This window comes from the organism of the source record quoted next, unplaced genomic scaffold (assembly GCF_019419815.1).
Source record: "Pyrus x bretschneideri cultivar Hongxiangsu unplaced genomic scaffold, Pyrus_bretschneideri_v1 Contig12, whole genome shotgun sequence".
Classification (NCBI taxonomy): Eukaryota; Viridiplantae; Streptophyta; class Magnoliopsida; order Rosales; family Rosaceae; genus Pyrus; species Pyrus x bretschneideri.
In genome coordinates, this window is record NW_025999413.1 from 1,682,833 (window position 1) to 1,804,453 (window position 121,621).

The 121,621-nt window shown below is 36.7% G+C and overlaps 15 protein-coding genes and 3 pseudogenes across 20 annotated transcripts; 9 read left to right on the plus strand and 9 right to left on the minus strand.

Moving 5' to 3' along the window:
* Positions 1 to 5,256: 5,256 nt before the first annotated feature.
* LOC103926930 (probable phospholipid-transporting ATPase 8) lies at positions 5,257 to 11,204 on the plus strand. Its single transcript, XM_009335808.3, is given in 12 exon segments — positions 5,257 to 6,116; positions 6,443 to 7,797; positions 7,918 to 8,028; positions 8,125 to 8,401; positions 8,636 to 8,724; positions 8,835 to 8,943; positions 9,038 to 9,256; positions 9,368 to 9,493; positions 9,781 to 9,879; positions 9,982 to 10,173; positions 10,412 to 10,772; positions 10,775 to 11,204. Coding segments are annotated over 12 exon segments (3,567 nt in total). The 5' UTR covers positions 5,257 to 5,717; the 3' UTR covers positions 11,005 to 11,204.
* A 6,673-nt stretch (positions 11,205 to 17,877) lies between these two features.
* On the plus strand, positions 17,878 to 18,741 carry LOC125474197. The gene has a single exon (XM_048577633.1). The coding sequence runs from the start codon at positions 17,878 to 17,880 to the stop codon at positions 18,739 to 18,741; it is 864 nt and encodes a 287-aa protein (XP_048433590.1).
* A 3,437-nt stretch (positions 18,742 to 22,178) lies between these two features.
* LOC103926927 (phosphoglucan phosphatase LSF1, chloroplastic) lies at positions 22,179 to 26,310 on the plus strand. Of its 3 annotated transcripts, none has more exons than XR_007255881.1 (11): positions 22,179 to 22,636; positions 22,756 to 22,862; positions 23,288 to 23,747; positions 23,874 to 23,945; positions 24,029 to 24,150; positions 24,343 to 24,558; positions 24,740 to 24,845; positions 25,094 to 25,206; positions 25,426 to 25,570; positions 25,752 to 26,001; positions 26,068 to 26,310. XR_007255881.1 is itself a non-coding variant. In XM_048577859.1 (11 exons), exons 1-11 carry the CDS (start codon positions 22,325 to 22,327, stop codon positions 26,120 to 26,122), a joined length of 1,824 nt encoding a protein of 607 aa, XP_048433816.1. In that variant the 5' UTR covers positions 22,179 to 22,324; the 3' UTR covers positions 26,123 to 26,309. The 3 variants fall into 3 exon arrangements, 2 of the variants coding, with proteins under 2 accessions (XP_048433816.1, XP_009334080.2); XM_048577859.1 differs by having other exon boundaries at positions 25,752 to 25,867; positions 26,068 to 26,309; XM_009335805.3 differs by lacking the exon at positions 26,068 to 26,310 and having other exon boundaries at positions 25,752 to 26,061.
* A 668-nt stretch (positions 26,311 to 26,978) lies between these two features.
* Positions 26,979 to 32,126, plus strand: LOC103926929 (carbonic anhydrase 2). 2 transcript variants are annotated; one of them, XM_009335807.2, is made up of 10 exons: positions 26,979 to 27,006; positions 28,394 to 28,440; positions 28,841 to 29,083; positions 29,772 to 29,983; positions 30,123 to 30,288; positions 30,411 to 30,464; positions 30,583 to 30,671; positions 31,193 to 31,301; positions 31,379 to 31,545; positions 31,950 to 32,126. In XM_009335807.2, the coding sequence occupies exons 1-9, from the start codon at positions 26,994 to 26,996 to the stop codon at positions 31,541 to 31,543; spliced, it is 1,098 nt and encodes a 365-aa protein (XP_009334082.2). In that variant the 5' UTR covers positions 26,979 to 26,993; the 3' UTR covers positions 31,544 to 31,545; positions 31,950 to 32,126. The 2 variants fall into 2 exon arrangements, with proteins under 2 accessions (XP_009334082.2, XP_009334081.2); XM_009335806.3 differs by having other exon boundaries at positions 31,379 to 31,537.
* Positions 32,127 to 32,437: 311 nt separating this feature from the next.
* Positions 32,438 to 35,752, minus strand: LOC103926926 (protease Do-like 1, chloroplastic). The gene is given in 8 exon segments (NM_001302307.1): positions 32,438 to 32,725; positions 32,866 to 33,000; positions 33,112 to 33,264; positions 33,366 to 33,564; positions 33,679 to 33,716; positions 34,071 to 34,242; positions 34,847 to 34,969; positions 35,215 to 35,752. Coding segments are annotated over 8 exon segments (1,350 nt in total). The 5' UTR covers positions 35,667 to 35,752; the 3' UTR covers positions 32,438 to 32,647.
* A 1,293-nt stretch (positions 35,753 to 37,045) lies between these two features.
* Positions 37,046 to 41,991, minus strand: LOC103926925. The gene is made up of 14 exons (XM_048577537.1): positions 41,185 to 41,991; positions 40,784 to 40,928; positions 40,627 to 40,694; positions 40,453 to 40,506; positions 40,248 to 40,331; positions 40,069 to 40,154; positions 39,650 to 39,730; positions 39,258 to 39,388; positions 39,008 to 39,049; positions 38,819 to 38,895; positions 38,595 to 38,748; positions 38,433 to 38,514; positions 37,596 to 37,668; positions 37,046 to 37,443 (listed from the first exon to the last, which is right to left on the minus strand). The coding sequence occupies exons 1-14, from the start codon at positions 41,271 to 41,273 to the stop codon at positions 37,275 to 37,277; spliced, it is 1,335 nt and encodes a 444-aa protein (XP_048433494.1). The 5' UTR covers positions 41,274 to 41,991; the 3' UTR covers positions 37,046 to 37,274.
* A 762-nt stretch (positions 41,992 to 42,753) lies between these two features.
* LOC103926924 (L-aspartate oxidase, chloroplastic-like) lies at positions 42,754 to 46,995 on the plus strand. 2 transcript variants are annotated; one of them, XM_048577860.1, is made up of 8 exons: positions 42,754 to 43,108; positions 43,634 to 43,777; positions 43,920 to 44,274; positions 44,379 to 44,621; positions 44,745 to 44,801; positions 44,955 to 45,035; positions 45,213 to 45,274; positions 45,647 to 46,995. In XM_048577860.1, the coding sequence occupies exons 2-8, from the start codon at positions 43,644 to 43,646 to the stop codon at positions 46,653 to 46,655; spliced, it is 1,941 nt and encodes a 646-aa protein (XP_048433817.1). In that variant the 5' UTR covers positions 42,754 to 43,108; positions 43,634 to 43,643; the 3' UTR covers positions 46,656 to 46,995. The 2 variants fall into 2 exon arrangements, with proteins under 2 accessions (XP_048433817.1, XP_009334076.2); XM_009335801.3 differs by having other exon boundaries at positions 42,757 to 43,108; positions 43,623 to 43,777.
* A 3,828-nt stretch (positions 46,996 to 50,823) lies between these two features.
* Positions 50,824 to 53,684, plus strand: LOC103926923 (probable aldo-keto reductase 2). Its single transcript, XM_009335799.3, has 5 exons — positions 50,824 to 51,100; positions 51,945 to 52,184; positions 52,466 to 52,638; positions 52,723 to 52,825; positions 53,032 to 53,684. The coding sequence occupies exons 1-5, from the start codon at positions 50,876 to 50,878 to the stop codon at positions 53,365 to 53,367; spliced, it is 1,077 nt and encodes a 358-aa protein (XP_009334074.1). The 5' UTR covers positions 50,824 to 50,875; the 3' UTR covers positions 53,368 to 53,684.
* A 2,492-nt stretch (positions 53,685 to 56,176) lies between these two features.
* On the plus strand, positions 56,177 to 58,196 carry LOC103926922 (GDSL esterase/lipase At3g27950). Its single transcript, XM_009335798.3, has 5 exons — positions 56,177 to 56,630; positions 56,727 to 56,927; positions 57,223 to 57,374; positions 57,455 to 57,725; positions 57,807 to 58,196. The coding sequence occupies exons 1-5, from the start codon at positions 56,369 to 56,371 to the stop codon at positions 58,073 to 58,075; spliced, it is 1,155 nt and encodes a 384-aa protein (XP_009334073.2). The 5' UTR covers positions 56,177 to 56,368; the 3' UTR covers positions 58,076 to 58,196.
* A 260-nt stretch (positions 58,197 to 58,456) lies between these two features.
* LOC103926921 (protein KINESIN LIGHT CHAIN-RELATED 2-like) lies at positions 58,457 to 61,850 on the minus strand. Its single transcript, XM_009335796.3, has 3 exons — positions 61,622 to 61,850; positions 59,068 to 61,030; positions 58,457 to 58,873 (listed from the first exon to the last, which is right to left on the minus strand). Exons 2-3 carry the CDS (start codon positions 61,005 to 61,007, stop codon positions 58,654 to 58,656), a joined length of 2,160 nt encoding a protein of 719 aa, XP_009334071.2. The 5' UTR covers positions 61,008 to 61,030; positions 61,622 to 61,850; the 3' UTR covers positions 58,457 to 58,653.
* A 7,420-nt stretch (positions 61,851 to 69,270) lies between these two features.
* LOC103926920 (RNA exonuclease 4) lies at positions 69,271 to 71,751 on the plus strand. Its single transcript, XM_009335795.2, has 7 exons — positions 69,271 to 69,424; positions 69,576 to 69,727; positions 69,939 to 70,063; positions 70,159 to 70,373; positions 70,602 to 70,808; positions 71,125 to 71,205; positions 71,305 to 71,751. Exons 1-7 carry the CDS (start codon positions 69,390 to 69,392, stop codon positions 71,537 to 71,539), a joined length of 1,050 nt encoding a protein of 349 aa, XP_009334070.2. The 5' UTR covers positions 69,271 to 69,389; the 3' UTR covers positions 71,540 to 71,751.
* Positions 71,752 to 84,945: 13,194 nt separating this feature from the next.
* On the minus strand, positions 84,946 to 86,952 carry LOC103926919 (2-methylene-furan-3-one reductase). The gene is given in 5 exon segments (XM_009335794.3): positions 84,946 to 85,278; positions 85,280 to 85,476; positions 85,571 to 85,730; positions 85,836 to 86,159; positions 86,636 to 86,952. Coding segments are annotated over 5 exon segments (981 nt in total). The 5' UTR covers positions 86,867 to 86,952; the 3' UTR covers positions 84,946 to 85,209.
* Positions 86,953 to 88,555: 1,603 nt separating this feature from the next.
* Positions 88,556 to 90,420, minus strand: LOC103926981 (annotated as a pseudogene).
* Positions 90,421 to 94,499: 4,079 nt separating this feature from the next.
* LOC103926980 lies at positions 94,500 to 96,943 on the minus strand (annotated as a pseudogene).
* Positions 96,944 to 99,987: 3,044 nt separating this feature from the next.
* Positions 99,988 to 102,362, minus strand: LOC125474102 (2-methylene-furan-3-one reductase-like). The gene is made up of 4 exons (XM_048577538.1): positions 102,117 to 102,362; positions 100,922 to 101,245; positions 100,657 to 100,816; positions 99,988 to 100,562 (listed from the first exon to the last, which is right to left on the minus strand). The coding sequence occupies exons 1-4, from the start codon at positions 102,345 to 102,347 to the stop codon at positions 100,297 to 100,299; spliced, it is 981 nt and encodes a 326-aa protein (XP_048433495.1). The 5' UTR covers positions 102,348 to 102,362; the 3' UTR covers positions 99,988 to 100,296.
* A 3,344-nt stretch (positions 102,363 to 105,706) lies between these two features.
* Positions 105,707 to 121,205, minus strand: LOC103926917 (CASP-like protein 4A1). 2 transcript variants are annotated; one of them, XM_048577861.1, is made up of 4 exons: positions 121,196 to 121,205; positions 107,490 to 108,007; positions 106,840 to 106,975; positions 105,707 to 105,994 (listed from the first exon to the last, which is right to left on the minus strand). In XM_048577861.1, exons 2-4 carry the CDS (start codon positions 107,972 to 107,974, stop codon positions 105,800 to 105,802), a joined length of 816 nt encoding a protein of 271 aa, XP_048433818.1. In that variant the 5' UTR covers positions 107,975 to 108,007; positions 121,196 to 121,205; the 3' UTR covers positions 105,707 to 105,799. The 2 variants fall into 2 exon arrangements, with proteins under 2 accessions (XP_048433818.1, XP_009334068.2); XM_009335793.3 differs by lacking the exon at positions 121,196 to 121,205 and having other exon boundaries at positions 107,490 to 108,254.
* Positions 109,004 to 112,487, minus strand: LOC103926916 (annotated as a pseudogene).
* LOC103926915 (formate dehydrogenase 1, mitochondrial) lies at positions 117,964 to 120,731 on the plus strand. The gene is made up of 6 exons (XM_009335792.3): positions 117,964 to 118,241; positions 118,526 to 118,697; positions 119,225 to 119,765; positions 119,945 to 120,069; positions 120,154 to 120,266; positions 120,359 to 120,731. The coding sequence occupies exons 1-6, from the start codon at positions 118,149 to 118,151 to the stop codon at positions 120,470 to 120,472; spliced, it is 1,158 nt and encodes a 385-aa protein (XP_009334067.1). The 5' UTR covers positions 117,964 to 118,148; the 3' UTR covers positions 120,473 to 120,731.
* Positions 121,206 to 121,621: the final 416 nt, after the last annotated feature.

The following is a 121,621-nucleotide window of genomic DNA, read 5'->3' on the forward strand; positions in this document are numbered from 1 at the left end:
CTAATAAACAGTATAATCACGTCCAAAGATCTTGTAATATTTTCCTTAACTCCAAGACAAAATATTTGCTAAAGCAAAAAATTTCAATTTTTTCCTTAACCGTTTTCCAATCGATTTTGAGAACTTTTACAATATTTGTTGTAAGCCAAAGTTAGAGTTATCTACTCGCACCAAATATTTCCTAAAATTAATTTAGGACATTCCCAAGATTTTAGACACCTACAAATCTCTTTTGGGGCCCCGCTATTAGGTTTCATTATTTCTTTTCTATTTTTGAACTTTAAAATTTAATAAAAAATAATTTCGGGACCTAATAAAGGATAAAATCACATCCAAATGTCTTGCAACATTTTTATTAATTCCATTACAAACTATTTCCTAAAACTAAAAATTTCATTATTTTGACCAAAACTATGAGTAACCCACGTTTTCAATTGATTTTGATAAATTTTACAAAATTAATTGTAAGCCAAAATTTGAGTCATTCTAAGTTTTGAATAGAAACAGAGCGTGAAGCGTGCAAAAAATTTCAGTATATTCATTCAGTCATTTGTCAAACACTTAGTGGGCTTGTTATCGTAAGTTGAACCAAGTTGTGCATCTAACAAACAGATATCAACATATGGCAAAACAATTTGATGAATGTTATCGAGAGAATTTGTTAAGTATTCTCAACATAACATACTGAATGCTGGCAAGATATGCCTAGAAGACATTACCTGAAACATTTGGTGGGCACAAAAAAAATTCATATCAAACATTCAAAGAGTTTTCGGAAGACATTCACATATATATTATTTGGCTTCCGGATGGTCTGGGAATTACTTAATCCTAATGTGCATTTGTCACGGCCAAGGATTTGTTGTCCTGTCGAAGCGACTGAGACTGTCTATTTCCCTAACGACTTCATCTTCATTCCTTTCCCCACCCCCCCCCCCCGCCCCAAAAAAAAATAGTTGCCATAATTCTCATTGATGGTGTCCACTCTAAAACTGATCATGTTCCAGAAAAAACTGGAAACGATGTTCCATGAAAAATATATTAATACAGATTGGAATTGAATTGAATCAGAATTGTCCTTTGGAATCTAATTGAATTGGAGCGCGCAATTTGATTTAAGTCGAACTAGAGCCGGTGATTTAAATTAAATTAAACTGGATCCGTCGATTTGATTTGAATCGAACTAAATCGGAGCCGGCAGTTTAAATTGAATTTCTGATGAATTGGGAGATAACGATATCGTGGTGATTAGTTAGACTCTGAAGCGGGAGTTTAGAGGGAGAGGGAGGAGGGAGAGATACAAATCGAGGTTGAGGGTGTTGTCGTCAGTAAGGTGGGGTGGTTGAGGTGGTTGGCTGACGACACCAGTTGCTTGGGAATCTGATACTCCTCATTTTTATTGTGACAGAAACACGAGTAGTACACCACGTGTTTTTATGTAAGTGGTGGAAAATTTTATTTTTTAAGTTATTAACTTTTTGACACACATATCCCACCAATTATACAAATGTACAACCTCATATGCCGATCACACTAAAAAATCTCTCGTAGTTTGGGGAATTTCTTTCCGTCCGAACACACAATAATCTTTATTAATTAATGAAACATTCTTTGTCAACCAAAAGAGGGTGAAAATATTACTTAGTCTTCTATCACACAAAAAAAAATGATGGGCAATAATGTAATTTCACATGTCCAAATTTTACTATTTTTTATTAAAGCCTCATCTACAGGTGATGTTATGGGCAATAATGTAATTTCACAAGTCCAAATTTTACTGTTTTTTATTGAAGCCTCACCTACATGTGATATTAAAATACCTCCAATATTTAAAAAAAAAAAAAACAACAAAAACCTCAAACTCCCCCATGTTCTTTCTCTCTCCCTCTCTCTTTCTCATTTTCTAAAAAAATGTGTTCATACACACAAGATGTGTAGGCAAATGCTAGTACAACTTAACATAACTTATGTTAAAGTGGATGACATGTGTCAAATAAATAGAAAGGAGACATAGAATGGGACACCATTTTAGGGATAGCAGATCCTTGGCCATTTGTCACTCGCCATATCAAAATATCAGCATACACGTGTCATGAAATTTGTTTTTTTATAAATTAGGGAACCTAACAGTATTTTGACACCTGTACAAGCTTGCGTATTTGGCAATGATGAAAGATGTACAATAATTTAGGGTTGTTGATGAGTATGGCCCAACATAAAAATTAGACATACGATGTGAATTGAATTTTGCACAATTAAGGCGTGACAAGTGGCAATGGCGACGGCCGCATGATGTGTAGCAATTGTGCATGCCTCATGATTTATTATCATCAACAATTCCACCAAGAGGTGGATAAATTTTTTATTGTGTTCGAAATAGAAATACGGCTAGTACATCACGTGTTTTTGTATAAGCAAAGAGAAGTTTTAATTTTAAGTTGTTAATCTTGAAGTATCTCACTATTTATAGAGTGAGTACCATCCCATGTTCTAAATACACTGAAAAATCTCACTAAGAGGTGGAACGTGAGCCCAACATTGACATGGAATTGAGGGAAGAGGATCTTCTCCGGATCCTCTTTATGGAGATCTTATGAATTCTCACATTCTAACTGTTCATCGTACATCGTGCAGCCAGTTTTCATCAGGCACTATTTGTATTTAATTTTAAATTAAAAAAAATTCAAATGATTTCTGACTGCATGATATACAATAAATGATTAAGATGTGAGAATCCCTAAAATCCCTAATAGTTGAATCTGGATGAGATCCAGATCCGGAATGAGACCTATTGTAATTGCACATGGCACAATTTGTGTGTTCCATTTTTACCTTCAGAATTTGTGCGTCCTAACACCTAAGCATGTGACTCTTTTTGCCGGCTGGACGATGACTCACTAGGCTCGACTGTACCAAGGTGACTCCTGAACCGCCATTATTGCTTCAAGAAACTTGAAATTTAAGTTTAGAATTTATTTATTACATATGTAACGTTAGTGAGTTAGATAAATAGTTGAATTTTAATTAACCATCAAATGCGTTTTACATTTCATCGTTATAAGAAGACAAGAGTTTACAGCTCGTCGCATACTCAAACTGACCAAATTTTTAACTCGTAATTTTGTAGCATTGTTATAACACTTGTATCTGGATTGAGTATGTTATGGAACATTGCCAATTAGTTTTTAGGGTACACCCGGTATAGTTGCTCACATTCTAACGTCAAAGAGTAGTGTTATCAAAACCGCTAATAACAATGTTGGCAAAAATATAAAAGCATCTCCAATGGGAACCCTAAATGGAGTTCCTACAACAGTATAGTCCTTACATTTAGAGACAAAAGGCTACCAATGGGTCAAAATAGAAGTCTTCAAAATATCTCAATATATGAACTCGACGGATACCTTAAAGAAATCCTCAAATGCGAGGACTGTATGTATAGACTCAAAGAGTAGGCCCACTGTTGATTTCAAGTGGGAAACAACCCCACCCACATGAGAATGCCTTATCTTTTCGGAATTTTTCTTTTTTGAGAATGCTATACAATAGCTTCTTTATTTATTTATTTATTTTTTTGGTAGTTTTTCTCTACCAAACATAGAAATAACTTTTTGGTTTTTATCAACGACCATAATACTCCAATGAAATATTTTCTCGAAGTTATCCAAAAGCTAGAAGACAAAGGTGATGACTATGCCCGGTTCTAACTTTCTAACTTTTGCTTGATCAAAGGAAGAAGGGACACAAGAAAGTAGAATCACAGTCGGCCACGTGTGCGGGCAAAGATTGTGACCAATCTTCATGTAACCTTACGTTGCCTTCATTCCTTACATGCTCAAACCACATCGAAAACAAACGCCAAAGGGAGTCCCGATAATGACATCAATTTATATCGTATTGGTACACCATTATTCTAGTTTATCCGAATTGAAAGGGATCATTTCTTGATCCCTTCCACCAAATCCACAAAGACCACAAATCCGGGTTTTTGAACTTTGATTCAATCGCCAGGGACGAAGCTAGAGATTTTTATGAGCGGGGGCATCCTCAAAAACAACAAAGTCACAATTAAAAATATCAAGAATTTATTGAACAAAACACTAATATATTAATCCATAAAGTTTTTCATACAATATATTACATTATTCCTCAAATCGTTTTCATGTTTTAAAAGCGTTGCATAACAATATCATCACCAATACCATTAAATATCTCTTTATATAAAAATAATCATGTTATTATTCATCCATTGATCTCTAAATTAGAAAACTAAATTCTAAATTGAAATGCCAAAAACAAATTAATAAAGTAAAGTCGTATAAAATACCTTGTGGAGTAAAATTCTTGTGTTGAATTTTGATAATTGATTACTTGAACTCCAATTGTCTATAACACTCCAAATTCAATTGAGTTTTGGTTAAATGAAACGGGAGGAAAAATCTAGAGAAGTTGAGGATTGGAATTGCTTTGCCGTACGTGGTGGGATGAGTTTTGTATGGATTAACGACCTAGGGTTAGGAAAACGAGGAGGCACAATTAAATTAATTGTTAATTAAATTGTCATCAAGTAGGCATTTGGGATCCAAAACGGTAGACTAGTTTAGCTGCCTACCAATATTTTTAATTGTAGTTTAATTAGGGCTGGTTATTGAGAATTGGAACGCAACCATACATTTTTTTTAAAATGAGTGGGAGCATCCGCCCCCTAGGCCTACACTAGCTCCGTCTTTGCCAACTGCTACAAACATGGGTTCACTTTAAAAGTTATAATAACTTTAGTCGTTGGATCAAATTTCAAAGACCCGGATTTGTGGCCTTAGTGGATTTGGTAGAAGGGATATGGATAGGATCCCTTTCCTACAAAGTTAACTTATTATTTTTGTTATCTCACACTCTCTCTCTCCACTCTCTTTCTCTCTCTAGATTTTGAGCTGCAAAACCAAACAAGCAGCCACAAGCATGAGATCTCCGCAGAGGCTGCAATGGAAGTAAGAAATTCTCTGAAACACAACTTCTAGGGTTTTCTGAAATTCCACACACCTAGTTTTCTAGCTGTATACAAAGTTTGCCGTTTTTGCTCCAATTTATATCAACCTTTTTCTTGTTTTATTTTCATTTTTATTATATATATATATATATAAAGGTAAAATTCAATATATATTTTAATAAAAAAGCAATAATATTTGAAATAAATAAACTTTTAAAAAACAAAAAATAACAGTAAAACAGTGAAAAGAGCCAAATGCCACACGGAAGAGGCTTGCTTTATGAAACAAATAATCAGTGGGATAAATCTGGAGTTTAAATATGCAAACTTTTGCACCCACTTTGTTGCTCTGGGTAAGCAAGGCACTCAATCAATGTTCCTATGTGTGGCTCAAGTTTCGATCTTTTAGCTCCTCCTCCAATGGGGTTTTGTCAATTTCGGGTAGATTTCTGTCAATTGTCTGACACTCCGTTGGCGTAGAAATTGATGCAAAATTTCACTTTCATAGGTGATATCGCCTGCTTAGTTTTGGGAAGTTGGTGCGACTTGTTTGGTTGTTTTGTTAGTGATTTTCCCGGGAATTGAAGGGGAAATGTGGGTGGAAATTTGAGTGAGGAGTGAGGAAGGAAAAATAGTCACTCACCTGTGAAGTAAGGGTAAGACGTACGATAGACGACATCTCCGATCCTCGCAAAGCAGGAGCCTTGTTGGCTTGAGGTCACCTGAGAAAATGCCGGAAGGGCGAAGGAGGAGGGGAGGGATCCAGTTTAGCAAGCTGTACTCGTTTTCGTGTTTTCGCTCTCCTCTCCCTGAAAGTCATCCCCAAATCGGGGAAAGAGGGTACTCGAGGGTGGTGCATTGCAATGATCCGGATCATCCGGAGGCACTTGAGTTGAGATACAGGGGAAATTATGTTTCGACTACCAAGTACACGGCGGCGAACTTCATTCCAAAGTCTTTGTTTGAGCAGTTTAGGAGGGTTGCAAATATATATTTTCTTGTTGTAGCTTGTGTTTCGTTCAGTCCGTTGGCGCCCTTTAGAGCTGTTAGTGTAGCTGTGCCGTTGATAGTGGTGATCGGAGCTACTATGGCTAAGGAAGCCGTTGAAGATTGGCGGCGAAGAAAGCAGGTGAGCATTTTTGCGGTATTGGTATTACTAGTTATTTGAAGTTGTATAGTCAATGTTTGAATTAGGGCTTGATTAGGAACTGCTTTTAAATGACTGAAAGCGCTTTTACAGATTATCTGTAAAGAATATAGAGTGTAGTTGCATTTGAATTGTGCTATAGCTTAAGCTTATTCGTTAACGATATGCAGGGAAGGTTTAGAATATGTAGTCATTTTGGTTGTTGTAGGAGCAATGCTATTAGGAAGTAGCTCGAAATTAATATTTTGGTTGGCTTTTTTTATTTGCTTCTCCTAATTGAATTGGCTATAAATTCGAAACTGTTTCAGGATATTGAGGCAAACAGTCGAAAGGTTAGAGTTTATGGTAGGAATTGTACATTCTACAAGACCAGATGGAAGAAACTCCGGGTTGGTGATGTTGTGAAGGTGCACAAGGATGAGTACTTTCCTGCGGATCTGCTTTTGCTTTCGTCAAGCTATGAGGATGGGATTTGCTATGTTGATACTATGAACCTTGATGGAGAAACTAATTTAAAATTGAAGCATGCATTGGAGGTGACATCCCATCTTCAAGATGAAGATTCCTTGGAAAAATTTAAAGCGGTGATCAAGTGTGAGGACCCAAATGAAAATCTGTATTCATTTGTTGGGACATTGTTCTACGATGGAAAGACTTACTCGCTTTCCTTACAACAGATGCTCTTAAGAGATTCTAAGCTGAAAAACACTGAATATGTCTATGGTGTTGTTGTCTTTACTGGTCACGAAACAAAAGTGATGCAGAATGCAACAGATCCTCCTTCAAAGAGAAGTAAAATTGAGAGGAAAATGGATAAGATAATCTACATTCTTTTCAGTTCTCTGGTCGTGATAGCCTTTACTGGCTCTCTCTTTTTTGGAATCAACACTAGACGGGATATAAGTGGTGGAAATATAAGAAGGTGGTATCTTCGTCCAGATCATTCAACCGTGTTTTATGACCCCAAAAGACCAGCACTTGCGGCTTTTTTCCATTTCTTGACAGCGCTTATGTTGTATGGATATTTAATACCAATATCTTTATATGTATCCATTGAGATTGTGAAGGTATTACAGAGTATTTTCATTAACCAAGATCGGGATATGTATTATGAGGAAATGGATAGGGCGGCTCATGCACGCACATCTAACCTGAATGAGGAACTTGGACAGGTTGATATGATACTTTCTGACAAAACAGGTACACTGACATGTAATTCCATGGAGTTCATTAAATGTTCGATAGCAGGCACTGCTTATGGCCATGGTGTGACAGAAGTGGAGAGGGCGTTGGCAAAGAGAAAGGACGGAGTCAATGGACTGCCTGAAACTGGTGATATATTAGATCATGCTAGTTATAATGTTGACTCTGGAAAGTCAATAAAGGGTTTCAACTTTAGAGACATACGCATCATGAATGGGCAGTGGGTCAATGAACCTCATTCGGATATCATACAGAAATTCCTTCGGGTTTTAGCAATCTGTCATACAGCCATTCCAGTTGTGGATAAAGCATCAGGAGAAATAACCTATGAAGCTGAGTCACCGGATGAAGCAGCTTTTGTCATAGCTGCCAGGGAGCTTGGGTTTGAGTTTTTTGAAAGGACACAAATAAGCATATCATTGCATGAGTTGGATTCTGAAAGTGGGAGAAAGGTTGATAGGTGAGTTCCATTCGTACTTTGACCTGTTTATTTTTACATTCAGTCTCCTTATATTGCTTACGTGGCTGGGAAGCCATAACGGTTACTGCTGATAGTTTCTGACACATATATTTATCCCAGGGAATACGAGCTTCTTCACGTCTTGGAGTTCAGCAGTTCTCGCAAAAGAATGTCAGTAATTGTAAGGAGCCCGGAAAATAAATTACTGCTCCTTTGCAAGGGTGCAGACAGGTTAGACTCTTGAGTGGGCATGCTTAAGGTCCATGTTTGAAGGTGCAAGTTGGGTTTTTGTAATTCCATGATTTTCATTTATCTGTACATATTCAGTGCAATTTTGGAAAGGCTTGCAAAAGATGGGTGGCAGTTTGAGGATCAGACCAAGGAGCACATTCATAGATATGCTGAAGCAGGTTTACGAACCTTGGTGATTGCATGCCGTGAGCTTGGTGTAGAAGAATTTGAAATGTGGGAAAAGGAGTTTGTGAAGGCCAAAGCTTCTGTCACCGAAAGTCGAGATGTACTGGTGGACGGAGTTGCTGACAAGATTGAAAGGGACTTATTTCTACTTGGTGTGACAGCTGTTGAAGACAAACTGCAAAAGGGGGTGAGTATTAAATTTTGATGGTTTTTTGTTACAAGTCCTTTCACTTGAATTAGGTTATTGGGGATTACTGTTATTTCGTCCTCCCTTGAATTTGGAGACTTGTACAATTTGATAATTATGTGAAATGGAAGTTCATATCAAGAAACAAAAAACTAGAGCACAATTTTTATTGAGAAGGGTTTGTTTGTGTTCATGGAAAATTAATTCTGTACAGATATTGTTCTCGGGATGCAGGTTCCTGAATGTATTAGGAAGCTTGCCCAAGCTGGGATTAAGATATGGGTATTGACGGGGGATAAAATGGAAACTGCAGTTAACATTGGGTATGCTAGCAGTTTTTTTGCCTTGATTATATTTTTCTAGTACTTCAATTTTTACGCTTGGATTATATTTTTCTGCAAGTTACAGATTACAAGTATTGTAAATTTTACAGGTATGCTTGCAGTCTACTTAGACAAGATATGAAACAGATTGTCATCAGTCTCGATTCGCCTGACATAAATGCTTTGGAGAAACAAGGGGATAAAGAGGCAGTTGAAAAGGTACAGAATCCTAAAGCAAAAAACCAAGACATTGTTTTTTCCTTGCTTTTTTCTTTTTCTGTGATGTAGTTTCTGAAACCTTGATTTTTTTAAGGCTTCTCTTGCAAGCATAAGGAAGCAAATTGGAGAAGGTATTTCGCAAATTAATGAAGCTAAAGAAAGTTCAAACCAAGCTAAATCGTTTGGCTTGATAATTGATGGGAAGTCCTTGGAATTTTGTCTCAAGAAGGATGTCGAAAAATCGTTCTTGGAGCTTGCAATTACTTGTGCTTCTGTTATATGCTGCCGCTCTACGCCCAAACAGAAAGCTCTTGTAAGTATCTCGATCATGCTCATGAGCATATCCATTCAAATTATCTAAAGGTTTTTCATAAGGCCAGTTGCCGACATCAAGTAATCTGATAGACCTACGAAATATGTGCAGGTTACGAGATTGGTAAAACTCGGAACAGGTAAAATAACACTTTCTGTTGGTGACGGTGCAAATGACGTTGGCATGCTTCAAGAAGCTGATATTGGAGTTGGCATTAGTGGTGTTGAAGGGATGCAGGTAACTTTATTTTCTCTTTGTGATGATCTGATTATTACGGGGTTTTTACGAATTTCAAGATACAAACTCGGAATATTGGCACTCCTGAAAGTGAGATAGTGAACGTGTTTGTCTATAACAGTATTTACCAAATCAGTGTACTTTTGAAAGTGAGAATAGAGCATGCATTTGTCTACAACACTATTTACCAGCAATTGTTTGTTTTCGGTGACCAATTGCTCTCAGACATATAACTTGCATATTTTATACTTAAGACCCTTGTGATTCCGTTTAATTTGTGAATGCAGGCGGTGATGGCAAGTGATTTTGCAATAGCTCAATTTCGTTTTCTGGAGCGTCTCTTGCTTGTTCATGGGCACTGGTGTTATAGGCGCATATCAATGATGGTAAAATATGTCTCTTATAATTGTCACAAAAAAGAAAAAAAAATATTTGAAAAGGAAAGCAAGCAAGAGATTTCATACCCAGTTGACATTTGGTTGATGCAGATATGTTACTTCTTCTACAAGAACATTACATTTGGGTTTACTCTGTTTTGGTTTGAGGCCCATGCTTCTTTCTCTGGTCAACCTGCTTACAACGATTGGTACATGTCATTCTACAATGTCTTCTTCACATCGCTTCCCGTAATTGCTCTTGGCATTTTTGATCAGGATGTTTCAGCACGGCTATGCCTCAAGGTATACAATATTTCTCTTTTGTAGAGCTTATATAGGATGTGAGGCCTCGGCTTTGGTATGTCGTCATTCCATCTTAAATGATGTTCAATTGGTAAACTTCAACTCTAGTAGCATGTGCTTTAATCGATCAGTAAGAACCAAAAGGCATATACTTATCTTTTTGGCTCGTCACAATTCTTGTTTATTTCCGTCTTTTTGGAATGGATTCTTACCGTTCATGCTCTTGTTCTGTTGACAGTATCCCTCTTTATATCTAGAGGGAGTGGAGAATATCCTCTTCAGTTGGACCCGGATACTTGGTTGGATGCTTAACGGTGTTTTGAGCTCCATAATTATCTACTTCTTCACCACCAATTCCATGATTGGCCAAGCACTCCGAAGAGATGGTAAAGTAGTAGACTATGAAGTCCTCGGGGTCACAATGTACTCGTGCGTAGTTTGGGTTGTTAATTGCCAAATGGCACTCTCCATCAACTACTTCACTTGGATCCAACACTTCTTCATCTGGGGCAGTATCGCCTTCTGGTATGTATTCTTAGTGATCTACGGCTCTGTCTCACCGAGTGTATCCACAACCGCACACAAAGTTCTCGTTGAAGCCTGTGCCCCAGTCCTCTGTATTGGATGGTCACCCTTCTCGTTACCATGTGCACTTTGATGCCATATTTCTCGTACAGGGCTTTCCAGACACGGTTCAAACCAATGCGTCACGATGTAATACAACAGAAACGATTAAATGGCTCAGACAAGGAGACTTCCGGCGAATTGCCTCTGAGAGTCAGTAGCAAACTGCAGCACCTGAAGCAGAGATTGAGGGAAAGAGAGCTGTGAAGCGCGGTCCCGGGATCGGACTTGTGTACGTGTAATCAGGGGATGGTTTGGTTTTGTGAATATGTTGTAGATTCAGGACTTTGTAGGTTTTAGCCATGTAAAGCTGATACGTATATCATCAAATTATCAAACAAAAAGGAAAATCCCAGTGTGGCAAAAGCTTAAAGTGAATGGAATGAAAATTATGAGTTGAATTTCAATTATGGAGTATATTAAAGTAACGGGCGACGTAAAATAAGAAATTAAATTTATGACTTCCTACTTACTGGAGAAACAAACCTTCAACTTATAACGCGTTTTAATAATCAAATTGGTTTTCATTATGATTCAGGTGAATTAGTAACTGTAGACATCGAAATTTCAGTGAAATAAATGTTAACCAATGTATTAAAATTACAACATTTATTTATTTCACCTACATCACACACTCATTTCACCTACAACTTCCATTTACTTCACCAACCTCACACACTTACTTCACCCTACCAACTCCATTTACTTCACCCTACCAACTCCATTTACTTCACCTACAACATCCACTTACTTCACCCACCAACTCCATTTACTTCACCCACCAACTCCATTTACTTCACCCTACCAACTCCATTTACTTCACCTTACCAACTCCATTTACTTCACCCTACCAACTCCATTTACTTCACCAACCTCACACACTTACTTCACCCTACCAACTCCATTTACTTCACCAACCTCACACACTTACTTCACCCTACAACATCCATTTACTTCACCCTACCAACTCCATTTACTTCACCTACAACATCCACTCACTTCACCAAAAAAATGGATGGTGGTGATTCACTCTCAAAGCCTATAAATAGGCTTATCCATCAAGAGGAAAGGACACCAATTCACAAATACATTTCTCTACTCCCAAATTGGAAGAGAACACACCAAAACCTTGAAGCCTTAAAGTTCTAAAGCTCTCAAGCTCTCAAGAAAATCCCGAATGATCAAGAAAGCACTCTTGGTTCTTCGTCAAATCCTCCTTCAAGATCAAGCCCCAATGGCCCTTGAAAAATTTCAACCAACTCAAGATCAAGCCTCGACGGGCCTTGAAGAAAGTGTTCATCATTCATCATCCGTTCATCCTAAGATCAAGCCCCAACGGCCCTTTGGATCAACAACCTCAACAAACCCACAGACACACAAAAGACCAATTCACAAAGACACCAATTCACAAATACATTTCTCTACTCCCAAAATGGAAGAGAATACTTCCCACACATCCAAAATCCTTGAAGCTTTGAAACTCTAAAGCTCTTAAGCATCCAACCCCCAAATTCCCAAGAATCCCGAAGAATGGAGAAAGCACTCTTCATTCTTCATCAAATCCTTGAGGCAATCGTTCATCCAAGATCAAGCCCCAATGGCCCTTGAAGAACTTCAACCATTACTCAAGATCAAGCCCCGATGGCCCTTGAAGAAAGTGTTCATCGTTCATCATCCGTTCATCCTAAGATCAAGCCCCAACGGCCCTTTGGATCAACAACCTCAACAAATCCACACATCCAATCGTTCTTCAAGATTAAGCCCTTGAAGATCCGCTCATCCATCAACCTTCAAGATCAAGCCCAAAAGCCCTTGAAGAAGTCCACACAACCATTATTCAAGATCAAGCCCCGACGGCCCTTGAAGAAAGTGTTCATCGTTCATCAACTGTTCATCCTAAGATCAAGCCCCAACGGCCCTTTGGATCAACAACATCAACAAATACACACACCAAAACCTTGAAGCCTTAAAGTTCTAAAGCTCTCAAGAAAATCCCGAAGGATCAAGAAAGCACTCTTCGTTCTTCGTCAAATCCTCCTTCAAGATCAAGCCCAACGACCCTTGAAAAACTCCCACCAATTCAAGATCAAGCCCCGACGGCCCCTTGAAGAAAGTGTTCATCGTTCATCATCCGTTCATCCTAAGATCAAGCCCTAACGGCCCTTTGGATTAACAACCTCAACAAACCCATACACTCATTCTTCAAGATCAAGCCCAAAAGCCCCCTTGAAGATCCGTTCATCCAAGATCAAGCCCCGACGGCCCTTGGATCAACAAACAAATCCACACATCTATTCTTCAAGATCAAGCTCAAAAGCCCTTGAAGAAAACCAACTGTTCATTCAAGATCAAGCCTCGACGGCCCTTGAAGAAAACCAACCGTTCTTCAAGATCAAGCCCAAAAGCCCTTGAAGATCCCCTTATCCATCAACATTCAAGATCAAGCCCTGAAGGCCCTTGAAGAAACTTCCATCAACCTTCAAGATCAAAGCCACGAAGGCCCTTGAAGAAACAAACAACTGTTCATCCAAGATCAAGCCTCGACGGCCCTTGGATCAACAAATCTACATCTTACGGAGATCGAATCAGAGGACCAAATTTGAGAGATCGTAACCCCAAAAATCATAAACACAAAAATATTATTTTGTGCACGTATTCTTGTTTCTTGTTTCAGAAATTTTTCGTGTTCACAGTAACAACTTATGAACTACTGTCATTTATATTTCGATTTTCATTACGATTCAGATTCCAACTCCTCGCCAATTTAATTTCTTCAATTTTGGTTGTGAATTAGTAAACATGTCAAAGATGTCTTTTTAGACTTTTTAGCAACAACATTTTGCACGGCGAACATGAGGAGCTTTATCATCATGCTACAACGAGTGAAAGCGGAGGAATTTTTCGATATTAAGATATAAGGGAACGTTCTTCGTTTCAGGCATCAATCAATCACGTGCCACTCTGTCATTGTCTGATTTTTTTGTTAGAACTTTGAACATCGTCACCGGCGCCAATAGTTGCAGCCATTAAAAGTAGATTAAAGCCAGCAATCGCAGCCCATGGAGTGGAATATTGCAATATGAATTAATAAATAATAATACCATAACTAAAATGACAGCCGTTATGCATATATAAATATTTGATTAAAATGCATGGTGATTACTGCAAATCTTATCCCACTAATTTAACCACCCACTAGTTTGTTTTGTAGATCAGCATCAACAGTAAGAAGAGAAGAGATTCTCCGGATCTCTTTCATCAAGGTCACCGGATCAAGTGATTTGGGTTTTTGAAATTTTATCCAACGGTCCACCTGTTTTGACCTCTTAAAAGCTATAATAATTTTTGACCGTTTGATGAAATTTCAAAAACCCGGATCACTTGATCTAGTGACCTTGGTGAAAGAGATCCAAAGAATATCTATTCTCCATTAAGAAATAAAGATATTGATTAAGCAGAGGTAAAAGTTTAATCCACGTGGATAAATTACATTATATATTAGTTTAAGGATTAACACTAATCCCTGCTTAAGCGCAACTCATTAAGACGTATGGCAAATTGGCATGCTTCTAATCTGCCTGGCTGGGATGGCTTTGCATTGTTTATTGAGATGCCCCAAAGTGCTAGTCTGGCAAAGGAGAAGTCAATGTGCTTTTGCTGTTGCCATGTACTTTTTAAATAAGCACTTTTCACGAACTGAACACAATCTCTTTTTTCTATACATATTTGGCAAATGGGTTGTTGCGGCCGCACTCGGAGGATCTTTCTAGAACGTTATTTTAACCGATTTTATGATTATTTTTGGGATCTCGTGGGAAGCTGCATTTTTTCTTTAAAAGACTGAGGAGACTTTGACATTCAAACGTTTTTTATGCGTGCCTGGAAGCAAATACAATATTTATATGTCATTTAGTATTACGGTTTAGTACTACTCATTTTCACTTGTAAGTGATAATCACAACATATACATCAATTTTGTTTTTGTGCAAGTAATCATAGTTGACGTATAGTATGTAAGTTTGTCATTTATAGGTAAGGATAAATGGATTCTTAATTATAGAGTAGAGCTTTGTAAGTGCAAAAACATGTTCGTTGTATGTGGAGCTCGCTTTTTGGGATAAGGGGATGAGGAGCTAGGACCCTAAAACCCGGGAAGAGATCCTCTCCGGATCTTTCCCACCAAACCCATAAAGTCCACTCACCTGGGAAGAGATCCTTTGTTACGACTTCTTTTTTTTCAAATTTTCAAAATAATAAGATTTAGTGGATTTCTCGCCACGTAATCTTTCATTTGTATAATACTTGCTCGAACTGGATGATGATGTCATATAATAGCAAAGGATCTTTGTGATCGGTGTGTATAGGCCGTTCACACACCAGAGACGTATGCACAAACGTATATATACATGATATATAGTGTGCTGGCGTATGTATGTACGTATGTTTGGGATGCTTAATTCATTGAATTGATAGAAAAATTACTTAATTAAACAAATAATTTATATATAAACCCTCAAAAGTACAACTACTGGTTGGCATTTTCGTCCTACACACACACACACATATATATATATACACACTGATATATAGTGTGCTGGCGTATGTATATACGTATGTTTGGGATGCTTAATTAATTGAATTGATAGAAAAATTACTTAATTAAACAAATAATTTATATATAAACCCTCAGAAGTACAACTACTGGTTGGCATTTTCGTCTTATACATACACACACACACACACACACATATATATATATATAAATCACGTAACTCGCACTTGGCATGGTTTTGTGGCTTCTTGTGCTCCATGGGAAAGGAGGATATTTATTTTCCTGGATTTAGGCCAAATTGCATAACAATAATAATAATTGAATATTGCTTCTAGAACAAGCTTAACTATCCCATTACTTAATTGGCATCTCTGTCAATTATCTACGGCCACGCTGTTTTTCCTTCTAGAAGTCCACGTGCCCCCAAGAGGGTGGCATCTGAGATTCGTATTTGAGTAATGTTATTCATACCATGTTTTTATATCATATTTCTATACCACCTTAGATGATATCTGATGTGGACAGTCGCATTATTTGAAAAATTTACAAAACCCAAGAAAAAAAAGGAGAAAATTTTTTCGTATACCACAATCATCATTTAATTAACTAGTTTTTCTTAATCATTAGTTTATTAAATAATGAACTAAATTTAAAAATCTGATTAATTTAAATGATGTGGCTATCCACATCAAATGCCACCTAAGGTGGTATGAAAATATGGTACAAAAACATAGTATGAATAACATTACTCTTCGTATTTTATATTCTAAAGCACCAAAATAAGACATCAAACTCAAGTGTATAAAAAGAAGAGAAATGTTAAAGAGACAACTTTCTCAATACACTCTCTGCAACCTTTTTGGCATATGTTTTATAATGTCATCACAAAAATTCGTATTAAATCATGAATAGTAGAGAATTCATGTCGAGCCTTAATTTGAGAGAATTTCCTTTAAATAATTCTACATTTCTATTCAAAGTAAAAAAATTGTCAAAATAAAATCTCAAGTTAAATGAAAATTTTACAAACATCTCATGAAAATTTATTTGATTAAAATTTTTTTTTGTGCGATTAAAAGTAAAATTAAAATCTCACGGAAAATATCAAGTTTGTAATAAGTTTACTATTTCTTTTTAGGAAAACTAATGAAAAGAGTTTGAAAAATTTAAATTTTAACGATAAGGACAAAATAAATGAAGAAGTGAATAGTATTAGGATTGACTTTTTAGTATAAAAATATGATTTTTCATGAAAGTGAACAGTACTGGAAGCTTTTCGTTAAAGTTTCTTTTTTTTTTTTGTTCGGTTAAGCATTCCGAATCACCAACCTAATTGTGGTGATTTCTTTCCATTTGTTTTTTTTTTTGTGTTCGGATGCTGTGGAGAAATTTTTTAGTGTGACCATTACTCGGGATGGTACACGACGTGTTATTATACAAATGGTGGGATATATGTGTTAAAAAGTTAATAACTTAAAAAATAAAAATTTTCACCACTTATATAAAAACACGTTGTGTACCCTCCGTGTTCCGGTTATAATGAAAAATTTATGGACCCGACTTCTCTGCCCTCACAGTTCTCATACACTTTCATCCCCTCCTATTTTGTGTAGTCACGATTAAGTCACATCATTATTTTATATTGATTTTTTTATAGAGATAATAAGATAAAAAGTAATAATAATATAAAATGTTGACATAACTTAACCGTGATCCAAGAAATAGGAGAGGATGAGAGTGTAGGAGAACTGAGAGGAAGGAAAAGCCAGGTCCAAAATTTATCGATGCTGTGCCTTTTGCTGCTCCATCTTGCCACCGCGTTCAGACACGCGTACACGTGCAGGAAGCTCACATGCTGACGTGGGTGTAATTAAGAATGTGAACAAGGAAAGTTAACAAAAGTATCTCCTGCCTTTTAACTCAACACGCTCTCAACTCAAATTACCGTTACACACTTAGGTGATAAATTATTTTACGTGTTGTAATACAAATAAATAATTAATAAGTATATTTAACGTTTAAACTTTCAATACATAAAATAGGCCTAAACATATTAGGTTGGGAGTATGCTATTTACATATCTCATTTTACTTCTCACACACTCTTGATCATTTCTATTCGTTGATCTTCTTCAATTCATCCGATTCGACGGTCGAAAATTAAAAAAATATGTGTGAGAAGTAAAATGAGGTGTGTGGATATCACACCCCATTAGGTTTACCAAAAGCAAAACTATTTTTATTAGCAGAATCGCTAGTAGACGTAGATTTTATTATTACGAATAGAATAGATGGAACATGACAGGTTGATGACATTCACGCTGGAAAACTTTCCTTCTAAGCTTCCACCAATAATATCACACCTTCATTAATTAATAATTAAGTATGGCAAACTTGCTTTTTATATCTTTCAACTTAACACGGTCCTATATAAAAGCTTAGTGCCATAGAGGGAAACCCAATCGCCACAACCGCTAATCCTCAAACGCACCAAAAACGTCCAGAAACAAAATCCTACGACGAGAAGATATGCAAAACGAAGACGATTTCGAACAGGAATTCGTCTCTCCCAGCTTCAACAGCTACTCCACCGACAAACTAGCGGATGTCGCCGCCAAGGTCTGTCGGGAATTCGACCACCTGAATTTGCTCGAAGAATCGAAGTCCGATCAATTAGGGGACCATAAAAACGACAATGAATCCGCCGCCGACGAGGAGGAGGAGGAGGAGTTCGAATTCGTGTCGTTTCAGAAATCAGCCGACCAGGTTTTCTTCGACGAACACCAGATCGGCCCCGTTTTCCCCGTATTTAACCGCGACCTCCTGTCGGATAAAGGTCAACGCGATCCCCTCGCCGGCGGTCGGGATAATAAAAAGGTGGAGGAGGACGATGATGGTCTGCCGTCGTCGTCCTCATCCGACGTGGACGAGCTGGAGGAGGTCCCACCGGGGAATTACTGCGTGTGGATGCCGAAAGCCGCGTCGGGAGAAGCGCGTGGGAAGTGCAAGAAGAGCAAATCCACCGGGACTTCGTCATCAAGGCGGTGGAGCCTCCGGGATTTGCTGCGGCGGAGCAACAGCGAAGGCGGCAAGGAGTTGGTTTTCTTGACGCCTTTGTCGTCCAGCTCCAAAAAAGTAGAATACAACAAGGAAACCAAAAAGAGCTCCGGGTCCGGAACCGGGGCGGCGTCCGCGTCTGATGTGCCCAGGAAAAAGCCCAGTAAAGGTCCAAACGCGGTGTCGATGGCTCACGAGGCGTTCTATGTGAGGAACAAGACAGTGGCGAAGGACGGGTATAATAAGCGGCGGTCTTATCTTCCGTACAGGCAGGACCTGGTGGGGTTCTTTGCTAGTGTGAACGCCATGGGCAGAAGCTTTCCCCCTGCTCTCTGAAAATCTAATAGGAATTTAACTATTATTTAACTAAATTTTGTTTTTGTTCAAGCAAATCCTAGTTAGTTTGAGGGTTATGCCTAATTATTTACACAATTTTTCGTTTTAATTTTGTATACAGGTTGATTAGTGCACTGAAAAAGTGTGTGTGAGTTTCAGATTAAAAAACCTATGATGTATGATTTGAGCGATTATTAACTGTTGATGTATATATATTCACATTTGTTCTTTTATTTTCTCGTATAAGACGTCATCTTTTTAGTGTGCCTAGTTTAGAAGTCAATTTAATCAGGTTTCATATCATTTTCTACCCAATAATGTTGATGTCTGGATCAATTTAATTAGGTTTCATGTCATTTTCTTTCAAAATACTTTCAAACAAGTGTTAAATTACCCAAAAATATATGATTCCTCAGAGAATAATTTACATTGTATGAGTCCCGTCAGTACGCCTTATGTTATTTTTGGAAGTATTTTTGCTCATCACCATTTAGTGAATAAGATGGTAAATATACACCACTTTAAATGATGATGAGCAAAAATGCACTCGTTTTTTTTTTTTGTAAACCAATACGAGTCCTTTTCGTCCAGTTCATGGTTAAAAATCAGAAGGTGAAGGATCTTTTCGGTTTTTTAATTTGAAAAAAGAAAAAGAAAAAAAGAGCACATTTGTCCAACTATGCTGCTGTTATTTTCCAATGGAAAAGCATTGTCTCCGAATCTTCTTTGTGGGAATTAAGAGATCAATTAATTATATTCATTCATTATATATTGTGTGATATGTTTTCGTTAGATATTATTTATATTCAATTTAAAATTAAAATAATTTTTAATTGTACAATTTACGATGAATACACATAATTTATTGATTCCCGAATTTTCATAAAAAGGAGCCGAAAAAAATCCTTATCCTTTTCCTGTTGCACCACTTTCTTGCCCAAAATTTGGAAAAATACGAGAAAGTAAAAGTAGGAATCGTTCAGACTCAAATCCTGGAAATTTTGTGGCAGTGGGAACAGATGGAAGTTGACACATTCTGATCAGTCCAAATCTGCCAGGTGCTGAGCTCAAGCCTCAAACTGAAAGCCGCCTTATGCCTGCCTCACTTAAAGAAAATTTTCAGTGTGTATTCGAAAACACAATTCGATACAAATATCATAATATCATTGATTGAAAATTTTATTTTGTAAGTTTTTAATTAATTGTACTACATTAGGTATGATGAATCGTGTTGTTACCATATTGAAAAATCTCTTTTGAATCATCATCAATAATTGTTGAGATCATCATAATTATAATCATGCTGAAAAATCTCTCTTGAATCATCATCAATAATTATTGAGATCATCATAATTACCAAGATTAAATGGTTGGTAGTGTTTGGCTTCATAACAAAGTGGGTGTCTCCATCGGGCGTTGAGTGAGGGAAAAGTGAAGCGACTGTCTCACAAAGCTTTTAGCCCTTTGATTATCTATTTTTTTGATAAAATTTTCGGTAGATCTGCTTTATTAAGACACCTTTACTAAAACACAAGCACATACTTACTTTTTACTTTTATGTATTATACAAATGATGTGATGGAAATTTTCATATTCAAGTTCTTCTCCTTCGTGAATTACTGGTTGCCAATCTTCTTGAAATTCAATCATTTTTTTAAATGATTGAAAGTTTTTTTAGGTAAATTGTTTTTGAGTTTTAAAAGCACTCGAAGTGCTTCTTGTAATAAGCACTAATTCTATGTTTTTTTGTATGAAGTACTTCAAGTGTTTTTTTTTTTAAGGTTTCACGCTTTTTTTACTAAAATTTGATCATAAAAATAATTTCACCGGCCATACTTTTAATCATTTTAAAATACCTTTCAAACGAATCGATGGTTTCAAAATATCCTTCAATAAATCAAAACATGGACTCCTTTCGATGTGAGTTGCTAGATGGATAGATAGATGTGAACTTGATGACATAAAGAAGAAATAACAAATGTGAGTACAAAATTAGTTGGGAGTGTGGGTCAAGCTGACTTTATTTCAGAAACTTCCGAGTACCAAATAATAAAAAGTGTTATTTTTGTGATCAATCCGAGGAAAGAAATCAGGATCATGCTTCGATAGAGGAGTTTGAACGAAAAGACTATGATACTGTTCACTTTAATGAAAAATCATATTTTTACACTAAAAAGTCAATCATGTTACTATTCACTTTACCCTTTATTTTGTCCTTATCATTAAAACTTCAAGTTTTCAAGGCATTTTCATTAGTTTTCCTTTAATTTATATGCTCTGAAACCCTTTGATTTAATGTTGATCAATTCTAACATACATACACATAAATTTGTTCCACTCATTATTTGGTGGGAGATATTTTTCAGCGTGTCCTGAACACGAGACAGAATATTACATTTTATTAACAATTAGAAGAATATTTTTTTTAAGTGTTCTTCAATTGTATAATAACATGGGATGTTCGGCTCTTTTATTACAGTTACAGTAAAAAATTTCTCATTTGGTGGTGGTGGTGATGTCATGAATTGTTTCTTTATTAAATAAGTTCTTCATCAACTATCTTCTAAACCAAGTAGACGTATACGGAAAGAGATCCTCTCTAATCTCTTTCCCCAAAGTCATCAAATCAAGTGATCCGGACTTTTAAATTTTGATCCAACAATAAAAAATTATTATAGTTTTTAAAAGTTTTTACTAACTTATCTGTTTTTAGCCTTTGGATCAAATTTCAAAGCCCATATTACTTGATTTAGTGACTTTAGAGGAAGAATACCTTTATGTGTTGAGTGTAAAAAACCTTCTTATGACATTCTGAAGGGGTGTTAGCATCTGTTGTGCGTGTTACGATAACTTGTTCATCTCAATTGATTTTAAAATAAAACTTTAACTTTTTTTAACGAAAATAGCGCTCATGTCAAAGAAAAAATAATCTCATATTCTCAAGAATCCGTGTTTTTAAACTCTCAACCCTATTCTCCTAGATCTCAAGATCTAAAAAATTATAATTATTTCCTGTTCAATCTTACTTCAACGATAAATGATCATTTAATTCTTTTTCTTACTTTCTTTTTACCATTAAATAAATATGAAACGGTGAAAACCACGATACTCAGAGATCCCGGAGTTTAGGGCACGAGACCATATAAACCCTAAGCTTAATTTGACGCCGCCGATATTCGTGGCTATTATCGCGGGAACAGAAAAAAATAAAAAACGAATAAAAATCTCGCGGGAGCACGTACCCTGCTTCTCCTAACTACTTCATACTAAAATTACAGAACTACCCTTCCAGCGGTCAACGTCATACCTTTCACGGGCACCGATGGGTCCAAACTTTCTTCACACTCATCCACGTGGCACTCCAGATTGTATGATGAGCTGGCACGCTCGTGACTGCCCACGCTTCAGAGAGTTCACTGGAACTGGATAGAGAGAGAGAGAGAGAGAGAGAGAGAGAGAGAGAGAGAGAGAGAGAGAGAGAGAGAGAGAAGCTTCTCGCTCCAGCACAATCTCGGCAACAAATTCTAACGGTTTGAATTTCCTCAACGGGAATAACCGTCACCGATTCCTCGGGAAGAAGAAGATGGCGACTCTGCAACTTCCGGGTTGCAGAGCTATCGATCGCTCTTCGCCTCCGCCGTTGATCAACGACTCTTGCTCTTCCTCCGCGTTTTGGGGACGACACGTGGCTTTCATCACCGCCCGTCGTTCCTCGACAGAGAAGCTCCGGTCCTACGGCGGAGCGTTTAGGATCGTGGCGAAGTCGAGCGGTTCGACTGCGTCGTCGTTCAAGATGAACTTGAACGAGTACATGGTCACTCTCGACAAACCGCTCGGGATTCGGTTCGCGCTCTCCGTCGACGGCAGAATCTTCGTCCACGCCATCAAGAAAGGGGTATTTCCGTCATTTCGTCTTCATCCCTCTCTCCATTTCTCTCTCTTGAACAAAAGTTCAGAGCTTTTCATTGATTGATCGATCGATCGATTTAATTTTTATTGAATTTGATATTGCAGGGGAATGCGGAGAAGTCCAGGATAGTAATGGTGGGCGACACATTGAAAAAGGCCGGGGATTTGTCCGCCGGCCGGCTCGTTGAGGCCACCGATTTTGGTGATACACAGTGCGTATGTCTTTTTTTTTTTTTTTTTTAATTTTAACGAAAAACTGTCATTTTAACGAAAAATCATATTTTTACACTAAAAAATCAATCCTGATACTATTCACTTTACATTTTATTTTGTTATTTTTGTTAAAACTCAAAGTTTTCAAGTATTTTTCATTAGTTTTTTTTTTCCTTTCATACAAACTATATTCTACTTTAATTTAAATGAATATAAGACTACGGGCTTGGGTGCATAGATGTACATCTGCTATGACTAATGTGATTACGCCCACGTCTGCACGCACGTAGTATGTCAATAGCATTTTTCATCCCGATTGCATAAAATTGAAAAAGAAGTGTGCCCAAATTTCGAAATTGGTTCATGAATGTGTGTTCATTTTTGTTGTTTATTTTTTATTTTTTTCAGTCTTTGGTTTCTCCAGGAAGATGCTGAAGGAGAAAACAGGATCTGTTAGCCTGGTTCTTGAGAGACCCTTCTCTCCTTTTCCAATTCAGCAACTGCTTCTTATGAATGATCTCGATAATCTGTTCAACAGAGGTAGAGTTTCTTTTGCAACTTGGAACAAGGCTGTGCTGGCTTCAAGTTTGCAGTCATCTCCGGGAACCGGTGGGAACTCTGGCTTTGTTACGTTCTCCTCGAAGTTTCTGAAACCACGAGGATGGAATTATTTGAGTGACCAAAATTGTCATATTCAATCACAAATGCAGAAGAATACTCTTGCCCAACCCCTGAGCCAGCTTGCTTGTATTTACGCTGAAGAGGAGTCCGGAGATGGAGAATGGACTCATGGGAACTTCCCACTGGATGAATATGTTAAGGCACTGGATCGCTCTAAAGGCAAGCTATACTATAATCACGCTCTTGGTATGCGCTACAGTAAGGTGTGATGTTCATCAAATTCTTCGACTATAAACGTGCATTGAAAACTGGAGAGTGGATAAGATATGTTCGTTTGATAGTTCATATGAGTTACAGATAAATGCTCATTTGTTATGTTCATATGTCAGATTACTGAACAAATATATGTTGGATCATGCATACAAACAGAAGATGATGTGGCGGTGTTGGCGAATGTGGCAGTGAGTTACTGCTATACTATATACACATTGTATCAACTTCTTTTCTGTGTCTCTCTTTAACTGCTATGAAATTCTTCGTGCAGGGAGTTACTGCTATACTGAATTTCCAAAGTGGATTTGAGACAGAAAATTGGGGAATAAATTCCAACGCAATAAATGAGTCATGCCAAAAGTTCGATATTCTGATGATCAACTATCCTATAAGGTAACGAAACAATCTGTGCGCTATTCTATATCGATGAACAAAATTTATCTTTCTTTTGAAGTCACTTCAAATCATGGAGGTTGTGCATTGAGTTTCAGAAATGGAAATGAGTTTCTGAAAGTGTCAAAATGTAATGCTTTAAACAGCTCACTAACGAGGCCTCATAAAACTTCTGAACCTTTTCTTTTGCAGGGATGGAGATTCTTTTGATTTGAGGAAGAAACTGCCATTCTGTGTGGGGTTATTATTACGCTTATTAAAGAAGAATCATCGTGTGTTTGTTACTTGTACAACTGGTTTTGATCGGTCTCCTGCTTGTGTAATAGCATACCTACACTGGATGACTGATACTTCCCTTCACGCAGCTTATAATTTTGTCACCGGGTTGCATTTATGTAAGCCTGACAGGTTAGCATCTCAACCATCCTCTTTTCTTTTGAGTTTTATACATTATGAAAAGGAACATGTTAGCATGAAAAAGTCATTTATTGTGAGGGGATCGCAAATCCTCGCTGTGACTGTGACTTGTTAAAAAAAAAAGAGACTTTGTCTGTAAATAATGAAAGATAACCTTGAAATTTCAATGCAGACCGGCAATTGCTTGGGCGACATGGGATCTTATAGTCATGGTGGAAAATGGGAAACATGATGGACCTCCAACACATGCTGTGACATTTGTATGGAATGGACAAGAGGTAGTTGACAATTTCAGTTTCAACTTCAATTTGCTACGTATACTTAGCAGTGATATTGATCATTGTATAAATCTGAAGGGACAATGCAAGAAATTTCTTTCTTGATGCCTTACTTGGCATAGGACTAGATCTGTAAATAGTTTTAAGAACGTAGTCTTTAAGGCATTATACCGCTCTGTTGTTGAGCAGTAATAGAACTTATTCTGTTTCTGTTTGTGCTTCCTGATTCAGTCTATCTTGTTTTACAGGGGGAGGATGTAACCTTAGTTGGAGATTTCACTGCAAACTGGAAAGAACCAATTCGGGCAACTCATAAAGGTGGAACCCGATGGGAAGCAGAAGTCAGACTTTCACAAGGAAAGTAAGTAAAAGTCATTGTGTTATTTTGTTTATTATGATTAGAATCAAAATATGAGATCTAATGCCTTCGATGAACTTGTAGTATTGAATATTCTATCAAGCTAATGCGTTGCTGCTTGTTAATCTTTTCAACTTCTCATAGACTAGCTAATCTTGAAAAATGTCGCATGATGAGTTTATCTAAATTCATTTTAAGCAGTGATATGATGATCGTCTGCAGGTATTACTACAAGTTCATTGTTAATGGGAATTGGCGGCATTCAACATTGTCCCCATCTGAAAGGGATGGAAGTGGGAATGTCAACAATATAATCATTATTGGCGATACTGCCAGCGTGAGACCTTCTGTTCAACACCCGCAAAAGGTCAGTGCACTAATATGCATTTCTTTTTTTGTCGATTGTGTTCTTTTCTTACGAATTTGAGCAAGTAGATTAGACCATTGAACTTGTTTTCTCTTCCGGTAAGCAAAAAATTGGACTTGTATGCTTTTCCCCCTAAATGACACTGATGGATGATGGTTGTTTTGACATTTTGCTGTTTTAGGATGTGAATATTGTGAAGGTGATTGAGAGGCCATTGACAGAAAACGAGCGCTTCATGCTGGCAAAAGCTGCTCGTTGCATTTCATTCTCAATATGCCCGATTAGACTAGCTCCAAAGTAGGTTGGCAAGTACACCATACCGCGATCTGACGATTTTTCGAGGCTAGAACATACAGATCATGCAAATTAGTTTCTGCTGAGTCCCTAAAATAAAGACATTTTCATAAATGTAGCATGATGCAATTCTTGAGGTTGGTCTGTTATCGATGCCTTTCATGGGCCTATATGTTACTGATATCAATAAATTTGTTTTACAGAACTTGCACACTATCCTTGGAAGGCTTATGTACAAACAACCCACGTGATGGATGAAGAAAAAAGCCACAATGGTTGGCGACGCCAAAAAGGCGGTATTCTAAAATAATCACCCGATGTTAAGTAGATAAGTTAAGACATGACGATGCGTGATAGGCTTTTCATAACAATATGATTTCATTGCTTGATTTACAAGTATATATGTGAGATACAAGGAGATTACTTGCAAGGAAAATATTATCCCAAAGATAAGATTACACAAAATAATTAGGCTTTGCAAGAAATTAGGGGTTGATCAGATTTGTCAGGATTTCGTCTATCAACTGATTACATTGAGAAACTTTTCAGTGTACCCGAAACAATACACCACAAGTCATTATATAAGTGGAGAGGATTTTTATTTTTCAAGTGTCCCTCCACTTATAATAACAGTATAGTGTATCATCTTGCGACTCAGACATATTGAAAAATCTCTCACCACCACATTGGCTGGGAAGCGGGGGCCAACGTCAGCATATGCCATCTAATCTAAAGTATGCCGGAAATATGACACAAGGATGTCGACACATTGTTAATTAGGAAATGTCGACACAGTGTTTGGTTAGAAAATGTCGACATGTGTCATAACGCAATCGGTTTAAGTCACCGACAGAGCTTTTATAAGAGTTTGCATCAACTTATCAGACACTCCCACCCTTCTCTCCCACTTCTCGAGAGGAGCTTACATGCAACTGAGATGCTAAGGTGATGGTATTCCAAACCAATTATGCTATGTCATGTTGAAAAGTTGAAACATACTACGATCTGTGATGGGCTTGAAATGCCAACACCATCGCATCTCATGTTCCACGTAATTACTCTCCACTCTCCCTTATGGTGCTCTACCAACTGCGCAAGGCTGCATTGTCCCCATTTCAGTTGAACAATCATGGGACATGAAGGTACGATCTTTTAGTTTTCATTTAATTTCTCTGCTTCGAAAAATAGAAGAAACTAGGATTAATGAACGAAGATTAGAGTGATCTATATTTAAAGCCCACAACAAAGATTAGAGAGTCATAAGTCATAATATATTGGACGGAGAAATTTTTCAGTATATACAGAACGCAGGATGCAACACTACATATTATTATACAATTGAAGGAAGTTATTTTTTCAAGTGTTCCTCCAATTATATGATGACATGTAGTATACTACCCCGTGTTTTGGATATAGTAAAAAATCTCTCATTCGAGAGACTCTGTCTTGTCATCAAGTGTAGACACTTATGTTTATACATTGCTCATCTCGTTACTACCATGATAGTATGATACCCAGCTAGAATATATGGCATGGCATAGAAAAGTGAGAAATCAGACTGCAGGTTATATAGTGGCTATAGAATCCACAGGAGCCATATGTTTTAAGGATAGGAGTAGGACCTTATCTGTGTAATCCATCACCCACGCATGTCCACCATTAATTCCATGTCAACCAGGATATTAGAGATGCCCAGAACCAGAAGCTAGCATGTCTTCTTCAATCCTTACATTTTTATTTTTTATTTTTTTATTCTTTTGGATTTCACATTTTGGCTTTGTGGTATATATATATATGTTATCTCTATCTACATTGTCTGCCATGCATGAAAGACTGAAAATGATATATAAAGATATATTTTTGCTCACAACTCTCAAGTGATGGTGATGCTCATCATCCTATTTATTACCATTAGATGAGTTTAAATTTTGAGATCTGTGTAATAGATAGACATAAATCCTAAAATTTAAACTTATCAAACAATAATAAATATGATGGTGAGTATTACCACCACTCGAGGATGGTAAGCAAAATTGCACTCAATATATATGGGGAGTCTATACATTGACATTGGATATTCGAGACTGAATGTGTAAAGACGAAGAGTCTTTCTATTATATAACAGTGTATAACATATACTCCACATGCAACGATATTTAATCTTCTAAACCTTAAAAGAGAAACGAACTCGTGACATGTAATGGTTTAAAACGCTGATTCAAGAAATACTTAATAAAAGGAGAAATGTGGGTTACCTTTATGAACAATTTGATATATATTATGTAACTCAATCAGAATTTAGAAGCAATTCATTTGAGAGGGACCTGCAGGTTGACCCTATGAATGGGATGGTCGGTTTCATTAAATTGTATATATTTTCCTTGTTCATCAGTCACCAAAGTAGATAGCTAGCTAGGAGATTAGGAATTGGGAATGAAATTATTTAAATTTGTGACACATCATTTAGTTTGTAAATTTTGTGTCAAATTTAGTCTCCCTAACATTACCCATAAATTAATATGTATGTAGTTCAACAAGGCGAAAACACAAATGGCGCAGCGGCAGGTGGCAAACAAGTAAATTTTTGGTTTAGAACACTATAATTATGTAGTGTTATTATTATGTTCAAATTGTTATGTGCATATGTCTTTTATTAACATATCTTAATATGTAGAATGATAACACTAAACGGCAGTATTTTCGGTACACAAAATAATATTTGTGACAAACAGGCAATGCATGAAAGTAGCTTTTTACGAAGACGATGAAGGAAAAATTAAGAGTAGCACTATTGTGTATGACTAGGGCAGATAGAAGGTGTAGCGATGCATGATGGCTATGCAATGCAAATGGCGAGTGGTAGTGAAAGGAGATAGAGAGATTGGGTTCATCTCCGACGTCCAAACCTCATCCATGCAGATTAGAAGCTCTCGTTGACTGAGCTTTCACTTTCACTATTTCACTATTTGAATATAGGATGGGTTCAACGGTGAAGTGTATAAAGCCAGGCAGTTCAAGAGTTCTTTGGGCACCATGTCTTCAGCTTCGTTAGTTAAGAGCTTCAACCTCACCTCCTCCGCGTCCTCCGCCCTCTCTCCTGCTAGCAGCAGGAAACCTAGTTGTATTTCTGCCAGGATCAGCACTTCTTCTTCTTCTAGATCTCCTCCTCCAAACCTTATCCAAAACAAGCCTGTTAACTCCGTTCCTGCTATCACTCGGGTACACTCTCTCACTCTCTCTATATCCTTCAACTCATCATGTGTACATTAGTTTCAAGTAGTGTATATGACAATGTGACTGCCCTAGGCTCTGCACTTCGACATCGAAAACCTGACGATAGTCACTGACACTATCAGTTTCAAAGGGCGGGATGTGTAAAAGGTCTACTAGCTGGTTGCATGTAAATATGACGATACAACCACTATTAGGCCTTTTACCTATCCCATCCTGTGCCACCAAGTGCCCGTGATTATTGTCAGTTTTTCTTGCAGCGGCTGCGGTTGTCTGAAAATATATGTATTGCAGCTTCATAAATATTTACGGCCCTGGTAGCTCTTTGGTTCACGTGGTGAAACCGGGACAGGTAGAGAACTCTACTGGTGTACAATACCAGACTTGAACACGTTTGATTATACATGTTCATTGTGATCTATGATTAATCAGTGTTCTTATCACACGACCAATCCTCTGCTTATCGGATGACGTGCACGCTGTTCATGGATTCAACATCCTTTAAAAATGACACATGTATGGTTTGAATCCAAGTAAATAAAAAAGAAAAATGACACATGTATGGTACTAATTTTCCCTAATCGATATTTAGGTGAAATAAAAAGGTATAAAGGAAGAAGTACATGTTAACAAATTAAATGTTAACATATTATTTGCGTGCGTGAAAAATAATTAGAAAGAAGAAATGGCAAAGGAGTACGAAGAGGCCATTGCATCTCTGCAGAAACTTCTCAGTGAGAAGGAGGAGCTGAGAGCTGAAGCGGCTGCGAAGGTGGAGCAGGTTACAGCCGAGCTGGCGACAGCTGAGGCCGGCGGCGCCACCAAGCCTTATGACGCCGCTGAGAGGCTCAAGAGCGGCTACATTCACTTCAAGAAGGAGAAATACGAGTATGCTCTCTTTTTACTAAATAGAGGATTAAACGAGATTAGCTTCCGACTGACAGTCATATATGTATGTGTGTGTGTGTGTGTATATATTAAGTTGCAGACAAATTAACTATAACCATTTTGTTCCTTAATTTAACAGCAAGAATCCAGCTCTGTACGGTGAACTTGCCAAGGGACAATGGCCCAAGTTTATGCTGTTTGCTTGCTCGGATTCTCGAGTTTGCCCATCACATGTTCTGGATATGCAGCCAGGAGAGGCTTTTGTTGTCCGCACAGTTGCTAACTTGGTCCCACCGTATGATAAGGTTTACATATTTCCTCAGACTTTTTATGTGTTCTGCCGCAACAAAACGTGGCTTTTTGTGTGTCCCTGTATATATAATATTGAACGGGATTTTAATTTAATTTTCTCTGTACGTGTTAATAGGTTAAATACGCTGGAACTGGGGCGGCCGTTGAGTATGCTGTCTTGCATCTCAAGGTAATTAATCCATGCATTTTAGTTTAGTTTCTTGGTTTTGTAATAATTAATCGTATTTAGCCAAATGCTGTTTTCATTAGTAATATTAATCTTGTGTATGTAATATATGTATTTATAGGTTTCATACATAGTGGTGATTGGGCACAGCGCCTGTGGAGGAATCAAGGCACTCCTGTCTATTCCAGAAGATGGGTCGACCCTCGGCACGTAAGCAAGCAACCCACTATTATCAGCTTGTTTGGAAGTGTTTTTAAAATGACTGAAAACGTTTTTGGTGAAAATCTGTTTGAAACTAATTTCTAATAAAAATTCAAGTAGATCCTGGATTAGCACTTTAAGTGCTTCATGCAAAAAGCACACATATGGTACTTCTTCCAAAAAGCACTTAAAAGTGCTTTTGAAACCCAAAAAAAATCTCATCAAAAACATTTTTAATCATTTTAATACACTTTCAAACAAGCTCGAATTGTTTTTGTTAGAAGTACTTTAAGTTTAAACAAGTCAAAATTTTCATTTAAAGTCTAAGTGCGTTCAGTTTTTCTTTCAGAAAGCGCTTCTACGAGCCATAAACATCTTTAACATTTGCTGCCAAAAGAACTCAACTGTTTTAGGTTGTTAGAAAGTACTTCTAGCTCTTCCAGAAGCAACCCCAAACAAATTAACATTACACTTATTTATTATCTTAATTGCGAAATGATGAATGGCTGCATGATGAATGGATGGTGCAGTGACTTCATAGAAGACTGGATTGGTATCGGATCGCCGGCAGCGAAGAAGGTGAAGGCAGATCGCGGTGCTGATAGTCCTTTCCCTGAACTATGCGGTCATTGCGAAAAGGTTTGTACCGATACATGAATCCACGTATTTACTGGTTAGCACCGTATTAACTTACTAACTGACTGAAACGAGTGCAGGAGGCGGTGAATGTATCGATCGGAAACCTGCTGAGCTATCCGTTTGTAAGAGAGGGTTTGCTGAAGAAAACCCTAGCAATCAAGGGAGGATACTATGACTTTGTCAATGGACATTTTGAGCTCTGGGATGTTGATTTCAGCCTCAACCCCACCTTCTCCGTATGATCGTAATCACATAATTCCCATGCAACTCAATTGCTTCCTAATTAATTATCGTTAAGTACTTCTAATTTCTTTCTTAATTTCATCTGCAATGTCCTCGGAAGCACGTCTGCAAATGTAATCGATATTTCGCAGCAATAATTATAATTTCCTCGAGTTTGTAATTACCTGGTTTGCGAATAAATAAAGGGAATGGTTTTGCTCACTTCTTTCAAGTGGTTGTGATGCTCACCATCCTATTTATCACCATTGGATTGTGTTTAAATTTTTAAATTTGTGTAGTGGATGAGATCCACGTTGACTCCTTTTGTTTTCTTTAAAATTTTATTGAATCGTAATTACTATTTTTTTATAGTTGAAATTTGTTTCCGTTGAGAGTACTGCAATTTTCGTGTTTTGTTTGTTTTAGGTTAAGGAGGTGGCTACCGTACTGCACTGGAAGCTCTAGGGCATTTGAGAGAGACAAGTGATGATTACGTACAAATTTAAGCCACTAATTTCGTTTCAAGAGTTGAATGTTATAATCTTCATCCATATCCCAAGTTCTCCATAATATTTCTACCTAGCTTTTGGGTTATTCTATTTACATCAAGGCAGTGTGACCGTCTCATTACACTTACTTCACATCATCGTACTTGTACATTAAAATAGTTTGAAATATCGCTACAATTGCACAACAATTATCCATTCATCATCGTCAACATATCAAATCCCAAAGCACGCCAGTCTTATCCACGAGAGATTTTTCAGTGTGCCTTATACACATACGTCATATGTCATTATATAACCAGGAATTTGATGCTTTTACTAGTGCAACCTCATACCCGAATATAAATAAACCCGACCCATATACACATACAAAAATAGTCCTGCATCATAAACATGGATGATTCAACTACAATATATCGACGGATAATTGTGTTAATTACAATAGTTTATGTACAGCAAGATCCTTCCTTCTAAAACTATCAATACATAAAAAATGGCGAGATGTTCCCTTTTTCGGTTAACTGAGAACTCATTAGATCAAAGGCGATTCGTTCCCAATCTATATATAGGTACTGCATTTTAAATACGTATGCTGAACCATTCAACTGGTCAATGTGGTCATGTCTCGTCGGCCTTTGGTTCAAGCACAACAGGGATTTTCTCCTTCTGATCACCGCGCAACACTTCCACAATCACCTGAGTTCGGAAGATCATAATGTTGAAATATTAAAAATGCTTGAGAACAAATTTACCTTAGTTTGGCCGAAGGGAGAAAAGTGCGTTTGTGTTAGAATGCTTCCAAACAAGGGACGGTCTGATGTGATAAGAGAACATACCTGATCGCCCACTTTACACTGATCGAGAATTCTATACAAGTCGCTGCCATTGCTGACCTTTTTTGCATTCACAGATGTTATAATGTCACCCAATATGAGTCTACCATAGGCGTCGCGCTTGGTTGGTACCAGTCCCTGCAAAATGGAGGTTCATCAGCTCCAGTTTTGTCATTTTATCCAACAAAACGAAATGAGTTTCTGTAGCACATGAAACTTGGATTAGAAAAATAGGAAAGGAGAGAATACCGCTTTGCCAGCTGGACCGTTAGCTGGTGCGTCTAAGACAAGCACACCACTTAACCCCAACTGTTCAACAGATTGATCAGGTGCAAACTTAATCCCTAAAATAGGTCTCGTGACCTTCCCAAATTTGACCAATTGGTCAACAATACCATTTACCTGAACAGGTTAAGAATTTAAAATACAAGTCAGAAGGTTTATATCGAAGCATGTTAAAGAAGGAATGTCAATGGAATGAAATTCATTTGATGTGTACTCACCGTGTCAACTGGAATTGAAAATCCAACACCGGATGATGCACCGTTTGGAGAATATATGGCTGTGTTTATCCCGATAAGGCTTCCAGTACTATCTAGAAGTGGCCCCCCACTATTACCAGGATTAATGGCAGCATCTATCTGTATAACATCTTGAATTGGACGGCCAGTAGCAGCAGAACTAATTTCTCTACGAAGCCCACTATAAATAGCAGAAAGAGTGCATCAGTGAAAGAGTGCAGAATGAGAATGAATGGAAAACAAGACCATTGTTGCCAATTCAGGCATGTCAATATCGAGTCCATGGAATTCGTACCTGATAACGCCAGTGGTAAGAGTATGATCAAGCCCAAACTGCAAAGTTAGATAAAACAGAAATCAAATTGTCAGTTAGTTTAACCATATGCTTAAAGCCATAACGAAACCCTTCACACAATAGTGAGTGAATGATCATCCAATTATAAGCCCTGTTGCAAGAAAGAGATGTTCCTTCATAACCAAAAACAAAGGTCATTAAATGTACTAAAACTTGTTAAGCTTACGTAAGCACAATCACGTTGATAGATGTGTAAAATTACTGCACCTAACCCATTATCTATCGATAATTGAACTAAGTGAGTATAGTGATACATAACGCTATCTCCATTGTATTTCAAAGAAAAGATAAGCATAATGCAGAAAATATATTGAAAGTAAAGTAATACTTACAGGATTGCCGATAGCAAACACTTTCTGACCAACAAGCAAGTCTGCAGATTGACCAATTGGTATAGGCCTTAGTTTCTCTTTGGGCGCATCAACATGTAGAACAGCAACATCCTTGTCTTGGTCAAATCCAACAACCTTGGCATTAAAAGTTGACTGATCACCAAGCGTGACCCTGTAAATAAGTAGCAGTTTTTTAGAATGCAAACCATGAGGAAAAGTACCATTAGCTGAATTTGCAACCAAAAGTTGTCCAATGCACGACTGGAGAAAAGCAAGTATACTGAAGACCGGCCCTTAAAAAGAGTGAAATGATCGCTATATGGAAAAGCAAATCAATTAATCAGACATACAGTGGACAAGATTCCATTGATGGCAAAAGTAGTTTCAACATAAATATGAAGGATTCAGAACGCAATGAACTAAAAGGGTCTCAAAAGTTCAAATGCAATCCATTACATCTTTCTAATCCCGGACTCTCCAAACCCCGTAATCTGGTAACATGATGCTTATGTTATGGGCTATCAAAGATACAACCCATAACGGGAACTAAGCTGCAAACTTCAGCAAAATTACAACGAGCTTATCAAAGCTGAAGTAGGTCCAACAAGCTTATCAAACTTCGGTTAGCAATACATTTGATGCTTAGGCAAAGCAGAACCACATTAAAGCATCACATTGTTCTGATAATACAACCAAAGTAACAATTCCGAACCAAAACTTGATGCCACAAAGCAGCAAATGCATTTCAACAAAGAAAGAATCAGAAACCAACTGACCTGAGATCAGAAGCGCCGCGAATCACGTGGTAATTGGTGACAACGTTGCCGTTTTTATCCCACACGAAGCCTGACCCAGACCCCTGCGGCACCTCAAACACGTCCAAAGTAAACGCATCCTGCCTAAAACCCACAAACACCAATCACTCCAAAAATCCCAAAAATCACAAATTAAGCCGAAATAAAAAATGCAGACATGGCGGCTAGAGCTATGTGCTCTCTATGCACCCGAGTGCGAATCCCGCTCTCGCAGTATAGATTTATTTAAAGTAGGATATAGGTTGTATACAAAAACTAATAGAACTTGAAATTTTCCAAAAGTGGTCCAATTTTCAGCAAAATCCAAAAGGTTCAAACTTCAACAGTACCTGGCTGCAAGATTGGTGATGTAAACAACAGAGGGAGTGTTCTCCTGAAAGAGCTGAACCGTGGCGAGCTCATCGGACTGCAGCTTCCTCGGCGGAGTGACGACGAAAGCGGAGGCGGGATCCACATCGGCGATGAACAGGGAAAGCGACAGAGCCGCCGAAGCGCAAAGAATGAGCAGAGATTCGAGACCCGAGAAGAAGGGGTTCTTGGTGGCGAGCAGAAGCTTGTGGAGGCACGGGGGACAGTAGGACTTGTACGGCGGGATCAGAGACCGCTTCTCGGATTTGCGGTGGAGGGAGAGGATGGGGGAGGTTGAGGATGCGGGTTTGTGGAGGGAAAAGGATTTGGAGAGAGGGAAAGGAAGGAACTTTCTGTTTGGGGAGCGAGAAAGTGGTGAGAAAGTTGGGGAGCAAGAGTGGAAGTGTGTGGAAATCAGCGAAGAAGCAGCCATCTGGTTATTTTCTCTTGGACAGCTGCTCCGGGAGGAGTGTCCAGTTCGCGTCCTATTGTTATTTATATCCAAGCAAATTGTATAACGAACATTATGGATTGTCTTGTGGTGAGAGTTAGTTGGGACTCAATGGAAGACTGATTGTTCGTGTGAGAAGAATGACTTACGTGAAACGAGTTATCACCATCGTAATGTTTAGATTCAATAATAAAATACTGAAAAGTTACTCAGTACTACTGTTTGGTAGTAGTTCTTTTCACTTTGAAGTGAGAAGTTTTAAGTTCGAATCTCGCAAATGACGAATTCGATACTAAATTAGACTGCTCATTGTGTAATTTTGTCGAACTTCTCCTTTTCTTAGTATAAAAATATTAATGTGCTAAAAATATATATATACACTGAAAAATATTCAAGTATTTTCACATAATGTTACATTATTGAACTAAAATGTCTTGTAATCCTAAACCTATTTCATGCAGGTTAGTCTCCTGTTTACAAATGCTTCTAGACCAGCTAATAACGGTTTCTTACAATAAAAAATACTTGATCATATTTTGCAAAAATAAAATAAAATGTTTACAGACCTTAGTGCTTATGTAGAAGCAGTTGCCAGAAAAGCATTTGAACTTTTGATAAAAAAAATATTTATAATAAAAACGCTTGTAACAAAAGTGTGTAAGACTATCTCCAATAGTTGGGCTAAAAGCTAAATTTTTTAACCCGGAAAATTTATCTTTTAGCCCAGAAACAGTTTTTCTGCTCCAACTGTTTTAACCTAAAATTTTAGCCTGGAATTATTAAAAAATGAACTTAGGCTATTTTTTTTGTTAAATTAAATTTGTTTTAAAAAATAAATATGTAGACTATCGTAAATTAATTTTATGAACATTTTAATCTAAAAAATTTAAAATTTGATAAATATTGAATGGAGTCCACTTCGATTTTTGGGCTAAATTTTGAGGGGATTTGGCATTGGTTTAGCATTTAACATTTAGCCCAAAATTTCCCTTTGGGTTGGAGTAGGTTTGAGAGGAAATTTTGGAGGGTAATTTGGCTTTTAGCCCACCATTGGAGTTGATCTAAGAGTATAAGTGTTTTTTACGTAAACAATCTCGAATGACTGCGGACACAATTGTAAACACCTTGTTTATGTACAACAATATTAGAAATTTAGTTATCTGCTGCATCTATTTTAACAAACTTTCACACCATTTTCTTAACAAACAACTAGGACGTTTAAAATCCAATTCAATCCCAATCAATCAATCTAATTACAGCGAATTTCTATGACTTCAACGGATTAGATTGAATCTCGAATTCAAAATCCAACATGATAACATATGATTAGTGTAAACCCCTGAATTATGAACGCAATTACGGAACTAAAAACAATTGATTAGATTAGTCTCCTAGGGCTAGGAGTACGCATATTCACAAGACGCATGAATCCGACCTCCTACTTTATTTTCTTATAAACCCCCAAAGACAACGAAAATTAAAGCCGCCTCTTCTACGAAAAATGCAGACGAGCTTCGACTCGAAGATTTTGAATGCTCGTATAAGCATTGATCAGTTCTTGAAAGGGAAAAAGGTCAGAGAGAGGATGCGTTACAAGATCTTCCCCAGGGGTCTTAGTTCCTTTGGAATGCCGTCAAAATTTCCGGCATTTATATCTGACTGCAGCATCGGTCTTTTCCCTGCTTTCCAAACAATGCCTTCTGCCAGGTGCTCCTTGTTCGGTGTCAACATGACGAAATTTGGATCAGCTCTTTGATAACTGCAAAATGGTTAAAACGATGCATTCTGCGTGAGACGAGTTCATACATCTTCAGGATGAAATGACCATTGACCATGTATACATGATTTAGAATATGAGAGCTCATCTAACTACGGAAAATAAAAAGTAAAGGCTGAAACAAATGAATGAACCTGGCTTGTCTAAGATTCTCCACGCGAAGGCCAAAACCATAACCTGTCTCCCCAACAATGTGATTTCTCGTAGCTGCAAAACACAAACGTATCAGTTTGTTGTACTCCATCCAATATTTCGACACACTCGCACTCAAATGCAAAGCAAGATTTAACAAAATCAAAGCAATGCTACTGTCATTCAGGCCGAAATCCAAGACGACAGATAGAAATACAGGTTTAATGATCCTTCATATTGCAGAAGGGATCTAGTTACACATGTAGCATATGTTTTAATGAGCCATTTGTTGAAAGTTCAAATAAAAACTTGATGTCACTGTTTATGTGCTGCTAGATGTCAATGTTTCTGTACTGGCCAAAAGCAGAGTGTGACAGCCTTCTGTAATGGCCGAAAGCAGTGCGTGTGTGCAAAAGTCTAAAGGTGTGTGTGAAAGTCTAAAGGTGTGTGTTAAAGTCTAAAGATGTGTGTGAAAATCTAAAGGTGTGTGCGTAAAGACTTTTGAACACTTATGTTTTACGTTGTCTTGTAAAATCTCTATAATAGAGATAGGTGCATGTCCATTCAATTCCATTCCCAATTTCGGCAATAGAGTTGAAACTTTTTTATATATCAAGTGCATGTTTTGTCAAGAAACTTGCTGCTTCCTTCTTTTCTTTTGTCTAACTTCGTAAAGAGAGTGAAAGTGAGAGGTGTGATAAAGTTAGAAAACTTATCACCCACATATTTTGGTATTGAGTTGGTAAACTTTGAATACCAACACCATTCAGTTAAGTTTATAATTAGGTCAGAACAGTTAGTCTGATGCAGACTCATGAAAATCTACCAATTAGAGATACCTGAAACGCTGAATGTGAAAGAAGGTTTCCACCAGGATTTAAATGCCAATGCTATCGATGAGCTGAGAGGGCCCACCTTTCCCTGCATGGATAAAGAATAAGTGTTCCATGAACATGATATGATCCGATATTGCAAGTACAAGATTGCATCAAATGCGCTACCTTGAGCATGAAGTTCTTATTGGCTTGCCAGGATGCAGCTACTTGAAAGGTGGAATCTTGGACATTAGGTCCATTGCTCGATTTAGGTACATCGCTTGATTCTGGAACATCGTTTGATTCTGGTACATCGCTTGATGATTTGATATCACCAACCCTAAAATAGCATCACAGTATAATCAGTTATCACCAAACTTGTTGCATATTACATAAGTTTAATTATTTACCTTGTCTGCAATTCAAAGCCAAAATCTATATAATTCGTAATTCCAACTACTTCATTTTCTTCGAGGGGGTTTTTCACCTGTTCAGTTGAAGCAGTTCAATGCTTATTAGTAAGGAAAACTAATTCAAAAATAAAAAATAATTTAAAAGAAATTTTCTGTATCATATAACAAACTGGGGATAGACAATACCCGTCTTTGGACCACCACGTGTTGATAGAATGAGGCAATGAACTGCAGTACAAAAGTTCATGTTTGAGATCCACAACAAGTTGTATAACATTCTATCAAGTATCCAGCACTGGGAGACAACCATGCATAGATAAACTAATTTACTTCAACAATTATAGGTAATCGAAAAACTATTGAATGTCAGATAAAACACTCGAGACTTGGAATCAATTAAACTTCACAAATTTTACCAAAACTAAACGAAACAAACCTGAGAACTTCTTGATAACTCCAGACCAAAATTGAATGATGGACTCAAAGGGCTGCTCGATCCCACTCCATAACCAATTGCAGCACTCCAATTCTTTAAATTTTTGTAGTTTTGAGTATCTTTACTCCCATCTAAAAACAATTAAAACAAGATAATAATTTGAAATAAAATTGTACCAAGATCCTAATCTGAATTTATAGAGAACAGCTCATACCAATGTAAACAAGAACTACAAACTAGAAAGTAACAAGGGAAATTGGTTCTTTAAGTATCTTGCACTATAGATGATGACATTCTTGAGTGAAATTTTTCTACTCCGTGGAAAAAAAAACATCTCTCAGTCTGAAGAACCACATTCAGTCCAGTAATGTTAAGGCATCTGAGTGACTTACATTCAGGCTCATACTGCACCCCAGCTGTTAGTCTTCCCATCTTGCTCACCAACCATGCCCTTCTTGGACAATCATCTTTCACTGCACAAACAGATAATTACATTAAATGCGCCTTGTAAGTTCAGGTAGAAAGATGACCCCAAAGTTATTTTCCCTTCCAATATTCAAATCATTCAAAAGGGCAATCTTAAGTTACAGATCAGCCAAACATGAGTTTATCCGGCAACATTTCAAAAAAAAAAAAAAAAAAAAAAATCCCAGTTTATATTGGGGGCGTTGATAACTTACGAGATAAGTTCACTAGCTGTGGCATGATATAGATATAAATAAACTGAATGTTCAGGTCCACAACATAGGTATCAGTTATGTATGACTCATATAGCAAGAATACTGAAGGAACTGAAATCGAGGTTACATACAGGAGAAGGGCATGACAGTGGCTCCAATTGACAAGTTTGACGAGCCATATCTCAATCCCATAACACCAAAGTCTTCAGAAGTTATTCTGCAAGAGTAACGAGCTCTGTCAACATTTTACATTTCATGTGTACACGCACCAACTATTTCTACGGAGGTTTTGGTTTTCCATACGACACACCTTTTTTTCAGCAACATTGGGAAAATTCCAAACGCTCCCAGTCCATATCTAGGGTAGTAAGCACAGGCCCTCATCTGCAAAACCCTGAAGTGAGAGAAAATATGTGAATAGGCTTACAAATATAGTCATGTTTCTGAACACAAAAACATGACAAAACTAAGAGAAAAAGACAACAAACTCTTTTGATTCAGAGAGATGTCCTTACGGATCAGTGTTCGATACAAAGAGGTCCATGAATGTGTGAGGATCATCAACATCACTGCTCAATCAAACAAAAACAAAGAAATTGTCATCGTTACCACATTTACGTCCAAGATATCGCGCATAAAACACAATTCATGTACAAGTACAATGGGAATCTGAATCTACTTCAACGTACCTTTGCCAGCGAAAAAATGCATTTCCAACTATATTCTCCTCGGGTTTGTGATCGAGCGGTCCTGAAACCTAAACATATTAAGGAAACAAAAAAGCGAAGATATTTCCCCGCGCCATCAAATCATCAACTTTCTAAAAATCAAGATGATGAAGGATACGGTTGCAACCAAATCGACGTGAGGATCGTCGATGGGCTTCAGCATGATCATTGTGCTGAAATGACAAGCTTGTTCAAAGTAATCGTCAAACAGACATTTCAGAGCAAGTTTCCCAAACAACAAGTCATACGACGACTCCAACATCCTGCATCAAAATTATTCACAAAAATTCCAAACAAAAAGAAAAATAATCAATAAAATAATCAAATACAAGCATTCAACGACGATTTGATTGCTGCAGATAATCAAACGCTGGCCAATTTTAACAAGGAGTGGCAGCACGATCACAGTAAGCAGTGACGACCTCAAACGTTACAGCATTCAGAGAAATAGAGTAAAAAATTGAGCGAACAATAATGCGATGGGGAGAGGACCGTAGGGAGGCGGGAGTTAAGGCAAACCTGGTGCGGGCGGCGAGCGGGGGGTAGTCGAAAAGCGGCGGGACGAGCACCATGGGCGGCGGTGGTTCCTTGTCCAGCAAGTTCCCCATCTCTGCGTCCTCCGGCAGCTGCCGATGTTAAAAATAAAAAGAAATAAAAATAAAAATAAGAAACCGCGCCCGCGTAAATCTGCACTCCAGACTGCAGAGGCCTAGGCCCAAATGTCGATGACCGGTTCAACGCTACTGATTGCGTGGCAGGTCCAGGTGGCACGCTCAACTCTCAAGTGGGCCAATCACTTGAAAGCCCAATGCTCACTTTTCCATTTGTTTGGGCTCTAATGAAAGCCCAGACTCTAAAACTAAATATAAAAAAAAAAGAGAAATTAGAGTAATGACCTTGAATTATTACTGAACTGTAACTTTGGTTTCTGAATTAAATATTCATTGGATTTGGTTCTCGAATTTTCCATGAAATTTTTGTTAACATGCTTACATGTCAAACACATGGAACACGCAATTGTATCATTGACTTCCGCATGGCTTAAAAACCCAAAAAATAAAAAATCAAACATAAAAGAGTACAAAGGAAAAATACTTTAAAAAATGAAGAGAAACTCGAACTTAAATGCATAAAAACGACACAATGCTCTCACAAACTAATTTAAACTTACGTACACATGTCAACATAAATGAGAAGACCCCACCCACCCAATTGGGTATTTTGCACTTTTTTCAAGATTATGCTCTAGTAAGAGAAACTCGAACTTAAATGCATTAAAACGATACAGTGCTCTCACAAACCGACTTAACTCACATACATATGTCAACATAAATGAGAAGACCCCACCCACCCAATTGGGTATTTTGCACTTTTTTCAAGATTATGCTCTAGTAAGAGAAACTTGAACTTAAATGTATAAAAAATGATACAATAATCTCACAAACTGACTTAACTCACATACACATGTCAACGTAAACGAGAAGACCTCACCCACCCAATTGGGTATTTTGCACTTTTTTCAAGAATATGCTCTAGCGACTCAAAATTCTCATGAATTTACCAAGAACCTCTCTTCTTTCCTAAATGCCCTTTTGACTAAACCTTAGGCCTCAAGTTGACCAACTGGCTCCTCAGTTTTTTTAGTGAAAAATAATTTCCGTACACTCAAAATTTGTTTACTTAACTACAACGAGAGAACGGAAATTCATATAACTTAAAAATAAAAGTAAAAAAAACGTAAGCAAAACAATTGAACATTCGTAAAATCACTTAGAACTACGGTTTAATATTATCTTCTTTACTTGTAATTGAGATGTCATAGGTCTGAATATGGTACATGGCATATGAACTTATGAAGTGATATTTGAACTCAAGTACAAAGAGGCGAACACATTTCATAACAATCCGGCCTAGCCTATAATTACAATTTTGGTCGAAACTTATAATAAAATTAAGATAAAATTATACACATAACTTCACGAATGAAGTAATTATTCTTAACCACTTAACCTACAACGCTTTATGATTAATTGTGTATGCTAGGAATCACCTAACTCTAACAGTTAATAAGAGGACAAAAAACAATTAACAGTCGAGGACAAAAAAACAAAAAAATAGTAGAAAAAAGGAGAGGCGTAAGGAAAGTATGGCGCGAAGTTCCACGATGCTTCTCTAGCTGCAAAAAAATAAATAAAGCTTCAACCTTTGGGCACGGCGGTCGTCTACCGAATGTCGGGATTCTTTCCACTTTCTTTCTTCCAAATTTCCGTTCGCCAAAATCTCATATATGTTTGCTTTACACACACACACACACACACACACACACACACACACATATATATTTCTCTCCTCTCCTCATTGGGTTTATAGGTTCATCCATTGAAAACCAGCAACGCCCAGAATCAGAAACGAGTGGCTGAAATACTTGGTCAGAACAATCTCTGTAAGTATGCAGCTCAACTGTTTGATTCAATGCCTTCAATGGGTTCTTCAATTTTCGGTGGATTTATTTTTTTATGAAATTTTAAACTTTTTGGTGGGTTTTTGAATTTGGGTTTTGTTATGTTTTCAGTTACTTGTGCATAATCCATATGTTTTGTTTCTTTTCTTTTATTGCACTTCGTTTTTCTACTTGTTTTTGGATAGATACCAAATGGGATGTAAAAAGTTTCAACCTTGGTGATGTTCTGTTATTCTCTTTTAAATCTTTTCTGATGAATCTGTAGATTTTCGTGTGTTGAAAAGTTAAAAAACATCGCAAGGGCTTATAAGGAGTTGGGTCATTCTCCCAATGGCGAATTGGTTTTGAGATTGGAATCTCATTTTCGTAACTTCGGGCATCTATGATAATCAGAACGTGTCATTGTGTTGTGTGTGATTTTTCTTGTATTCATTAATTCAACAGCATGCAGATTCCTAGTTAAGATTGCTAATATGGTTTTCGTCCCTTAATCTAGTAAACCCACAGGAGGATTGCAATGGCAACTTGTATACCCGCCGGAAGTGGCAGACTTCACTGTAGAGCGAGAGACATCAAGGGACAAGGTTGTAGAAGGACTTCTTGGATTGCCAGTGTTGCATTTAGTGGATGCAAACATAAAGACTTTTCATGGTAATTTGGTTACTGCCTTGATCCTCTTTATAATCTATATATAAGTCTTTTGCTTCACTTTGAAGTTGTTGGAACTGCTCTTCCGCCATCTAGATTTTGGTTGTCTAATGCCATGCTTACACTTTTGTACACATTTTTCCAGGTCACACGGGGTGTCAAAGTTCTTGCAGATCCAAAGATGTAACTTTTCCCCATCTCCAAGTAACGAGAACTCAAAGACCTTAAGAACGGTCACTTCATCGAGCTTGAGAGATGACTCCACCAAGTTTTTTGATTTTGCTGTCATTGGTAGTGGAGTTGCTGGGCTCCGCTATGCCCTTGAAGTGGCAAAACATGGATCTGTAGCCGTGATTACCAAGGCTGAACCTCATGAGAGCAACACAAACTACGCTCAAGGTGGTGTTAGTGCTGTTCTTTCCCTATTAGATTCTGTGGAGAGTCATGTCCAGGACACCATTATAGCAGGGGCTTATCTCTGTGACGAGGAGACTGTCAGAGTATGTTATAGAACTAATAAGTTTTAGATAATAATTGATTGTTGTCAATAGGTGTGTGTATGTACTTGTTCGTGCTTTTTTCTTAGGTTTGATATTTTGTCCAGGTTGTGTGTACAGAAGGACCTGAAAGAATTAGAGAATTAATTGCAATGGGGGCATCCTTTGATCACGGGGAGGATGGAAACTTGCACCTAGCAAGAGAGGGAGGTCACTCTCATCACAGGATTGTTCATGCTGCTGATACGACTGGAAGGGAGATTGAAAGGGCACTGTTGGAGGCCGTTCTTAAGGATCCTAAGATCTTCATGTTTGAACACCATCTTGCGATAGATTTGCTAACTTTTCAGGTTTACTTTTTTCTAATGTTTTGTTTGTATGAAAGTCTGATTGGATATTGGTTAACTAATTGATGGAATTCTGTGAATGCTTCTCCCTTTTTGCTAACAGAAAGATGATTTCTGGCAATGCAGGAGGGTTCTGATACAGTTTGTCTTGGCGTTGACACTTTAAATTCAGAAACACTAGAGGTGATTATAATTCACCACATACTAGTTTTAGAGGGCAATCGTTTGCTAAAAGATATCTATGCAATCATCATCATCTCATCTTCCTTGCCTTTTTCGCTAATGGAAACATATTTCCTTATTTAAGTTCTAACTTGCCTTATTTTGTACCTTCAGGTGATACGGTTTATCTCAAAGGTGACTTTACTTGCGTCAGGTGGGGCTGGACAAATCTATCCGACAACTACAAATCCTCCGGTACGGCTGTACCTCATGTTTTGAAGTGCCCCTGTAATTGTTGTTTCCTTATATCGTACAATAAGATGCAATTGCTTATCTAAGTATTAAGAGATGGAAAATTATGGTCAGAGAGTTATGACCTCTTTTAACATAAGTATAATGGTCGGTCTGATTGTTCTTGATTATATCTTGTAGGTAGCCACAGGGGATGGAATTGCTATGGCCCATCGAGCTCAAGCTGTGATTTCCAACATGGAGTAAGTAAACATCTATCACTTCTTTGAAATATTTTTGGGAGAAAATACTGTATTGCTTCAAATTTTGAGTAATCAATGAGTAGTACTAATATGGGTATAATGATCATGTGAGACAATCGAAAGGTCATTCCGAAGATTTGAATAAGACCTTTACGCCTTGATTTCACAACATTTCACCTGACAAGGTTTTCTTCCACAATTGACTAAACATAACGCTGTGCCGTCGCCCAGATTGGAAATTAGTTTTCGAATGGTCTTCCACTGGCGAAAGCAATGTTTAAGCTACATGGTTGTTAAGTGTTAAGTTATAGACTTTTGAGATTATTAGCTAACACCCGTTTTATGGTTTTATGGTTCTGGTTTTCTCTACAGATTTGTTCAGTTCCATCCAACGGCCTTAGCTGACGAGGGCCTTCCCGTCCAACCTACCAAGGCTCGAGAAAATGCATTTCTCATTACTGAAGCTGTCAGGGGTGATGGAGGCATACTGTACAATTTAGACATGGAAAGGTTCATGCCACTCTATGATGAACGAGCAGAACTTGCTCCGAGGGATGTGGTGGCAAGGTGCATAGATGACCAGCTTAAAAAGCGAAATGAGAAGTACGTGCTACTTGACATAAGTCACAAGCCCAGAGAAAAAATTCTCTCACACTTCCCCAACATAGCAGCCGAGTGCCTTAAGTATGGCTTGGACATAACTCGCCAGCCAATTCCCGTTGTTCCTGCTGCTCACTATATGTGTGGGGGAGTCCGTGCTGGACTCCAGGGAGAGACAAATGTGCAGGGCCTGTACGTGGCAGGCGAAGTTGCTTGCACAGGATTGCATGGAGCCAACCGTCTTGCTAGTAACTCATTGCTTGAAGCACTAGTTTTCGCACGAAGAGCAGTCCAACCCTCAATTGAACACATGAGGTGCTCTAGCCCCGACTTCAGCACTTCAAATTGGTGGGCCAGACCAATCGTGCCTGTCTCACTCGAGAGCAATGCCATCGAAAAAATTTTGGCAATGACAAGGGAAGTAAGAAAAGAAGTGCAATCGATCATGTGGAAGTATGTTGGAATTGTACGTTCTACAAGGAGGCTTGAAACAGCAAAGCAAAAGATTTGTGTTCTGGAGGATAAATGGGAGGACTACTTATTTCAGATGGGATGGGAACCCACAATGGTGGGGCTCGAGGCTTGCGAAATGAGAAACTTCTTCTGTTGTGCAAAACTGGTGGTGAGCAGCGCCCTTGATAGGCATGAGAGCCGCGGACTTCACTATACCATCGATTTTCCTGATCTTGAGGAGAGCAAGAGGCTTCCAACAGTTATACTCCCTTCATCCGTGCGAAGTTCATGGAGTTCGCGTCAACTACACAAGCTGCCATTGTGTTAGGAAGTGCAACTTTTTTGGCATCTGTTGAAATCATAGGGTTCTCAAGTTTTAGCTTCCCTTCCAGAACCGTTTTGGCTAGGATTGAAGCATCCGAAATTCGAGCAGCATCTGTGAAAGCCGCACCAGGTTGCACCATTTTAGCTTTTGGTTTCTGATTCCTTTTTACCTTCTATACTAAGATTCTTTGTTTCAAATAAAAGAAAGAAAACTTCATCAAAATATTAATGAAATAGTTTACAATTCAATTTGAATGTATATTTGCTGATCGATGAACAGTAAAAATGTAAATTTATCAACTGCAATCAGCATTCAGCTGAGAAAGTCAACTTTTTGTTTCAAATTTTTTCCGAAGTTTCCATTTTTTTCCCTCTGAACTTCTTCCCTCCAAATCCTTCAGAGAGAGAGAGAGGGCCAAAAACAAAAAGGAAATGTTTAGAGAAATGTTATTTAGCACTCAAAAATTAGCATTTTGCAACTCGACTCATTCGAGTGAAATATAGAGTGAAACGAGTGTGTACCACATGATGAACATATGAACTTGAATGGTTATGAATAAATATTCTTATTCACTTACATTCAAAATTGATTTTTTTAGCAAAAATGGTTCATAATATTGACATAACTCATTTATTTGGTATTTGAAAAAGAAAATCGATCGAAGTGATCTTTGGGTAGGGACGGCCCAGGTCTAGTGCGGGTAGGGCGACCGTCCAGAGCTCAAAAAAATTAAAGGCACCAAAATTATTAGGATGATATATTTACTTATGTTTTTATAAGAGTATAAATTTATAAAATTTGGTTTAGTGACAAAAAAATTTCAATTTTCGAAAAAAGCGTCTAGTCGGCCGCCTGGGCGCTAGGGCTGCCGCCGCGATTTTACCATAAACGTTCACTAAATTGGCAAGGGAATTAGGCAGTGTCTAGGCGCCCGACTCGGCGGGCTAGGCGGCCTTGACGGCAAGCTTGGCAGGTCTGTGAAAAAAACTATATACATCTCGCAGCTTCACTCATTGCGTAAAAGAGAACGCGACGACAAAAAATTTGGAGAAAGATAGAGCGATGGAGCGAGAGAGCGAGAGAGACGTTTAGAAGCAATTAGAAAAACAGATCTGCAATTGCAGGAAAAGAATGAGAAATTGACATGGACAGGACACTTGGGAAGTTGGGATTTCTTCTATGCGCCCGAGGAATTCGACCTGCCACAACCAGGTTTTGAGAAATTATACAGAGGAAGAAGAAGATAAGGAACTAGGCGGAGCAATCGAAGAAGGGGAGGAAAAGAAACAGAGAGAATCCAGAATAAAGGTCTTCATGGTTTCCAAGGCGTCAATGACCATCCCCTCTATTTGACCAGTTTCCACCACTTTCCCCTATTAATTATCCACTCCCCACTGTTATAAATTATAATCACCCACTACTCACTTATAATTTATAATAAAAGAAAATAAAAAATAATTACTCACTCTTCACTATTAAATAAATATGTTATATAATATATTAGGAATAGTATTTTATTATATTTGGTATTTCTAAGACCATCATATTATTATACTTAAAACTCCTACATTACATATATATACTTTTAAAAATAATGTATTATTTAATGTTTATGTATATATTACATAGAAAATTTATATGAAATGTTTATGTATTATTATATTTGGACTTAGATACTCTTTTTACATTTTATCATTCTTTTATTATTTTATCTATGAATTTCATACAAGTATAATTTTTTTGTAAGTGTCAATATGCACTTATTTACAAAATATACAAGAAATTTACCTAAATTCGCCTAGCCTGCCTGGACCCCTAGGCGGCTAGGCGCTAGCCCGCCACCCAACTAGCGCTTAGCTTTTTTTAGAACCTTGAGAAATTTAACTAGAACGGGTTGTTTTGTTGTTTAAAATCAATGAAGAGGTCTTATGTTCAAAACACCATGTGTGCTTATTTACATTCCAATTTTAACAAATTTCTTTTTCATAACAGCATAAATTTATAAAAATTGGCTAAATGTTCAAGAAGTTTAATTAGAAGCCATGGTTTTTGTTGTTTAAAATTAACAAGAGATCCAAAGTTCGAAATGCTATGTGCATGTTTATTGTTTTCAATTTTTACAAATTTTTGTTTGGTTGTTAATTTATTTACTAGCTAGTAACTATGTGGGTTGCTATTTTTAAATATCTGTTCCAATTTAAGTCTAATTTTCAACAAAGAGTAACATGTAGACTAAATTTTTAGACCAAATTTGCAAATAATATTACGTGTCATCAAAATGTTTAATTTAGTGTTCATTCATCACTTATACATATCCTTAAAGACTCGAAAAACATTATTATTTTTTTAGTCTTATATTGACGAGGTTAGTAAATAAGAAAAAATAGATCACGATTTATACAAAAACACTTTAAAAGTTCAGATGGAAAACAAAACTCATAATCTATCTACTTGTAAGCCCGAAGTTTTTTGGTTTCCTTCTCTCGATACAAAATAAATTAGTTATTCCGTGTTTCTAAATTATTGAGTTTGAATTGTTTTTCTAAATATAATTTTATCGATGTTTTACTTGTGAAAACAAATAATTTTTTTATATGAAGTGAGTGCACATTTTTTTACGTTGACCGGGCCTCAAAAATCTTTGGACCAGCCATGTCTCTAAGTTTGTCTATCATAAATCATTTTGGTCATTTCATGGAAAATTTGTCAATATCCTCATTAAGTGAAGGAATTGGTTTGACAAAAATACTCTTATGGTCGTTCACGTAATAGTTTAACGAGGATATTGGTAAATTTCACATGAATTGACCAAAATGATTTTACGGTAGACAAATTTAGAACCACTTATATTGATTTTCATTGTCAAAATTCAAAATTAAAAGTTATGTCAATCTCGATAACCATTTTGGCTTGAAAAATCCTAAACATCCTTGCTAGAAAGAAAAATTACATTACCCATCCACATGTGGACAAATTCAATCTAAATAGTGATAAATATGGTGCACCATGACGTCACTCTTATCTTCCTTTCGTAGAAAACCAACTTTATGGCAAGAGGTTCCAACTTGCTACAAACAAACATGTTTTGGTCCGTCCATGAAGAATATCTTCCATGCAATCCAATCCGATGACATAATTTCACGCGTAAAAGCTAAAAATTATGTCAAATGATTAATTGGGATATCGTTATAATGATATTTAAATAATTAAAAGCTAAAAACTATAACGGAGGATGATAAATTTTTTCTTTTGATACAACGAGATATTTACACTAAAGGATGAGATATTTGGATTAAGTCACACAACCAATCAACTATAAAAAAATTGGTATCGAACTCGCAAATTCAAACCTAAGACATTTTCACTCATAAGTGGATAGGTCTAGCACTAGATCATATTACTATATGAATATGGTTATCATACATTCAAAAGATAATGATATTTACGAGTAGTACTAAAGGCTCCAAGCCTCCAAACTATTGTCAAAACAATAATGCTATTTTGACGTTCAAAACTAACATACTTGCTGACTTTCTATAATGGAGGTGGGCCCTACCAGTATAGGTGGGATCTACTTGACTTAAAAAGTATCAGTGTCAGTTTTGGTATATATAAATCACATTACTCGATACTAACTAATATACTAACTAATATTATAGTATATCGTTAATTCTCTTGTGCGTCTTTCTATAGCTCATGTATTTGTTTTTGACTTCAATAGTTAAGCTTATCAAATAATTCGATTTTTAAAATAATCTTCACCGTTTGAAGTTTAAAGTCAATTTTCTTCATTCCTTTGCTAAACTACTTAGGACTCCAAGACTATTGAAAAAAATAAAATACATTTATTTTATCATATCATGTGTCACATCAGTTAGAATAAGTGTGGTTTACACTCTCCGGCATTTGAGATCAGACTTGGGTGGCACGTCGAAATTACTTTTGGTTTTTTGCTTACATTTACTAGTTGCACGAATGTAAATAGTACGAGTATCGTTAGCCGCCGCTGCATACATTTCGCTGAAATCTTGTATCTTGACATCTTGACAGACAAGTTTCGAGTTTCCTTTTGGTAATCGATATACGTATGCTCTTACGCCATCAATGGACTACCAAGCCGTATGCTCTTACGCGATCACTTCACCACCGCGCCAACTCTGTTGTTTATATATATATGATATAAGCTTAGCTTACTTATCAGTTCAGTTAATCTGCTTACACAAATGGCAGGAGGAGCAGGAATAGTGAAGAGGATGAAGTTGGGTTCACAAGGCCTCGAGGTGTCGGCTCAAGGCCTTGGCTGCATGGGCATGTCCGCCTTCTACGGCGCTCCAAAGCCCGACCATGACATGATCAGTCTCATCCACCATGCCATCAACAGCGGCGTCACCTTCCTTGATACCTCTGACATCTACGGTCCCTTCACCAACGAAATCCTTCTTGGCAAGGTAGGTAGCCCATATTGTTGGTTATGATTTGCGTTTACTTTAAATTGTAATCCATCTTAACTCGTATTGTATTAATAGATTTTCCGGTTTGTTTGGATTAAATGTTGAATTGGTGATGAACTCAAGTAGGTTTGATTGGTCTACATCCTGTTTTGATGTTACCAAATCAAGCACTAGCACTGAGAGAGGCAATACTCTATATAACTGCCTTCTGGGTTTTGTTTTGATTAATGTTGAATGGAATGAACTGATGACGAAGTGAATTTGGGATCTTCACTTCTGTAGTCTTGTTCCTGTATTTAATTGAATTAACTGAATGGAACACAGGCACTGAGTGAATTTGGTTAATTGGTTTGCTTGGGAGGGCTAAACGTGCTTTCTGGTAGCCAAAATAATTTATGAATGCGTAGCCAAAAGATTATGTGACTGCGTTTTGGCGAAACAATTTAAAAAGTGCTTATGGCTCATTTAAGTGTTTTCAGGAGAAGCGCATGTCAGATGCTTCTTTAGGAAGCAATTCCAAGTGCTTTTCTAGGAGACACTTGAATTTTTTAATAAGAATTTTGACTTCTTTATAGTAAAAGACATTACGGAAAAAGAAAAAAAAAATGCTTGTGAGCAGAAGTGCTTCTTATAGAAGCAACCCCAAATGAGATTGTTGCTTTGTTGTATTGAGTTCGCTGATGATAACATGAATTGGGTTTATGTTCACTGTATTGTTGCATTAATTTAACTGAATTTACTGAACCATGAACATGGTATTTGGGTTTTGTTTTGGATTAATGTCGAATTAAGTAAACTGGTTATGAAATGAACTGGCTTTTGTGGGATTGATGAGGAGCAGGCTCTCAAGGGAGGGGTACGAGACAAGGTTGAATTGGCCACCAAGTTTGGTCTCAGATTTGTGGAGAACAAGATGGAGGTGCACGGTGACCCTGCTTCTGCGAAAGCTACGATGAAGGTGCAAGGTGACCCAGCTTATGTGAGAGCTGCTCTCGAGAGTAGCTTGAAGCGCCTTGGTGTTGATTCTATTGATCTCTATTATCAGCATCGCATTGACAACTCCGTCCCCATTGAAGTCACGGTTTGTCTTCTTCCCTCTTGAATTTTGATCTCCTTTTAATTACAAACATAGAACAATATGCATCTGCGTCTGCGATTCTACGGGCCTGGTAAAGTTATGGTTATTTCACTGACTCACAGCATCCGGTATCCCTTTGTTAAGTCTCATATTTTATCCTCAATTTCGTTTCATTTCTTAGTGTCCATATGTATTTTTCTCGTTTGTAATGGCATGCATCATGGTTCACTTATTTTGCTGAATGCTTGCCGTCCCTTAAATTCCTTTATTATGTCTTATACAAGGTTGGGGAACTGAAGAAATTAGTTGAAGAGGGTAAGGTAAAGTACATCGGTCTATCCGAGGCCTCAGCTTCAACGATAAGAAGAGCCCATGCTGTTCATCCTATAACAGCTGTGCAGTTGGAGTGGTCCTTGTGGTCAAGAGATGTCGAGCAAGAAATAATTCCTACTTGTCGGTGAGGTTCACTGAAACAACGTAACTTGTTTACCAAAGTCCGAAGTAATTGTTAATTCTGATCTTAGTTTCCTAAACTTGCCAGGGAGCTTGGCATTGGTATTGTTGCGTATAGTCCTTTAGGAAGAGGATTCTTCGCATCAGGTGCTAAGTTTGTTGAAAACCTTGCCCACGATGATTCCCGAAAGGTTTGTCAATGTCACAAAAATTTTCATTCTAAAGTTAAAAGTGCTTCTCGGTCATAGAAGCATTTTTTGAAATAATGAACATGCCAGATGCTTCTTCAGGAAGCAAGCACTTGAATTTTTAATAAAAATTATTAACGTCTTTGTAATGAAAGCGTTTAACGGCAGAAGCACTTAAGAGCTGAAGTGCTTTCTTTCATTGGCTGCAGAATCTACCGAGGTTCCAACCCGAAAATGTAGAGCACAACAAAACACTATTCGAGCGAGTTAGTGATCTTGCAGCAAGGAAAGGGTGCACACCATCTCAGCTAGCATTGGCCTGGGTTCATCACCAAGGGAATGATGTGTGTCCTATCCCCGGAACCACCAAGATTGCAAATTTTGACCAGAATATCGCAGCTCTGTCTGTTAAACTGACACCGGAAGAGTTGGCTGAGCTCGAATCTTATGCTTCAGCAGATGCCGTTAAAGGTGATAGATATCCGAACTACTATAGCACTTGGTCGAACACCGAAACTCCGCCACTGTCTTCGTCAAACTTTTAAAATACAAGGCGAGCGATGAGCAGCAGTATTGCACCTAGTATTCTAGGCAGGGGCCTAGTCGAGTTTTTCTTGTCTTAATTAAATATATCATATAACAATAAAAACATTACTCACATGGTTCTACTTAATATATATATATATATATATATATATATATATATATATACATATAAATGTTATAAATAGGATTTATTACGTGGTTGTTCACATTCTGGATCAATATGTAATATTTCGATAGTTGAACACTTTTCTACATAAATCATACGCCTACAAATAGGCAAGCTAATAAGAAGGAAACATATCTTGATTCTCCTCCACTTTCTCTTGTGTCTCACTATTCTCTATTTTCTCTAATTTTATTTCTAACATGTTATCAGCACGCGTTTATTATATTTATTTTGAGCTAGAGTCATAATGTGATTTAGAATTTCTTATACTCAACCATTGGACTTCACCATGCTCTAAGTTGTTAGTTCTTTTTCTACAAATATTAATCGAGCGTTGAATTTATTTTGGTACGAATTAATTTGGAATGCTCGCGATTGTTTATTATCCCACCTGGTTATATGTGTGCGTGTTGGTAAAACTTGGAAGATATTGCTGTTTGTCTTTCTCCACCAAGCCTTGCAACACACGATCAACATGAATCTATAGCATGTATATCTTATTTCTTTGCTTTTTATTATTCCATGAATTATGTCAATGCAAAGGCTCTTAATATTTTCTTTAACCGGTTATGCATCAATACATGACATAAACATTTTTTTCTAATAAACAATATTATCTACATTAAGAATGAGGGATGAGTTTAGCTTTACAATGAGCTAGCAATAATATAGTTTAAATTCGCCTTTGGTGAGAATCGAACCTAAAACCTTTCATTTACAAATAAAAATGAATATCATTAAACCACAATACTAGGTGGCATGACATAAACATTTTTTTTTTTTTTTAAAGAGACAACTAGTGGTAAGCCACGATTATTCACCAATTTCAAGGGTTGGGAAGACTTACAAAGGCATTTTAGCCTCCCCTGGCCACAAGTCTAGCTTCTACAGCAGCAGCGGGTTTCGAATTCGAGACCTCCAATTTTTAGTTTTAAGGAAGCCTCGTACTATTCGCTTTAGTTATAAGCAAATATATATATATACAAATAATGTCCAATTAAGATATTTTATTACAAAAACAAGAATAATTTGAATACATCGATATTTTTACACTAAGAGGAGGGGGAGTTCAGCTAAATCACATAATGAGCAGCCTACCTCTCACTTCTAATTAAAAAGGAATACCATCAGATGGTAGTATTGAGTGTCAACAAGAAAGATATTTTGAATTATGTTATTCGTGGTTTTCCGAGAAGGAACACAAACCCTAAAATTTTGGAAAGCTTTGCGTAAAGAACTTGGACAATAGGATCTCTCCTATTTTGGGGATTTGGATCCAATCCCTACCACGTGTCCCAAATAAATTAAGAATTGTGTTAGCCATGTACCTATCTTTACTTCTCAATTTTTTTTTTAAATTTTTTTGTGGACGAATCAAATGAATTGAAGGAGATTAATGATTAAAAATTAACAAAAGTGTGTAAATGTAAGAATGAATGTGTGAATAACAATGATTTTCTGAAAACAAAACAGAAAAGTAAGTACCTCTCACTTCTCCTCCAATCTTCCTCCTCAACGTCTCAGTCACATGCACTGACTCATCATCTCTGCTTCCAAACCCAAGCCTCACTCAGTCTCTCCCTCTCCCTTGTAAATTTTGCTTTGGCATTTTGTTGGCCATATACAACTCTGGGGACTCAAACTCTGACACTGGGGCTATCTCAGCTGCCATATCCGAAGTTCCTCCTCCTAATGGTGAAACCTTCTTTGGAAAACCATCCGGGCGCTTGTCTGATCGCCGTCTTATAATCGACTTTATAGGTAATTTAATTAAGGGTATCTTTGATAATCATTTCGTTTTTAGTTTTTAGTTTTTATTTTTAATTTTTTTTTTGGTCGAATAATGTTTATCTGTTTCTAAACTTTGTGCAGCTGAGAAATTGCAGATACCATATCTTAGTCCATATCTGCACTCATTTGGGACTAATTTCCGGCATGGTGTGAATTTCGCAACCGGTGGTTCATCGATTAGGTCAGGCGGTTATAGTCCATTTCATCTTGGCATTCAAAAATTCTCATTTTGCAAGTCGACTCAGTCGAGTGAAATATAGAGTGAAATGAGCGAGTACCACTTGATGAACACATGAACTCGAATGGTTATGGATAAATATTCTTAATTATTTGCATTCAAAATCGCTTTTTTTTTGACAAAAGTGGTTCATGAGATTAACATAACTCTTTTCTTTGGTATTTGATAAAGAAAATCGATAGAAGTGATCCTTGAGTTTGTCCATCGTAAATCATTTTATGGAAAATCTGTCAATATCCTCGTTAAGTGGAGGGATTGGTTTGACAAAAAATACTCTTAAAAGGTAGTCATGTGGTCGTTCATGTAATAGTTTAACGAGGATATGACAAATTTCTCACGAATTGACCAAAATGATTTTACGGTGGACAAATTTAAGAACCACTTATATTGATTTTCATTGTCCGGAACTAAAATTAAAAATTATGTCAATTTCAATGACCTGACTTGAAAAATCTTAAACATCCTTGCTGTAAAGAAAAATTACATTATCCATCCACATGTGAACTAATTCAATCTCTGTAGTGATGATTGTGGTGCACCATGACGTCACTCTTATCTTCTTTTACTAAAAACCAACTTTATGACGAGAGGGTCCAACTTGCTGCAAACAAACATGTTTTGGTCTGTCCATGAAGAAGATCTTCCATGCAATCCAATCCGATGACGTACTGTCACCCATAAAAGCTAAAAACTATGTGGATAAGTGATTAATTGGATACCGTCACAGCGACATTTTTGTTGTCGGTCACTGTAAACACTATTGTGCCAATTTAAATCCAAGTGGTGTTGTAATCATCAATCTGCCATGGATTTTCTCAGGCTACTTTGTGCTGCTGTGCTTCTAGTTTTGGGGTTGCTGCTGGGAGGACAGAAGGCGGTGAATGCGGGTTCTGATGGCGGTTCCGGGAGTTGTCGCTTTCCAGCCATATACAACTTTGGGGACTCAAACTCTGACACTGGGGCTATCTCAGCTGCCATATCCGAAGTTCCTCCTCCTAATGGTGAAACCTTCTTTGGAAAACCTTCCGGGCGCTTGTCTGATGGCCGTCTTATAATCGACTTTATCGATAATTAAGGGTCTCTTTGATTAACCATTTTGTTTTTAGTTTCTAATATTTTTTTTTTGGTCGAATACTGTTCATCTGTTTCTAAACTTTGTGCAGCTGAGAAGATGCAGATACCATATCTTAGTCCATATCTGGACTCACTTGGGACTAATTTCCGGCATGGTGTGAATTTCGCAACCAGTGGTTCATCGATTAGGCCAGGCGGTTATAGTCCGTTTCATCTTGGCATTCAAATTTCCCAGTTCATAAGATTCAAGTCTCGCAGCATTGCGCTCTATAAACAACTTCAGTCGACCAGTCAGTCTTCTCTCCTAAACCTCTATTATTTCGGACACATTTGGTCTTTATGATTGAACTGGATTGGATAATTCACTAGATTTAAGGTACGTTCAGAAAGAAATGACGGCCAATCTCCTGTTTTGTCCGAATTGAAGGAATTACTGGATTCGTTATAAGGTGTTCTGACGTTTGTTATATCTTGAATCTCTTAAGTTATCCAGTTCAGTTCAATCTTACACATCAAATGTATGCCACCTAAATGTTCTATGCTACGAGCTAAAACTCATGCAATTGGAAACGGAAATTTTACCAGGAAGACTACCTAGGCCGGAGGACTTCCCGAAGGCTCTCTACACTTTCGATATTGGTCAGAATGATCTGGCCTACGGCATCCAACACGGGACGATAGAAGAAGTTAGAACCTCCATTCCTGCCATCCTGAGCCAGTTATCGCAAGCAATATCCGTACGTGCACTAAAACAGCGTTTACTTCGGACGTGACCAAAACATTGAGATATACTAATTCAATGTGCCACATTTTTCAGCAACTATACAAGGAAGGAGCTAGGTTTTTCTGGGTGCATAACACAGGTCCTCAAGGATGCTTGCCCTATAGCGTTATTTACGACAAATCAAAGCCTGGTAATCTGGACAAGAGCGGCTGCGTGAAGCCTCTCAATGCGGTGGCTCAGGAGTTCAACCGACAGCTTAAGAACAGCATAATGCGGTTGAGATCACAGCTCCCTCTTGCAGCATTCACGTACGTCGATGTGTACTCAGCTAAATACACTCTCATTTCCGATGCTAAAAAACAAGGTAACTTCAAAAGCCATTTAGAACATGTGCATAGCCTCGTAAGAACGGATGGTAATATGGTAGAAATTCGTGATTCACCAGGTTTTGTTGATCCTTTCGACTTTTGCTGCGGCAGTTACTACGGATTCCACATTGATTGTGGAAGGAAAGCCGTAGTGAATGGAACTGTGTATGGCAATCCTTGCAGCAGTCCGACAACGCATATCAGTTGGGATGGGATACACTACTCCCAGGCCGCCAATGCACTGATTGCCAGTCGCATTCTCAACGGCTCACTCTCTGACCCCCAGTTTCAATCACGCACGCTTGTCACAGTTCCAAGAATACATGAGCATGTTCGTGGATTATAAACCACAGCTTGTTTGATCAAAAACCATTTAGTATACTACTAATCAATCATTGTTGTTATCTCAGTCAATCGAAAACCGTTTAGTTATGGAAATGGAAAAGATCAGGTCAAGGTTTGTTTTAGCCTTTTTAGCTTGTTTGTCCACTAGGAAGCTTCAAATCAGAAGTGCTTTTGAGAAGGCAAGTGCTTTTAAGCCCTTCAAACATCTTCAGATGTTCATATTTCAACTCAGAGACAATTGCTGCCCAACTGCTGCGACAAGCTTTTGACTTCTAAGTAAAGTTTTAAACCTAAACAGTTCGGATCATCAAAATATAATGTGGAATGGACTCTAGAGAGGAAAACGATACTCCGCTAACGGGCATTTTGGTGCACCGAAAAATGAAAATGATGCTCCACCAATTCTTTATTGAGTATTTGACATTGATACAGTACAACGATGAATCTCACAAACAAATTTCCCACGTCAAAAAATACAATTCAACAAATCACCAAACTATTTTTCCCTTTATTTCTTCTAATTTTCTGTAACACTTCCAACAAATCTTTATATACGCTCCTACGTACTTAGTTGCGTGATCACGATACCTCGATGATGTCTTGTTTAATAATCTGTGCGGGGTTGTTGGTGTCGAGAAGTGTCTCCAGTGATCTGGTTTTCCTGTTCCGAGCCCTGCCGGCTTCTTTCAACAACTCGGACAACCTCCGCTTCTCGTCCGCCACATCCGGATTTGCTGTTCCCAGCTTCTCCTCTCTCATGCCAACAACATACTCCAGAATCTCAATGGCGGCATCCAACCTGTGTTCGTCACAAAAGTACAAAAGAGATTAAAGACCAAAAAGCATAGAAAAATAAAGAACAAGCTTAAAGCATGCTAAATACTTTAACCCTCATTGCATTAGATTTTTTTTTTTTTTTAATCGAGCGATATTTTAATCTAATCTAAGATAGAATGAGAATGATGAATGCAAAAACAAGGAAGAACATATTACCTGCCCATTGCATCATATGTGCCAGCCAAATTACTATAAACCCCTAATGTGTCAGGGTGATAAGGTCCATACTCCTTGTCCAAGATGTTCCTGGCTTCTTCAAACAGGTCTGCAGCCTCGTTGATCAAGTAACGCTGAATGCAGGCTAGCCCCATTTGGTTGAGAGCAATCCCAAATAACGCCGATTTCTTTTCTCCAGTGGCACGGAACTTGGTTATGGAACTCTTGAATGTGTTGTAAGAGTCAGTAAAATTTCCCATCATATAGTACAGTACCCCCATCTGAGCCTCAATTCCTGCACTTGTGCTCTGGTGGCCTGGAGCATCACCGAATATTTTCAAAGCCTTCTTGAGCAACTTCAGGGCCTGTTCCAGATCATTCATGGATTGATAGATTGCAGAAACATGAATGAGACCTCCGGCAATCTCTTCTGAGGGGATTCCGGGATTAGGTTTCCCATAAATTCGATGTGCATTTTCGCAGTATGATTTGGACTCCTTAAACTTTCCTATCTTGTTGTACACGTCAGCTAAACGAACATAAACAGAAGCCACTGCCGGATGAGTCTCTCCCTTCGTTGTCTTAAACACAGTGAGGGCCTTCTGGTAAGAAAATACTGCCTCATCATACCGTGCCAAGGATAGGTACGCATCACCAATGCTGCAATTTATCGAAGCTGCATCCGCTTCCTGATCATTGGCAGACATTGACATGTTTGCCAAAACATAATGCTCAAGAGCGGCTTCGAAATCTCCTTTCGAGTCACAGATTAGTCCCATGAGTCTTCTATCTGCCGCTTCCTCGAGGGAAGCAGAACCATTCTCCCTGTGGATTTCGAGCGCCATCTGACAGAGCTTCTCAGCCTCGTTGAATTGCAATGCTTGAACATGCGCCTCTGCTACATACCGACATGTCTCACCCAATCGCGGGTCCTTTTCTCCCAAGACTTGCCTTTGAATTTCCATACCTGCTGTATAAAATAATATTGAGTTCTCAATCTGACCGGTCATTGCATAAATGTCACCTAATTGCATGCACCCTGCAAACTTGGCTAGTGCATAGTTATCGCCATCCTCTATCGCTGGAATGTCAATGGCGCGCTCAAGAACTGGAATCGCCTCATTGTACTTCCGTAAGCTGCAATATATTGCTGCCAAAACATGCAAACACATAACCAGCTCTAAATTGGGCTTCTCACTCGTGCATTTCTCGAACAATTCCACTGCCCGGAGAGCTAACTTGAGCGCTTTCTTGGGGTTTTCGCCAGAAGAAATCAAATCCCTTGTTTGTTTGAGCAAATATGGCCCGAGGTCAAGGTTATTCAACCCTGCCTCAGGAGGATGATCATCGACTCCATTCTGAAACCTCGCCCCACCGCGTAAACCAAAACTCCTATGCTTGTTCTTAGACAATATCACATTGCCTTTTTTCGGATGCTTCCCATTCCTCTTATCAAGCAGAGGCTTCTCGTTAGTAGATTTGCTCTTCGGACTCGTTTTCGCAGATGGAGACTTAACTTTCGTTGGAGACCTTTTATCATCCGATACACTTGCTTTCTCGGGAGTTGAGTCACCACAAACACCATCCTCCTTGTTTTCCACAACCACCTCTTTCCTTATCTCCAAATCCTCTCGAGCATATCCGACAAGGTGGTTTAGCTCGGAGTCAATCCTCGATTCCTCACCGAACGATCCAAAGCTGGCCCGGGAAGGGGTTTGGTCCGAGCTCTGCATTTCACAGATGTTGTGATATAACTGCTCAATAGAGGTATCAATCCTGCCATTCATAGCCATACCAATGGAGCCATTGTGAGGACTTTGAGGACTCAACGTACTTCTCGGAGAACCCTGGCTGTAGCTTTCCTTTTGAGGCGCATAATCTCCATTTGATTCATCTACTTCGCCGTTTCGATTCATCGTATCCATAGCTAATTCGGGCATTGATTAGTGCTTGTGGAGTTGTGCTACGATATGAATAAATGGAATTAGGGGATGGGGATAACCACTAAATGATCAACTAATCGAGTGCTTCTCCATGAAGCACCTAAAAAATGTTTCTAGACACAAAAGCACTTGGAATTAAAACCTGAAGAAGCATCTGTCAGAAAGCGCTTCTAGGACCCATAAGCACTTACTTTTTCTTCCAAACATAGTCTGAATCACTTGTTTTTAACTCTTCGAGAAGCAGTCACAAACACGCTAAACCGTGATTATCTTTTAGCCATTCCAGAAACAGTCGCAAACAGGAATACATTTGTGATCAAGTTATCGAAAAAGTACTTGTGGAAGATTGAATTCTTTAGCAATAATCCTAAAGTCAAAGAAACAAACAATCCAATCCAAAAACTGGGTTCTTTTCAGAAACTCCAGAGTACTTGCTCAAGTAAATTTCATATCAGAAGAAAACGAAAGTCAAAAGCTATGGTTTTTGCCACAAATGGTGAAGAGTTCTTAATACATATGGAACCAAAACAATCAGAACCCATTAAAAACAGAGAAAACCCAATAAAATTATGGAAAAAAAAAATAGAAATAATAAACGAGTCATTAATTACCTGAAAATTATTGCGAGAGAATGCGAAAGTTTGAATCTTTGAAGGCTTCTTCACTGGGTGTTATGAACAGAGAGATACACAGAGACGACGATGTGTCTCTGTTTTCTTCAAAATATATAACAGCTTTAGGGGTAGAAGACAGTTGGAATGTTGAAGCAATGAGGAAGACGACCTCTCTCCCACTCCTCTCTTTCTCTCTCTCTCTCTCTCTCTCTCTCTCTCTCTCTCTGGCTTCTGATTTTCTTACTTTTTTTAATTAGTTTCAGAATTCCCCTAAATTTATGAAGTTTTTACTTTGGCCCTTCAACTTTTTTATTTCCTTTTAATTGGTCTCCGAATCTTTGGATACGTGTTTAACAAAGATGAAAAGTGACTCAAAATGTATATAATATGTTCACGTTTTGAATTGCAATTTGTTAATTCATATATTTTCACCAAAGTTTCCTCATCTTATGGTGTGTGGCGAGACACTTATTTTTTAATGCTGTTATGTTGCAATAAAACTAAAGTCAATAAAATTAAATTAGTCAGTCTATTTTAATCTATCTTTTATTAGTACTGAAATTGTAAGACCCGACAACACGACCTTTCAATTTCAATTGCAACTACCTTGATCAAATAATATTTAGCTTTTCTTCTTAAATATGCCATAGTTTAAGTCATTATTTCGCCCTTACATTGATTTTGTGTTTGTCAAAAAAGTTAGTCGATACCATGACACTTTCCAAAATGACGTCAATGCGGTTGGATATTAATCGCATTTTGAAAAATTTTGTAGCCAATTTGGGTAGAAAAGATAGGAAAGGCTCCGGATCTCTTTCTCCTAATCCATCAAATCAAGAGATCCGTACCATTAAAATTTGATCAAACGACTACAAATAAGAGCATATTTTAAAAATTATAATAACTTTAGTTATTAAAGCAAATTTTAAAAGTACAGATCTCTTGATTTGATGGATTATGAGGGAGGGATCCGGAGAGGATTCCTTTCTAAAAAGATAAATAGAGGATCAAAGTGAAACAACCACTAAACATTAGGTGCCATACGTAATTAACTCCCCTTGAAAAATTCTTTTGTATATATTAATTTCTGTCTTTTTTTCGCTGTGACGTCGCAAGTTGGCGGGATTAACGGCTTTTCAACGGCGAAAGGCGGTGGAAATGCTCGGATGGCAGTGCTGTTTGTTTCAGGAATACGAAACGTCGATCTCACTTTACCACGTGGCAGAAGGTAAAGCGAAGAAGCCTCAGCTTTTGTGGGACCGCGATTTAGTGATTGGCCCGCTTTTCCAGATTCCACGTGGATCACGTCCAGCTGGATTCAGCTGGTTCGCCGCTCGATGGAAACGTATAATGGGCCATGAGCTAACTGGACTTCGTGGGCCCAAACAAGTAAAAACCGGAAGGATAAAATATTATCATTAGGCCCAATTGAAAGTGAAAATTGTTGGTTCGCTTAAATTAAGGAAAGAATCTTATTATGTAGTAGGGTCATGGAACAAAACTTCAGACAAGATCAAATGATCGATTTAGTGGGGGACTCTACTAATTCCTTCACAGTATTTGGTTGTCATATACTTAATCACCATAAATTATATGGTCCATTGCAATCTCATCTACTAATGTTCATAATTTGGGTTGGTGCTATCTACACACCAATTTTTTCTACTAACACATCTTTTTTAATTTTTAGCTGTTGGATTGAATGAATTAAAGAAGATCAATAGACAAAAATCAATAAGGGTGTGTAGGAGGTAAAAAGGGATGTGTGAATAGCACTACCCATAATTTGTTCTAACTTTAGAGTAAGTAATTTTCTAGTTTGACCATGATAATGTTAATTTGGTGTGATATATCTATCATGTTATAACACATGTTACGTTTATTACATCATCAAATACAAGTGTAATGTTATTTTGATACGCAAGCCTGATAATATTGTTGACAAGCACTCTAATACAAGTGGATCCCTAATATGATAGTAAAAATAATCTCCATTAGAATGTATGTGATCAACAATGTGATTAGTTCTGTGCAATGGTATTGAAAATATGAACTTAATGTTCATCTGTATTATAACAACGGAATTAGTACCACAATATAAGATCCCTCATTTGATGGCAAGGCCCGAATATATTGGAGAGGGGTCATCAATAGTTTTGTATATTTAATATATAGTGTAATTTGTGAAATAAAAGAAATAGACTCGTGATTAAGATAGCATATCCCTGTATGAGCATGTTAGTATGATTTTCAAGGAAATATTGGTCAACGATGTGAGCTTTTTTGGATGTGTTTTTAAAATGATTGAAAACATTTTTGGTGAAAATATTTTTGAAATCAATCCTTAGTAAAAATGCGAGTAACTTATAGAAAAATGCTTAAAGTGCTTCCTTGAAAAAAACACATAACTGGTGCTTCTTGCAAAAAACACTTTAAGCGTTTTTTGAACCAAAAAATATTTTCTCTAAAAACACTTTCAATCATTTTAAAAGCACATTTAAACAAACTCTACAATTCTGCTTGGCCAATTTTTATTACTTGAAGTTTTATTTGATGTTTAATTTGTTTTTTCAAAAAAGATTTAGTAGGTGAGGCACCAATTCCATGATAGGCAATATAAAATGGATGCAGCAACAAACAAGTTTATCATATACTAAGAGAAAGTGTTTAAAATAATTAATCAAGTGGATTTCAACTAATTAAGTGGGGAGCTGTCTCATCTTCAACAGCAACAGCAACCACCATGACAAACGCCGACTGAGAATTTATTCTAAACAATATACACCGCTTTATTTTGCCGTGGTTGGTGTGATGTGGTGTCTCTCTTCTGCCAGTTGTTTGGACTTTTCAAACTAGTGTGTCCACAATTTGGATTTTTCATGGAAACTGAAAATATTTTGCAATGTTATTGTACGGCTTTGAATTTTGGTGAAATGTATTATGGGGATGAGTTTTCAATTTTCATATATATGGAATCAAAAACTAAAAAATTTGTATGGTGGTTATTTTTAGTTTCAATTGAAAAAAAAAAAAAAAACTAAATAAGAACTAAATCTTTAAAACTCACAATATTAAATTTCATATTTTAGTTTTCAACTGTTACCAAATAAGTTTTTAGTTTTAAAACTAAACAATGAAACCGAAATGATTAACAAATCTCAAAGGATGCATCTGTAATTGGATTTCAATCTTACCATGAGTTTCTTGTCTTTCAAAGCTCAAGAAAAATTATTAATACGCTTATCATTTTTAAAACAATAAAACGTGTGCTAGAATATCAAAACTCACTAGCAGCAATTAGTACCGAAATATTATCCCTTGTATATTATTCTTTGACGTGCACGTGCGACAAATTCTTAATAAAACAAACAACAACAACAAAAAAGGGCACCATAAGTAAATTCAATCTTTGGACAGGATATTCAGAAGAAAAGCATATCATCTTGTTCGCTTTAGCTTTAGGAAGGTTTATCTGCGTCTGGTGTAGGAGTTTGACTTTGTTCTAAAATTTAGTGGCTCCTTTATATTACACATGCATGGATTACATAATTGCCAAATAAAGGCAAAAATTGGTCCATCTCAATTGTTCATGATGGGCTCATGATCATATATCTCTAAGACTAGTCAAATGTCTATCATCTGTGATTGCTTACTCCATTTTAATTAGGATAGCGAGATTCGAGCTTAAAACATCTTTCGATATTAGAAAGCGAAGCGTTATTAGACCAAATTGTTGAATTAAATCTGCCTCACTCTGACCGATCACCACTATGCAGGGCCTTGCATATACTGTGTTAATTTAGCCTCCATGAGTCGTGTTGGTTAATTTCAAGATCCTAGCTATAATATGGTCTGAGTTTGACATGAACCCTTGATATTATGAGAAAACCTCATAGCTTATTAATTGAATAGTATCAAAGCTTATACACTGTCCTAGACTATTTTCGAAGAATACAAATAGAAAATGAATTAGGAAAACAATATAATTCAATATAATAATAAAATAATTAACAAAGTATCCAAAAATCTTACAAGCATAACAAACTAAAATGCCCATGTATCACAACGAGCAGTTTATAAAAACTTGTGACGGTTTGATTTCCAAACAAAAAGTGATCATGGGCTCAAATCGGACATAAACAAACTCAAATTTGCAAAAACTTAGATTTAAATGTAGAATTTTCGCCTTTCAATTTGACATTTGTTCTACTCCGCCGTTGAATTTACCTATAAAAAAAACTAGCTAAAAGAAGAAAAAAAGCAAGACCTTGGACTGAATGCTTGTTAATATTATTGTTGCCCACACATAACATGACAAGAACTTTCCACTGCTCCAATCACAAACCACTTGAAGATGGTGTGCAGCAGGAAGAATCGTTGAGTTGGGGGGTGCGGACTTCGCCGCAAAAACTGCCATTTCACTTGTCTATAAATTTTCTCGAGCTTCTACGGCAGGATATGATTGAACATCACTGCATCTCCAGTAAAGGACTTAATCTTCACTTTCGTTAGTTTATATTCATCATCATCATCGTCATCAGGTTCGCTGACTGCTGATTTTCCCAGTCATTGCTATTATCATATATTCAAACATGTTTCTGGACCTCTGGTATTGAAGTCGACGTGAAGGCCACTTTTTTGCCAGGTTTTTGGTTTGACATTCGAAACATGAGAGAGAGAGAGAGAGAGACGTAAGTGTCTGTAGTGGTGGATGATATATTGGTCGAGGAGAGAGAGAGAGAGAGAGACGTAAGTGTGTGTAGTGGTGGACGATATATTGGTCAAGGAAAACATGCAGTACTGGTGCATGTTGCATGGAAGTGGACCCGCTGATCGATGGAAAACACCAGAATATAATTGAATGATCTCAGCTTTCTCTGCTGTACAACTTTAAATTCTTTTGGTTTTGGCATCTTCAAAGCTCGTATGAATGAAGAATCTACTGGTGAGGCCCATCTTGGTCAAAAGGAAGTCTTGCTGACAGTTCTTCCCCCATGCCATGCCATGCATTTCTAAAGTCAAAATCCTCTTTTCTGTCTCTTTCATACGTGTGTAATTTGGTCAAGATAGATAAGATTGGAAATTTTTCTATATCGTTGATGATACGAAAATGAATGACAAAGATAAAAACTAAAAAAATTTAAATAGTCATGAATATCAAATTCAACGGCTAAAACAGTTTGGAGCGCCCACTCTCGATAAGGTTAGTGTAATGGTACTAACAAAATATCGGTATTCTCTAATTTGAACATAATTTTATAAAGCAATCATATCAAATCATAACAATTTACCTTATAAGTGTAATAGGACGTCTACAATGTCAACACGAATCTTTTGATCGAAATCATAAACCACCATGAATGTAATAGAGAAAGCTTGAAGATAAAAGCTAAGAGAGGAAGACTGATTTCTTATTTATGTGAAGAATGAACATTACAGACCTTATCCCTTCATGATAGTATATATAGCTCATTACATAAAGCAAACTTATATTTACACCACTCAAACTATCTTAAGATAACACATCAGCTCACTTAAGCTGATGTGTCACTAGTGTTATCTATTATCTTTGACTTTTTTTGTTCCAACAAAGCTTTGACTTGAAATCAACTTTGATGTCCACAATATTATTTGTGTTATTAACTATAATCTTACCAATATTTTGTAGAATTTGACGTGTACGACGAGTATAGTATACTTACATTTTTCTTGTAATTCAAATGTTGAATGTTTACGTCACTATTAAATGTGAAATCAGAGATCCAAAAGAGAATAACAATTAATGATGAAGAATTTCATGACGTCAACTAATAATTTAATTAAAACAAAGGGCACCAATACCTACTTTAAAAAATGTTACCCTAAAATTTTGCAATTAAATATGACTTATATTTTTGTTATAAAAATCTATTTTATTGTGAGGGTGGTAAGTTGTAAGTTTAAGAACAATATTAATATACTTAGTAATGAATTGTAATCCATCTTTCTGAAATCTTGACAAACTAGTTGAAATCCTTATCTTCCCCTCTATCTCATGAAACCAACTTTTGCCGAAAGTAAAAACGATTTAACCCTTTACTACTCTTATCAACCATAACTTTTAGCTACCTGCAAGCCCACTAGGTCCTCACATTTCATTAGCTGTAGTGTCAGGCCTTGTGTCATATCAACCATCATGCTTTATATCGCAGAATTTAAGCAAAGAACAAAAAAATGTTTCATTCACATGATCACATCCCAAATTAGCAACAACTATATTCGTACGGTTTCTCATCTCGCTCTTGCAGAGATGCAAAAGCAATCTTTGACCAGAATATTATATATCAGAAGGTAACAACTAGAGATTAAAGGGCTTCATCTGATGCAATTCTTATCTGATTGCTGCTGCTGCTGCTGCTGCATGAGACTTACTGATGACTAGCTTGACTAATGTTCTGATTCCATGCATTAGATATATGTACTTTAGACATTAAAAATCCGATAAATTAAGAAGAAATCCTTCTTTAACCGAAAGAAAATTCAAATGACTAGCTTGATTATATGAAAAGTTTGTCACATCAGAAAATTGACAAAATTTAACAAAATTTATTTTGAATGGTTTCGGTTATTGAGTTTACTAACTTGCTTGCTTCTGCGCTTAAATGAACAATACGAAAATAGTTTCACTTGTAGCCTACTATGTGGTGGTTCCGTGTGAGAATGCGTGTTGAGGAATTTAATAATCTCACATCAAAATTGATGTAATTACTAATTAGTACAGTGGGCATCTAAACCGTCTATTTAATATTGACATGAAGTTCTAAAATATAGTTCCACCATTTGAGTTGAATGGTGAGCCCCAAGCTTTTGGATCACTACAAATGTTCTCAGTTATGAATAACTTTTTTTTGTACTTAAAATACAATCACGTGATATTATTGTTCTACTTAAATGATAACATGTACTTGAATTTATTTTTATTAATATACTCTATAAGTAGAATGTATCACCTTGGTATTCACATCTATTATAACACATAATAGTAAATCACATGTCTTATTTTTTTTCTCTACTCATAAAAATCTATCGTCAGTGAGGATGATAAAAACATTTAGTAGTAGTACGTACTAGTGTATGAAAAACAAAAACCATAGTATTGCAAAGGACAATCTTTAGGTACTCATTAGTGAGTACTTACTTTTTTATTTTCTCAATTTATTTTAACACATATTTTATTGTTTTGTAAAATAATGAACATGTTATCTTTCTTGGGTTCTAAAAAACACAAAACAATTGACATTTTTTTTCAGGGTAATGCTAGGGAGACTAAATTTACAAACTAAATAATGTGTCACCAATAAGAATAAACATGTTTATCAACGTTTAAGTAATAAACCAATCATCAACTTCTATGTCTCTTAGTTTCCAAAAATTTATCTATAAATTTAGTCTTCCTAGCATTACCCTTTTTATTAAGCTAAATTAAAAAGTGAATACATAGAGCACTGACTTAGGGTTTAGAGTTTAAAGTTTAAGGTACTCAACTAGTGAGTACCTAAATATTATCCCATTACAAAACTTATATAGGTTTAGCATATTGGTTACTTTATTTCTTCAAGGAATCATATATCAATCTCCACTCGGAACCTATTCTCTTCCTCCTATACCCTACCGCATACCAGTACTGCTATAAATACCTCCCACACCCTCCATCTTTCTCTTCAAGTCTAGCTTCTTCTTTAGTTCCTTCATTTTTGGGAGTAGCATTACAACTTCAGCAACCACCATGGAGTATAGAGTCGAATCATCAGAAACTCTGAGGTTCTCTCTCTCTCTCTCTCTCAACACACACATAAATATCACTGCATGCACATTTCTTTCAGCTTAATTAAGTTGAAATTAATTTTTCGATGAATCATGGATGATTAGTATGTAAAGTAATGACAATATTATATATGCGACGATTAATCAGGAACAAGTGTGCAGCATGCTATCGACAGTTCAATCGGATCGAGCACTTAGTGGAGCACATGAGAACCTCATACCACTCATCTCATGAACCCATGTGTGGAATTTGTAAGAAGCATTGCAGATCTTTTGAATCTCTCAGAGAACATCTTATAGGTAACTAAAACAAGTTATGCAGAACTGAGCTTATAGCCAGGTTAACTATAACAGTGTTTTCCTCTTTCTGCATCCTAGTTCAAATCCTTCTCTCTGTAGCCTAGATTTATTTAGAGTAAACTATATCACTTATATAAAAAACAGTTATCAATTACATAAACTAATATCCCAAATTTCTTTTGCAAATAATAGTTCTCTTTTCTTTTTCCAGGGCCACTGCCAAAACAAGAATGTAGAAACATATTCAGCACTAGAGGATGCAAAATCTGCTTAGCCATCCTCGAAAGCCCGTATGCTCTTAGGGTTCACCAGGACAGATGCTCTGGTGGAAATGCTGTATTAATCCTCACACACTAGCTTATTAATCATGAACTTTTTGCCGAAACCCTATTTGTTATAAATTAAAATTCATTCCATATTGTATATTTCAGGGATTACTTGGTCGCTTTGCTAATCTGGGCATTCGTGACAATACTGAAAGTGGTAGCACAAGAGGCACTCAAGTTGTTGCACTTGCTTGCAAAATGGTTGGTGGAGGCAGCGATGGCTCCCTGGATCTCTGCGCAAAGGTCTGCCTCACTGATGAATATGAGAACATCATCTTCCAGTCTTATGTCAAGCCACTGCTTCCAGTCACAAACTATAGGTATATATGCATTTATATAAAGATTTATACTAACTAGTATGTACGTAAGTAGCGAATATATGTAAGAGAGTGATTTCCATAGTCTACTCTTTATTCCTGACCGTCAGATGGAACAAAACAAAAGGCAAAGATAGGGGGGAAATCATACTTTCTACAGTAAAGATGTCAAATTTTTTTTATGATTTGGCGATTTGACCGACCATTTTGTTGTATACTTGTATAATAAAGGTATGAAACAACTGGTATTCGTCCTGAATACTTGAGGGATGCAATGCCTTTGAGGCAAGTGCAAAAGAAGATTCAAGATTTCCTCTGCAATGGGGAACCGATGTGGAAGATTCGACCCCGAGGTGGAAAAGCTAGGATTCTTGTGGGCCACGGTTTGGATCATGACCTTGACTCCTTGCAGTTTGAATACCCACAAGTAATGATTAGGTAATTCAACTCATTTTTCTTTCATCCAAACAATAAACCTATTTATCATTTTATGTACAGAGAAAATTGTTATGGACACTTAAAAAGTCTTATCGATCAATGAAAAAAAGAAAATAAAAGAAAGTGAAGTACAACTATTTTAGAGTGCTAATTAACAAGTGTGTATTATTCATAAAATAAATAAGATCACATATTGAGTTGCACACCTATTAATTTGCAGCAAATCATTTGTGTATGTGACTGACTGTGACATAGGTACTTTCCATTCCGAATTTCAATTATAATTTTAGTTCTAAATGTGACTGACTGTGTATAGGGATACTGCAAAATACCCTCCATTGATGAAAACAAGCAAGCTCAGCAACTCACTCAAGTATCTCACACAAGCATATCTTGGGCAAGTACCCAACCCTACTATTAATGCCTTATATATATAGATAAATTCTAGCTCCATATAAGTTATTACTAATGCAATTTTCACATATAATCTATATAGGTATGAAATTCAAACAGGCATTCAAGATCCTTATGAGGATTGTGTTGCAACAATGAAGCTCTACATGAGAATGAGATCCCAAGTTCACAAAGTAGAGGCATACCCACTCGCTTCTGACCCGCAAAACAGGAATAACTTCGCTGCGTGGCGCCAAAATGAGCTTGAGAGGATGAGCCCAGATCAAATGCTGGAAATCTCAAGGTCTGATTACTACTGCTGGTGCCTGGACTCCTAGGCTGAAAGTGAAAGGAGGCATATCTACAGAATAATTAAGGAGATTAGTACTAGATGAGCAATACTATCTAGTTACTTTTAATAATTAGTCATAAATAACTTTGAGAGTAATGGAATACATGATCAAGTATGCATGTATTTATGAATAATGCTAAATTTTATCGAATAATATATGTAAACCAAATTCTTGGACTACTCTTTGGTGCTTGATACCATATTTATATGTAATGTAGAAAAGGATTTTTCATAATATCAAATATGCAGTAGTACAATATTTACAACGATAACAAAGGTAAAAGCCCTATGCTAATTTCATAGTAAATTACAGATAACTATTATAACGGAAAGTTGTGATAAAAATTCATTGAATTGGTGATAAATGTTGTAACTCCCTAACACCCACTGCTGGAGCCAGGTTAAGGGCTGCCCTGAGCTGTAGTCCAGGTGTAGCCAACCAAATATTTAGTTACTAATCCAAATTCTATAGATTTAACTATATAAAATTATATAATACAGTTTACAAACCATTTCTTTTTTTTACATCATTTTTCTCATCGCTTCTTGTACATGTTCAAGTTTGGATTTGTTTAATTTTAACACGGATTTGTTTAATTACAATTTTTTTTTGGCTCACCTTTTGAAATTTTTTTAAGCTAGCTGATACTATGAAAAATACGATATCAAGTTTCTTTATTTATAAATATTAAAATTTTTAAGCTAGCCCACCTGGTAAAAAATTACTAACTCCGTCATTGCTAACACTCCCTTGCAAACTTGACATGTGTAAAGAGACAAGTTCGGAAATGAGACGATGAAACCGACTAAGGTAAGACTTCGGTAAAGACATCCACAAGTTGTTGTGGAGAAGGAATAAATTGAACTCGATGACTATTGCAACTCGTTCTCGAACAAAATGATAGTCTATTCCAATATGTTCGATTCGAAAATGAAAAACGGGATTGGCTGCCATGTAAGTGGTGGAAAGATTGTCACAATTACGAATAAATGGAGGATTTCAAACAAACGATATTCTATACTAAAGAAAAAAAAATAGAGGATTTGAACTTTGAACGCATTAGATTGAAGAGGAAATTGTTATCACCATGTTCCACCTTGCAACATTAAGCTTCTTAAAACCTATACATTTATGATGATTTAGAGATGCTATATTGTTGATCTCTTTATTTATTATTGTTTTTCTATTCTCTAGCTTAAAAAAATGGGGCATTTAGATTCAGGTCCAAAAAATCAGCTACTTTTGGATTGAGTCCAGTTAGATATTCTTCCTAGTTTAGGTCTAATTGATCTCATCTTATTCCCGTTTTGCCCTTTATAGTAAAAATAAATATATATTTAAATTTCCTAATTTATGCATTATTTACTCAAATTTGAATTTCAAAATTTGATTCTTCGAATTCCTCAGTCTAGCCACAATTTAAGGAAAAAAATTTAAAAGTAAGTTCATGTGTATGACTATAAACCCACGACTTAAGTTGAAATGAATGATATATATAAAACATATGAAAAAACCTATGAACAAAAACCTGTGATATAGGTAGACTATGAACAAAAACTTGTAATATAAGCAATGAACAAAAACCTATGGTATAGGTAGATAAATACTTTTAATTTGAATTAGAATATCAAGAACTAATGTGTGTGTGCACTATTAATCCATGGTATAAGGTAGATAGAACAAGATAACCTATGATACAGGTAGATAAACACAATTAACTTGAAACAAATTATCAATAATGTGTGATAGGTAGATAATACAATTTATCCATGACACAGGTAGTATAAAACACACAGAGGTAGATAAGAAAAAAGATGTGATATATATACCAAGAAGATCCATAGAAAATGATGAATAAAAAGATGATGCTGAGGGAGTAAAACACGAAGAGGTTTAGAATAGAAAAAAAAAAAAAAGAACAGAGAAACATGAAAAAAAAAAAAAAAAAGAATTAAAGCATACAAGATTGGCTAAATTCTACAAATCAAACCAACAATAGAAATTTGAGGTTGGACATCTTTGATCATCTACGCTTGGGAGCAGGGAGGAGGGAAAAAAAGAAGATATCGTGAGGGATGAGAAGGAGACATCGTGAGGGAGAAAGAGAAGGAAGAATAGGAAACGTTTTAAAGAGAATTAAATTCCTATACTTAATCCGATCATTAAGCATAAGATAATCCTATGAATAAGGATTAAAAATCATCATAAATATAAAAAAAATTAATAATATATTAATTACTTAATTAGTCAATTTAGGGATAAATTTGGCAAGAGAATAAAAATAAGTTGATGTGTACAATGAGCCATTGGACCTAAGTCAATAATCCAGCAAAATTGGACTATACCTCATAAAGGCTCACAAAATTGGACTCATGTCAAATTTTCCCTAAAACAATCCACAAAATATTTGTGTAAATAAATGATAAGAACACTTTCAAAATGACTTTTTAACATTTTCATAATGCCCACACAGAAGATCTTACGAAATTTCAGTAATTACATATATTTTTTTAAATGTGAGCTATACCCACGACTTTTAATTGGTTTTTTGAAGTTCTACACAATAAATGATAAGCCCACTAACAATATTTTAAACATTTTTTTAAGGGAACTTTTATAAAAAATGCTTGGATTAAGTTTATTTTAATAAAAAAAAACCATGCTATAACTTTATTTAATGAAAAAGAATTAAATTTTAATGAAAACCCCTTAAATTTTAATAAAAATGACAAAAAGAACTTAATTTTTAATGAAAAGGACACAATTAAAAAAAAAAAAAAAAAAAAAAACCTAACATGTGCGCATTGTTTATGAAACCGAACACTATTTATGAAACTGCACTATTTGTGAAACTAAATGGTACTCTACTATTTATTGGTCCAATTTCATAAATAGTGCCTAGTTTTTTGTTCACTTTCTTAAATAGTGTTTAGTTCTTGATCATGTTTTATAAATAATGTCTAGTTATTGGTCCAGTTTCATAAATAATGTATAGTAGTTGGTATAGTTTCGTTAATAGTGTCTCTTTCTTGATGCAGTTTCATAGTTAGTATCTAGTTATTGATCTATTTTCATAAATAGTGCCTAGTTCTTGGTCATGTTTCATAAATACTGTCTAGTTCTTACTCCAGTTTCATAAGTAGTGTATAGTCCAGTTTATAAATAGTTTCCACCTATTGGTTTAGTTTTGGAAATAATGCCTAATTCTTGTTTTCGTTTCATAAATAGTGTTTACTTATTGGTTCAGTTTCATAAATAATGTCTACTTATTAGTCTAGTTTTATGAATAGTGTCTACTTATTAGTAAAGTTTTATAAATAGTGTTTAATTCTTGATTCAGTTTTATAAGATTTGAAAGTTAGACCCTTTTTGGTCTTGTAAAAGCACTCATTGCCTTGAAAACGATGAACCCAGAAGTGACTCTTTAGATCAAAACCTTGAGAAGATTATGTTCTTAGTAATTATATTTAAAAAGATGTTTTCAATTACCAAATTAAAATTTCCTAACTTTTTTCATATACCTACAATAATAAATGTAGCTTTCCATCAAATTTCTTGAGCTTGGGTATCATCTTGGAGAAAATTTTCCTTGTGCCCATAACACAAATGGTATACCACGTGTTATTATGTAAATGGTGAAAATTTTTATTTTTTATGTTATTAATTTTTTAACACAAGAATCTCACAACTTGTATAGAGTGCACTACCCTGTGTTCTGAGCACATTGAAAAGTTTCTCGTCATCATGACTACTATTGAAAAACAACACCACAAAAATAAAATAGGAGAATGTAATTCAATTCAAAGTATTTTTCTTATTCTAAGCAAAAAAAATAAAAAATAAAAAAATAAAAAAATAAAGTGAGAGAAACAATGGAGCGTTTGAAGTTTTTTTTTTGTTTTTTTTTGGGGTCCGGGGGGGGGGGATATATATATATATATATATTAGCATTTATTTGATCTATTTCTGATTCATACATTCTTATATTCTATCTGCATTTCTTAATCGTCGGTCCTCAGTTCTTCTTTCTTCCAGCCAAACAATAAGGCGTGGTCTAAACATTAAGTCCCAGGAGAGGCATGAGCGGAACGCATGAGCGGGGCAAGACTCTAGACATACAAGGAAGATGAATCTTTTAAGTCTTGCATATAGCATATTTGTTTTGTGTGCATCATGAGTAGATTATTTAGATCTAATTCAATGGCCAGCACTAGCTCTAGACCCAACTTAGGAACTATATCTGACATTGTCAATGAAGAACAAAAATTAGATTTTCAAACAGACGAAAGTATTGATTTTTCTGAGTGGAACATTCCAAAGGTTTCAACCCAAAATATTTACAAGAAAAAATGGTCTTTGACCTCTTTTAAATCAGAACATCACGTCAAAACAGTTGAGAAGGCTTATGCTCTTAGCAAAGAACATGAGACTTGTCAATTATTCTCTCCGGAACAAATCAAAGCGCATCGCAAAAATGGTCATAATTATCTTCATATTGGTTTAGTTCAAATCGCAATTAAACCATTAACTCGAAAAGGTCTTAACACTTCTATCCTTTTATGTCTACGCGACGCTAGATTTACTGATTTCAACGATAGTATACTCGGAATGATCGAATCTAGTCTTTACAACGGACCTATCCATTTTGATTGTTTTCCCGATCTCACAATAAGTCTTTCAGATCAACATGTTTTAAAAGCTCTTATTCTTAATATCAAAACCTCCGGGTACCAAGTCCTGGAAGGAACACAACCTTTGACACTTATTTTTAGAATTTATTACAAAGTCATTGGCACAAACATGAATTTTCAAGCCTTGAACAAAAGTCCTCGCGACCACACTCTTTTGATCCAAACAACCCAAGAAAGCGCAAACATAAGAGTACCAAGAACCATTAGGTGGTCAGACATCAGTCTCCCTTCAGATTGGTGTTTAATTAATGAAAGTAAGCCGGTTTCCGTCCAAAACAGTCTTGTTAATCTTGACAACATTGAACAATATTTTGACGGCACTGTAAAAATCAATTTTGATAGACCAGCAAGAAAATCTTGTGAATCAGTACATTCACATAAATCTTTTACTCCAAGCAGACAGTCTTTTTCTGGATTCACGTCAACCGATAGACTGGGTCGAGATCAAGATTTAATCAAATCTTTAGTCAACAAAAAGTTAAAAGAGCAGGAAGCTGCACAACAAGATTTAATCAATGATTTACTTAAATTAAAGTCTGTCGACACTTCTTCACAAGTTGCACACCCTGTTTATCACCCTCCAAACCAAGAAGAACCAACTTCTCCAACTGCTTCTGATTTTGAAACAGCATCGGTGAATCACCAATTACTTGTTTTAAACAAACCACATAAAATCCGATGGAGGAAGCATAAAGCTGACATCGCTTCTGAGGAAAACATCCCCAGAAAAAATATTTATAGAAAAAAGTATTGTGATGAAGAAAAGCTAGCCATATATGCCGAATGGAAAGCTTTTGTAGAACAATACTAGTTTGAAATATCTTTCTTTGATTTTATTGACAAACATTATGAAACCAAAAATAAAGTTACGGTTGTTACAAAAAAAAATTGGGTTAAGGAAGACAAAACTTTGATTTCTTCAGTCATCCTCCCAAAGAAACTATTTTAATTTCCACTGGAAATACCAACATTCCCGCAACCCCTTCCAAAATTCCAAAAGAGGATTCTGGTTTTAAACCTGTCATCGAGCAGAATAATTTTACAAACCAAAGTCTTCACACTATTGGAAAACAGTTAGATAAAATTGAAACTAAAATCGACAAATTGTCTCTTCCAAAATCTTCTCAAAAAGAAAAACCTTTAGTAAATTTTATTGATACCTCTTCAAGTTCCACTGCTTTAAAATCTATGACTACTTTACAAAAAATTGATCATATGCTCACTGAACTCAAAAAAGATAAAGTTGTTAATGTTTTGCAAAACAATGATGTTTCTGTCGAAGAAGACAACACATCTGATCCAGATTCTTCTCAGGACACGGAAACTAGTTCTGCCATTCAAGAATTTGAAAATGCTTTTCAAAAAATTAATATTCAACCAACTTTCAATTTAAAACGTATTCATACTCATCCTGTAAATCTCACACCCCTTACAAAAAACTGGTATCCCAGACCAACACCTCCTGATCTTCAATTTGAAGAAAGAAATATTCAAAATCAAATTTCAGTCTCTGCTGACAAACTCTATGAATGGAATATATATGGATTGTCAGAACAAGAACTTTTGAACAAACATCAACACATAACCATGGTTGCTAATAGCTACATTTCAAATCACAATTTTACACAAACATAAATCGTTGATCTTCTTGTCACTGGTTTCACTGGAATGCTTCATTCTTGGTGGGAGAAGCACTTAACTTCTCAGTCCAGAGATGAAATACGTTTTGCGGTCAAAAAAGATGAGGAAGGACTTCCCATCTTTGATGAAACGATAGGACAAGGAATACCCGACGGAGTAAATACTTTACTTTATACGATTATAGAACACTTTATAGGAACACCTAGCAACGTCACTACTCGTATTCATGACCAACTGAGAAATTTAAGGTGTCCAACCTTAAGTGATTTCAGATGGTATAAAGATGTTTTCATATCCAGAGTTATGCTTAGGGAAGATAATAATCAACCCTTTTGGAAAGAAAAATTTATCAATGGTTTACCAAATCTTTTTGTTCACAAAATCCGAAATGTTTTAGTAAACGAAGAAAGTGTCATACCTTATCATACCCTTACTTATGGTAACATAGTTAATGTTATACAATAGGAAGGATTAAAAATGCGTATTGACATGAAGATTTCAAAACAAGTTAATAAGGATAAATCTATTGCTAAATACGAACTTGGAACATTTTGTGAACAATATGGTTTACCTCCGATTGCTCATTCGAATAAAAAGAAAAGAGCCCAACAAACCAGAAAATTTTCTAAATATCAATCCAGATTTTATAAAAACAAAAAATCTTCCAACAAACCTTTTCAAACAAATAAATTTTATGAAAAACTATCTCCAAACAAAAAAACTTTTCGAAAGCCTAAAAAGGATTTTCAAAATAAAAAGGGAAAATGCTACAAATGTGACAAATTTGGTCATTATGCAAATGAATGTAGGGTTAAAAAGGTTATTAACCAACTAAAAATCTCTGAAGAGGAGAAGGTTCAACTTATTTAGGTTTTAGAAATTAGAAATACCGATTCTAGTCAATCTGATAAAAATCCTGATTTTTCAGTCTCTGACTCTAGCAGTTCTAGCGAAGTCTCCTCACCGAACATTAAGTTTGGGTGCACGGACACTTGTTGTAATAAAATTTCAGTGCTTAATAAGCAAGAAGAACAAGAAGAATTTTTAATGGAATTAATTAGTAAAGCCGATAACCCTGATTTAAAATCTTTTTATTTGAAAAAACTCAAAAATTTGATTTCTTCTCATGAACCTGGCACTAGTCAAACTTCTTCTCAAAAGATTTCTCTCAGCACCACTTTGGAACGATTTAATAAACCAAAAAAGGATTTAACCATCAAAGATTTACAAAAGAAAATTAATCAAATTAAATCAGAAATTAAGTTTTTAAAATCCGAAAATACCGAAATTCGTTCACAACTCAGTATAGCACGCACACAAGCACTTGTAGAAGAACAGGGCAATTCTTCTTCACATTCCGATTCCGATGCCCAATCAAGCAAATCCTCTTCTTCAAAAGATCTTGTTTTAAATCTTTTAGACAAAATTAGAATTAGAAAATGGTATTCTAAAATCAAAATAATAATTGACGATTTTTCTTTAGAAACCATTGCTTTAATCGATTCAGGCGCAGATTTAAATTGCATTCAAGAAGGGTTGATACCTACAAAGTATTATCACAAATCAACTGAGGTACTTAGCGTTGCTAATCAATCCCTAATGAATTTAAAATATGAAATTCCCAACGCTCATGTTTGCCAACAAAATGTTTGCTTTAAAACTTCATTTGTTTTAATTAAAAATATTTCTGATCCAGTTATTTTAGGACTTCCTTTCATCGCATTAATTTATCCTTTCAAAGTTCATCATAACTGTATTACAACTGAGGTTTTTGACCAAAAAATTATTTTTGAATTTTGCATAGAAACAGATCTTAAAAAGTTAAAACAACTACAAAAGGATAGTGTTTCAAAAACTCTCAACCAGATTACTGCAAAATCCCAACAAATTGCTTTTTTACATGAAGAAATCATTCACAAAAGAATTGAAGAACAGTTAATAAACAAATCTTTATTAGATTCTATTCGCCACTTTTCTGATAAACTTACTAAAGAAATTTGTTCAGATCTTCCAAATGCTTTTTGGCATAGAAAACAGCATATTGTTAAACTCTCTTATATTAAAGATTTTGTTGAATCAAAAATCCCCACCAAAGCACGACCGATTCAAATGAACCAAGAAGTTTTAGAGTTTTGTAAGATTGAAATTAATCAACTTTTAGAAAAGGGAATTATCCGTAAAAGTAAATCTCCATGGTCTTGCCCTGCTTTTTATGTCTAGAAAAATGCAGAATTAGAATGTGGCGTTCCACGATTAGTTATTAACTACAAACCTTTGAATGATGTTCTAGAATGGATCCGATATCCAATCCCCAACAAAAGAGATTTGATAAAAAGACTTTCTCAAGCAACTGTCTTTTCCAAATTTGATATGAAATCAGATTTTTGGCAAATTCAAATTCATAAATCTGATAAGTACAAAACAGCTTTTGTGACTCCTTTCGGACACTATGAGTGGAATGTAATGCCTTTCGGCTTGAAAAACGCACCAAGTGAATTTCAAAATATTATGAATGAGATTTTTAATCAATACAGCCATTTTTCGATTGTTTATATTGATGATGTATTAATTTTCTCAAAATCAATAGATGAGCATTGGAAGCATTTGCATACATTTGTTAGGATCGTTAGGTCTAATGGGTTAATCGTCTCGGCATCTAAAATTAAGTTATTTCAAACCAAAGTTAGATTTTTAGGATACCATATTTACAGGTCTACCATTCAACCAATTGATCGAGTCATCCAGTTTGCTGATAAGTTTCCAGACCAAATTATTGATAAAACTCAGCTTCAGCGATTCCTTGGATCTCTCAATTATGTTTCAGAATTTTATCCTCATCTCCGTCAACAATGTAAACCTTTGTTTGATCGTCTCAAGGAGAATCCTCCATCATGGTCTCAAAATCACACTTCCATTGTCAAACAAATAAAAAATCATGTCAAGACTTTGCCTTGCCTTGGCATTCCAACTCCCAATTCTCTCAAAATAGTTGAGACTGACGCATCCGATGTCTGTTATGGAGGTATCCTCAAACAGAAAACTTCTTCCGAATCTCCTTAACAAATTGTTCGTTTCCATTCAGGAATTTGGAATCCGGCTCAACATAACTATAGTACTATTAAAAAAGAGATTTTATCAATTGTATTATGCATTAGCAAATTCCAAGATAATTTATTAAATCAAAAATTTTTAGTTCGTGTTGATTGCAAATCTGCAAAACATGTTTTACAAAAAGATGTTCAAAACATTGCATCAAAACAAATTTTCGCACGCTGGCAAGCCGTATTAAGTATTTTTTATTTTGAAATTGAATACATTAAAGGCAGCCAGAATTGCATACCAGATTTCCTGACCAGAGAATTTTTGCAGGGGAAAAATGACTACTAATCCTACTCAGCAACGACGGCTCCCAGCCACCCTTTCCCAAACCCCAGCACCAGTAAAACAAGAGTCTTTTCCCGACTCTTCATCGGCCCTCGCCATTACAAACAGATTCACTCCATTAGGATCCACAGTAGGAAATATCCGACCAAATTACCAAACAGCTTTAGCTACTCCTTTTGATCCTTACTCTTCAGTACGTTCTCCAACACCTTCACAACCCAAAACACCTAGCTATGCTAAAACTTCTCCATATATCCAAAACTCCACTACTGAAAAGTCTTTTTGCATACCTCTTGACATTGATAAAAATCAACCTCCAGAACGCATTGCTAAACTGCTTTTGCCCCCAAATTCTCACTATCTCCCAGCAGCACCATACAAAAGCCTCAAATACTACCAGGCCATTCTCTCTGAGACCGAAAGTATTGCTATTAAGCCAATTTACAGCACCACTCACCAAAATAAAATTTTATACCATTCACTTCATATTGGAAAATTTCTCATTGAACAAGATTGGGGTCTCCCCCTTTTTCATACCAAACCCCTTCACACCCAGCATGTTCTCATACCGAACAACAATTACAATTATTATGATTACATTCAAGCTTGGACTAATATTTTTCTTCATCAGACGGAAGATTTTAGTCATTCATGGTTCGTGACCTTTGATAAAAGTTTCAGATTGAGATTCCCAGCATGGTTTCCAGACTGGTGGGCTACTCATGGCCCAAATATTTCCCTTGTCCCTGAAGATCTTCGTCAAGTACTAAACAATAGTTTCAAGACTGGTTTTGACCGCAGCCGTTTTGACAGCCGGGTTTCCTTATTCTCTTTATTCATGGCCAAATACAAAGTTCCATGGATCTTAAAATGGAATTTCCAGTTAGACAACGGAGGAATTTTCAGGACCCGGTGGGTGAAATGGTGGGACAAATTCAACTACCAAAAGATTATTGATCTAGTTCGTGCTGAATTTCCCCAGAGTTCGTCCCCAGCAATTGCTGCATCTTCTTCGCAGGCCTTGCCAGATACTCAGCAATTTCCTGAACTCCCGAAAGCTCAAGAACCAGTTCAATCTCTATCAGACATTAGTCTATCCTCCTCCCTCAAAGGAAAGACCAAGTCAACCAAATCCTCTAGCTCGAAGAAAGAAAAATCTTCAAAGACTACCCAGCTTCTGGACTTGGCCCAACAGCTCATAGCCGAAGCAGCAATGCTCCAGAAAAAGAAAGATTCCGACTCGGATTCTGACGCTTCTGATGCAGGGTCTCAACCTCCCGCCAATTGGGCTGATCAAGTGGACCTTTAAGATGCTCAAGATCCGTTCGATTTTTGAAACTGCTTTATTTGCCCATGTAATTGTATCAGCCAAACAACATCATCAGTAGTAGCTGCTATCATCTCTTCCGCAAAAGACAAGACATTATTCTTCAATAGTGAAAAAACAAAAAGGTCACTGTTCATCTAACTTTTGTAAAAATAACAACGTGATTCCACAGTAAAGGCATCATCAACAGTGAAAAAGAAAAAAGTCACTATTCATTCAGCTTTTGTAAAAGTAACAACGTGACTCCACAGTAAGGATTCATCAGTCAGCCAGCTTTGCCAGCTTTCTCCTCTTGCCAGCGGGATTCCCGGATTAAAATTGCATTCCTCAATCATTCTCCTCCCTCTATAAAAGAGGAATTCATCTTCAGAAGAAGCACGGGTTTTTTAACTCAATAGCTCAGTTCAAGAATACATCTCTCTGCTTATCCACAAAGGACAGAGATTATTTTCAAACACTTGTAATATATATATTATTCAGGATGCCTGCGAGCTCCACCTTGTTTACTTGTTTCATCTGCCATTAGAAAATACTTGTTTGTAATCTGCATTGCAGTAAGTTTTCAATAAAACTTATTTTCCAAATATATTTGCATCATTACATTTAATTCATTATTTTCATGGAATTATCTTCTATAATTAATTTAATTCTTTCTTTCCACGTTATTATCAGTCATCCATGGATGTTTCTTTTCAATCAACCTGAGTTCTTTTTAATTCAATATATTGATATGCTTCTTTGTTTTTATATGCTTTATTTCCGCACTCTTAATTCTATGGACGGCTTTGCCGCCTGCTGTTGTTAGTTCCTCCCCATTTGGTATCTATATATATATATATATATATTAGTCTTTTGTCCTTATTATTAAATAAAGTTAATGGATGATTTTTAATTAAAATGTAAAGATTTGAAACTATTTTCATTAGTTTTCTTTTCTTTTAATGCGCATGCAAAATCAGCAGAATTGCATTCTAACAAAAAGTGTGAGCTATAATTCATAATCTTTAGTTAATTGCGCCATTATACTAAAATCATTATAAAACCTCTTCTCGTGAAATTTTGATCCAACCTTAAACTTCCTAAAATTTTCGACAAAAATAAAAAATTGCCTAAAATTCATACATGCAGGACTTTAGATATTCAAGCTGCCAAAAGTTTAGTCTACGTTTTGGGTCATTTATATTGATTTTTCTATTTTCCAACTTAAAATTTCAATCTAAAAAATATTTTTTTGAATCAATAATTAGTAAGACCGCTTCCAAATAGTTTTTAACATTTTTCTCAATCCTTATGCAAAAGATTTTGGAAAATATCAACAGTTGGATGTTTCACAAAATCTGTAAAATTATTATTAGGGCATCTCTAGAGATGAAAATATGTACGTTTTCCTTCTCCGGTGACATCTTTATAGGAATGCTTTAAGATGTAAACATTTTTGCTCCATTGATAAGATGCAAACTCTTGATAGATAGGTAAACATTTTCATTCATCAAATTAATTTTGATAAAATTATCAATTGAGCTAAATTATTACCAGCCCACCTGTTTACTCTTAAAATTAATTAAACATGCTATTGGGGAAAAGACAAAGGTTGGAATGAAGAATGTAAAAAATTTCATGTTAAAAAATTGAAAATAAAGTAAAACATATAATGAACGATTCTACTATTAAGTTACTAACTACACCGAGACATTTTGTGGTAAAATACCCCACCTGATGTACATGCAGTTGGAAATCGTTGATTAATAGTGGGATGTTGGTCCCTCAAATTAATACTGAGAAATACTATGTACATGTGTTATGTTACCTCACACATTTGAAAGTAAAATGTACAAATTCGCACTACTGACTTTCACACTCATTTTTAAGTCTCATGCACTCCTCTGTTACAGCAGAAAAATATTGAGTTTAAAGTGTAGAAAGCTAAACGAAGAGTGCAAAAACCAAAACTCATCTTCCTTGAAGTTGGGAAGTTTGGAGGCTTTGGAGTAGCTAATCATCTGCCTTGAAGTAGCCAATCATCCTCTTGAAATCAATTGGGGATTGAGAGATGCAGCAACCACCTTGATCAGCACCTCATCTTCCTTAATTTCAGGAACAGCCACATTTGGATCAAACTTCAAAACATCTGCAGAGTCCGTAACCCAGGCCTTGTATTCAGATGGTACGGAAATTGCATCACTTGAAGCTGCAGCAGCCATTGATGCACACAGCCAAAAACCAAAATTCGTTACGGGTAAAAGTTTGTTGTCGTTTTAAGAACGAACGGCCTTTTAAAAGTATCTTTGTAAGTATCCTTAAAAGTAACTTTATAAGTGTCCTACTATCGTTTGTTAAAAAATAACATATAAATATAAAGATCCGCAATATATCATAGGATTTGCAGGAACTGTAAGAGGAAGTACATCCGTTCTAACCAATGCCGTGTTTAAGCTAAAAAACACAGCAATGAGCAAGTAGGAAGAAAACACAATGCAAACTAGCCAAACTAGAAGCACTATATAAGTACACATAACATTGCTTATTACAAGACTTTCAAACAAGCGGGCAGCAGGATAAGACTATATCACACACGAACAGACTGCAAGCCTGAACTAGTACTCTCTATTATCTCATGGGATGGGATACACAATCACCTTTCCGGTAGCTCTGGAGGTTTCAAGATAGGCAAATGCTTCAACAGGTCTTCGAAAATGGATACGGGCCAGTGGGATCAAGCACCGGCCTCACCTTCCCACTCTCCAAGTAAGGCTTCAGTTTCTCTAATACAGTTCCGGTTGAAGTCAGTATAAATATGATTGCCGGTGGCGTTACTGGACCTACGATTGTCACAACCTTCCCGCCTTCCTTCACCGCCTTCAATGCCCTGTCACTCTGCCCTATTTTTGTTAATTTCAAAAACACAAAACAACATCAGTCATTGTGCTTGATTTGTATAAGAAAAAAACAACGATGAAGATTCAAGAATTATACCAACTGCATCATAAACCACATCGAATTTCTCAGGCAGGTCTTCGAAGTTCTCCTTGGTGTAATCAATAGCCAAATCAGCACCCAAGCTTCTCAAAAGATCGAGTTTTTTCGTGCTCGCTGTAGCTGCTACTTTTGAAGCACCAAACACATGCTTTGCTAGCTGCCTCATATAAACACATTGAGTGTCATGAATAATTCATCAATCAGCTTTACTTAATTAGAGCCTAACTTAATGGAAAATGTTTGCACTTGATTAACATTGTACCTGAATAACATGTGTTCCGACTCCCCCAGCGCCTCCCAAAACAAGGATCGATTTACCGGCAGAGAATTCAACTCGTTCGAGCCCTTCATAGGCGGTCTCAATGGCCAGGGGAAGGCTAGCAGCTTCAACAAAACTCAGATTTTTTGCCTTGAGAGCTAACACTCTTTCTTCTGCAGCAGTGTACTCGGCCAAAGATCCGATCTTTTTCGGCTTATCGAGAGCCTTCTCGTTGAGATCCCCATACACTTCATCCCCCACCTTAAACTTTGTCACCTTGCTTCCCACTTTCACCACCACACCAGCAACATCATACCCTGGAACTGTCTGCAAACAAGTTAATTTAATAAAATTAATATTTTAGCAAACAAGCAGATTGGGTTTACACTAGAATTTGAAGATCAACTCTGATTCTTCAAAGCAAGTTTCTTGTTATTTCTTAACCTTTCAATTTTTATTTTATTTTACAAAATTATAATTTAAACTAATCTACATGTGGGGATTCAAACTTGGATGTCATCATCTAAAGAGGAACGAGCACATTGCTCTGGCCAATTGACGTAAAATACATGTTTAAAGAGGAATGAGCACACTGCTTTAGCCAATTGACCTAATACGCGTCTAAAAAAAAATTATTCTAACAAAAAGATCAACTAGATCAGCTTTGATTCTTCAAATAGATTTAACTAAATTATAAGTTGGTAAAGACAAACTTTTTTAAATCCCCCAACTCACAAACTAATCCTGCAATTGACTTCAGTGAAAAAAATGAAGAGAGAGAGAGAGAGAGAAAGAGAGGCTACAGGGGGTGAAGAGTCAGTGTCCTTGAAGTAGCCAAGCATCCTTTTGAAATCAACTGGGTTGAGAGATGCAGCAACCACCTTGATCAGCACCTGGTCTTCCTTTATTTCAGGAACAGGAACATTCGGATCGAACTTCAAAACATCTGCAGACTTTCCGTACTCTGAGTACACCCACGCCTTGTTTACAGATGGTATGGAAACTGAATCACTTGAAGCTACAGCAGCCGCCATTGATGCACTGCAAAAACCACAAGAACTTGCAAAGAGAAAGGAAAGGGTTTGTTGTTGTTGTTGTGAGCAAATGAGTGAGATAAGATCATAGTCTGATATCTCGACAGCGTGTCGTTTTAAGGGTGAAGGAGAAGGATGTGGAATCTTGGTGTTTGCCTACGTGGCCCTACAAGAAAAAACTCCAAATGATGCATCTAGATGCACTGTTAGTTAGGTTCGTTGTGTGGGATAACATGCCAAATTATGCATGTAGACGCATCGTTATTGGAGGTTCATTTTGTGCGGCAACATGTTATAAAATTGGCGTTCTCTGTTTCTTTTAGTCGAATCTGACATCAACACACCCCTGGATAGTAATGCTAGCGTCGAAGTTTTCTTCCTTATTTATCCTTATCCTTAGCACAAGTTTTCTTCCTTCTTGTTGTCACCTCCAACAAGAAATATAAGAAGAAAAAACCCGACACTTTTTAAGTGACTTGGCTCTTTTGTGAGTAAGTGCTTACGTAAGAAATATTTATTTATAACTTTAGGTAGGTTATTATTTTTTTTTTTAAACAAATGATACTATCTATACTAAAAAAGTGAGGGAGTAGGCTAAGTCTCGCAATAGACTAGCAATAATATGATTCAAATTAATAGAGGTACAGTTAAAAAATATTATTTATTAAATTATTAGAGGTACTGTTAAAAAATATTATTAATTGACTTGTTTATCTTCAATGAATGTTGTATTTTCTAAATAGGATTTCTAACAAGGACAATATGAAAATACAAAAAAGTTTCATGCCAAGAAGTTGTAAACATGCTTAAGAAATTAGAAACATTTTGGCTTCAATAAGAAGGTTCATGTTGATAGAGTATTATGTACTTACAAGTTCAAAGACGTAGCATCAACTCCAAAAACTAAAGCATTGCCTCAGACAATTTTAGATAAATATTTTAGTTCATCTTAAACTTTTATTTATGGTATTGCATATTTTGGTACTCAAATAACTTTAGAGAAATATTTTAGTTTCCTCAAGAAGAGACTAAGAAAAATGATAACTTATTAAAATGTGGAGTTCCTCTTCGCTTAGAAGTGAGGTCTTAGGTTTGAATCTCGTGGATGGTGAATTCGATACAAAATTAGGCTGCCCACTGTGTGGCTTAGCCGAACTCTCCCTCCCTTGGTGTAAAAATAAGGATGTACTAAAAAAAATGTAGAGTTTATTCCTATGCATATCTGGTCTTTTAAGTTGAGACTAGAATCTTTTGTGATTTGAGGTTATTCCTTATAGAGTTTTACTTTAGAGATGTTTTACTGTAGTTCAGGTGTTTTTTATGAAAGCGCTTTCATTAAAAACAAACCAAAGTTTTTATTATAAACCCAATTGCACTTTTATAGTTGATGAAGGGAGAGTGTTGTGCAGGCATTGTCACTTGAGGTTCAATGGGTGAGAACAAGTTACGCAACTCAAGTTTTGTTTCTTATTTTTCACGTCTAAGGCATGCAATTGAAGTTAACTTTCTTGCTTATCACACCTACAACAAGAAAAACAAGACGAAAAAAAAAAAACACCTGTACTTTTGAAGTTGACGCAGTTCAAATGAAGTGCTATATAAGAGGGAATACATCCGCTCTAACGAATACCCGTGTTAAAGCGGAAAAACACAGCAATGAGCAAGTAGGAAGAAAACACAGTGAAAACCAGCCAAGCTCGAATCACTATATATTAATAGATATGATTGCGCCGCCCTTATTACAAGTCTTTTTAAACAGCAGGCAGCAGGATACAAGTATATATCACACACAAACAGATTGCATGGCTGAACTAGTACTCTCTATGATTTCATGGAATGGGATACACAACCACCTTTCCGGTAGCCCTGGAGGTTTCAAGATAGGCAAATGCTTCAACTGTCTTCGAAAATGGATACGGGCTGGTGGGATCAAGCACTGGCTTCACCTTCCCACTCTCCAAGTAAGGCTTCAGTTTCTCTAACACAGTTCCGGTTGAAGTCAGCATAAAAAGGAATGCCGGTGGCGCAGGTGGAACAATTGTCAATACCTTCCCGCCTTCCTTCACCGCCTTCACCGCCCTGTCAGTCTCCCCTATTTTGGTTAATTTCAGAAACACAAAACAACATCAGTCCTTGTGTTTGATTTGTATAAGAAAAAAACAACGATGAAGATTCAAGAACTATACCAACTGCATCATAAACCACATCGAATTTCTCGGGCAGGTCTTCGAAGTTCTCCTTGGTGTAATCAATAGCCAAATCAGCACCCAAGCTTCTCAAAAGATCGAGTTTTTTCGTGCTCGCTGTAGCTGCTACTTTTGAAGCACCAAACACATGCTTTGCTAGCTGCCTCACATAAACACATTGAGTGTCATGAATAATTAATCAATCAGCTTTACTTAATTAGAGCCTAACTTAATTGAAAATGTTTGCACTTGATTAACATTGTACCTGAATAACATGTGTTCCGACTCCCCCAGCGCCTCCCAAAACAAGGATAGATTTACCGGCAAAGAATTCAACTCGTTCGAGCCCTTCATAGGCAGTCTCAATGGCCAGGGGAAGGCTAGCAGCTTCAACAAAACTCAGATTTTTGGGCTTAAGAGCTAACACTCTTTCTTCTGCAGCAGTGTACTCGGCCAAGGATCCGATCTTTTTCGGCTTATCGATAGCCTTCTCGTTGAGATCCCATATACTTCATCCCCCACCTTAAACTTTGTCACCTGTCTTCCTACTTTCACCACCACACCAGCAACATCATACCCTGGAACTGTCTGCAAACAAGTTAATTTAATAAAATTAATATTTTAGCAAACAAGCTAATTGGGTTTACACTCGAATTTGAAGATCAACTTTGATTCTTCAAAGCAAGCTTCTTGTTATTTCTTAACCTTTCAATTTTTATTTTATTTTACAAGATGATAATTTAAACTAATCTACATGTCGGGATTCAAACTTGGGTGTCATCATCTAAAGAGGAACGAGCACATTGCTCTAACCAACTGACATAATACGTGTTTGTCAAAAGAGAAACGAGCATACTGCTCTAGCTAACTGACCTACTCCGCGTTTACCAAAAGAAAATTTATTCTAACAAAAAATCAACTAGATCAGCTTTGATTCTTCAAATAGATTTAACTAAATTATAAGTTGGTAAATATTAAAACTTTTCTAAATCCCCCAACTCACAAACTAATCCTGTATTTGACTTCGGTGAAAAATAAATGAAGAGAGAGAGAGAGAGAGAGGCTACAGGGGGTGAAGAGTCAGTGTCCTTGAAGTAGCCAAGCATCCTTTTGAAATCAACTGGGTTGAGAGATGCAGCAACCACCTTGATCAGCACCTGGTCTTCCTTTATTTCAGGAACAGGAACATTCGGATCGAACTTCAAAACATCTGCAGACTTTCCGTACTCTGAGTACACCCACGCCTTGTTTACAGATGGTATGGAAACTGAATCACTTGAAGCTACAGCAGCCGCCATTGATGCACTGCAAAAAACACAAGAACTTGCAAAGGAAAGGGAAAGGGTTTGTTGTTGTTGTTGTTGTTGTTGTGAGCAAATGAGTGAGATCAGATCAGAGTCTGAGATCTCGACAGCGTGTCGTTTTAAAGGTGAAGGAGAAGGATGTGGAACCTTGGTGTTTGCCTACGTGGCCGTATAAGAAAAAACTCCAAATGATGCATCTACATGCGCTATTGGTCAGGTTCAGTGGGACAACATGCCAAATTTTGCATGTAGACGCATCGTTACCTGAGGTTCATTGTGTGCGGCAACATGGTATAAAATTGGTGTTCTGTTTCTTTTAGTCAAATCTCAAATCAAGACACCCCTGAATCGTAATGCTAGCGTCGCTGATATCGTAATGCATGCTAGCGTCTAAGTTTTCTTCCTTATTAAATCCTTATCCTTGAGTTTTCTTCTTTCTTGTTGACACCTCCAACAAGAAATATAAGAAGAGAAAACCTAACACTTTAAGTAAGTGCTTCAGTAAGAAATGTTAATTTATAACTTTAGGTAGGTTATTATTATTATTTTTTAATAAATGATATTATCTTATATTAAGATCATCTTCAATTCTTGGGGTAAAGCTTAAAATATAAGTTTTAAAACCCTCCAAATCATCTCTAACCATGGGATAAAATTAGCCATGGACCTACCAATGTGACATCCCACATCGCCCAGGGGAGTGATCCTTATATGTATATTCTCATCCCTACCTAGCACGAGGCCTTTTGGGAGCTCACTGGCTTCGGATTCCATGGGAACTCTGAAGTTAAGCGAGTAGCGCGCGAGAGCATTCCCGGGATGGGTGACCCATCGGGAAGTTCTCGTGTGAGTTCCCAGAAACAAAACCGTGAGGGCGTGGTCGGGGCCCAAAGCGGACAATATCGTGCTACGGTGGTGGAGCGGGCCCGGGAAGTGGTTCGCCCCGGGCCGGGATGTGACAATTTGGTATCAGAGCCTAATCCTGGCCGTGGTGTGCCGACGAGGACGTCGGGCCCCTAAGGGGGGTGGATTGTGACATCCCACATCGCCTAGGGGAGTGATCCTTATATGTATATTCCCATCCCTACCTAGCACGAGGCCTTTTGGGAGTTCACTGGCTTCGGATTCCATAGGAACTCCGAAGTTAAGCGAGTAGCGCGCGAGAGCATTCCCGGGATGGGTGACCCATCGGGAAGTTCTCGTGTGAGTTCCCAGAAACAAAACCGTGAGGGCGTGGTCGGGGCCCAAAGCGGACAATATCGTGCTACGGTGGTGGAGCGGGCCCGGGAAGTGGTTCGCCCCGGGCCGGGATGTGACAATTTGGTAGGGGTGGAAAAAATTCCCGAAAATCCCAAACCGAACCGAAAAAATCCCGATCCCAAACCAAAAATTTCCCAAACCGAAATTCCCGAAATTTTCGGGATGCTATCCCGAACCGATCCCGAAATTTTGGTATGGGATTTGGGATTGACTTCTCAATATTTCGGGAATCCCATACCAAACCGAAATTATATATTATTAATTTATATATATATATTATTCTTTTATAATTGATGCTAGTAGTTTCTAATTCATGCTCTGCAACCTGGAATGCCTTACACCTTGCATATTTTTCATGTTCTGTTTGATATTCATTTGGATTTTATTATTGTTGCTGTCATGGCTAATGATTTCAGAATGTTTGATTCTTTTGTCTCTTAACAGATTGTCAAAAGGGTTTAATTAATTTGAATTTTGACTTTGATAAAAACAATCAAGCATGCCAATATTTGATTAAATGGTAGTGTGAATGAAATGACATTCCTAGTTCATGAATGTGTTCTTAAATTATATATTTGAAGAATAATTCATAATTTCATATTTTTATTTGGGATTCCCGATTTGTCCCGAAATCCCGAAATTTGGGATTCCCGAAATTTTGGTTTGGGATTGGTCTTCAAATTCCCGTCCCAAAAAATTTCGGTTTGGGATTCGGGATACTACTTTCGGTTCGGTATCCCATACCGAACCACCCCTACAATTTGGTATCAGAGCCTAACCCTGGCCGTGGTGTGCCGACGAGGACGTCGGGCCCCTAAGGGGGGTGGATTGTGACATCCCACATCGCCCAGGGGAGTGATCCTTATATGTATATTCTCATCCCTACCTAGCACGAGGCCTTTTGGGAGCTCACTGGCTTCGGATTCCATGGGAACTCCAAAGTTAAGCGAGTAGCGCGCGAGAGCATTCCCGGGATGGGTGACCCATCGGGAAGTTCTCGTGTGAGTTCCCAGAAACAAAACCGTAAGGGCGTGGTCGGGGCCCAAAGCGGACAATATCGTGCTACGGTGGTGGAGCGGGCCCGGGAAGTGGTTCGCCCCGGGCCGGGATGTGACAATTTGGTATCAGAGCCTAACCCTGGTCGTGGTGTGCCGACGAGGACGTCGGGCCCCTAAGGGGGGTGGATTGTGACATCCCACATCGCCCAGGGGAGTGATCCTTATATGTATATTCCCATCCCTACCTAGCACGAGGCCTTTTGGGAGCTCACTGGCTTTGGATTCCATGGGAACTCCGAAGTTAAGCGAGTAGCGCGCGAGAGCATTCCCGGGATGGGTGACCCATCGGATTGTCATATTTTCAAACTTTTTATTTATTTATTACTTATAATCTAACAGTTATGATCAAATGATATCAAATGAGATCAAAATCTAATAGTAAAAGAAAGATATGACAGTCCAAAATTAAATAATGTCTAAAATAATTCAAGAAAATTATGTACATCAAATTTAACTTAAAACTTTATAAATACCTATGTATTTGTATGATTTTTAATTACTTATTATCGAAAATTAAATATTTTAAGACTAAAATGTTCATAAAAATAAATTAAGATAATCTACATAATTTTTTTTTTTTTTTAAAAGTTACCGAAAACAAAAACTTAGGCTAAAATCATTTTTTAATCATCACGGGCTAAAATTTTAAGCCACAAGGGTTAGAGGAAAAAAACAGTTTCTGGCTTATGGCTTAAATTTTTAAGTTTTATGCCCAAGGGTTGGAGATGGTCTAAAGGGGTGAGAGAAGTGGGCTGAACCTCGCAATGAGTTAGCAATAATATGGTTCAAATTAGTAGAGGTGCAATTAAAAAAATACTATTTATCAACTTATTAAAGGTATAGTTAAAAAATATTATTAGGGAATTGTTATTAGCACTCCAAAAATCTCATTTGACACTCTAAACTTTCTATAATTAGAAAGAAAAATACACTTATGACGAGTGTAGAATGAGATTGTTGGAGTGCTAATAATAGTTCCCTATTATTAATTGACTTATTTATCTTTTATTAATGTTGTATTTTCTAAATAGGATTTCTGAGAAGGACAATATGAAAATACAAAAAAGTTTCATGCCAAGAAGTTGTAAACATGCTTAAGAAATTAGAAACATTTTGGCTTCAATAAGAAGGTGCCATGTTGACAGAGTATTATGTACTTGCAAGTTCAAAGACGTAGCATCAACTCCAAAAACTAAAGCATTGCCTCAAACAATTTTAGATAAATATTTTAGTTCATCTTAAACTTTTATTTATGGTATTGCATATTTTTGTACTCAAACAACTTTAGAGAAATATTTAGTTTCGTTAAGATGAGACTAAGAAAAATTATAACCTATTAAAATGTGGAGTTTATTTCTATGCATAACTGGTCTTTGAAGTTGGGACTAGAGTCTTTTGTGACTTGAGATTATTCCTTTATAGAGTATTACTTTAGATAAGTTTTATTGGTTAAGGCCTTTTTTTATGAAAGCGCTTTCATTAAAAACAAATCAAAGTTTTTATTATAAACCCAATTGCACTTTTATAGTTGATTAAGGGAGAATGTTGTGCAGGCATTGTCACTTGAGGTTCACTGTGTGAGAACAAGTTACGCAACTCAAGTTCTGTTTCTTATTTTTCACGACTAGGGAATGCAATTGAAGTTTACTTTCTTACTTATCGCACCTACAACAAGAAAAACAAGACGAAGAAAAAAACTCCCGTACTTTTGAAGTTGACCTAGTTATATAAGAGGGAATATATCCGCTCTAACCAATGCCTGTGTTAAAGCGAAAAAACACGGCAATGAGCAAGTAGGAAGAAAACACAGTGAAAGCTAGCCAAACTCGAAGCACTATATTAGTAGATACAAGATTGCGCCGCCCTTATTACAAGTCTTTTTAAACAGCAGGCAGCAGGATACAAGTATATATCACACACAAACAGATTGCATGGCTGAACTAGTACTTTCAATGATTTCATGGAATGGGATATACAACCACCCTTTCCGGTAGATCTGGAGGTTTCAAGATAGGCAAATGCTTCAACAGTCTTCGAAAATGGATACGGGCCGGTGGAATCAAGCACCGGCCTCACCTTCCCACTCTCCAAGTAAGGCTTCAGTTTCTCTAATACAGTTCCGGTTGAAGTCAGCATAAATAGGAATGCCGGTGGCGCTACTGGACGTACAATTGTCAATACCTTCCCGCCTGCCTTCACCGCCTTCACTGCCCTGTCAATCTCCCCTATTTTTGTTAATTTCAGAAACACAAAACAACATCAGTCCTTGTGTTTGATTAATTCCTGATAAATAAATAAATAATGTTGTAACCTTGATGTGTTTTATTTGGTTGGATAATTTCATGCATCGAATTGTTTAAGCTTAATTTATATAAGAAAGAACCAAAAATGAAGATTCAAGAATCATCCCAACTGCGTCATAAACCACATTGAATTTCTCGGGCGGGTCTATGAAGTTCTCCTTGGTTTAATCAATAACCAAATCGGCACCCAAGCTTCTCAAAAGATCGAGTTTTTCGTGCTTACAGTAGCTGCCACTTTTGCAGCATCAAACACATGCTTTGCTAGCTGCCTCACATAAACACATTAAGTGTCATGCATAATTAATCAATCAGCTTTACTTAATTAGAGCCTAGCTTAATGGTAAAGTGGAAAATGTTTGCACTTGATTAACTTTGTACCTGAATAACATGTGTTCCGACTCCCCCAGCGCCTCCCAAAACAAGGATGGATTTACCGGCAGAGAATTCAGCTCGTTCGAGCCCTTCATAGGCAGTCTCAATGGCCAGAGGAAGGCTAGCAGCTTCAACGAAACTCAGATTTTTGGGCTTGAGAGCTATCACTCTTTCTTCCGCAGCAGTGTACTCAGCCAAAGATCCGATCTTTTTTGGGTTATCGATAGCCTTCTCATTGAGATCCCCATATACTTCATGCCCCACCTTAAACTTTGTCACTTGGCTTCCTACTCTCACCACCACACCAGCAACATCATACCCTGGAACTGTCTGCAAAACAAGTTAATTTAATAAAGTTAATTAGAAGTTTAGCAAATAAGCTATTTGGGTTTACGCTAGAATATGAAGATCAACTTTGATTCTTCAAAGCAAGTTAAATTGTTTTTTTTCCTTAACCTCTCATCTTTATTTTATTTTACAAGACAATACTTTGAACTAATCTACGGGTAGGGATTCAAACTTGGGTTTCAGCGTCTAAACAGTGACGAGAACAATGCTATGGCCTACTTACGCATCTACAAAATAGAAAATATATTCTAACAAAAAAGTCAACTAGATCAATTTTGATTCTTGAAATAGATTAAACTAAACTATAAGTTGGTAAAGATTAAAACTTTTCTAAATCCCCCAAATCACTAGCTAATCTAATTATGCATTAGTGAAAAAAAAAATGAAGAGAGAGAGAGAGAGAGAGAGAGAGAGGCTCACAGGGGGGGAAAAGTCATAGTCCTTGAAGTAGCCAAGCATCCTTTTCAAATCAACTGAGTTGAGGGATGCAGAAACCACCTTGATCAGCACCCGGTCTTACTTTATTTCAGGAACAGGAACATCCGGATCGAAGTTCAAAACAACTGCAGACTTTCCGGATCTGAGTACACCCACGCCTTGTTTACAGATGGTACGGAAACTGAATCACTTGAAGCTACAGCCGCCATTGATACACTGCAAAAACCACAAGAACTTGCAAAGGGAAAGGGAAATGGTTTGTTGTTGTTGTGAGCAAATGAGTGAGATACGATCAGTCTGAGATCTTGGCACCGTGTCATTTTAATGGTGAAGGAGAAGGATGTGGGTTTTACTGGTGAAGGAGGAGGATGTGGAACCTTGGTGTTTGCCTACGTTACCGTAGAAGAAAAGACTCCAAATGATGTATCTACATGCATTGTTATTTGAGGTTCATTGGTTGCGGCAACATACCAAATCATGCATCTAGATGCAGTGTTATCTGAGGTTCGTTGTGTGCGTTGTTGTGGCAACATACCAAATCATACATCTAGATGCAGTGTTATTTGAGGTTCGTTGTTTGCGGCAACATGTTATGCAATTGATGTTCTCTTTCTTTTAGACAAATCTGACATCAACACACCGCGAGATCGTAATTGCTAGCGATCGAAGTTTTCTTCCTTATTATTCTTATCACAAGTTTTCTTCCTTCTTGTTGAAACCTCCAAGAAATATAAGAAGAAGAAACCCAACACTTTCTAAGTTACTTAGCTCATTTGCAAGTATGTGTTTACGTTAGAAACATTAATTTTATAACTTTAGATAGGCATTATTTGATAGAGATGTAGTATATTATTTATTGACATTTATTCTTGATGAATTATGTATTTCCTAAACAGGATTTCGAAGGAAGAAAGCATGAAAATACAAAATGTTTTATACCATGAAGTTGTAAACATGCTTGAGAAATTAGAAACATTTTGGCTTCAATAAGAAGGTGTTGTGTTGACAATGTATTATGTACTTGCAAGCTCAAAGATGTGAAATCAACTCTAAAAACTAAAGCATTGCCCCAAACAACTTTAGAGAAATGTTTTAGTTAATCTTAAACTTTTATTTGTGGTATGGAACTGTTATTGACACTTCTAACATCTCATTTTACATTCCTCATAAATGTATTTTTCTTTCTAATTATAGAAATTTTGAAGTGTAAAATTAGATTTTTAGAGTGCCAATAACAATTTCCTTTGTTGTATTGCATATTTTGTCTTCAAACAACTTTAGAGAAATATTCAAGTTTTCTTAAGACGGGAATAAGAAAAAATGATAACTTATTACAATATGAAATTCATTCCTATTAATAGCTGATCTTAAGTTAAGACCATAATTTTTTGTGACTTGAGATCATTTTTTTATAAAGTATCGTTTTAGAAATGTTTTACTTTAAGCCTTTTTATTAAAAACGTTTTCAACGAAAAACAAATCAAAGCTTTTATTTACAAAAACCCAAGTGCACTTTTTTATTTTCGACCAAAACTTTACAATCATATCACTGACAAATTTTCATTTCCCCAAGAGTGTTAGATGGTAATTATTTTAAATGCACTTTCAATTTTCAAAAAGGCTTTTACCTCATGAGTTGTCATCTCACCCGTGCTCAAGTTTAAGGAGCTGGCTCTCTAATTATAGTAAGTCCACCGGGGCTTTTGATAGCCCGGCACCCAGCCCCCCAAACAGCCCGGCATCCTGTTAAAACCCTCCAGCTCAGCCTAATAGGCTAGCACTCAGTTCAAGCTAGGTCATAGGTCGACTCAAAATCAACAGACTAAAGAGCCGGGTCATCTGACGTTAGGTTTGCGTCAGCCTAACGTCAAATGTCACTGATTTTTTTATTTTTTATTTTTGGGTCAGCGCACCCAGCAATCTGATGGGGAGGCAAGGCCTTCCATGCAAAAGTATCAGAAGTTTTTTGTTAAAATTTCTTATAAACAATAATACAAAAGTATCAAAAAATATTAATAAATAATACTATAAATGTTTCGTTAAAGTTTCATATAAACTATGATAAAAATAACTTTTATAGTCAACCTATAGGTAATGGCCATTCAACTATTGGTGGACTGCTTTTGCAGAAGAAAAACTTCAGTAGGCACTTAGGGAAGCCCTAAAACCTATACCTTTATGATGATTTAGAGATGCTATATTGTTGATCCCTTTATTTATTATTATTTTTCTATTCTCTAGCTTAAAAAAAATCAACACAAAATATTTGTGTAACTTAGATAAATGATAAGACCACTTTCAAAATGACTTTTTAACATTTTCATAATGTCCCACACAGAAGATCTTACGAAATTTCAGTAATTACATTTTTATTTTCAAATGTGAGCTATACTCACGACTTTTAATTGGTTTTTCGAAGTTCTACAATAAATTATAAGACCACTAACAATATTTTAAACATTTTTTTTAATGCGCATGCAAAATCAGAAGAATTGCATTCTAACAAAAAGTGTGAGCTATAATTCATAATCTTTAGTTAATTGCCCCATTATACTAAAGTCATTATAAAACCTCTTCTCGTGGAATTTTGATCCAACCTTAAACTTCCTAAAATTTTTCACAAAAAAAAAAAAAAAAAAAAATCCCCTAAAATTCATACAGGACTTTAGATATTCAGGCTGCCAAAAGTTTAGTCTACGTTTTGGGTCATTTATTATTGATTTTTCTATTTTCCAACTTAAAATTTCAATGTAAAAAATATTTTGTGAATCAATAATTAATAAGACTGCTTCCAAATAGTTTTTTTAATCCTTACGCAAAAGATTTTGGAAAATATCAACAGTTGCATGTTTCACAAAATCTGTAAAATTATTAGGGCATCTCTAGGTATGAAAATATGTTTTCCATCTCCGGTGACATCTTTGTAGGAATGTTCTAAGATGTAAACATTTTTGCTTCATTGATAAGATGCAAAATCTTGATACATAGGTAAACATTTTCATTCATCAAATTAATTTTGATAAAATTAGCAATTGAGCTAAATTCTTACCAGCCCACCTGATTAATTAAAACTAATTAAACATGCTATTGGGGAAAAGACAATGATTGGAATGAAGAATGTAAAAAATTTCATGTTGAAAAATTGAAAATAAAGTAAAACATATAATGAACGATTCTACTATTAAGTTACTAACTACACCGAGACATTTTGTGGTAAAATGCCCCGCCTGATGTACAACCAGTTGGAAATTGTTGATTAATAGTGGGATGTTGGTCCCTCAAATTAATCTTGAGGAATACCATGTACATGTCTTATGTTACCTCACACATTTTGAAAGTAAATAGCACAAATTCGCACTACTGACTTTCACACTCATTTTTAAGCCTCATGCACTTGTTCTATTACAGTAGAAAAATATTCAGTTTAATTAGAGTGCAGAAAGCTAAACGAAGAGTGCAAAAACGAAAACTCATCTTCCTTGGCGTTGGGAAGTTTGGAGGCTTTGGAGTAGCCAATCATCTGCCTTGAAGTAGCCAATCATCCTCTTGAAATCAATTGGGGATTGAGATCGACGCAGCAACCACCTTGATCAGCACCTCATCTTCCTTAATTTCAGGAACAGCCACATTTGGATCAAACTTCAAAACATCTGCAGAGTCCGTAACCCAAGCCTTGTATTCAGATGGTACGGAAATTGCATCACTTGAAGCTGCAGCAACCATTGATGCACACAGCCAAAAACCAAAAATGGGAACGGGTAAAATTTTGTTGTCATTTTAACGGGTAAAAGTTTGTTGTTGTTTTAAGCACGAACGGCCTTTTAAAAGTATTTTTGTAAGTATCCTTACAAGTAACTTTGTAAGTATCTTATCGTTTATTAAAAAATAACACATAAATATAAAGATCCGCAATATATCATAGGATTTTGAAGAACTGTAAGTGGGAGTACATCCGCTTTAACCAATGCCGGTGTTAAAGCTAAAAAACACAGCAATGAGAAGTAGGAAGAAAACACACTGCAAACTAGCCAAACTAGAAGCACTATATAATTACACATAACATTGCGCCCTTATTACAAGACTTTCAAACAAGCGGGCAGCAGGATACAAGTATATCACACACGAACAAATTGCAAGCCTGAACTAGTACTCTCTATTATCTCATGGGATGGGATACACAACCACCTTTCCGGTAGCTCTGGAGGTTTCAAGATAGGCAAATGCTTCAACAGTCTTCGAAAATGGATACGGGCCAGTGGGATCAAGCACCGGCTTCACCTTCCCACTCTCCAAGTAAGGCTTCAGTTTCTCTAATACAGTTCCGGTTGAAGTCAGCAAAAATAGGATTGCCGGTGGCGCTACTGGACGTATAATTGTCAATACCTTCCCGCCTTCCTTCACCGCCTTCACTGCCCTGTCAGTCTCCCCTATTTTTGTTAATTTCAGAAACACAAAACAACATCAGTCCTTGTGTTTGATTTGCATAAGAAAAAAACAACGATGAAGATTCAAGAATTATACCAACTGCATTATAAACCACATCAAATTTCTCGGGCAGGTCTTCGAAGTTCTCCTTGGTGTAATCAATAGCCAAATCAGCACCCAAGCTTCTCAAAAGATCAAGTTTTTTCGTGCTCGCTGTAGCTGCTACTTTTGAAGCACCAAACACATGCTTTGCTAGCTGCCTCACATAAACACATTGAGTGTCATGAATAATTAATCAATCAGCTTTACTTAATTAGAGCCTAACTTAATGGAAAATGTTTGCACTTGATTAACATTGTACCTGAATAACATGTGTTCCGACTCCCCCAGCGCCTCCCAAAACAAGGATGGATTTACCAGCAGAGAATTCAACTCGTTCGAGCCCTTCATAGGCAGTCTCAATGGCCAGGGGAAGGCTAGCAGCTTCAACAAAACTCAGATTTTTTGGCTTGAGAGCCAACACTCTTTCTTCTGCAGCAGTGTACTCGGCCAAAGATCCGATCTTTTTCGGCTTAGTGAGAGGCTTCTCGTTGAGATCCCCATATACTTCATCCCCCACCTTAAACTTTGTCACCTGACTTCCTACTTTCACCACCACACCAGCAACATCATACCCTGGAACTGTCTGCAAAAAAGTTAATTTAATAAATTAATATTTTAGCAAACAAGTTAGTCGGGTTTACACTAGGATTTGAAGACCAAGTGTTGGAAGATATTAGTATTCTATGGTTAGTTAATTATTTGAGTTTAGCGATCAGAGTTTCGTTTATTATAAATATGATGCTTGTTATTCACTTGTGAACAAGTTAATCATAATGTAGTTTCTTGAGATTTTGTAACCGTTATGGTATTCTTATTTGTATAATAACATTCTTATTTTTCTGTAGTCTTGTTCGTCGTTTACTCTGGTATTCAACTTCAACTAGATCAACTTTGATTCTTCAAAGCAAGTTTCTTTTTATTTCTTAACCTTTCAATTTTTATTTTATTTTATAAGACGATACTTTATACTAATATAAATGTGGGGATTTAAACTTAGGTGTTATCGTCTAAAGAGGAACGAACACACTGCTATAGCCAGACGTCAATGGTTTAGGATAGGTCTCCTGCCCCGGGAGGAAAAAACCTCATCGATAGGCAAGGCTATGCGTGGTGTAGCCTACTATACAAGGGCTTGGGGATAGTAGGCTCTGTTCACCTTGGTGCCCAAATAATCCTCATACTATGATGCAGTTTAGACCTATTAGTTGTACCCAATTGATACGCATCTTCTAAAGAAAAACGAGCACACCGCTCTAACAAACTGACCTAATGTGCATCTACAAAAAGAAAATTTATTCTAACAAAAATATCAACTGGATCAGCTTTGATTCTTGAAATAGATTAAACTAAATTATAAGTTGGTAAAAACTAAAACTTTTCTAAATCCTCCAACTCACAAACTAATCCTGCATTTGACTTCAGTGAAAAAAAATGAAGAGAGAGAGAGAGGCTACAGGGGGTGAAGAGTCATAGTCCTTGAAGTAGCCAAGCATCCTTTTGAAATCGACTGGGTTGAGAGATGCAGCAACCACCTTGATCAGCACCTGGTCTTCCTTTATTTCAGGAACAGGAACATTCGGATCGAACTTCAAAACATCTGCAGACTTTCCGTACTCTGGGTACACCCACGCCTTGTTTACAGATGGTATGGAAACTGAATCACTTGAAGCTACAGCAGCCGCCATTGATGCACTGCAAAAACCAGAAGAACTTGCAAAGGGAAAGGGTTTGTTGTTGTTGTGAGCAAATGAGTGAGATAAGATCACAGTCTGATATCTCGACAGCATGTCGTTTTAATGGTGAAGGAGTAGGATGTGGAACCTTGGTGTTTACCTACGTGGCCGTACAAGAAAAAACTCCAAATTATGCATCTAGATGCACTGTTAGTTTTAAGGTTCATTGTGTGGGACAACGTGCCAAATTATGCATGTAGACGCGTCGTTATTTGAGGTTCATTGTGTGCGGCAACATGTTACAAAATTGGTGTTCTGTTTCTTTTAGTCAAATCTGACATCAAGACACCCCTGGATCGTAATGCTAGCGTCGTAGTTTTCTTATTCTTTCTTGTCGACACCTCCAACAAGAAATATAAGAAGAAAAAACCCAACACTTTCTAAGTTACTGGGCTCTTTTGTAAGTAAGTGCTTACGTAAGAAATATTAATTTATAACTCTGGGTAGGTTATTATTATTATTTTTTAACAAATGATAATATTTATACTAAGATAATTTCCAATCCATAGAGTAAAGCTTAAAATATAAGCTTTAAAATCCTTCCAAACTATCTCCAACCATGGGCTAAAATAAGTCATGGGAAAAATATATATCTCTAGGCTAGATTCTCTTCAGAATTTAAGCATGGCTTAAATTATTCTAAACTCACCAAACTGTTATATGTCAATTTTTTCTTTTTTTTTTCCTTATAATATAATGGCTATGATCAAATCTAATTATAAAAGAAAGATTTGACGGCCCAAAATTAAATAACATCTAAAATAATTTTAAAAAATTATTTAAATCAAATTTAGCTTAAAACTTTATAAATACCTATGTATTTGTATGATTTTTTATTACTTATCGGAAATTAAATATTTTAAGACTAAAATGTTCATAAAAATAAATTAAGATAATCTACATAAATTTTCTTTTCAAAAAAAGTTATCGAAAATAAAAAATTAGGCTAAAATTATTATTTAATCATCACAAACTAAAATATTAAGCCACAAAAATTAGAGAAGAAAGGCAATTTCTTAAAAAATTTTAGGTTCAGTCAGTGCGACAACATGCCAAATTATGCATGTAGATGCATTGTTATTTGAGGTTCGCTGTGTGCGGCAACATGTTATAAAATCGGTGTTCTGTTTGTTTTAGTCAGATCTGACATCAAGACGCCCCTGGATCGTAATGCTAGCGTCGGAAGTTTTTCTTCCTTATTTATCCTTATCCATATCACAAGTTTTCTTCCTTCTTGTTGACACCTCCAACAAGAAATGTAAGAAGCAAAAACCCAACACTTTCTAAGTTAATTGGCTCAATTGTAAGTAAGTGCTTCAGTAAGAAATATTAATTTTATAACTTTAGATAGGGTATTATTTAATAGAACTGTAGTTAAAAAGTGTTATTTATTGATTTATTTATTCTTAATAAATGCTGTATTTTCTAAATAGGATTTCAGAGAGAACAATATGGAAATACCAAAATTTTCAAGCCAAGAAGTTGTCACATGCTTGAGAAATTAAAAACATTTTGGCTTTAATCAAAGGGTGTTATGTTGACAAAGTACTACGTATCGGCAAACTCAAAGTCGTGGTATTAACTAAAAAAACTAAAGCATTGCTCCAAACAACTTTAGAGAAATGTTTTAGTTCCTCTTAAACTTTTATGTGTGGTATTGTATATTTTTGTACTCAAACAACTTGAAATAAATATTTTAATTTCCTTAAGATGAGACTAAGAAAAATTATAACTCATAATTTTTTGCAACTTAAACTTATTCTTTTGTAGAGTATTATTTTGGAGAATTTTTACTGTAGTTTAAGCGTTTTTTATTGAAAGAGCTTTCATTAAAAGCAAATCAAAGTTTTTATTATAAACCCAAGTGCACTGTTTATCTGATGTTCATTGTGTGCCGCAACATGTTATGCGGTTGATGTTCACTTTCTTTTACTCAAATCTGAGTCTCTGACATCAACACACCGCAAGATCGTAATTGCTGGATGGGGATTATCTGCCCTCCATTTATCATCTCCTTCCCATTTTCTCCTATTTGAACAGTCACGATTAAGCAACGTTAACATTTTATATTGATTTTTTTATAAAGATAATAAGACAAAAAACAATATGAATATAAAATGTTAACGTGGTTTAACCGTGACCGCTCAAATAAAAAAAGGATGGTAAATAGAGGGCAGATAATCCCCATCCGTAATTGCTAGCGTCGAAGTTTTCTTCCTTTATTATCCTTATCACAAGTTTTTTCCCTTCTTGTTGACACCTCCAAGAAATATAAGAAGAAAAACCCCAACACTTTCTAAGTTACTCAGCTCATTTGTAAGTAATTGTTTACGTAAGAAATATTAATTTTATAACTTTAGATAGGTATTATTTAATAGAGGTGTAGTTAAAAAATATTTTTATTGACTTATTTATTTTCAACGAATTATCTATTTCCTAAATAGGATTTCAGAGGAGGACAATATTAAAATACAAAAAGTTTTATGCTAAGAAGTTGTAAACATGCTTGAGAAATTAGAAACATTTTGGCTTCAATAACAAGGTGTCGTGTTGACAAAGTATTATGTGTTTGCAAGCTAAAAAACGTGACATTAACTCTAAAAACTAAAGTATTGCCCCAAACAGCTGTAAAGAAATGTTTTAGTTAATCTTAAACTTCTATTTGTGGTATTGCATATTTTTGCCCTCCAACAACTTTAGAGAAATATTCAAGTTTCCTCAAAACATGAATAAAAAGAATTATAACTTATTACAATATAGCGTTTATTCCTATACGTAACTCTATAAATAACTGGTCTCAAGTTAAAACCAGAATTTTTTGTGACTTGAGATTATTTTCTTTATAGGGTATTACTTTATAAATGTTTTACTGTAGTTTAAGCGTTTTTATTAAAAACGCTTTCATTAAAAGCAAATCAAAGCTTTTATTTACAAACCCAAGTGCACTTTTATATTTTCAACCAAAACTTTACAATCATGTCATCAACATAAATTTTCATTTCCCTCATTCTCGTTACTTGTAATGCCTATAGGTAATGGAAATGAGATTTGGCCCAATCAACAAAAAACCAATTTTCAAGCTGATTAGTAGCTCCATGTCAGCTGTCCGGCCACAAACACAAAGGGGTACCCAGCATTTGAGTCCATCGGAACAGGACCCTGTGAAACTTGAATGCAAGAGATCCTCTTTATGTATGTATTTTCAGTCGGACGGCTGACATGGAGTGGAAGCTAAAGAATTTCTCCTAGCCTCAGGTAGATGTAACATTAACATAATTTTGTGCCAAAACATCAATGACTCATGACGCAGATGCAACACAAGCATAACTTTCTCTACACAGTACAAAATATATCACTTTTCACTGTCCATCTATAACTCAGTAAATACTAAGTACGAAGAAAAACTACATAGATTTCAGAGTACAAAGGGTGTAACCAGAGATGAGGGAGCTGGAGGCAAAGGCAATAAAGGCAAGGAAGGACAATGCGACGGATGCCCGAGCCATGTCCGGGAACTTGTCTTTGCCCCAATTCGACTCCCAGTCGTCGACCCGAATCGCAGCCGATGAAGACGCCGATATCAAAAGGTACGTCAAAATCTGCAACGCCAACCAAAACCATTAAACTTAAGATTTAGATTACACGACATAACAGAGGATAGAGCAAGTAAACAGAATGCAGAATTCCAATATGTATGCTTTAAGCTATTGTAAACAGTATTAACACAAATGGAAAAGTAGAAGCGTGCTATCCACGTACTTCTTTTTACCTTCCAGACACACTTCTTAATTTTGAGTCGTTAGATTGAATGAATTAAAAAACATCAAATATTAGAAATTAACAGGAAATGTGTGTGACGTAAAAAAAAAAAAGTATGTGAATAGCATCACCCAAACAGAATCATTCCTAGAAAAAAGGCAATTGAAAAGGTATCAAAAAGGTGGAATAAAAAAAAGGTCAGGAACCAACTGATGCAAAAGTATCTAATGAAGCATCACCATATAAACAATGATGAAAATAACTTTTATAGTCAACCAATAAGTAATGGCCATCAAACTGTTGGAGGACTGATTTTACAGGAGAAAAACTTCAGTAGTGGAAGCCCTTATAGTGGGTTCATCGAAACACATATGGGTTGTGGTTTGTTAGCGCAGTCAGACGGTTAGTGTGCTCCAGCTGCCTTACACAAATTGTCTCTCCTCATAGTCTAAGGTCCCTATAATTATCGGAAAACGGGCAAGAAAACGAGAGATTTTTCAATATACCCGGAATATTGGATGAAACACACATGATACTGTGTAATTAGAAAGAAGTTTTTTTTTTTCAAGTGTAAACCCTGTATTCCCTACACATTGAAAAATCTCGAAGAAAGCAGCACTTTGTGGGGATAGATTAGGTAGAATCATTAATTAAATTGCAGTAAAAAGGACAAGTAATCACTTGCCTGATCCAACAAGAAATCAAAGTAATAGCGGAGATGGTGCTGGATTACATGTTTTCCACTGGTGATGAAATAGGTTAGGTCATACGTTTGCAGCCCTGAATACACAAATCCAATCACATTGACTGCCAAGCAGAACCTGCAAATTCACATATCCAATTAATAATCTTGTCCATTTTCACCATCTTCTCCAAAACATCATACAATTTTGCCCAAAAAAAACTAATAATTCAACAGAAATTTCTATGAAATGGTGAATTTCTATTCAAAGTACAAAGCTTTGTTTATGTTTCAAAGAGTCAGTAGTTGGGACTGTTCTAAAAAACACTTAGCTTAATAGGCGTTTATACTATAAGTGTTTTTATTTACAATCCAAATACTTCTTAAAAAATTACTTAATTTTTCCGCTAAACCTGTTTTTTATTGATAGAAAACACTGTTAGCTCCAAAAAAAAAAACACAACTTGTTGCAATACAAATAGATGTAAATGATAATGATAAATACGAAAATATCACTATAACGGTATATACGGTATTGTGTTATCTAAGACAATCACACACTTTCATTAGATTTCAAAAGTACGGCTGTATTTGATTGACTTAGATGCCGTCTTCGTATTCTCGATATGAGTGTGTAACTGAAAGTGGCAAACCTGAACTCCTTGTAGCGATAGAAGGAATCTAAAGCCCAACCTTGGTTCTTGTCAGCCGCCATAACCGAGAAGGATATCAAACACAACACAAACCCAGAAATCCTTAACCCAAACAAAGCCCTCCTCACCATGCTCTCCCTCCTCGACCTCTTCAGTATCGACAACTTGGGTCTCAAAGTTCGGATATTTACACCCGAACCACCTCCAATTCCACCGCCACTTTCTTCCCGAGCCTCCGGGGTCCAATCAAACCCATCTCTGGAATCGGGTCCCGCAACCTTGGGCTCGGCCCTGAAGGACTGGGGAGGCGCGAGCGGCGGCGACGCCGGCTTGGTGTCTGCAGGCGCGACTCTGAGCTCATGAGTGTGGTAGGTATGATGGGTTATTGGAGAATCGGACGGTGGAGACGGAGTTTGGAACATATGAGATGGTGATTGGAACACATGAGATGGTGAGTGGAACAGAGGAGATGGTGTTTCTGGCATGCTCTGCTTTTCTTCTTCTTCTTCTTCTTCTTCCTCTTTCACTTGTTGTTTTTCATTGTGTTTTTCTTCTTCTTTGCGTTGTGGTGGTGTTTCTGGTCGGTCTTCTGGAATTGTTTCCGGTTGGTCTTCTGGAATTGTTTCCATATTTTGGTGTGGACTTCTGAGTCTTAGATGGGGATTTCTCTACATCTACAATTTGGCAGTTTTTTTTTCTTCAAGAAATTATTTGTGGAGTGACCAAAAGAAAAGAAAAAAATAAAGGAGAAGACTTTAATTAGAGAACCTGGTAAATAGAATACAAAAGGCAGTGTGCATCAAATAAAACAAAGCCACTTGTCGCTTTCTCATTCCCAATACTTAAGATTCCACCGTGTAACCAGAGTTCGACTTACATGAATGACTTGTTATATTTTAAGTATAACTAGCTTATTGTGTGCATTAACGTAAATCCGCACTTCCTCAATATCGTAGTAAATTTTCGATTATATCTAAAGGTTTGATATTGTGATGAGACTCGAGAGAGATCAAGAAAGCATGATAGACCCATACGTTTTAAGTTTGCCACTTGATACAGTCACAATAACATTCCAACACAGGATGTACTACAACGGTATCAAATAAACTCATATCCTTTACGAATCTTGCAATTTGGAGCCGATGGATCGAATAATTTGGACCATTTAAGAGAAAAAAATCTAGACTTTTGATTTGTATAAGATGTGCTAATGAAATGAATTAATAGAGGTTGTAAGATTTAAAATAAATGGTCCGGATTTTACAGTCCGTCAGCTTAGGATTGTAAGATTTGGAAAGGATCTTGATTCCAAAACCAATAGCCTCGTTGTCTTGTATTTTGAACTTTCTTACGCAGAGTTGAGCAATTGGGTTGAAGTTTCTCCTAAAACTTGTTCACGTTGCTATAGCAACACATGTGTCAATGGGACCATCAGTGACACCGCCAAGCGCTAGCTGGTCGACAAATGGTTCTGGGCGGTGGGTGGTGGGGAACAAAACTTGCTAAAATATCAGTTGAAAACAAAAACAAGTGAATTGGATTAATGCTGAATTAGATTATTTTTTTACATAAATAAGAATACATTATTCGTACAAGTACAGAACCATTAGCGAAGACCATGCCCTTAATTATTAATGTTACAAGCCTAGATTATGCATCATTCATCCAGCCCTTAAGCAATCCGACGGCGGCCCTACCGAACGAGTCTTGGCCAAACAGTCACGTGGTGCGGGCGTCCAGACAGAAGAACTCCTCCCTCCGACGAGTTTATTGCTCAGTCTCTTCGAAAAAGAATTCCCTTGCTTCATGGTATTTTTCTAGGACAACATTGAAGAGGGGATGAATTGGTTCCAACAAGTTGGAATAGGGACCCATGACTGCCCTAGGCGACACCCGAGAGTCTTTATCGTTCGACAAAATGTGTTGACATACAGAGAGACCACTTAGACAATAGCATGTGTGATAAAAGTCTCGAGATTTCCCGGGTTTGTCCTTCATTCCACCCTTCTCCTGCATCGACAAAATCAAATTGATTTGTTAACCCCCTCGGAAGTAAGAAACTTATAAATAAGAAGTATGAACGATTAAGATAACATTGCTTGAGATGCATCCTGATACAGCTTAACTGTCGATAACTAGTATAATGATGGAGAAATAAGTTCTCACTTTAAAACCTGTCAAGTCAAGCATTCAGCTGTTACAGTGTAAAGTTATATGTTAAATATCGAACCTGTGAGCATAGAAGTATATATTGTTGCAATGCGATGCTGTGAAAAAGTGGCTCCAATTTTACAGGCCTCTTGAGAAAATCATAGCCGATGTCATTCAAATTCACTGCACACGAAACATTTAGCCATGCATATAAGAACAGGAAAATTATAAATTTATAAGATAACCTCGTAACACATAAATTAGAAGATTGAGCAGAAAATATGGGTTTAAAAAGGCGAATCTGTTCTCGTAAAGGATAGATAGAGAACATCTTAAATGCGCCTAAGTAAGCTGTCAGCCTACCTCCTGGAGATGCAGTGCCTTCAAAATTATTCCCCTCTTCAGATAAATTAGATGTTGTAGAAGTCTGTGGGCCATCCTTGGTACAGTATATCTGTAATCCGCATCGCACAAAAGAGAGGATAATTTTCTTACAATTAGTCCAGGCAAGTCCAAACGATTGACCTGATTGATTAGAACCATTGTAGCTACCCCACAAAAAGTGTACCTGAAGGGAAAAAAAAAATTTGTCAGACCTATGAGCGAATAGAAAATGTAAAAGGAAGTGAAAATACATTGTCCTAATATTTCACATGATTTGACATTAGTAGCTTATGCAATCTTTCCAAATACGTAAATTGGAAGAACATAAAGACAGGCGGACAAAAAAAATTGTCATGTAAGTCTGAAACATACCCACCATGGGCTTCAGCACCAGGCTCCCCAGAAATACCACCTTCATACGTCTGACAACTGCAAAGATAATGTTTAATTTAACCAAGATATAATGCCATTCATATCAAGGAAAAAAAAACTTCAGTCCATGACTCAACACAAAGGCAATAAAATGAATTTCAATTAAAAACAGATGTCTAAGAATCAAGGAGAATTGGACAAGCACTCCACGGTATCACAACAACAATACAACGCATACTTCAAAATATCAAACTGAGCTAAATTTATTTTCAACCAAATGAATGACTCGGTAAGCAACCTTAAGATGAAACTTCCAACATTATGAACCAGTTCATCATCCAAAAAGTTCAAAATGCTTGCTACCTGCAAGGACGAGTAAAATTGTCATGATGAAAATTAAGCAAGCATATAGCAAGGCGGTAACAAAGAACACAACTATAATGCATTACAAAGGATGGAGAGAGAGAGACTAACAGAAACCGCAGTGTAGCAAGCCCGGACATCAATTTCTCCACCATCATGCATCCTAAAAAGAAGTAATTAGTGATGGTAAAAGTATATCAAAGGTACTGAAATGATCATTGTACATATATGTCCTCAAACTATAGAACCACACAAATCAATGTGATATCTAACCTGAAGCCGCCGCTTGGATGTTTCATTCGCCGCAAAAACTTGTAGAGTTCACCTCTGAAAAGAAAGAAAAATCATGTCAAATCACTTCCAAAAGGCTATGAATTGCACTGTTGTGAAAAAGTATTTTTTCTTAAATGGATAAACTGACCACCTATTAATTGTTGAAAGTGCCTCATCACCGCCGAGAGTTATAAGCGCATTAACTGCAGCATAAGTCGTTGCAAGATGTGGCATCTGGGAAATCAGAGAACACGCTAACAATTGTAAGAAAAAGAATGCAAATCACCGTATAATAGAGTAGATACGTAATGTTGTATAAGCCTAGTCAAGTCAAGCTATAACAACTGACGCCAACAGAGTTAAACAACGAGAGACCAGCATTGGCTAAGCCAAAATGGAAAATAATGAGATCAATTCACTTGCCTGTCCAGGTCCGCCGCCATATCCACCCTCTGGGTCCTGGAAGCAAAACACAACTTCATGACAATCTAAACATACCATTCCATGCTAACAAAACACTAAAGATCACTTCTTTTTGTATTGTTCTTAGTGGTGAAGCAAACTAAAACACCCGCCTTTCGTTACGTTCCATATAAAAGATGTAAGATTGTCATACAAATTACAATCGATTATTCGCATACCTGACAACGGCTTAGGAAATCAATGGCATTCCGTTCAAGTTCATCATCAACAGACTCCCCTAGCAAAGCCAATGAGTGTAGAATCCAATAGCAAAGCCAAGGCCGACTACAGACAAATGTACACAACAATTGAACATGTCGTAGAAATCAAACCTCAATCAAAACAATACCAAGAAAGTCTGCTAAAAATACTAGAAATAGAGAGAGAGAGAGAGAGAGACAGACAGACAGACAGAGACAGAGAGAGAGAGTTATACTTGGCATCCAAAACGGAGAAGGAGGAAGGGAGTCCTATGAGTCCTCTGGTTAAGTACTCTATGTGACTATCACGCTGAAGCTCAATCCTTCAAAGTCCAAGAACCCCACAACAACAAAAAAATCCATCAAATTCCACAACAAAACCCCATAATTTAAAAAAACAATAAATAAACAAGTTTGAATCCCCATCCCCACAGTTCAATTATATTAGTTTAAAGTAGAATATTGCTTGCATCGAAAAAAAAGCAACAACAAAAGGGAAATTCTTTGTAAACCCAAATGATTTATTCAGAGTGCAAAGTTGGAAGCTTTTTTCTTACATGACGCATTGGGCTTCGGGAGGGAGGCTGCCGAAGCGTCGGTAGATCCCAAAGACCTCACTTTCTACCATCCACTGATCGCGCTGAGTCACGGTGGCGGTCGGACGCTCCATCTCCGCCGTCCTCCGACTGACTTTCCACTTAAATTCACCGTTTTGCAGTTCCGAGTTCGCTTTACTCCGCACAAACAGCAAGCGGAGTTTACTGAGGAAAAAAGAACGGAGTTTAATTGGGCTTATTTAAAGTTTATGTATAAATGCCACGAGTTGGGCTCGTAAATGATAAATATATTGGGCTGTCAACTAGGATTCCAAAAACACTTTAAGTACTTCCTACAAGAAGTACCAGTTATGTGCTTCTTCTATAAAGCATTTTAAGTACTTTTTCAAGATTTACTAACATTTTTACTAAAGATTGTTTTCAAAAATATTTTCACCAAAAGTATTTTTAATCATTTTAAAAGTACATCCAAATAAGCTTTTAATCGGTTTTGCGAATTTCTACACCAAAAAAATTTTGAAAGACTTGTTCTCACACAATTTTGACCGCATTATAAGCTTTTCAAAATTTATATAAAACATTTCATAAATTTTCAAATTTCAGTGTCGTGACTTTTCTTTCCACCTCTTAAAAATACATAAAAATGCTTATGAATCAATAAATTGGCTGATTGTTTTCAAATTACTTATAATATTTTTCTTAAGTGCACGAAAAAATGTTATTTGTAAAGGCTCAACGATTGCATCCATGACAAACATTATAATTATAAATCATAGGTTATATTCGATTTTGCAAACTTCTTCAAATATCGACATAAAACTTGTGTTGGTGCCACTTTTTAGTTGGAGATAACTTAGATAAGTTTTCCATTGTGTAGAGAAAATTTTATTATGCCGGGAACACGACCAGATACACAAAATGTCTTAATACAATTGATTGAAAAAAATAATTCAAATTTCCAAATACTTATAACATTACTAAACCATGTTTTCGAAATATTAAAAAATCTCTCCTTTCCGCCTCCTTGATGTCACCTCCAGTAGATAAGGCATAACTAGTTTAGACCATTGTGTACTTGCCATGTGGTCCAATTAGTGGATGTATCTTCCACGTAAGAATGCCTTTGGTCATTTTTTGACCAAATTGATGTCATATGTACGAGAGATTTTTCAGTGTAATCAGTTCAAGGATTGTACATCATATATCACTATATAAATAGTGAGATATGTGTGCTAAAAAGTTAATAACTTAAAAAATAAAATTTATCACCACTTATGTTCCCATCAGACCTCCTCCAACCCTGGGCTAAATGCCAAATTACCCCATTTATTCCCCTCCCCCCAAACACCACCTAACCCAAGCTAAAACATTGGCCTAAAAGTCAAATGCTAAAGCTAGGCCAAATACCCCCCCCCCACAAAAAAAAAAAACATGTGGACTCGCATGCCTACTCGTCGATGGGCCCCACGCGACCCGCATCAATTCAGCTCCCGACAGTGGGTGGCCCACTGTCAGGGCCCCTGTCGGCCACTTCCTTGAGCCCAACGACTCTTTTCCGCATCGAATGGCCACAATTTAAGGACCAACATCCAACGGACCAGATTCAAATTTATTTTTTTAAATATGATATTTTAAAATACATTGAATTCAACGGTTAAAATCGAATATAATCAAATCTAATGGTAAAAAAAAAATCTAACGGCCCAAATTTAAATCCAACGGCTAAAATAATTATAAAAAATTATTTAACTCAAAATTCACCCAAAAACTCTATAAATACCTATGTATTTGTTCAAACATCCACACAAAACTTAATTTTCTCCAACAATTCTTCCAATTTATCTTTCTATCATTTCTTTCCATTTCCAAATATTTCAACATGGCAAGAGAGCATATTAGAGGTCGTAATTGGATCTATGAGGAAGATGTTACTTATGTTTGGCATAGATTTCTGTTAGTAAAGATGGTGTAGTTGGCACAAATCAAAATAAAAAGGTTTTGTTGAGAAAACTGCAACGGCAGCAGGCAGGACGATGGTGGTGTTTATGATCGGTGGAAGACTATCAACAAAGCATGCACTTTATGGAAAGGAAGTTTGGAGAGAGTCGTGGTTGGCATGGCTAGTGGAAGGAGCGGCACATAAATTGTGAGTTTTTTTTCTTGATATTTTATTTGTCATGTACATAATATTCTTTTGCAGCTAATTATTTTTATGTATTTTTTGCATAGGGTGACAAAGTAATGAAAATTTACAAGACAAGAGTAACACCAAAAAATCAAGTTTTTAAGTTGCAACATGCTTGGGACGTCCTCAAGGATTGTCCGAGGTGAGGAATCGATGCGGACCAACAATGAGAAAGATTATTTCAACATGAAGCTGCACCAACAAATGCTGGAGATAAAAGTGTCGATGAAATGATCCCATCTCCTTCTTTTGCAAGGCTCATGGGAAGAGATAAGCAAAAGGAAGCAAAGAGAAAAGGGAAGTCCCAAGATCCGATGAGTAGACACTTTGCTACCAGAATTGCAAAATTGAATGAAACTCATAGCGCTCGCCAAGAAGAAGCGGCTTGAATGGGCTTGCAAATGAAGCAAGAAAGGGATAGGGAGCAGGATAGGTTTGAAATTAATTTCATGATGAAGGATCTCAACAAATACACTCCAGAGAGGAAGAAGTTCTTACGTGGTAAGTAAAAGGAAATTTTGCGAAAGTATGCCTCAAGGAGTATATTTCAAGATCATGAATCCTCTGAACCCTATATACCAAGTCAACCATGAAGTCCATCACCAAGTCAAAATGGTGGATATGATTATTAAGTTTATGTAGTGTATGAATTATGTGCTTTATTAATTAACTTTATGAATTATTGGTTGTATTAAGTTTATGCGGTTTATTATATGGCTTATGTACTTTATTAAATTTATGTCCTATTAATTATTGTTTCTATTAATCTAGATGCATTCAATAATTATTGTACTTATTATTCCACACTTTGATGTATAATAGATGCCTTCAATAATTCAACCTCCATTCAATAATTTATCCAACGTACTAGACAAATTACTTTGCACAAGAAGATACTTAAATTTATTACTACAAAATAACAACATAGTGCAACTAAAATTATTACATAAATGCTCAACCAACATCATCAACATTCACCTTCTTGGCGCCATACATGCTCAACCAAATCCTTACAGAGTGTGTCATAACCTTGAGGAGCTTGAATTCTATTTAAATATCTCATATACTCATTCAAGGTGACCCTATCCTATCGGGTTTCATATGTGGTTGGAATGAGATATTCAACATATCTTGCAATAGCTCTTGCATGTGTTGTTTGGTCATCATTCACATCTTCGTCTGAATCTTCTTCAATTTCGATGTACTCATCTTCCACAATCATATTGTGCAAAATTATGCACATCATCATGATTGAATAGAGGTCTTAGGTATGCCAAAGTTGTGCAGACCCTTTAACAATGGCCCATCGAGCTTGTAGGATCCCGAACGCTCTCTCCACATCATTCATGTAAGACTCTTGCCTCTGGGAAAATAATTTCTTTTTTGCACTATCGGGATAAGAAAAACTTTTGATAAGGGCAGACCAACTAGGATAAATATCATTAGTTAGGTAGTAACCTAGCTCATACCTATTACCATTTACCTTGTACAAAAATTTGGTGTCCATCCATTGACAACATCATCGAACAGAGGAGAAGACCGAAGAACGTTGATATCGTTGTGTGATCCGGGAGCGCCGAAGAAAGCATGCCAAATCCATGTATTGTAGGACGCCATAGCCTCAAGCACAATGGTTGGCTTGTTATGACAGCCCTTGAATTGGCCAGCTCAAGCAGTAGGACAATTCTTCCACTCTCAATGCAAATAATCGAGAATTCATATCATGCCAGGAAAGCCTCTTTTGTCTACCTTGCGTAGAAGTTTTTTCAAGTCTTCACGATTTGGCTTGCAGAGGTATGTGGCTCCATATATAGCTTGAATTGCCTAACAGAAGCGTTTCAGGTTCTCAATAGCAGTACTCTCCGCAAGTCGGCAATACTCATCAGTTGAGTCTGCAGAGCACCCATTAGATAGCATTTGAAATACATATATGAGCTTTTGATGAGGTAATAGACTTTTTCGGCCTACGACATCTATCTTCCTTGCAAAGTAGTAGTTATGATTGACAACTGCGTTCAAGATGCTTTCAAAAAGCTATCTCCTCATCCGAAAACCGCCTCCGAAAATCATGAGCAGGAAATCTCGGACACTTGATGAAATAATCTTTCATCATTCGGCCATGACATTCTTCTCTATCACGCTGCACAAATGAACGCCTCGTGACAGAACCACGATGGCTAGATTCGCCATGGTGCTCAGATTGCATAAGCGAGTTTACAAGTTTAGCTTCAACATTGATCAATTATGCATCCTCAATGTCAAGCCTCACTTGGTATTGTGCCATCTGCATTGCCCTGCTATGCCTTCTTTTACCACCTATTGATGAGATATTGAGGATTTTAAGGAAACAAAAACTCTTTCAATGTTGAAATATTGGTGAATATAGAGGATGATTGAAGGTTGAAAGATTGTCTGATCAATTAATACTGGACCTGTGTTTATATAGAGGATGATTGATGAAAGTTGAACGATTAGTGAAAATTGAAAGTTTGGTGAAAGTTGAATGATTGGTGAAAGTTGAAAGTTTGGTGAAAGTTGAAAAATTGGTGAAAGTTGAAGGCTTGCTTTGTGGAAAATTTAGTGATTTTTCAATATTTATCGGAATTTAAATATTTTTAGATTAAAATTTTCATAAAATTAATTTACAATAGTCTACATATTTATTTAAAAAAAATTAACCTAAGTTCATTCTTTAATAATTACAGGCTAAAATTTTAAGCCAAAAGGGTTGGAGCAAAAAAGTCATTTTTGGACTAAAAGCTAAATTTTCCGAACTAAAAAAATTTGATTTTTAGCCTAAGAGTTAGAGATGATCTCACAACTAAAAACTTCTCCATGTATACAGTGTGGTACCCACCAAATTACAAATAGCATTTCATCACTTTAAAGTGACACAACCACCAAAGTTTTCCGGGTCCGCGGCTCAAAAGCCTCTGCAAAGTCACAAGGGCAATCCACAAATTGAATTTGGATAAGGTTAACTAACATGAAGGACTTTCTGCTGCTAAGGTGGTATCTCAACTAAATTATGCGTTACCAAGTGAAAATTTATGATAAAACGTGATAGAATAAACTGATATTTTATCATAAAATCAATTACATACTACTCTCAATAAACTATATCAGTTGTATATTGTAGACAATGTATACTGGGTAATGTGGAAGCACGTGGACTGCTAGACTCAGGACGCTGATTAACTTGCTAGATATTATGAGGTAAGTTTGAGTTTCATCATAGCATCAATTGACAATATAAGAAGTAATATAACCCCTTACAGCGGCATATAAAATAACTTAATGGTCCGGTATGAAATTCACCCCCTCGACACATGATTAATTAAATATTGTTACAGTAACACCAGCAGTTTAGGAGGGTGGTGGGCACAAGTATTTCCAAAACAAACATCCGTTTCGGCCAGTTGCCAACTTGCCAAGAGGAAAACGAGTAGTTTCCGACATGTAGACTCTACACGTGCGTAGCATGCATAATAAAAACTAAAGAGATTAGGTGGAGTGGACTTGGATGATGAAGAGAGTCACTGAGCTCTCACTTCAATCGTTTATTATAAATAAATGGGCAGAAACCTTTTGTGTTGCGCACAACACAGAGCCTTCTCTTTTTAATTATTTCTCAGTTTTTAACAAATTTCAAAATATTTAGTTTCAAGGTTCTTCAGTTGGCAACCAATTAGCAGGAAATTTTTAAGAATCCATGTCGATGAAGCGTTTGCTTGTTTCTGCAGTTCGAGGTCTTGCTTCATCAGGAAGCTCAGCATCTTCAACAACTTTCACCAGGCACCTCCATGTAAGCCATTTCCACACACACACACACACACACACACACACACACACACATATATATATATATATATTTCACATAATTTAATTCAGCAATTAGTTAATTGTGATAATTAAGCTTGTTTAATTGCTGATCACCTTAAAAATACCACCTATAGCCTTATGGGGAAATGGGGGGTTCGACCTCAGGTGGTTGCTATTAACCAACTGAGCTACAAGTCCCTCATTTTAGAACAAAATAATAATCCAAATTTTGGGTTGTGTTGAATTGATGTGGTTTGGTATGAGCAGGCATCTGGTGGAAGCAAAAAGATAGTTGGGGTGTTTTACAAGGCCAAGGAGTATGCAGAATTGAACCCCAATTTTCTGGGTTGTGAAGAGAGAGCCTTGGGGATAAGGGACTGGCTGGAATCACAGGGCCACAAGTATATTGTCACTGATGATAAGGAAGGACCAAATTCTGGTAAGTTCATACAATTTCAGTACCTTTCTATACATTTCATATATAATATGTATGCATATAAGCATATATAATGTCCTAATGCATGTGCTTATGTGAGTATAAAATTAGCTTATTACTTATGCTATATTTAGTTTGTAGATGTGTGTTAGGTTAGTTGGTGAGGGCAATGTGGTCACCCCCGTCACTCGAGTTGGATCCCCCTTCCCTATAGATTAGAGTAGTTTAGAGAATCGCCTTGTCAAAAACTATAAACAAAAGGACACACTTGGCTTGAACAGATATGCCAAGATTAATGTGATCAATGAATGTTGATTAAAAGCTTTTGACTCAGTTCTGCTAAATTTTGTCCTGCAAGCAGCGTGTACATGGCATCGAACTCGCCTAATCACTGACCGGTAACTTGTTAATTTGACAGGTTTTTCCGCTTTGAGATGAGTTTTCCTTGGGCTTATAAGTTGATTCTTAAATTGTTCGAACTTTTAAACTAATGGGAACTTTGTATGTCCCTTTTGGTGCTGTTTATTCAGAACTTGACAAACACATTGAAGATCTTCATGTTCTCATAACAACGCCCTTCCACCCGGCCTATGTCACGGCCGAAAGGATCAAAAGGGCCAAGAATTTGCAGCTGCTTCTAACAGCTGGAATTGGCTCTGATCACATTGATCTGAAAGCTGCTGCTGCTGCTGGATTAACCGTGGCAGAGGTCACGGGAAGCAATGTGGTTTCAGTTGCAGAAGATGAGCTCATGAGAATCCTCATTCTCGTCCGCAACTTCGTACCTGGGTATCAGCAGATTGTTAGTGGAGAATGGAATGTTGCAGGCATTGCCTACAGAGCTTATGATCTCGAAGGAAAGACGGTGGGGACGGTTGGTGCTGGACGTATTGGCAGGCTTTTGCTCCAAAGGTTGAAGCCTTTCAACTGCAATCTCCTCTATCATGATCGTGTCAAGATTGACCCCGAATTGGAGAAACAGACTGGGGCAAAGTTTGAGGAGGATCTGGATGCAATGCTTCCGAAATGTGACGTTATTGTTGTCAACACACCCCTAACTGAAAAAACAAGGTACTTAAGTCAAGGCTAATCTTCTGACTATTTTATTCCGTTTGATTGTTATTTATTTGTTTTGGTGGAGATGACTGATCTTCTGAGTTTATTACCATATAATTGCATTTAGAAGCTTATCTACAACTAACAAACTGATAGGATCAATACAATTAACGGATATTGATCTTGCGACTCAGAGGACTGTTTGACAAAGAAAGAATTGCAAAGTGTAAGAAGGGAGTTCTGATTGTTAACAATGCTCGTGGGGCAATCATGGACACGCAGGCTGTTGTCGACGCTTGCTCCAGCGGACACATTGCAGGTAACTCATGAACTGGTCAATGTTAATCGAGTTAATTCTGTTGACTTTTGGCTAATCGTTTCATTTGATTCTATGATTCTCCAGGTTACAGTGGTGATGTTTGGAATCCACAACCAGCTCCAAAAGACCATCCATGGCGTTACATGCCAAACCATGCTATGACCCCTCATATATCCGGTACCACAATTGATGCACAGGTATATTTTTGACGTTTACTATCTTATCCTTTACGCTCATGGTTTCACCTCATTTGTTCCCTGAACTGAAATCCATCATGTAATTTGTGCAGTTACGTTATGCTGCTGGGACGAAGGATATGCTCGACAGGTACTTCAAGGGAGAAGAATTTCCGGCACAAAACTACATTGTCAAGGACGGTAAACTAGCAAGCCAATACCAGTAGTTCGGGTGCTTGTTATTAAATCTGCTACTTTGTGTTCGCCTGCAGATGCTAACTATGAGGCAGGTCCATATGAATAATGTAGCCAAAAGCTTTCGACTTTAGGGTCTGTGTGCTTTTATCTTCTTCGTTTTCACCGGTTCTATAGCCGTATAGGGCACCGGTTTGATCCGAGCATGCATCACTATGTCTCTGTGAGACTTGTAAGAGTGTACGCTGCCCGGAAACTTTCCCTTTCAATAATGAGAAGTTGTTACCTTAATTAGCGAGTTTGCTCAAAACCCGTAAGAAACTTCTTGTTCAAATGTTTAAGAGTATCTTCGTAAGAGGTTCTGCGTTCGATTCTCACTTGGTGCTCAAACAGAAGCTTGAACTTGTGCAATAACAATACCAATACCAAAAGAAAAAGAAAAACTTGTTTATTCTTAAAAATAGATAAGTCAATCCGGACCAGATGTCCATTGTATTTTCTGTTTGTTGTGACAACTGTAAATTGGTTACTACTGTTTTGTAACTAATCAATGTGTTAGTGGTTAATCTAGTGTTATTAGTCACTAAGCTTATTTAGCAAAGTGTATATAAACTCAGTTGTAATTACTTCCTCATTAAGAAATGAAATACAGAAAGCATTCTTTCTATCTTGGTATCACTCGCCTCTCTGCTTGTCGCACTTCAATCCTCTTTTCTCTACGATTCGATCTTCGATTCTTCGTCTTGATCTTTAATTTCTTCTTCTTCTTCTCAGCAATGGCGTCTTCAAGTTCTTCACCTACACATCCAGAAATTATTCCTTGAAATCCTACACCGACTAAGTTTGTCGCCCCTAATTTCACGGCGATGAACCGTAATTCTTCCAGTTCTTCGATTTCATCGATCATGATCTAGAATATCAGTTGTATGGCGCCTACGAAGTTGAAACGTGACAATTATTTGGTCTGGAAGGCTCTCTTTGCTCCAATTTTCAGGAGCTACAAGCTCACCGGCATTGTTGATGGTTTCGAGATTTGTTCACCGCCTTATCTTCTTGATCAAACTGATCGCAATACTGGAATTCCTAACCCTGCCTTTGAAGCTTGGTATGAAAAGGATCATAATATCCTCATTTGGCTTAATTCTACTCTCTCTAAAGAAATCATTTTGTTTACTGTTGGT

Coding starts and splice junctions, on each gene's coding strand:
- LOC125474102 (XM_048577538.1), bottom strand. CDS start 102,347: ATGGCGGCTGCTGTAGCTTCAAGTGATTCAGTTTCCATACCATCTGTA. Junction 100,817..100,921: donor TCGGAACACATGTTATTCAG/GTACAATGTTAA, acceptor TATGTGAGGCAG/CTAGCAAAGCATGTGTTTGG. Junction 100,563..100,656: donor TGTGGTTTATAATGCAGTTG/GTATAATTCTTG, acceptor TAACAAAAATAG/GGGAGACTGACAGGGCAGTG.
- LOC103926929 (XM_009335806.3), top strand. Junction 31,302..31,378: donor TATGCGGTCATTGCGAAAAG/GTTTGTACCGAT, acceptor AAACGAGTGCAG/GAGGCGGTGAATGTATCGAT. Junction 31,538..31,949: donor GCCTCAACCCCACCTTCTCC/GTATGATCGTAA, acceptor TGTTTGTTTTAG/GTTAAGGAGGTGGCTACCGT.
- LOC103926927 (XM_048577859.1), top strand. CDS start 22,325: ATGGCGACTCTGCAACTTCCGGGTTGCAGAGCTATCGATCGCTCTTCG. Junction 22,637..22,755: donor TCCACGCCATCAAGAAAGGG/GTATTTCCGTCA, acceptor TTGATATTGCAG/GGGAATGCGGAGAAGTCCAG. Junction 22,863..23,287: donor ACCGATTTTGGTGATACACA/GTGCGTATGTCT, acceptor TGGTTTCTCCAG/GAAGATGCTGAAGGAGAAAA.
- LOC103926924 (XM_048577860.1), top strand. CDS start 43,644: ATGGCAACTTGTATACCCGCCGGAAGTGGCAGACTTCACTGTAGAGCG. Junction 45,036..45,212: donor CGACAACTACAAATCCTCCG/GTACGGCTGTAC, acceptor TATATCTTGTAG/GTAGCCACAGGGGATGGAAT. Junction 45,275..45,646: donor GCTGTGATTTCCAACATGGA/GTAAGTAAACAT, acceptor TTTTCTCTACAG/ATTTGTTCAGTTCCATCCAA.
- LOC103926923 (XM_009335799.3), top strand. CDS start 50,876: ATGGCAGGAGGAGCAGGAATAGTGAAGAGGATGAAGTTGGGTTCACAA. Junction 52,639..52,722: donor GAAATAATTCCTACTTGTCG/GTGAGGTTCACT, acceptor TAAACTTGCCAG/GGAGCTTGGCATTGGTATTG. Junction 52,826..53,031: donor CCCACGATGATTCCCGAAAG/GTTTGTCAATGT, acceptor CATTGGCTGCAG/AATCTACCGAGGTTCCAACC.
- LOC103926920 (XM_009335795.2), top strand. CDS start 69,390: ATGGAGTATAGAGTCGAATCATCAGAAACTCTGAG. Junction 69,728..69,938: donor TCTCAGAGAACATCTTATAG/GTAACTAAAACA, acceptor TTCTTTTTCCAG/GGCCACTGCCAAAACAAGAA. Junction 70,374..70,601: donor CTTCCAGTCACAAACTATAG/GTATATATGCAT, acceptor TGTATAATAAAG/GTATGAAACAACTGGTATTC.
- LOC103926922 (XM_009335798.3), top strand. CDS start 56,369: ATGGATTTTCTCAGGCTACTTTGTGCTGCTGTGCTTCTAGTTTTGGGG. Junction 56,928..57,222: donor TAAACAACTTCAGTCGACCA/GTCAGTCTTCTC, acceptor AAATTTTACCAG/GAAGACTACCTAGGCCGGAG. Junction 57,375..57,454: donor AGTTATCGCAAGCAATATCC/GTACGTGCACTA, acceptor CACATTTTTCAG/CAACTATACAAGGAAGGAGC.
- LOC103926925 (XM_048577537.1), bottom strand. CDS start 41,273: ATGGGGAACTTGCTGGACAAGGAACCACCGCCGCCCATGGTGCTCGTC. Junction 40,929..41,184: donor CCGCTCGCCGCCCGCACCAG/GTTTGCCTTAAC, acceptor ATTTTGATGCAG/GATGTTGGAGTCGTCGTATG. Junction 37,444..37,595: donor GAGAATCTTAGACAAGCCAG/GTTCATTCATTT, acceptor ACCATTTTGCAG/TTATCAAAGAGCTGATCCAA.
- LOC125474197 (XM_048577633.1), top strand. CDS start 17,878: ATGCAAAACGAAGACGATTTCGAACAGGAATTCGTCTCTCCCAGCTTC.
- LOC103926921 (XM_009335796.3), bottom strand. CDS start 61,007: ATGCCCGAATTAGCTATGGATACGATGAATCGAAACGGCGAAGTAGAT. Junction 58,874..59,067: donor ACATATGATGCAATGGGCAG/GTAATATGTTCT, acceptor TGACGAACACAG/GTTGGATGCCGCCATTGAGA.
- LOC103926915 (XM_009335792.3), top strand. CDS start 118,149: ATGTCGATGAAGCGTTTGCTTGTTTCTGCAGTTCGAGGTCTTGCTTCA. Junction 118,242..118,525: donor CTTTCACCAGGCACCTCCAT/GTAAGCCATTTC, acceptor TGGTATGAGCAG/GCATCTGGTGGAAGCAAAAA. Junction 120,267..120,358: donor GTACCACAATTGATGCACAG/GTATATTTTTGA, acceptor TAATTTGTGCAG/TTACGTTATGCTGCTGGGAC.
- LOC103926917 (XM_009335793.3), bottom strand. CDS start 108,118: ATGGAAACAATTCCAGAAGACCAACCGGAAACAATTCCAGAAGACCGA. Junction 106,976..107,489: donor TATCGCTACAAGGAGTTCAG/GTTTGCCACTTT, acceptor GTGAATTTGCAG/GTTCTGCTTGGCAGTCAATG. Junction 105,995..106,839: donor TTGATTTCTTGTTGGATCAG/GCAAGTGATTAC, acceptor TTGGCGTTGCAG/ATTTTGACGTACCTTTTGAT.